Source organism: Salmo salar, chromosome ssa14 (assembly GCF_905237065.1).
Source record: "Salmo salar chromosome ssa14, Ssal_v3.1, whole genome shotgun sequence".
In the NCBI taxonomy this organism is placed as follows: Eukaryota; Metazoa; Chordata; class Actinopteri; order Salmoniformes; family Salmonidae; genus Salmo; species Salmo salar.
In genome coordinates this window covers 24,481,813-24,625,991 of record NC_059455.1, presented here as the reverse complement: position 1 = coordinate 24,625,991, position 144,179 = coordinate 24,481,813, and positions in this window count along the sequence as shown.

Here is a 144,179-nt window from a genome sequence, read left to right as displayed (position 1 = left end):
ATTGCTTTAGTAAAGCCTGCTGTAACTCTGGGGATGCATCTATCAACATAAATTAACCCTGTTGATCTATGTAGTGCTTTCAGGGAATATACTGTACTGTATTCCTACCAGCCACATGTCAACCTGTTACTGTCATTGACTTACTATTATGAGTTGGGCTACTGCAGCTGTGCATGGATTACTACAGTACATGAGTTACCTTACACTACAGTAAAACATCAATTTGCCTGTTGTATTCATAATGGATCTGAATTTCAAATGGTCACTTAGGCTAGTGTTTACAATCTCAAATTGAAACATCATTGCCTTCTTTGAAATTAGAGTATTTGATTGAATATGAGAACATTATACTAAAACGTAAATTTCATATGAATGTCCTCTCATCTGAGGTTTTAGATGCAGAGGAGTGCTAACACGGTGACTATGGGAACACAGTTTTACTGTTGGTCTAGTTACTTCTCTCCAGAATAACCCAGGTCAAGCTCTCTCTATTTCTCTCACTCTCTCTCCGCCTGGCTGTGCCCCCTTTCATGCTGATGCAACATTTAACAGAGGTGGAGTAGGAAAGAGTTGTGGACAGAAACTTCAAGTTTAAAATAGGAGGGCTGTATTTTTTTCACTGGTTTCTAGACTTAAAAAACGCGATGCGACTCATCTTCCATCGACCGACCTAGGAAGATTATGACTTCTGACAGCTATGCAATATACATGCTGCATAGACAACCATTATGTATTATTACACAGATCACGAACCACAGGCCCTTATGAATTCACATATGATGTATGACCAAATACGCATGAATATCTGCATTGGAATCCACTGTGTTGTAGCCACTTTATGACATAGGCCAAAGTTATGATCAGAAAAAGTTAAATGCTTTTTCATCAAGCCTTTTTTGTGACACTACTAAAAAACGGTCTTAAAATATTCTGACTTGTCATTAATTATTTAATCCTAGACATAGTGGAAATACCTCATATTCAGAGTCAGATTGTGACCATGATGACAGCTGCGTGGCTCTGCCAGTGTTCAAAGCTCTGAAGTTGCACACAGTCTATTTTTCTCTCATTTTGTCATCCTGCTGAATCCATCCTAATGGTTCTTCCATGACCTTCGCTGCCATCTGTTGTTATACAGCTACTTTGGCTAAATCAGTACATTAATCACACTGGATAATGTGCAATTGGCCCTCATTTGGAGTTAATGGGTGTCTATTCACACCACACAGTGCAAAGGCAAATTACAGTAATGAGCTTGCTGAGCACTGGTTTACATATGCTCGGTAGAATGAGCGACTAATTGGTTCAAGCTAGTATTGAATGAGGAAAACAGCAAATTTCCCCAACATGTCACCATATACAGTGCATTTGGAAAATATCCAGATCCCTTGACTTTTTCCACATTTTGCTAGTTACAACCTTATTTTAAAATGTATTAAGGTTGCAGTTTCCAACAGCACAGTGAATGGTGAATGGCATTGACCTTAAGATAGATATTCCACATGCACAAAGTGACACTGAACAATGTCACCACATCCTTAGGGATGGAGGAATAACATATTGCCGTGCAGCAACTGCTGCTGGCTCCCCCTGACAACGGTGACAACGGTGATTCAAGGACATTTCTGATTGCGACAACCAATCACATTGCCGTCTGCAACCAAGAAGTAACCAAGAATTGAAGAACTAGAAGAGCGATATCCTTGGTGCAATATGTGACTTGTGGGTCTTGGGTTGACTGAATTATACCGACCCACCTGAATATTAGAATATTCAGTTAAACATGACAACAACCTTTAACATGATCACTGAAAGCATATTATTCTTTCAGACAGATTGTCCATATAGTGCAGCATTGTCATTAGTCTTGACGGTACTGTCCTAGCATTAGTTTTCATGACATACAGTAGAGTTGACATTGAAAGCTGGCAGAACTGAAGATTTCGAGCTGACCTCAGTTGTATCTATTTTTATATGATAAGATTAAAAGTAGGTTACTTATCCTGTAGGGTCTCATTCCCATCACTGTCAATCAGCTACCTATTTAACTCAGTATTGATATATCATAATTAATGATACAGAAATATCTAATTGGGAAATACTTACTGGATACTTAATGCAAAGTATCTAATTGGGAAATACTTACAGAATGTACTTGTTCTCCTACTGTATGTATATTTGGCTTACAGAACGTACTCTGTGTATATATATATATATATATATATATATATATATATATATATATATATATTCAGTGAATAACATTACACAGAACAACCAATTTGAGAGGTTCATACTGTATTTGTGATGGCCCTGTTTCTATGTTAGCCTGCCCCCTAGTGTCCATCGATGAATAGCTCATCTTGCCTCCTACACTTAATTGATAAAGACGACATTCATTTCTAAACCTCTGCGTGGTGCCTCGTGGCTGTATTGAAAGTAGCAATGACTCAAATGCTTCTGAATGTGTAGCATTAAGCTTCAAGTTTTATTTGTCACAAGCACAGTGAAATACTTAACTTGCGAGCCCTTCACAACAATGCAGTGTTCAATATCAAAATAGTAACTTGAAAAACTTAACAAATATGAAATAAAAAAACACAAGAAATAAGAAAGGAAGAAATAAAAGTAGAGTGTAAGCTCTATACAGGGTCAGTGCCTGTACCAAATGTTGAATGTGCAGGGATACTGGAGTAGTTGAGGTAGGTATGTACATGTAGGCAGGGATTAGGAGAAAGGTAGCAGGATAAATAATAATAATAATAAAAGCAACCAATATAACAGTGTAAACAGTGCTGAAAAGTGACTGGAAGCAGGAATATATACAAATACTATGGTAATATACTCATGGTAATATCAACATGTAAACAGGAGTAATAGTGACCAGTAGCAGGATAAATAGATGGATGCTAACGGTAATGGCACTCAATAATCAATAAGAGCAGCATAATGGTAGTAATGAATCTGATCAATAATCATTTAGCAGCAGCGTAGGTGTGAGGGTGTAAGCGTGTGGTGTCAGTAATGAGTGCGTGAGTGATGGTATATGTGAGTGTGTGTATGTAATTATGTGTGTGTGAGTAAGAGTGACAGTGAAGGTGTGAGTGGGTAAAGACCTGTGGGTGGGCATAGAGTCAGTGTGGATAGTCTGTTGTAGATGGAGAGAGGTTGTTTTTAGCAGGGGCACAACTTTGGTTTTAGAAGTGGGGGGACATAATTCATACATTTTTATCCTGTTGGATAAACACTCCAAACAGCCTACCCGACCGCTCTGAGGCATCTGCATGGTCCTAAAGCACACCTTGCCTCGTTTTGTATCACATTCCAATGATAAAACTGGAGGGTGGAATAGAAATGCAATTTCAGAATGTGGATGTCCCCCTAATGATAGTTGTGCCCCTGGTATTTAGCCGTTTGCAGTCTTATGGCCAATGCATAGAAGCTGTTGGTCTGAGCCTTGATGCACCGGTACCGCCTGCTGCACGGGAGTATGGAGAACAGTCCATGTCTCAGGTGTCTGGGAACTCACCCCCAGTGATGCGCTTGGCTGTCCGCACCACCCTCTTTAGGGATTTCCGGTCGAGGGTGCTGGAGTTGCCATACCAGACAGTGATACAACAAGTTAGGATGCTCTCGATGGTGCAGCTGTAAAAGTTCCTGAGGATCTGAGGGGCCATGCCAAATCGTTTCAGCCTCCTGAGAGAGAAAAGGCAACAACGAGCCTTCTTCACGACTGTTCTGGTGTGAGAGGACCATGTTAAGTCCTCGGTGATGAGTCCTCATTAGAGCCATGTTTAGTGACATACTGTAATTTGAAAATAAGAAAAGCTGTAGAATTTTCTGTGAAGTATTTGGTTTTCAGGCAACCTTTTCTTCTGGGATAGTCATGGTTCAAAACAGAGACATTCCTTATATTGAAATAGTGTTGTAAATAGTGCAGTGAGAGAGAGAGAGAGAGAGAGAGAGAGAGAGAGAGACATTCCTTACATAACTGTAAAGAACCCCATAACAACATATGAGATAGCAAAAGATGCATCATTACACGTAGCCTACAACATGCAACAGTGTGTGAGGTGCTGGTGGTGCCACTTGGTGGAGCCCAAGACCTTTCCTGCACGCTACCAATCATTCATCCATCCCTGATACCTCATCCTCCCTAATAACTTTCACATCTGAAATATCCACACTGTATCCTCTTTATTAGCAGTCTTCAGTACGGACTGAATTTTGACTGTCTTCCTGGAGGACTCTCTCACTCACTGGCATGAAAGACTAAGTTATCATTAAATATGTATTACATTATGGGAGTTGTTATATTTACCTTAGTCATCAGAGAAAATGGAAACAATTGGCAGGTGAATACCAACACTCACACTTTGGAGTTTTCACAGGTCATTTGTGAAGTGGAAGATAGGAAATAAAGTGGACAGCATTCAATTCATATTACGATCGGTAGATAATATGTCATGAACATTTTAATAAAGGCACAAACTGCATGCTGGCCTTGGTGTATCGAACACTGTATTTGATATGGGTGTTGATGCTGCTTTTCACTTAGAAAACTATAAGTGATCTTCACATTCACATTAAAATCCCCCCCCAAAAAAGAATAATGATAGATGAAGAAGTCTGTCTCATTATGCAGCAAATTGCTTTGCTGATGATCTCCTTTGTCATGAGGCAAAGTGTGACTAATGGACGACTACAGACATTATTTATCTGTGTTGAGAGCCAATTATACATGTGACAATAGCACTGAAAGGATTTGTGTGTGTATGCATGGATATCTGTAAAACAGAAACACTCATATGAGATTGGTCTGCTGAATAGTGCTCGTGTGAATTATGGCTATACTGTGTACAGTAAAGGGGATTGGGCTAAAGTAGGCTGTCAGTGAAAAGTCTGAAAGACTCATAGCATTACTCATCATGATCATACTCATAGCATTACTTACACTGTACGGTATGTTAATACAATATAACAAAGCTAATTAGGAGTAAGTAAAATGTAACATGTTATGTAATAGTATTATATTTTATTGTCTTGTGGATGACATTATCCCACAGTAAAGTATTTGATAACTGTCACGTCCTGACCATAGAAAACTGTTATTTTCTATGGTAGAGTAGGTCAGGGCGTGACAGGTTTTTTTCTAGTTTAGATTTTCTATGTTGTTATGTTCTAGTTTTGTATTTCTATGTTGGGTTTTGTTTGGGATGGTCTCCAATTAGAGGCAGCTGGTCATCGTTGTCTCTAATTGGAGATCATACTTAAGTAGGTGTTTTTCCCACCTGGGTTTGTGGGAGATTGTTTTTGAGTTAGTGTATGTTTCACCTCTGCGTCACGGTTTGTTGTTTATTTGTATGTATTGCATAGTTTCACAGTTTAATAATAAAATATGTGGAACGATAATCACGCTGCACTTTGGTCGGCTCCTTCATCGTACGACAACCGTGACAGATAACAAGCTACTTCCACCCAACCCTCCCATCCACTGGCACATGATCCAGAGAGAAGCCTAGGACCGTCCCTAGAGCTCTGCCCATTTGAAATGTTCATTCCTAATTATAGAATGTGAGAAGAAAAAAATAGAAGATGTGGCACAGTTTAGGGCTATGTCCCAAATGCACCCTATTTCCTATGGGCCCTGGTCAAAAGTAGTGCACTATGTAGTGAATATGTTGCCATTTGGGATACAGCCCAGGTCTGTTCTCAGTAAAAGCCCTGAGTAAGCCTAACATCTCTAACACAGACAGGAAGTGACTGACGCATCAAAGCATCTCACATCCTCCCTGCATGATATCTTTATTACCAGAGATCAGACACACACCTCTAAACAGATGCTAAGAAACACCAACATCGGGATGTGATGAAAAATAGATAGCAGTTTACGGCATTTCCAAACAGCATGTCAGACGCTAGACATCATAGAAGTTATTTGAATGTGAGTCTCTCTCCCCTTCTCTCTCTCTCTCTCTCTCTTTTTATCGAACTCTTCTTCCCTCTCTGTCTCTCCAGCACCATGACATTTTCTGCAACACAAGGATGCAAAAAATACTTGTGTTTTATCACTGTATATATTCTGTGCTGTAGCCTCGTATGGCTGCCTCCCAGAGTGCAAAGAACCTTGGCGTGACCCTGGACAACACACTGTCGTTCTCTGCAAACACCAAAGCAGTGACCGCTCCTGCAGGTTCATGCTCTACAACATCCGTAGAGTATGACCCTACCTTACACAGGAAGCGGTGCAGATTCCAATTCAGTCATCTCATCTCCCGTCTGGACTACTGCAACTCGCTGTTGGCTGGGCTCCCCGCTTGTGCCATCAAACTACTGATAGCTACGTTTTTGAGGAAAAATGTACTTTCTATGCCTGTGATATGTGGTTGTCCCACCTATCTATCTTAAGATGAATGCACTAACTGTATGTCGCTCTGGATAAGAGCATCTGCTGAAATGTAAAAATGTTCAAAGGTTAGCATTTTGCCCAATGAATCTTGTTCTGGAGGCAGTTCTGCAGAGTTGTCTCTAGCTGGCATTGCCACAAAGTCATAACATCTTATTTTAAACCTAACCCTAACCTTAACCCTAGCCTTAAAACACTGCTAACCCTTATGCCTAACCCCAGCCTTAAATTAAAACCAAAAAGCTAACTTTTGTTTTCATCCATTTTTACAATATAGCCAGTTTTTACTTTGCAGCTAGCGGAACTGGCTCAGTTCTGCCTCCAGGGCAAGATTCATGACAATAAACGCCAACCTGCGTTTTGTTCCTGGGAAGCTACTATAGGGTAAAATACAAAAACACACCTGTTGACTCAAGTATAACATATACCGCCATAGTCTATCTGATCAAATAATCACATTTTGTCATGAAGTTCATCATCTCTGAATCTCTTCCCACAGTTACAGTAATCACCACAGAATGTTAATTGTCACCTTGTTTTAAAGTCTCCTCATCTGTATTATGCGGTCTTATAGTACCTCTCACCTCCTCAACTCCTCTTTCTTTCAACACACCTGCCTGAGATTTCAAAGGTATTTCTTGGAAATAGCCTAGATGGTCAAATATAATTCCCCAAGATGTCACTGTTTTCATTTGAAACCATCTGTCTACCTAAGATGATTTTATTTTCTTAGTCAAGCTTGTGTCCTTTTTCTTTGTGTTCTTGAACGTAGCCCTGTTTCTTTGTCTTCTGGAACGTAGCCCTGTCTTTCATGTTTGTTCATTGATTTCACCTGTGTTCATTTCTCACCTGGTCTCATCAGCTCCCTATTTAGTTCAGTTCTTTCTGTTTGTATGGTTGTGAGGTATTGTTTGTTTTTGACTGCCTACCTGTGTTTGACCTTTGCCTGCCTGTGACATGATTCCTGTCTTCTGTGAAGGCTTAATAAACATCTGCAGCGCTCTGCGTGTGAGTCTACACCTTTTTCTCCCTGAGGATTCATTACAACAGAACTGTGATTGTAATGGTTGTGTATGTGTTAGTATCCCTCTGTTCTATTAGGCTGGAAAATCATGTTCGACTCTTCTGTTCTTTTCATGGAGTTTACGTGCCAGGAAGATATGGGATGATTTCACAGTGGACGGGTGACAGTGACCAACTGGGTGACAGTGTGGAGGTGCATAGCCACAGTCTGCACTCTGCTCCGTCGTCAGTATGCAAGAAAGAGCAGTGGGAGGGGGTGGCAAATATATATATTTTCTCTCTTTTCATTTGAGCTCCACTTTGATGTAGTATACGAGCTGGATCAAAGAGTAGATCAATACCTTTGTCTGTGGCCAGCGGCGCTGGGATGAGTTTCTAAACACAGTTGTTGGCTTTCATTAAGTTCTAAATGAGCACTGAGAATGGTGGTGGCCAACATCACTTTTACAATTCACATGCTTTTCATTTGTCAAAAATGCAGTTGTATATGATTTTTGTGTTACTTGACGATACAATAACCAGAGATGATTTTGATAACAGACAACCCACAATAATAGATGTATTGCTTTTTCATTCTGAGAGGTTGCCGCAGTCATTGTTACCAGAATATGTTTGAAAGTGTAGGTGAAGATGAATGGACATGGGTACCTGGTTGTATGGCTGTCTCTGTCAACAGACAAATACTTGTTTTTGCACTAGCCTATAATCTTGACAGCAGAGAGAAAATGCTGGAGTTTTAAAGCAATTTTGTTGCAATTCTACACATTTTGCCGAGAAAATATTTAGCAATTTTATAATTTCATGCAATTCTACTCATTTTGCCATAGGGTGGAGAGACTTTTTTAATATGATATCTGAGTGATATCAGTGTGGGCCCCCGAGTCGGTAATTCGACCAAGTTTAGATAGCTGGCTGCTAGACTAATTTACCAATCTACAAAGGTTTTACTGACATGGCTAATTGAGTGACTGTCAGTGACTGACATAATGAGAGAAACTGCTGATGCACAACCAAATGTTGAAATTTCACCATGCGTATTCTACTATTCTAACTCTCAACGGTAAGTTGAGACCCAGACTGAGTTCCAACATTTTTTAAATAATAAAAAGGTAATGGTGCCACAATTGTCAGGCATAAATAATTGGACTGGGATCCAAATATATCAACATCCCAAAAGCATAAATTCTGAATAATTCTCCAACAATCCCAATGAAAAATACCCCTTTAGGACATTCATTTGTCTTGCGCTTCAGCTCCAACTAGCTCTGGTGGAAGTTTCCTCTCTTCCTACCTGTTCCCTAATATCTTACTGGATGTACCCATGTTGTTATAACATGGTCCCTCATAAATGGCACACTTTTATAGTGAGGCCGACCTACTGGGAATGACTAGCACAGGATCGTAGACCAGGAAACAGATGGAACACAAATGAAATGTTAATGCTTTCCAATCTCTCACTCTGGATCTGGGTTTGGCCAGTAAGTGAATGCATCAAGTACAATAAGTTACATGCGTGTGTTCATTTGCTGCACCAAGGCTAGATGTAGTAGATTCAGAAGACTATAACGTGTCTTCATAGAGATTTTGCACTCATCTGAATTATATTTCACAGGTTCATTAGTTGGGTTTTCTGTTTGAAGTTACAAAATATTTTAACTCGTATATATTTTTTACATGGATTATAATGGATTTTCCATTATTGCTCCTTGTACCAGGGATGGCACGTTTCTTTCTAATCAAAACTGTTCTTGTTTTGCAAATATAACACTCTGGTAAACTAGATTCAGCTGAGCCATGGTACCCAAGCTCAACAGTTCATTCACATGCTCCACCATACCAGCGATGACAGGACAAAAGGTTTTTTGTGTGGAACACTCACCCTCCTTACTCACACTGTCAGCCTGCCTCTCCTTTCTCAGACTTCCCATGCTACATGTCACATAAGGAAAAGGCACATGATGAAACATCAAGCTGAGCTGTGCAGGAACTCTACAGTACGTGGGCGGCTTTGTCAATGTGGAGAGGTGAGGGAGGGAGTCGCTCTCCACTGTGTGTGTGTGTGTGGCTGAGATTGGTAGGGACACATCGTCTGGTCTGCTCACAAAACCTTCATCAAAAAAGCACAATGTGCACATTTTTTATTGCGTCCATGTTTTGCACTTGCAAGTAATAACTGCACCTAATCATGTTATACGTAATGGCCCTATTATCACCAAGTTTAGCCATTGCAGGCAATAATTGCCTCATTTTGAACAGATGAGACAATTTCCAAGCATGAGTGAATCACACATTCTAAAAAAGAACATAATGATCCCATGCAGTCAGAGTCAAATCTTAGCAACCTGGGCAGTGCACCGGCACCCTTGATTGATTGAAATCATGCAGTAAGTGGTTGGTGAGAGCCCAGGTGCCATCAAAATCCTGCTGGTACACCATCAGCATCAAAATAGACCAATCAGCCCTTGCCCACTCGACAGCCTGCTGAGGACCTGAGAGTCTCTCACCTTCTCTCAGCCAACAGATGGCCCCTACACAAACAGAATGTCTGGACGCTCTGATTTCTCAGGCAAAGAGTTCTGATTTCTCAGGCATTGTTAGATAAAAAAAATACTGTTTCGTTAGAGCCCTCTATAATTGCCAATGTTTCTCAGATATACTGCATATTATGAACGTTTAGTTCTATACAATGATTTAATTTAAGGGTTAAATGGTGATTTAACTGTGCCCAGCTGCAATCAAGGCCAGACAACTTGAGGCTGTGTATGCAATCTATTGATCCCCTGTTTGGTAATACTTTTTCTGTAAATTAACCTCCAACCCTGAGGTAATAGAGGGTAAACACATTTATTGTTCTCAACCATAAACCAATGCCATAATAACAGCATCTGAAGACCATTTCCAGGCCAGTCAGAAATCTTTATCTGAGAAGTTTCTGAGCTATTTCTTCAAGTGCAGAATTTAATTTCTGACCTCACCTGAGTTTTCCCTTTCCTTATTACCCAGCATGCAGCAGCCAGCATCACACACTAGAGCAACATGACATGAAAAGAAATTCTCTGCTGCTCAATGGAAGGGGAAATTCAAAGCCCAGACAAATAGGGAACATTGGTAGTCACATTGTGGTCTCTGATAAACTACCTCCCATATTTTGTTTTGACAGTTCAATTTACTGCTGCTTCTTCTTGAGATTATTCTCTGTTTTATAAGATGGTTAAAATACCATTTGTGAATGATTGCCTGTGAAATCCTATATAAATCACATTTGAACAAGCCTCATTGAGTGATTCATTGTGAGGCCGATACGGCATATATACTGTCTGAAAGTGCAATGATAAATTTCTGCTACGCCAGACTGGACTGATGGAAGCTGCTGCGTTATTGATGATCTTTATCAGTGTGAAATAGTCTTGTGACTGTTTACGTTCAGGCCAGGGTTGTGTTCAATAGACTTCTTAGAATGCAGGAGCTTCCAGTCACAAACACAAGGAAAGTGAGTTTACTATCCTCTCATGGTTGTTAGTAAAGTGAGTTTGTATTTGCTCATGGCTGTTAGTAAAGTGAGTTTATTATTTGCTCATAGCTGTTAGTAAAGTGAGTTTGTGATTCTCTCGCGGCTGTTAGTAGTTAGGGTTGTGCTTCACACTAATCTAGGGACATGGGACAATTTCAAATTGGCTAGAGATACACCAACCTCGGCCAACATGATTTGTGCTAGCCCCAGGACACTGGCTTACTGCCCTCAGCATTAGCTGAACAGTTGGTGTCATCAGTGAATGAGGGCCGGGATACCAAGGTCAAACTATACCTGAGATTGTTTATATTGAATTTAGAAAAAGAGAAAACTGTAGTCTAGATTGATCTGTGTTACAAACAATAAGCGAGAATTTTTTGGTTATCCCTGTAGCATGAAATGCACAGTTTAAATAATTTAGTCTGAATTTAAAATCGATTAGATCAAACAAAACCCAACAATGTGAAGAACACAACATCAGATACCGTCTTGAGTCAAAGGCATAAGGGTATTGTCTTGGAAAGCCTTTTGGACCTGCCTATCTGCTCTGACAGGCTTGTCAAAGGGAACCATAGTTTTAATCATTCAATCACTGATAACAGCAGTTGGTGTCAGGTGAAAAACAAGGGACTTAATCGCTACCTTGAAATGGAAGCCTGTCCACCAGCTGTGGCTTGTGGAGCCATGTGCATTGAGATTGACAGCAGTAATAGTTTACAGGTTAGTGGAGCCTGCGGTGGCCTGTCAGCTTTCATTCCTCTTGTCAAGGACACATATACTGTATACCGGTTACCTAAAAATCTTAGGTCTTGTCTGAATACCTATACCTGGGTTCTATACTTGGGTAAGTGAAAAGTTAACGTTTTTTAGTATGTGAAATTGTGAAAATTGACTATGATTTAAATGCCAGGATGTCAAATATAATTTAGGCTTTTCATGTAATAGAATTCCCTGCATGCTATTGAGGTAGAGAATCATCTTTTCATACCCACGTGCGTTTGATAACAGCTGATTTATAGTTGTTTATAGCTGATAAAATTAAGGAATGGCGGGAAACAACGGAAACAACGCAATTGCGCATCAGGTGACACATTCTCAGTATGGGTGAGCCTAGTGTGTTATGTGTTGCTTACCGCATACATTTCTACTAAACAGTACATTCTAAGTAGTATGTAGTACAATTTAGTACACAGTATTTAAAGTTTTAGTAAGTAGCCTATTGTGAGGACAGACACTAGAGACGAGAAGCAAGTAGAGGGAGTGAAAAATTGAATGAAACACAAACAGGAACAGAATACGGGCAGCGTCTGGACAGGGGAAAACAAAAACGACAATAATGCTGACACAGGGATCTAACCAGGGAACAGACTGATATAGGAGGGGCAATCAACAAGGTAATGGAGTCCAGGAGAGTCCAGCGAGCACTGATGCGTGTAATGATGGTGACAGGTGTGCGTAATGATGGGCAGGCTGGCGCCCTCGAGCGCCAGAGATGAGGAGCGGGAGCAGGCGTGACACCTATAGTAGGCAAGACAGATTTCGGACACGGCCTTACTTTCAACACAGTGAGAACAGAAAACCATCACCAACACCTTTGGAAAATCACAAACATCAAGTCATCAGCAGTTTTTCAGCAGTTTAATTTCCAAGTATGAGCCAAGTATGAGTCTGAAGACGTCAGCATCCCTCAGTTCAGCTGGCGGCTAGCTGAACTCGGCTTCCCGAACCAAAATACTGTAGTGTGCTCACATATTCCCTTAAAAGACCTTCGCTTGTAAAAATGTGAAAAAAGCGGCAATAGTACTGTTTGTCCATTTTGAGATGCTGTAGCCAGTATAAACTTGCTTAAAATAGTCAGAATTAATGTAAGAAAACAAAATAAATCTGTCATTCATTTTGTCATTTTTGCAGAGGAAATCTTAATTTTACATCTAACTAAGATGTTATGTGCAGTATTTCTGAATGACTAAATGTGTAGGAAAACAAGATGTCTCTCTTTGAATGACAACAAAAACTTTACTGAAGAATCCCTACTGTTGACCAATCACCGACAAAGGGTGAGCTACCGACTTTGGCTACCGACGTCAGCTTGCCTCAAGAAAAAATGTCCTGTGCCCGAACAACCTTTACCGAAGTCCAAAACGAACAAAAATGTCACAAAATGTTGTCATAATATATGCTCTTCTAAACTGTTTCGGCTGGGAAGTATGCGGACGCCTGAACACCTCCCACTTGGCACAAATGTAATTTCATTGAAATGATGTGGAAACAACGTTGATTCAACCAGTGTGTGCCCAGTGGGTTGTGTGTGTGTTTCGTGTGTTAACAGGAGAGTGTGTTTCACACATGTTGGAACATCAGCCATGTGATTTGCACATCAATACTTTCAACCCAATGGCTCTGCTGGAGTGAATTGGCTCTTGGAATTGGCTCTTGGACTCTCATACTGAGCCATTCTCCCCCATATGATGTCTGGCACAATTGCATCAATGTTAATCAAACGAGTCTGTCTAGCAGTCAGACCGAATTTGATTGTGTTTTGCCAAAAATTTATTAGCTACTACTAACTCAGGAAATGTTGTGTCCTGACTGTCCTAAGTTGATATCATTGCATAACAACCTTAGTCCATTGAGACATTGCCCTGGACATGTTTCATGATATCTTGCAGCATCCTACATTTCACTCCTTTTGCATCATCTGGCAAAACATGGGTACCATCATGGTTTTGGATACATCAAACAGTTACATCAAAAATATTCATGAGGCTTTACAGGCACTTCCTTTTATGTGTCTTTTAAAGTTACTCAATCATTACAAGGATGTCCTGTATGATTTAAATCCAGTCCAACTACCTGAGAGGGTGTAATATCACATTAGCTGTCTCCGGTTCTCTGGCTCAAGGTAAAGGAAGAACTAGATCCAAGGACAGCCTCTGTTGTCACCAGAGGTACCAGCGTGATCCCATTATCTCCTCACCTTGTAAAAGCAATTGAAAAACATGCTAATACTACCAGACCCAAGGTTGAATATTAGAATGTGTGATCCTTGACCTGTAAGCTCAGCAGCGCTCACTTACCAGCCTGCTGTGCAGGGATTGGCACCCCACCTTGTTGCCCTAGCCCCTCCATGCCTTTAGCATGGCAATTATTACGTTAAGAGAACTGCCTCTCAGCTTGGAACACACTGTTTTAGTTAAAGCTGTTCATAAGAACAGAAAACAGCATAGGTGTCATGAGCGTCGTAAGGATTGGACCAAGGCGCAGCGGGTAAAGTGCTCATCTTCTTAATTTATTTAAAGAAGACACTTAAAACAAAATAAACAAACGACGATAACAGTTCCATAAGGCTCCCAGGCTATACAGAAAATAACCACCCACAAAACACAAGTGAAAACAAACCCAACTAAATATGGCCTCCAATTAGAGACAACGACAACCAGCTGCCTCTAATTGGAGGTCATTGCCAAAAACCCAACATAGAAATAGAAAACTATATATAGAAATAGAAAATATAGAACATAAACCAAAAACACCGAACAACACAAAACAAACACCCCCTGCCACGCACCTGACCAAACTACAATGACAAATAACCCCTTTTACTGGTCAGGACGTGACAATGGGAAAGAGTCAAGGAGAATAGATGTTGCCATTTATTTGAATCCTCAAGAATCCCTGATTGATTGAGCAAGTGGGCACTGAGGGAAAAAATAAATATTCAGTCAGACTATGAATTATGTTATTTTGTTGCAATGAGCATCTTTTAAGGTTAAATGTGAAATGCTTCCAACAACATACTTAGATCAGCATTATTTTTTAATCAACCTAATCTAGGTATGTGGGTAGGAAAATCTTGAGTCACGGTCCTTGCCCTTTCCCATCTTTAACACTGATTGTTGTGTTGTATAAGTTTGTTATGTATGCCTACTCATTAATCAAAAGCTGTATTGCAGTGAGCATGGGATACATTTTTTGGGCATTGGAAAATGTGCCAGGTTGTGCACAACTTTAGCCAATTAAAAGTTCATTTCTTACCTCCATGTCTTTCACTTGACATAATATTGATATTTTTGCTCCGGTTGCTTTCTTACCTCAGCAAATATCAGCTCCACCATTGTCATGAAAGCTAAACCCAGTCAATTACACAAATGTTTGTGCTGTAGGAATGTTGTGTAACAAGACATTTCCCTCATTTTCCTGTCTGTAACTACTCCCTTAGTCTCCTCTCTTTCATCCACATCAGTCAGTCTGTCAGATTAACAATGATTTCAGTTTGATTTCAACACTGGTAGCCTGCCAGTATGCATTGGCAGGTATATCAATCACTCCCTAGAAAGACAGAGGGGGTTTGCAGTCAGTTACTGTATAGGGCTGTTGATCACGTGGACAGGTCTTTGCCAATCCACCTGAAACTCACTGTCTATAGTTAGCAAAAGTCAAGTCTAGTAAATGTTCTGAACTCATTTCTGTAACTCCATACTCCCACTCTTTATCCACATTTAATGATATTTCATTTTCCCATTCATTAGTATTCTTCCTTTTCCTCACTCTCGCCATAGAGTGGTTTCATTTTCCAGCAGCGTCCAGGATTGCAGGACTCACTGAGTCTCTACGTCAGATGCCCTGTCAGGGCTGATTTATGCATCCCCTCATCTGACGTTTTACAGCCAGAGCTCAGTACTGTTGACTTCTCAGCTAATCCTGCCCTTGAGGTGCCTTCCATCCCTACTCCAGTAATTACTGTATGTTGTATCGTACTGGGTTCTCTCACTTGCTGCTGTTTGATACTCAGTGCAAAACAGTGATACATCACACTACTGCAGTTCAGAACACATTCATTCCCACTATGTCTCGCTCCCCAGCTTTGCATAATGCCGTTTCCATCACTGTGTCTGTGCTAACAAACTCCTCTCCCTCCCTGCAAATGAGTGGGCAAGGCTCTAAGGTTTGGCTGACAGTATGTGGCTACTGTAGGACATAATTACATTGGTAAACAGTTCAACTCAACTTCTATAAAGGCTAGTAATTTCCATGTGATCCTTGTCTGAAGTTCCATTGAGTAAATCACTTTAGTAATCAGGATCATTTTATGTAACAGGAAATTTGAGACATGCACTTTGAGAAAGCTTTATCCAGAATTATGAAATTTGGAAGCTATGTAATAATGATCCTGTAAAACTGTGTGGGGAAAGGGAATTTTAATCTTAAAACCAGCCAGGTCAACTGTTAGCAGCCATTTTAAAGATTGATGTCGTTCATCCTAGCACAGTATTAGTCAAATAAGAAAGTGTTCCTGCCAAATATTCATGAAGAGTGCTTAGCCTTACTTCTGTAGGCTTCCGAATGTATCTACTGTATATGGAAACTGAAAACTCCTTATTCAAACGTCATTGTTTATTCCAATTAAAGGTCTCGAACAAGGTCTAGTGCCCCCCATAGTCTTGGGCCGCTGTGGCCTGCTGGAGAGGGGGTTGAAAAAAAGCAATTAAAACCACCACCTGTTTGCCGCCTCCTCCTTCCCCCTTTCCCTGTGCCTTTCCTCTGCCTCTACTAGTTGCAAACAGAAAGCTCCTCTCCTCTGTCTGTGTTGGCTCTTGGTACTCTATTAACATAAACTACAGCAGCCAATGTTCCACATCGCAGACTGCTTCATACAATTGTTGAATATGACATTATTCTGTCATAATATGAGGTTCAGTTTGAGTCAAATCTTTTGTATCTCTTATTTGAAAGCATGGCATTGGCAGCACCTTAGTTTGGAAAGTCTTTGTTGAAATTGGGATGTACTGTACTTGCCAGTCTGCCAAGGGCATACGGCAGACATTCCATTAAACCTGGCCACAGTAATGACCCAGGTTGGTTTCATATCTTGGTTTCGTTTGCTTTATAGAGATCATACTTCTAAAACTATTTCTGAGGACTTGAAAATGTCACGAGGCACCTCGCAAGTGATAATTGATATGATAGATTCTCTCTCTCTCTCTCTCTCTCTCTCTCTCTCCCTCCCTCCCTCTCCCTCTTGAAAATATATAAGTTCAGGCAATATCGCAATAAATTTGTGCTAACATGTCTACTGCATGTCAAGATTGGGACATGGCGTGTTATTGATTTCCAGGACAGTTGTCGTTCATGTTGAGCTCGCTTTATAATGCTCCCATGCACAGAAGTCATCAGGGGGCCCTCCTCAAGACACAGTACTGTATGATAAATAAAGATCAGAGGCTGGGATATCAAAGACTGTGCACTGTAGTCTGTATTTCCAGGGGACGTCTACGCAGTAGATTACAGCACAGGCTAGGGAAAGAAATAAAAGGGATGTTTCCATTATGAAATAAAACACATAGTTTTTTCTCTGTGGGTGGAATGTATTTACTCTAATGGTCACAGAGCGCCATGGCTTATTTATTGCAAAAGCTCCATCTGTTGGGTTATCTCTCGGACTCATTTACTCAACATTTTTGTATGCTCTCGTTACTAAATAGCTGGCCTAAAGGTTTTCATATTTTATTACTTTAATAATGTATATTAATTCACATTGTCCCCAATGAACAATGCCCTTCTCCCAGGAGCCCATTCATTATTGAGGAATTTGAGGAACACCAAAGTTTGTCTGCTGCATGATCGGTCGCATCAGATTGACTGATTCTGTGAAAAAAAACATTGAAAGAACCTGCCAAAGCACCCTTGATTTAGACCAGACTGGCAATTATGGACCCAACTGTACTGTGATACTAGTGGGTGTGCTCTATACAATTGGAGTATTTTAATAAATAAGTACAGTAGCTGCTGCTATTTACTGCAACTGAACACTTGTAGTTTATAGACATACTGTTGCATGGCTAAATTCTCCTCTTTTATTTCAGGTGTAAACATATTTGCATAGCATTCTTAGAAAGTGGTATGAGCTCGTGGGATTTCCTGTAAACTGAGGTAGCAACATGTTGCATTAATGATAGCACGTTTATTGCTTCTAGAGATGAGTTGTGTGTTACTTTGGGCTTCGTATTATTTCCTCTTCAAAGCACAGGCATTTTGTTTTCATGTAAAAGTAATTACATCACGACCCTCCTCAGTGGCCTGTGTAGCTGATTTATTTTGTGTTGAGGGAATAACTGTTCTTTGTGGACATTTCATGTATCTTCGCCATGCCGGTGATTGGTTAAGATTCTGATTAGGGGTCTTTCTCAGAGGGCCATACAGTTTGGGAAATGTTCTACAACCACAAATACCAATGACCAAATGAAGCATTCAAAGAAAAGAACATCTTCCCCACAGTCAAACATGCTGGAGGTTCGATAATGCTGTGGGGTTACTTTGCTGCCTCTGGTACTGGGGGCCTTGAATGTGTGTTAGACATCATGCAATCAGCAGATTATCAAGGTGTTTGGGAGTGCAATGTTCAACCCAGTGTCCAAACATGTCTCTGTTGAAGGTTGTGGGTTTTCCAACAGGACAACAACCCTAAACACACATCAAAAGCACCTTGGAATGGTTCAAGAAGAAATGCTGGACTGTTCTGGAGTGGCCAGCAAAGAGTCTAGATCTGAATCATATCCTTAACCTATGGCGAAAGCTGAAAACAGAAAAACCGAAAAAAAATGTATAAATACATTTTACAATGTTGAAATTTTCTTTTCTCCTATATCAACTTATATTTGGAATTTCAAGAGTGCCAATATATTTGGCCGTAACTATACCTGATGCATTTGAATTATAAAGATATTAATGGTAAAATTTGGTCCATTTTGGTTTCATAAAAGTGACATTGTGGCCAGGAGGAATGTCAATCATCAATGTCAGAAATGACAGTCACATTTGAATGATCAGACTGTTGAAAATGTGGCCTTCTTTAATCTTTCTCTTTCTCCTGCCCAAGCCCCTGCCAGGATTAGCCTGATTGAGGTGTGTCTGCCGATGCCAAGGCTGTGAATATACAAAATATTAAATATTCTCAAAATACCAAGCATATTGCATTTATCAAAAGGGGTTGGGAATGTCTGTCAGCAAGTCACATTCTGTGACTCACTTTAAAAATAGAACCCTTTTGAATATATTCATGAAAATTGTTATCACATGGGAATTATGAATATACTTTAATCTGTCAAAGGTTGCATAGTTATTCATCACATTATCTCTGTAATGTACACCTTCAATGCATTACTTAATGTACCAGAAAATGCTCAGGAAATATTGTATGAATTTTAACCTACCTCTTTGATTAACACTTTTTCTATATTTCCAAATAAGAAAAAACATACAACATGGAACAAAGTTTCCCATTTTCTCATTAAAAGTTTTCTGAAGCAAAGGACTGTTTCCTTCACCCCCATGGGAATCTAGAGAGCCAGAGAGCCCCACATCTCTGTGACTATATAGCCTACCTCATTAAGAGCTGTGACATCCCAGAGTCGTTTCTACTGCCGCATGGTGTCTTACTTTCTGACATCATGTGAAAGGGATTTAAGTATCTGGAAAAGACCCACCTGAACTATGGGCAGCCTGGCTAATTATTTTTCCTGTCCGGTGACCAATCATTGTTTGATTGGCTCAGTGCAGTAACCTCACGCTGCAGTCTAGCCTCCTGGGGTTAATTTAGATGGCGAAACTCAACATAACAATTTCCTAAATGTCATGAATTGCTCTGAAATTAATCTTATGATCTCAGCAGAATTTGATTGGTCTGTCTCGCTCATATCCTCAAGTATGCCTAGCTAGCAGATAGCAGCCTTGTAAAATGACAGTGGCCCCGACCTTGGGGGATAGAACGCATAAATATGTTCGAATATATTCTCCTGTTGATTCATATTGTGGTTTCTTAAACATGTAAATAGCTCACAGTGGGTGTTATATTGCATGTTGAGTGCTTATGGGAACATGTTGTACAGCATTCTTGAGGTAAACGATTTCAAATATAGTGTTGGAAGATAGGACCGATAACATGGGGCCATGGACCTACGTGTAATCACATTTACGACTACCTCTTGGCCTTTTCCCCTCTCCTTTGGCTGCAGCTATCTTCACTCCACTGTGGGAATGCTTTGCACTAATCCACATAAGCATGGGGCTTTTTTTTAAAGGAGACATAGTCGCTATAACAGATTACTATGGATATAAATGTATGTGTCACGTACCGAATTCAATCGGTGTAGACTTAACCATGAAATGCTTGTTTATGAGCCCTTCCAACGATGCATAGTTAAAGTTAAGTCTACACCGATTGAATTCGGCACATGAGTACCATATGTAGCTAGATATAGAAGGCTAATGTTAACTATCTAAAGATTCCCATGAATGAAAGTTAGGCTGGCGAGCAAGCATTTTAGGCAGGTAGAGTAGGATACAACAAAAAAATAAAAGTATGTACTGTATGACAGAGTGATAGACCGTTTCGTCAACATGAAAGAGAGGATGGCATTGACGTTTCGAGTCAACATGTGTTTTTACTCGCGCGAACGCGCACACACACACGCAGAAAGCAGAACCCTGGACAGTCACATCACATTTAGCTTAAATTGATTGAACTAAATTGTTTTTGGTTTATTTTTGTTGTCACTGTATTAGACTAAGCAGAGGTGATTTGATGATGTTGAAATGTTGAATTTGAAAGGGTTTTGGAATAGTGGAGGCAGCTCTTGTTTTCTTTGCGACTTTAGGTAACTCTCTGTGGTTCTAAATCAATAGTTGTTTAGTGGTCCGAAAATGTCGGAAACATTTAACTTTCTTGACCATGCTGTGGGCCATGTAACTGTCTGTTACTGTACATACAATATGCTTTGTGGACTTCACCAGACAGAGGTTGCTCTCCGGTTTTGAGATAAAACAAATATGTGGTTGAATTTATTATGCAACTGTGTCTTCTTATTGTCTCGGCCTTTAGGCCTATATATCACGGTCGCAAGACATATGAACTAACAAGTTATAGAGCAAACAACGCAATTATCACAACACATAGGTTGTAATATGGCTTTGGGAGGGGGCTTCTTTTCCCCAGTGATTTTACCCACGCACCGCTACTGCTGAATTGTGTGTCCCCACAAGGTTAGTTGTACAAGACTGTGTGTGTATGTGTGTTTGTGTTGTCGGTATGTGTGTGTGAGTATGTAGTGTATGCGAATGTGTATGGGTTTTGTGTGAGGTTGTATATAGCGTGTGTACTGTATATAGTCTTGTAAGTGTGCATACAGTCAGTGAAAGATAGGGTCTGTGCAGATAGTCCGGGTAACCATTAATGAACTATTTAGCAGTATTATGGCTATTTAGCAGTCTTACGGCTTAGGGAAAAAGCTGACTCAGAGCCCGATGGTCTGAGAGCCGATGCTCCAGTACTGTTTGCCGGACGGTAGCAGATTGAAGTATATGGCTTAGGTGGCTGGAGTCATTGGCAATTTATCAGGTCTTGGAAGATAAAAGGATCTGCAGCTTACCATGAGGTATTCTATATCAAGTGAGCAAAAGCTTAGACATTTCCTTCACACTGGAAGCAGCGCACCTGTTGCTGTTATGAAGAGACACACACCCTCCCCCTTTGGACATGCCTAAGGCCACCTTCATCCAATTGTGCCGCTGCATGGAGAAACCACTGAGTCCTACGTACATAGAGTCATCCAGCCACGTCTCTGCAAAGGTATATAATATTGCAGCATTTCAGGTCTCTCTGGAGACTCTTGAACGAAGCTCATCCATCTTATTATCGAGTTATTGGAAATTTGCCAATAGAATGGAGTGACCATCGATATTCTCTTCTTCTCAATCTCATCAGGGTGTCGGCATGTCTCCCACATCTACGCCTGTAGCGTTTTCGTAGCCCATGAAACAAAGGAATGGGGTCTGGTATGAACAAGGGAACAGCTGAGTTGAAGTTGGATTTGAAGTCGAGATTAGTAACTGTCGATCTGATGTCCAGAAGTACTTGGCGGTCATATGTGATAATAGCATGAACTTTCTGTACAAAACAATAATAGCAAAAACGGGTTGGAACTTGTAAGGTGATGTCCTTCACCGTCGGCACCATCTTTCCATCACATTTTTAGCCCTTTGCTTTACTTATCTCGGGATGAATCTAGTAGTGGGAAGACACATTGCACAGCATTGACTACATGCCAGGAGTTGCTTTACAAAGTAGGACTGTTTCCACATAGTGAATGGTGTTAACTGTGTGGAAACATTATTGTCTTGCAGACTAAATCTACAGAAACATTAAGTACACATATGAACATATCAGTTGTGATAGAATAAAATAATATTGATATTAATTGGACAGAGGCTGACCTTGCCAGACCCTGTGTTCCAAAAATAACAATGTGTGTAACCTCAGATTTGACTCAGCATTGGTAAAGAGACAATACAGCCTTAAGCTGAAGGTAATATCAGACTGACAGGTTAAATAAAGTACACTCAACATGAGGTAAAGTACAGTTTATTTATATGCATCCGATATTATACTACATTGAATGTCTGCAACGTTATTCTGCTGTAATCAAATCAAATCAAATTTATTTATATAGCCCTTCGTACATCAGCTGATATCTCAAAGTGCTGTACAGAAACCCAGCCTAAAACCCCAAACAGCAAGCAATGCATGTGAAAGAAGCACGGTGGCTAGGAAAAACTCCCTAGGAAAAACTCCCTAGAAATGCCAAAAACCTAGGAAGAAACCTAGAGAGGAACCAGGCTATGAGGGGTGGCCAGTCCTCTTCTGGCTGTGCAGGGTGGATATTATAACAGAACATGGTCAAGATGTTAAAATGTTCATAAATGACCAGCATGGTCAAATAATAATAATCATAGTAGTTGTCGAGGGTGCAACAAGCACGTCCGGTGAACAGGTCAGGGTTCCATAGCCGCAGGCAGAACAGTTGAAACTGGAGCAGCAGCACGGCCAGGTGGACTGGGGACAGCAAGGAGTCATCATGCCAGGTAGTCCTGAGGCATGGTCCTAGGGCTCAGGTCCTCCGAGAGAAAGACAGAAAGAGAGAATTAGAGAGAGCATATTTCAATTCACACAGGACACCAGACAAGACAAGAGAAATACCCCAGATGTAACAGACTGACCCTAGCCCCCCGACACATAAACTACTGCAGCATAAATACTGGAGGCTGAGACAGGAGGGATCAGAAGACACTGTGGCCCCATCCGATGATACCCCTGGACAGGGCCAAACAGGCAGGATATAACCCCACCCACTTTTCCAAAGCACAGCCCCCACACCACCAGAGGGATGTCTCCAACCACCAACTTACCGTCCTAAGACAAGGCCGAGTATAGCCCACAACGATCTCCGCCATGGCACAACCCAAGGGGGGGGCGCCAACCCAGACAGGAAGACCACGTCAGTGACTCAACCCACTCAAGTGACGCACCCCTCCCATGGACGGCATGGAAGAACACCAGTAGGCCAGTGACTCAGCCCCTGTAAAAGGGTTAGAGGCAGAGAATCCCAGTGGAAAGAGGGGAACCGGCAAGGCAGAGACAGCAAGGGCGGTTCGTTGCTCCAGCCTTTCCGTTCACCTTCACACTCCTGGGCCAGACTATACTTAATCATAGGACCTACTGAAGAGATAAGTTTTCAGTAAAGACTTAAAGGTTGAGACTGAGTCTGCGTCTCTCACATTGGTAGGCAGACCATTCCATAAAAATGGAGCTCTATAGGAGAAAGCCCTACCTCCAGCCGTTTGCTTAGAAATTCTAGGGACAATTAGGAGGCCTGCGTCTTGTGACCGTAGCGTACGTGTAGGTATGTACGGCAGGACCAAATCGGAAAGATAGGTAGGAGCAAGCCCATGTAATGCTTTGTAGGTTAGCAGTAAAACCTTGAAATCAGCCCTTGCCTTAACAAGAAGCCAGTGTAGGGAGGCTAGCACTGGAGTAATATGATCACATTTTTTGGTTCTAGTCAGGATTCTAGCAGCCGTATTTAGCACTAACTGAAGTTTGTTTAGTGCTTTATCCAGGTAGCCGGAAAGTAGAGCATTGCAGTAGTCCAGCCTAGAAGTAACAAAAGCATGGATTAATTGTTCTGCGTCATTTTTGGACAGAAAGTTTCTGATTTTTGCAATGTTACGTAGATGGAAGAAAGCTGTCCTTGAAACAGTCTTGATATGTTCTTCAAAAGAGAGATCAGGGTCCAGAGTAACGCCGTAATGGTATGTGTGGTATGTGGCTAGAGTAACATTAGGTACTTACTGTACTTAGGTACTTGTACTTAATGTGATATTCTTAGACCACCTGATTACAACAGTGCAAAACGAATATAAAAATAGTATTGGTTCCCTTTGAGTCAGTGCAACGTACTATGGGGAGTCACACTCTCGCAACTTCGGTTGAACTATCTGAAAGCACACCTGACAAGGTCAATGAAATCCTTGCCTTGCTGGAAGCCCCGCCTTCCACAGATGAGGCTCGGATTCATTCCTTAAATTATTCCGCTCTTCACCTCGTTGTGAACAGGAACGATTCACGCTTCTAAAACCAACAATTGGAACACGAGACTGTCTTACATTGCACCAACTAACCTGTCCCTTAACGGTAGAGCATGCTCACCCCCAGGACATTGTGTGTTGAAGTTTGTATGGTTCTTATACATTTCCTAATCACAAATAATTAGTTATTCTTCTAATTGCTTGGCATTGCTATAGCAAGAAGTAAGACGGCTAACGTGACCAAAACAACGAAGGCCAACAAGCCGGGTTCAGGTTCGTGACCATGCCCCAATGAATTAAAAGATTCTCACGTTTGTTGTCTTGTATGTCTCGGGTCGGTGCATGCTCAGGCTGTCCTCACTCGAATCAGACTAGGAGACGACAGGCACTGTTCCCCTACTAGTCCGCGGTGCAGGTTTTCTTGACAGTTGTGTAGCATTCTTTAGGGGGTTGGGTGTTTCCAAAAGTGACTTCTTCTCCCGGGTGCCCGTACCTGAGGTTGAGTAGCGGGACACGGAGATGGATTGGGTCGTTGGTCGGGTCAAATGTCTCCTGGAGTCCTAGCTCCTGTGCGCTCTGTCTCCGGTTATGGGAGGCTACTCGAAGAGAGAGGGCGACCAGGTTCTGTGGGTATCCACCTGCTGCCTCTGTCTGCCTTGGTTAAGCACCTTTTCAGAGCTGTCTGTCCCTTTTCCAGCTGGGTTACAAGGTACTGTGGCATCGGTACCTACAACTGGTGGGAATGATAACCTTCCTCATATGATTTCCCCCTGGATCTATTTTTAATGTGTGTGGTCCAGTGCTGGGTGCCAGCCAGTTTCCGGGATGCATCTTACCGCCTAAACCAAGTGAGGTTTGTTGTGACAGAATTACCTCCAAGGGGCACTGCCAATCAGGGTACATCACTGATTGCCAGAGCCCCAGAACCCAGAGTGGACAGGGCTTCAGGCAAACCTTGGTGCATAAACACAGTTGTGTCAACCCAAAGTTACACAGTGTCAAAATTATTGCTTCTCCCACATGTGGGTTCCCTACTCCACATTCAGACACATGGTGGTCAAGAGTGGTGGAAAGGGAAAAAATAACCAATCTCTCAGCACTGTTACACACATACATGCTGGTGTCCCATACTCAGTCTCTAGGCTTCATAGAAAATGTTTCTGGGGCTCGAGTTAGACTCACTTGCGAATTGCGCTTTGCTATCACCATAGGGGGTGTTCAGGTTCTGGCTCTGATTTGCCCAATTTTGGCCGGGTCATGCAGGGAGTTTTTTCGCCAGTGCCTATGCTTACTGGGGATGATGACTTCTGTGATAGAAGCCATTCCCTTGGGGCTGTTGTTGTTGCAGTCTTTCCGGCAATGAGTGCTAGTCGCTTACCTATAAACCGGTCGTTTTGGGGGTCCCCGCCAGGCCTACGGGTCCTGGCCCAGGGGTGGGACCCTCTGTAATTGTCAAGGGGCTCCCATGGTTTCAGTTGTACCCCGAATGGTGATCACGACAGACGCATCCCTGGAGGTTTGGGTGCACTGTACAATGGCAGCTCAATTAAGGGGGTATGTGTAGCCTAGTGAAAGCAGCTCAATTCGGGGGGTATGTGTAGCCTAGTGAAAGCAGCTCAATTCAGGGGGTATGTGTAGCCTAGTGAAAGCAGCTCAATTCAGGGGGTATGTGTAGCCTAGTGAAAGCAGCTCAATTCGGGGGGTATGTGTAGCCTAGTGAAAGCAGCTCAATTCAGGGGGTATGTGTAGCCTAGTGAAAGCAGCTCAATTCGGGGGGTATGTGTAGCCTAGTGAAAGCTGCTCAATTCAGGGGTATGTGTAGCCTAGTGAAAGCAGCTCAATTCAGGGGTATGTGTAGCCTAGTGAAAGCAGCTCAATTCAGGGGGTATGTGTAGCCTAGTGAAAGCAGCTCAATTCAGGGGGTATGTGTAGCCTAGTGAAAGCAGCTCAATTCAGGGGGTATGTGTAGCCTAGTGAAAGCAGCTCAATTCGGGGGTATGTGTAGCCTAGTGAAAGCAGCTCAATTCAGGGGGTATGTGTAGCCTAGTGAAAGCAGCTCAATTCGGGGGGTATGTGTAGCCTAGTGAAAGCTGCTCAATTCAGGGGGTATGTGTAGCCTAGTGAAAGCAGCTCAATTCAGGGGGTATGTGTAGCCTAGTGAAAGCGGCTCAATTCAGGGGGTATGTGTAGCCTAGTGAAAGCGGCTCAATTCAGGGGGTATGTGTAGCCTAGTGAAAGCAGCTCAATTCAGGGGGTATGTGTAGCCTAGTGAAAGTAAACCCAGCAGAGGACACAGGGGTTGTTTATTCTAAAAACTGTCCCTGTCAATGGAAACACCATCTATTGGAAAGTTATTTTAATAATGTTTATAGTTTAAATACTCCACAACGTGGCCTGAGAGTAACTGGATGTAACTAGCACCAACAAGTTGATCATCCTGACCAAATATTACCAAGTGAACTGTTATACATTGCAAAGGATGCATAATATGCAAATATAATTGTCAAAAGCTGCATTAAGAGTAATATTTTATTTACCCATACATTTCACAAGAAGCCACGATGGACTCCAAACATTCTCAGGCGGCCTGGCTGCTACCAATTAGAGTCTCACTGTGCATGAGCTATCCCAGCACATCTTGCATGCATTATTTTGTTTGTGTGACAGTGCCATCTAGTGGAAATAAACAAATACAGCTATGTGCTTTGATCACCCGGCTGCATATGGACAATTGCGCGGAGCACACTGCATAACAATTACCTGGAACTCCTAACATTGCATCTGGTGCTCAGGAGCTTCTTCCCGCCTTCATCAGGCTGGGTTGTACTGGTCAGAACCGGCAATATTTATGACTGTGGTGGCATACATCAACAGACGGTGAGGGGCTCAGTCTCTCTCCCTACTAACCTTGGTCCTCCCCCACTGGCTTCGGGTGACACATGTCCCCAGATGCCTTAACTCGGGCGCAGATCTTCTATCCAGTTGGGGTCCTCTCTCTTAGGATTGGTGGGTACACCTCTAGGTTGTCATGTTCGGCAGGGCTGACATAGATCTTTAAGCATTGCGAGGAAGCACGCTTTGTCGTCTCTTTCTCTCGATGAAGCACTTGAGTGCTTCATTGGTAACAGTTGCAGAGTTGGTTCAGCGCACATGATGAGGGTGCACCTGGAGGGCTTGTTGTTGATTTATGTGACTCCCTGGCCAAAGAAATCTCGGTTTGCGGAGATCAGTCGGGACCCGTGGCAACTCCTGACACGCAGGGCAGGGACCTGTTTTCCCAGGCACACAGGCATGTTTGGCATGGAAAGCCAGGGATTTGGTTCCTATGGGTCTGGCCCCTGAGAGGGCCATATCTGATGGCGAAAGGGTTACCTTCTAACGTTATTGCTACTATTCAGTCTGCAAGGGCACCTTCTGCAGGGGGTCTGTATGCACATAAAGTGGCAGGCGTTTGAGTTCTGATGCCAAGATAAAGGGCTGGTTCCTTTTCAGTGCCCTATGAGGGACATCGTTATGTTCCTACAGGAGCTTTTTGAGCATTGGCAAGCATACTCCACTTTAAAAGTGTACATGGCAGCTATTTCAGCATGTCATGTGGGAGTTGTTGGCGCCACTCCAGGGTCTCATCCCTTGGTGGTGCGGTCCATAAAAGTGTGTGCACTGGCAAAGACCGGTCTCTGAACCTATTGTGCCCACTTGGGATTTAGCTTTGGTTTAGGTGCTCTGTGTGAGGCCCCTTTCAACCACTGGAAGCTGTGGATCTGAGTATCTTCTCCTACAAGACCTTCCTGCTTATGGCTTTGGCCTTGGATATGCATGTTGGGGGACCTCCACACATTATCCATATACCCTTGCTGTACTCAGTTCGCCCCGGGTGACTCTAAGGTGACATTGTGTTCAAATACTTCCTTTGTTCCGAAAGTCATGGCTATGTCCTACAGGTCTTTAGCTGTGAGCTATTTCCCCCTTTCCTCCTTTTTTGCTTCTGAAGAGCTTCTGTGACCAGTTTGTCTATTCTGCTAATCCAGCTCGCTGTAGGGCGCACTCTAAGCAGCGTCTCTCCCGCTAGATTGTGGAGGATCTCCCTGGCATATAGCAGCAAGCTGCAAGGGTTACCAAGCGGTGTATACGCCTACTCCCCCAGGGGTCTGGCAGCGTCTTAGATGTTATCTAAAGGGTTGACTATAGGAGATATTTGTGCTGTGGAGAGTTGGGAATGACCACACACTTTTGAGAAGATTTATCGCTTGGATGTCACTGCTCCCAGTGTGCTTACAGCTGGGACAGGAGAAAGTGAATAGGAAGCACGCCGTTCGCGCAATACCCTGGGGTCAAGTCTGGGTGGTCTGCCATGGGTGCTCATTTAGTATCCGTTTGGGTCGTCTTGGTACATGATTTTATTTCCCCATAGTATGTTGTACTGAAGTTCACTGACTGAAAGGGAATGCAATGTCATGACTATAACTACTGTTCACTGAAGGAGGTAAACGAGGTACACCACCTGTTTGGACCCACACCGCCTGTTCCTGTGCTCGGTGAAGAGCGGAATTAAATTGTTTTTAAATTTAAGGAATGAATCTGCGCCTCAAGCTTATCACTTGTGGAAGCCGGGACTTCCAGTGAGGTGTGGATTTCATTGGCCTTGTCAGGCGGGATTTTAAATCCTTCAACAGAAGTCGCAAGAGTGTGACTCCCCTTAGTATGTTGTACCTCGTTTCCCTCCTTCAGGGAACAGTAGTTATAGTCATAATGTTACGTTATACTCTATGGCTGTAGGAACATTGTAATATTATACCCACTCCACACCAACCTGAAACTCTTCTACAAAAGTAAAAAATGTGTTACTACTTTCAAAATGACGTCCTGCTGATGGACAGCCTATACTGTACATCTCATGATCATATACTGTGTCTGCGGAGTACATGTGTGTGTTGTTAACAGTTAGATTTTGTGACAGTAAGTAGTATTCCACTGCTGGAACCAATTTCCCTTCATCCTTGAAAGCAACCACTTTCGGCTTCTGCGATAGCAGTTTAGGGAGAGAAATCCTTGACACCGATCTAGGCTGCATTCAATTGAGTCCCTCTTGCAAATCACATGGAGGAAGATGAATTGATTGTGAAGACAGGGAAGACAAGAGAAGGTCATGGAAGCGAGAGAATAGAGGGAGCCTTTCCTCTATTAGAGCCCGGCCTAGAGGAACTCAGCTAGCCAAATGGGACAGCTCATTAAGTCACATCAGCCCCTGGCTCCTGCTTATGAGGAAAGTGCCTGACCCACCAACTGTTCCAACTTGCTTCTGTTCTGTTTGTTGTTATGCAGCATTGGAGGAAGTGGATATAATGAATGCTCTTCCAGAATGATGCTGGTGGTGGAGGAGCGAACATGTACTGTTATTCTATTGTTGTGGGAAAGGGTTGACAAGGACTACTGTGCAAGGTTTTCTTTTGTTTTCCAACCTTCTATTTGCTTGCATATTAACATATGACAAACGAGAGCATTGTAATGTGACAAAATATTTGCTATATATTCATTTATTTTGTCACAATAATCATAGGCAAAGGTTTGCTAACAGCATACATTTTCAGGGCAACCTGAAACATATCTGTCAATAAGCTTAGTGCTAGTGAAGTGGAATGGTGATGAGGGCAGACAGACAACAACCTGTCACTCTGGATAAGTGTCACTCTGTTGCTCTGGACGAGATGAGGCAAGCAGCCAGTGCCAAAATTACCCATCAGCATAAAAATAACACTTTTCTTCCTGTACTCTTGTTCATGATGAGCTTCACTATTCCCCAGTTTTGACCTGAAAGTAGAGGTCTTGCAGAAAATAGGCTACAGGACCCCATATTTCCCTACAGATGTTGAGTATTTGAATTGAGATCATAGTATCAGCGCTGAGAATAATTTTATACTTAAGCAATAAGGCACCTCGGTGGTTTGTGGTATATGGCCAAAATACCACAGCTAAGTGCTGAGGTGCCTTCTTGCTATTACAAACTTGTTACCAATGTAATTAGAACAGTAAAAATACATGTTTTGTCATACCAGTGTTATATATACGGTCTGTTAAAAACTGGTGGTTCGAGCCCTGAATGCTGATTGTCTGAAGCTGTGGTATATCAGACGTATACCACGGGTAAGACAAAACATTTATTTTTTTACTCTAATTACGTCGGTAACCATATACCACACCCCCTCGGGCCTTATTGCTAAATATACCACGACTTTCAGCCAAGCAGCATTCAGGGCTTGAACCACCCAGTTTATAATAACACAATATTGACCTACAGTACACTTCAGTATAATACCATATATAGGGGCCTTAGTCTCACAATTCTCATGGAATGTCTTGGTCTTGATACTTGGGTATGAAAATGCTTGTTTTTCTATGGGGGATTCACCTTGGATCTAAAGAGCTAAAGGTGCTCCAGTATATTAGCGTCTGCTCTACCACCCGAGGGCAGTGTTGCGCAATATGCCTACATGATATTTCCCTTATGGCTCCACCAAGCCCAAAGCATACAGCAGGGCCTGGTCTAATTGTCTCTAGATTACCATACACTATTGATTTAATAGAAAAATAGATGTTTTGAAAATGTCTTAATTTCAACCCCTTCTTGGCAATGGCTTAATTTGTAACAGAAATTAAACTGTTGCTTGAAGCCTAGATTGCTTAAGTAGGTGTGTTAGCTCACATGATCCATTAGCAGTGAAGGCCTAGGGGAAGACAAAGACAGAGGATGATGTCATATTTTTTAAGTAGAGTGCTGCATAGAATTAGAAATTAGAATACTTAATTTAATATGATCTCTATGGCTGTGGGAATCTGTTTTCTGAGGTGTGGCACTGGGACTTGGATTCAAGTGGCATGAATACTTTTGCAATACCAGTATTATATTGTATCTGGTCATTTGAACTCATCTGTTGTACAGTATACAAATTAAACAAAGCAATATGACCCCATTGCCATATTTTGGCCATCCAGAATGTCAATAATGTGAACAATACAACCAATCTCCTCCAATGTCTGTAAATTTACCAAGAGTTGACTACATTAACCCTTGGATCATATTGCAATTTATTCGTTTTGACCCTCATAACTTTAGTAATGTGTTTTGTACAAAGCAGTAGAAATCTCTGCCACTAATGTTCACTTGTCCTCCTGCAGACATCAGAGAACCATTTGTTAGGAGGCTCAGTGTTGGGTCGGTACGGACTATTCCCACCAGCTTTATCAAGGGTCCTGATCGTTGCCCCCCTGCCCATTCACTAAAATCTCATTCATCTCTCTCCAACAGACCTATTACTGTTTTCATCCAGACCATGAGGGGGGCCATGGATGTTTTCATCTCCAATGGCTATGATAAATGACTTTATTCAGCATGAACATTTGGGAAAGTACATTAAGTCAATAAGCTACAGTACCCTCTACAGGATCGGTGGGTCCCCCATGGGACGGTTGAGCTAACGGAGGCTAATGCGATTAGCATGGGGTTGTAAATAACAAGAACATTTCCCAGGATACAGACATAAGCTTAAATTCTTGTTAATCTAACTGCACTCTCCAATTTACAGTAGCTATTACAGTGAAAGAATGCCATGCTATTGTTTGAGGAGAGTGCACAGTTATGAACTTGAAAAGTTATTAATAAACCAATTAGGCACATTTGGGCAGTCTTGATACAAAATTCTGAACAGAAATACAATGGTTCATTGGATCAGTATAACACTTTGCACATACACTGCTGCCATCTAGAGGCCAAAATCGAAACTGCGCCTGGGCTGGAATAATACATTACGGCCTTTCTCTTGCATTTCAAAGATGATGGTCCAAAAAACATACAAAAAAACTTTAGTTTTTTCTTTGTATTATCTTTTAGCAGATCTAATGTGTTAGATTCTCCTACATTCATTTCACATTTCCACAAACTTCAAAGTGTTTCCTTTCAAACGGTATCAATAATATGCATATCCTTGCTTCAGGTCCTGAGCTACAGGCAGTTAGATTTGGGTATGTCATTTTAGGCGAAAATTGAAAAAAAGGGGTGGATCCTTTTACGTACTGACCCATATGTTATTTAGACGTCATATGCGCACATACAAATAATATTGTCCAGGTGCTGTGTCACAGAAAATAGAGTAAACCAGCGCAATGTTGGTATGGTTCAAAATGTGTTTTTTACATCACAACATTTGACCCAATATGGGTCTTCATCAAAAAACCTTGTCCTAATTTTTTTAAGTCCCTTAGGAACATACAGTGTGTAGTGTTATTCTATTCACCTTGAACTGATCATGAGATGCAATATATTATACTGTTGCTCATCCCTTTATTTCTCATTTTATTTCCAGTTCAGTTGAACAGAACCACCTATGACATTTCCATGGAAACTGAGGATGAGATCAGGTGACAGGAAGTTGCCCCAGACAGTGCAGGAGATGTCACGGTGCCTGGCTGCCCTTGGGTGCCTCTCGTGAGACCGACAGGGGAAGAGAAAGGAATTGCTACAACGTGACCGGAGGCCCTAACAGACCAGGTGTGACCCCTAAATCCATCAGTACGCACCTAGACTTTTCCACTAGGCTTGTGAATAAAGGCTCATGTGTGGAAAGGCAGCCACTTCCTCTGGGAGTGATGGCTGCTCACAGTACATCCTGTTTGTCACTGGACAGGAACATTAATTTGATGAGTCAACAGTTTAAAATGTAACGGTTCTGTAAAGATGCAATTATGTGCGTGTTTTGATATATATTTGCATCAGAGGGACATCTAGTTCAGAAACATAATGTAAAAGTAGAGGTAATAGACATAATTGGTCTATCTGCAAATATTCTCCTACCTAGATTTAGGACGGTATATGAACATGACTCATGACACTTAAACATCATTACAATGCAAGCGTCTAACTGAATTGGTACTTAGCCTATTCACTCAAAGTGAAAACAAGCTCTGTGATTACCCTATCTGCCTACAGGAGAATACAGTCATTTACCAGCACATCCCTTAATCAACAGCAGTGTCAATCAGTTCAATTGAGGGAACCAAAGATGAGTAGAGTGAGAATGTAATTTGTGATTTTTTTTCATCTGTGTCATTTCACACCATTTATCGTTCCACAGATCTAGGAATGCTGGGGTAGCTTTGCCTCTGGATCTACCCAGAAAGCCCAAAATATTTTTTGGTCAGGGTTTATTTATATTTATATCCCTAAGGTTTCCAGAGGCGTGTGTCTGCTTTCTGTCCCTGGTTTAACGTGACAACAGAGCAGATACGGAGCCACATGACACGCATACTTCCCGCTGGAAATCTAGAAGGTAGATCTCTGCTCAAATTATCAGCCGGTTTCCCCCCTGCCAGAAATCTTTGTCAGGGACCAATTCACATGGCGAATGGTTTTGACAGTTGATTTCAGTGTGCATAAAATCCACTAATCCAAGCAGACTTGAAACAACATACATCACCACATCGACGTTTGTGAAGCAGCAATGGGAGAGACGATGCATAACAACTCATTTGTATGCCACATAGAAATACTAATTCCTTGTAGCATGGGTAAATTCCATAATGTGTGGGCAAAGAACTGCCTTTCTGATTCCTAATGTTCTTTGATGACCAGTCAGGCTGTTTAAAGTTATCTACAGTCTTCCTTAGAAACAGATCTCACACTAGTTGGAGAGAGAGATTAAGATAAACTACGCTGTTGCTGTGGCCAATACAGTAGTGCACTGTTTTGTACAGTAGATATCATTTTATGCTTGAAGTATGCTATATGTTCAAATGAGATTAAGTGTGTAGGTCTTGCAACTGTACAATAATACATTAGCACTAGTGGCGGTTGGTGCCGTTTAAGATGAGGGAGGATGATACATTTTTTTATGAGCATGTTCATATTTCTATTTCAGCATATTGGATGACTGTCATTCATATTCCATTCACCCACCTTAATGTAACATAGATAGGTTCAGGCTACTGCATGATACTCAAATGTTCTCTGTACCCATTATCAGGTTGCTACAACCTAGGTCGTGAGAATTTTGAGTAAACAAGGTGACAGACAGTGACACATTCAACACATGCACACTAGGGTGTAGTAATTAGTCCAACAGTTGCAAATGAGCATTTCAGCTGGACAAATTCAGGTAGCCTATGTTTATCCCCGTTCCATTCTATTTGCTTCTGTTTAAGAAATGTTTTTTAACTGAATCGGCGGAACGAATACACCGCTGATGACACACAAAAACAGTTCGCTTTCATAGCAGCCACATACGTACAGCATGATCCCTTTGATCGTTGTATATTTAATTATTTCTCGCAACTATTTACACGCTCTTTTCCACTAACCTTTTCCTTGAAATATAGCTATCTCTCTATCTCTCTTTCTCTCTTGCTTCTCATTCATTTTGGAAGAAATGAATTTGTTCAAAACTGTTCAACTATTGTCTTTCTCTCTCTTTGAGTCAACTACTCACCATCATTTTATGCACTGCAGTGCTAGCTCGCTGTAGCTTTCAGTACTAGATTTATTCTCTGATCCTTTGATTGGGTGGACAACATGTCAGTTCATGCTGCAAGAGCTCTGATAGGTTGGAGGACATCCTCCGGAAGTTGTCATAATTACTGTGTAAGTTTATGGAAGGGGGTGAGAACCAGGAGCCTCCTAGGTTTTGTGTTGAAGTCAAAGTACCCAGAGGAGGAAAGAAACTACCTGTCCTCCAGCTACACCATGGTGCTACCCGACAGAGTGCTGCTGAGGCTACTGTAGACCTTCATTGCAAAACCGTGTGTTTTAATCAATTATTTGGTGACGTGAATATACAGTGCCTTCAGAAAGTATTCAGACCCCTTGACATTTTTACACATTTTGTTACTTTACAGCCTTATCCTAAAATTGATTAAATAAAAATAAATCCTCAGCAATCTACAGTCGTAGCCAAAAGTTTTGAGAATGACACAAATATTAATTTTCACAAAGTCTTCTGCCTCAGTGTCTTTAGATATTTTTGTCAGTTACTATGGAATACTGAAGTATAATTAAAAGCATTTCATAAGTGTCAAAGGCTTTTATTGACAATTACATGAAGTTGATGCAAAGAGTCAGTATTTGCAGTGTTGACCCTTCTTTTTCAAGACCTCTGCAATCCGCCCTGGCATGCTGTCAATTAACTTCTGGGCCACATCCTGTATGATGTCTGCCCATTCTTGCATAATCAATGCTTGGAGTTTGTGGGTTTTTGTTTGTCCACCCGCCTCTTGAGGATTGACCACAAGTTCTCAATGGGATTAAGGTCTGGGGAGTTTCCTGACCATGGACCAAAAATATCGATGTTTTGTTCCCCAAGCCACTTAGTTATCACTTTTGCCTTATGGCAAGGTGCTTCATCATGCTGGAAAGGGCATTGTTCGTCACCAAACTGTTCCTGGATGGTTGGGAGAAGTTGCTCTCGGAGGATGTGTTGGTACCATTCTTTATTCATGGCTGTGTTCTTAGGCAAAATTGTGAGTGAGCCCACTCCCTTGGCTGAGAAGCAACCCCACACATGAATGGTCTCAGGATGCTTTACTGTTGGCATGACACAGGACTGATGGTAGCGCTCACCTTGTCTTCTCCGGACAAGCTTTTTTTCGGATGCCTCAAACAATCAGAAATGGGATTCATTAGAGAAAATGACTTTACCCCAGTCCTCAGCAGTCCAATCCCTGTACCTTTTACAGAATATCAGTCGGTCCCTGATGTTTTTCCTGGAGAGAAGTGGCTTCTTTGCTGCCCTTCTTGACACCAGGCCATCCTCCAAAAGTCTTCGCCTCACTGTGCGTGCAGATGCACTCACACCTTCCTGCTGCCATTCCTGAGCAAGCTCTGTAATGGTGGTGCCCCGATCCCGCAGCTGAATCAACTTTAGGAGACGGTCCTGGCGCTTGCTGGACTTTCTTCGGTGCCCTGAAGCCTTCTTCACAACAATTGAACCGCTCTCCTTGAAGTTCTTGATGATCCGATAAATGGTTGATTTAGTTGCAATCTTACTGGCAGCAATATCCTTGCCTGTGAAGCCCTTTTTGTGCAAAGCAATGATGATGGCAAGTGTTTTCTTGCAGGTAACCATGGATGACAGAGGAAGAACAATGATTCCATGCACCACCCTCCTTTTGAAGCTTCCAGTCTGTTATTCGAACTCAATCAGCATGACAGAGTGATCTCCAGCCTTGTCCTCGTCAACACTCACACCTGTGTTAACAAGAGAATCACTGACATGATGTCAGCTAGTCCTTTTGTGGCAGGGCTGAAATGCATTGGAAATGTCTTTTGGGGATTCAGTGTCATTCTCAAAACTTTTGGCCACGACTGTACACAAAATACCCCATAATAACAAAGCAAAAACTGGTTTTTATACATGTTTACAAATGTATAAAAAAAAAAAAAAACAGAAATACCTTATTTACATAAGTATTCAGACCTTTCGCTATGGGACTCGAAATTGAGCTCAGGTGCACCCTGTTTCCATTGATCATCCTGGAGATGTTTCTACAACTTCATTGGCGTCCACCTGTGGTACATTCAATTGATTGGACATAATTTGTAAAGGCACACACCTGTCTATGTAAGGTCCCACAGTTGACAGTGCATGTCAGAGCAAAACGAAACCTTAAGGTCAAAGGAATTGTTCATAGAGGTTCGAGATAGGATTGTGTCAAGGCATAGATCTGGGGAAGGGTACCAAAACATTTCTGCAGTGTTGAAAGTCTCCAAGAACACAGTGGCCTCCATTTTTAAATGGAAGAAGTTTGGACCCTTCCTAGAGCTGGCCACCTGGACAAACTGAGCAATCGGGAGAGAAGGGCCTTGGTCAGGGAGGTGACCAAGAACCCGATGTTCACTCTGACAGAGCTCCAGAGTTCCTCTGTGGAGATGGAGAACCTTCCACAGGGACAACTATCTCTGCAGCACTCCAGCAATCAGGCCTTTATGGTACAGAGGTACGGAAGCCACTCCTCAATAAACAGTACATGACAGCCTGCTTAGAGTTAAAGACTCGAAAATAAAACCAAGACTGAACTCTTTGGCCTGAATGCCAAGTGTCACATCTGGAGGAAACCTGGCACCATCCCTACGGGGAAGCATGGTGGTGGCAGCATCATGCTGTGGGGATATTTTTCTGCGGCAGGAACTGTTGGACTAGTCAGGATCGAGGGAAAGATGAACGGAGCAAAGTATAGAGAGATCCTTGATGAAAACCTGCTCCAGAGTGCTCAGGACCTCAGACTGTGGCCAAGGATCACCTTCCAACAGGACAACAATCCTAAGCACACAATCAAGACTACCCAGGGGTAACTTCGGGACAAGTCTCAAAATGTCCTTGAGTGGCCTGGACTTGAACCCAATCGAACATCTCTGGAGAGACCTGAAAATACCTGTGCAGCAACGCTCCCCTTCGAACCTGACAGAGCTTGAGAGGGTCGGCAGAGAAGAATGGGAGAAACTCCCAAAATACAGGTGTGCGAAGCTTGTAGAGTCATACCCAAGAAGACTTAATGCTGTAATTGCTACCAAAATACTGAGTAAAGGGTCTGAATACTTTGTCATTATGGGGTATTGTGTGTAGATTGATGAGAAAAAAACCCCCGATTTAATCAATTTTAGAATAAAGCTGTAACGTAACAAAATGTGAAAAAAGTCAATGGGTCTGAATACTTTCCCGAAGGCACAGTGTTTAGTATAGTTTTATCTAAAAAGGATAACTTTTTAATGCTTCACTATTTTATTTTTATGAAATTCACTAAGGAGGATGGTCCTCCCCTTCCTCCTTGAGGAGCCTCCACTGATTAGCACTCCAGAAAAAAGAGCATAATGTTGGCCTCAATACTGGCATGTGAAGGTAATGCTGTGGACTCAAATATTTTTATTTGTTTTGGGGGTTCATTTTATTAAAACATTTTTATTTCAGCTTGTTTTCTTCCTACTTTACCATTTGATGTAAGCCTGTAGTAAAATATGTGGTCTATATTCTTGCCAAATTATACAACAAATAAAAACTTGCCTTAATTTCTTACTAGTACAAAGGGAAGCAACCATTAAGCAGAGAATAAAGCATTTTTCAACAGTCCTAATGAACATTTTACTGACTAGGATATTGCCTTTGATGTTGCTTTACCTCATTAATATACAGTAATCTATGAATTTCTCCCTTGCTCATGTATTTTCAAAGGCTATGGTATTGTGCCAGCATGAAATACAGATGTAGGATCTTAATTTGAAACAGTTTGCTACAGCAAGAAAACAATCCTGCAGCAACAGGACATGTGAATTGTTATGTGGATTATAATTAGGGACAGATCGAAATGTACTGGGGGAAGGTGTGGTCCAAAATAAGGAGTGTTGTCAAACTTTTTTTTGCTTTGGGGAGGGTTGTGTGTTTTTGGGGGGGGCACAGGGGAGGGTAGTGCATTTTTTCCCCTGGTTTACATTTGCTCTTCTGCTTGTATTTTCCCTATAAACAATGGCTTGACTTACTTTTGATATTACCCTAAAAAAAGTTTAGAAACGTTTGTGACGGTTTGGTATGGTGTGGCTATTATTAAGCTTTAGCTCCTGCAGGCCTATGATATGAAGGCAGTTTGCCCTGGTGCTCCAACTGACTCTGACAGTTTAACTTGAGGTGAGGAAGACCGTTTTAGGCCTACCAGAGATAGTCCTATAATCAAACAATATAATGCTTATCTTTATACAAAACATTTGGATTGAAAATTCATGACTTACCCTCCTTCTGTAAGTCTATATCTGTATAGCAGACGCAGTAGCCATCTAACATAGGGCGGCGCACAACTTGCCCAGTGTCGTCCATGTTAGGGTTTAGCCAGGGTAGGCCGTCATTGTAAATAAGAATTCCAGAGAGACATGGTACCCTTCCTGCAGGCTCATCCTGACATGACCCTCCAGCATGACAATGCCACCAGCCATACTGCTCGTTCTGTGCATGAATTCCTGCAAGACAGGAATGTCAGTGTTCTGCCATGGCCAGCAAAGAGCCCGGATCTCAATCCCATTGAGCACGTCTGGGACCTGTTGGATTGGAGGGTCCGGGAACTTGCAGGTGCCTTGCTGGAAGAGTGGGGTAACATCTCACAGCAAGAACTGGCAAATCTGGTGCAGTCCATGAGGAGGAGATGCATTGCAGTACTTAATGAAGCTGGTGGTCACACCAGATACTGACTGTTACTTTTGATTCTGTCTGTGGAACTTGTTCAGTTTATGTCTCAGTTGTTGAATCTTGTTATGTTCATACAAATATTTATACATGTTAAGTTTGCTGAAAATAAACACAGTTGACAGTGAGAGGATGTTTTTAGATTTGTGTATATTGTTGTGAATTGTTATATAGTACTGCACTGTTGGATCTAGGAACACAAGCATTTCGCTATACCCACATTAACTTCTGCTAAATATGTTTATGCAACCAATAAAATTTGATTTAGATTTGATTGAGATTTGCAGTCAGGTCAAGACCCTGGTGAGGACGACGATCATGCAGATGAGCTTCCCTAAGACGTTTTCTGACAGTTTGTGCACAAATTCTTCGGTTGTGCAAACCCACAGTTTCATCAGCTGTCTGGGTGGCTTGTCTCAGATGATACCGCAGGTGAAGAAGCCGGATGTGGAGGTCCTAGGCTGGCATGGTTACACGTGGTGTGCGGTTTTGAGGCCGGTTGGACGTACTGCCAAATTCTCCAAAACGATGTTGGAGGTGACTTATGGTAGACAGAGCAACAGCTCTGGAGGACATTCCTGCAGTCAGCAGGCCAATTGCAAGCTCCCTCAATAGTTGAGACATCTATGGCATTGTGCACATTTTAGAGTGACCTTTTATTGTCTCCAGCACCTGTGTAATGATCATGCTGTTTAATGGATAGGCTAATTAAGTTCCATGGAATATTATGTTATTATAGCTGTGGTTTAAAACTGCATTTTACTGCTGGTAAAGTTATAGTCAATATAATATATACTGCTCAAAAAAATAAAGGGAACACTTAAACAACACATCCTAGATCTGAATGAAATAAATAATCTTATTAAATACTTTTTTCTTTACATAGTTGAATGTGCTGACAACAAATTCACACAAAAATAATCAATGGAAATCCAATTTATCAACCCATGGAGGTCTGGATTTGGAGTCACACTCAAAATTAAAGTGGAAAACCACACTACAGGCTGATCCAACTTTGATGTAATGTCCTTAAAACAAGTCAAAATGAGGCTCAGTAGTGTGTGTGGGCTCCACGTGCCTGTATGACCTCCCTACAACGCCTGGGCATGCTCCTGATGAGGTGGCGGATGGTCTTCTGAGGGATCTCCTCCCAGACCTGGACTAAAGCATCCGCCAACTCCTGGACAGTCTGTGGTGCAACGTGGCGTTGGTGGATGGAGCGAGACATGATGTCCCAGATGTGCTCAATTGGATTCAGGTCTGGGGGCGGTAGCATCAATGCCTTCAGGAACTCTTCCAGCCACATGTTATTCTTGGAACCACCAACCTGGTCCATCATACTCCTGCGATGAGGGCTGTGCGGCCCCCAAAGAATGCCACCCCACACCATGACTGACCCACCGCCAAACCGGTCATGCTGGAGGATGTTGCAGGCAGCGGAACGTTCTCCACGGCATCTCCAGACTCTGTCACGTCTGTCACATGTGCTCAGTGTGAACCTGCTTTCATCTGTGAAGAGCACAGGGCGCCAGTGGCGAATTTGCCAATCTTGGTGTTCTCTGGCAAATGCCAAACGTCCTGCACGGTGTTGGGCTGTAAGCACAACCCCCACCTGTGGACGTCTGGCCCTCATACCACCCTCATGGAGTCTGTTTCTGACCGTTTGAGCAGACACATGCACATTTGTGGCCTGCTGGAGGTCATTTTGCAGGGCTCTGGCAGTGCTTCTCCTGCTCCTCCTTGCACAAAGGCGGAGGTAGCGGTCCTGCTGCTGGGTTGTTGCCCTCCTACGGCCTCCTCCACATCTCCTGATGTACTGGCCTGTCTCCTGGTAGCGCCTCCATGCTCTGGACACTACGCTGACAGACACAGCAAACCTTCTTGCCACAGCTTGCATTGATGTGCCATCCTGGATGAGCTGCACTACCTGAGCCACTTGTGTGGGTTGTAGACTCCGTCTCATGCTACCACTAGAGTGAAAGCACCGCCAGCATTCAAAAGTGACCAAAACATCAGCCAGGAAGCATAGGAACTGACAAGTGGTCTGTGGTCCCCACCTGCAGAACCACTCCTTTATTGGGGGTGCCTTTCTAATTGCCTATAATTTCCACTTGTTGTCTATTCCATTTGCACAACAGCATGTGAAATTTATTGTCAATCAGTGTTGCTTCCTAAGTGGACAGTTTGATTTCACAGAAGTGTGATTGACTTGGAGTTACATTGTGTTGTTTAAGTGTTCCCTTTATTTTTTTGAGCAGTGTATATATATTCAGTTGAAGTCGGAAGTTTACATCCACTTAGGTTGGAGTCATTAAAATTCGTTTTTCAACCACTCCACAATTTTTTTTGATAACAAACTATAGTTTTGGCAAGTCGGTTAGGATGTCTACTTTGTGCATGACACAAGTAATTTTTCCAACAATTGTTTACTGACAGATTATTTCACTTATAGTTCACCATATCACAATTCCAGTGGGTCAGAAGTTTACATATACTAAGTTGACAGAGCCTTTAAACAGCTTGGAAAATTCCAGAAAATGATGTCATGGCATTAGAGGCTTTTGATAGGCTAATTGACATCATTTGAGTCAACTGGAGGTGTACCTGTGGATATATTTCAAGGCCTACCTTCAAACTCAGTGCCTCTTTGCTTGACACCATGGGAAAATCAAAAGAAATCAGCCAAGACCTCAGAAAATAATTGTAGACCTCCACAAGTCTGGTTCTTCCTTGGGAGCAATTTTCAAATGCTTGAAGGTACCACGTTCATCTGTACAAACAATAGTACGCAAGTATAAACACCAATGGACCACGCAGCCGTCATACCGCTCAGGAAGGAGACACGTTCTATCTCCTAGAGATGAATCTACTTTGGAGCGAGAAGTGCAAATCAATCCCAGAACAACAGCAAAGGAAATTGTGACGATGCTGGAGGAAACAGGTGCAAAAGTATCTATATCCACAGTAAAACGAGTCCAATATCGACATAACCTGAATCGCCGCTCAGCAAGGAAGAAGCCACTGCTCCAAAACTGCCATAAAAAAGCCAGACTACAGTTTGCAACTGCACATGGGGACAAAGATCGTACTTTTTGGAGAAATGTCCTCTGGTCTGATGAAACAACAATAGAACTGTTTGGCCATAATGACCATCGTTATGTTTGGAGGAAGAAGGGGGAGGCTTGCAAGTCGAAGAACACCATCCCAAACGTGAAGCAGGGGGGTGGCCGCATCATGTTGTGGGGGTACTTTGCTGCAGGAGGGACTGGTGCACTTCACAAAATAGATGGCATCATGAGGGAGGAAAATGATGTAGAAATATTGAAGCAACATCTCAAGACATCAGTCAGGAAGTTAAAGGTTGGTTGCAAATGGGTCTTCCAAATGGACAATGACCCCAAGCATACAAAGTTGTGGCTTGGTTTAATAAGGACAACAAAGTCAAGGTATAGGAGTGGCCATCACAAAGCCCTGACCTCAATCCCATAGAAAATATGTGGGCAGAACTGAAAAAGCATGTGCGAGCAAGCAGGCCTACAAACCTGACTCAGTTACACCAGCTCTGTCAGGAGGAATGGGCCAAAATTCACCCAACTTATTGTGGGAAGCTTGTGGAAGGCTACCCGAAACATTTGACCCAAGTTAAACAATATAAAGGCAATGCTACCAAATACTAATTGAGTGTATGTGAACTTTTGACCCACTGGGAATGTGATGAAAGAAATAAAAGCTGAAATAAATCATTCTCTCTACTATTATTCTGTCATTTCACATTCTTAAAATAAAGTGGTGATCCTAACGGACCTAAGACAGGGAATTGTTACTAGGATTAAATATCAGGAATTGTGAAAACTGAGTTTAAATGTACTTGGCTAAGGTGTATGTAAACTTCCGACTTCAACTGTATATATATACTGTACTTTTGATTATTGTCATAGGTATTTATGATACAATCCATTTTCATTTTTTTTTATATTTGATGCATTTATGTATCGTAATGTATGTAGTAATGTATTCATCAGTTGATGCTGATAATCAATATCTTGTGAAAACATGTTTTAAATGTTTTCCAAGTTTGTGCATTTAGGCAAATGGTAGGCAGGGTGTATAGGGAATGGTAAGTGGTTAATCAGCTTCTTGATTTTCCACACCTGTCAGGTCGATGGATTATCTTGGCAAAGGATAAATGTTCACTAACAGGGATGTAAACAAATTTGTGCGCACAATTTTAGAGAAATACTCTTTTTAGGTGTTTGGAAAATGTCTGGGATCTTTTATTTTAGCTCATGAAATACTTTACATGTTGCGTTTATGTTTTTCTTCAGTATTGTTACGACCTGGCTCATAGTTTATAACAACAATTTGGAATTCAGCCTGCCAGTCAGGTAAGACAGAGAGTATTGGCTGATGTGGCCACCCTTAACCTTCCCAGGTGCACCACACCATCTGACGATCCTCCCAGCTCTGACCACTGGCCTCCTGCAACAAGCAGACTACCAAACAGGAGATTCCAGCAGGCAGGAGGGACTTCACAAGTATATACAGTACAAGACAACATTTTGGACACACCCACTCATTCCAGGGTTTTTCTTGATTTTTTACTATTTTCTACATTGTAGAATAATAGTGAATACATCAAAACTATGAAATAAGTAGTAACCAAAAAAAAGTGAGGTCAGTCAATCTGGACAATTTCAAGAACTTGGAATGTTTCTTCAAAGGCGGTCGCAAAACCATCAAGCGCTATGATGAAACTGGCTCTCATGAGGACCACCACAGGAAAGGAATACCCAGAGTTACCTCTGCTGCAGAAGATAAGTTCATTAGAGTTACCAGCCTCAGAAACTGCAGCCCAAATAAATGCTTCTCAGAGTTCAAGTAACAGACACATCTCAACATCAACTGTTCAGTGAAGACCACGTGAATCAGGCCTTCGTGGTCAAATTGCTGCAAAGAAACCACTACTAAAGGACACCAATAAGAAGATGTCTACCAAAGAATTCTGCAGCGATATGCCATCCCATCTGTTTGCGCTTAGTGTGACTATCATTTGTTTTTCAACAGGACAATTACCTAGCACACCTCCAGGCTGTGCAAGGGCTATTTGACCAAGAAGTAATGGAGTGCTGCATCAGATGACCTGGCCTCCACAATCACCCGACCTCAACCCAATTGAGATGGCTTGGGATGAGTTGGACTGCAGAGTGAAGGAAAAGCAGCCAACAAGTGCTCAGCATATGTGGGAACTCCTTTAAGACTGTTGGAAAAGCATTCCATGTCAAGTTGAACAAATACCAAGAGTGTGCAAAGCTGTCATCAATGCAAATGGTGGCTACTTTGAAGAATATAAAATATAAAATATATTTTGATTTGTGTAACAATTCTTTAGTCACAACATTATTCCATATGTGTTATTTAATAGTTTTGATATCTTCACTATTAATCTACAACGTAGTATAAATAAAGAAAAACCCTTGAATGAGTAGGTGTGTCCAAACTTTTGACTGGTACTGTATATATTTATTAAAAGATTAATTTCATACAGTGGAAACTTAAGACTATAGACCTTTGCATGCAATGCCCTGATACCTTTAGTGCTCAAATCTCTGACAACTGAACTGTGAAGTTGACAATTATTGTTTTGGGAAAGTAGCCCAAAAAACTATACAATTATGGATTTGTTATACATTGCTCCCGAGTGGCGCAGTGGTCTAAGTAACTGCATCTCAGTGCTAGAGGTGTCACTACAGACCCTGGTTTGATTCCAGGCTGTATCACAAATGGCTGTGATTGGGAGTCCCATAGGGCGGTGAACATTTGGCTCAGAGTTTTCCGTGGTAGGCTGTCATTGTCAATAATATTTTGTTAAATAAAAACATCGAAACACATGGAATAGTGGGTTTGTAATTTGTTATGGGCTGTTTTTAAAGACACGTAAATGTGGCTAATTTGGCCAACATCCCTTGTTTATTGATGCAGCGGCTGCGCAAGGTTGGATCTGAATGCATATGGATGTCCATTACATTTAATTAATTTACATATGGTAAATGAATATCTTCCCTGTCATTTTTAGAATATTCACATGAAAATCTTTCACCAATTGGATGGAAGCCTAGCTATAGACAGCCTAAAGACTCTGTCAAGTGCACTAGTCCAGTGTCACTTTGATTATGCCTGCACATCATGGTTCACCAGCAGCCCCAAACATCTAAACATTAAGATACCTGCCAAACAAGCTTGTAAGAGTTGTACTTAAACTCCCCCCTCCTACTCATCTGGAGGTTGAGCATTTTTTTTGTAATGTATCTGTATCTACTGTATGTAATTGTATTTATGTTAAAAATAGGGGCCACAATGTAAATAAGTCCTGACTTTAATGTGCAATCCCAGTCACTTAAAAAAAAATTGTGTGTACTGTATATGTCAATCAATCAATCCAAACTGTGCAGCAGCCAATTGATGATGGAAAGAGATCTGTTACAAAACACCAACAAGTTTAATGACATTGGGAGATTGTCGTGCCAAGCCTTCGATACTGGGTAAGCCTAAAAGGTAGGGAGGGATGTATTTTCTGTTTGCCGAGATTGACATAGTCTATTTATTGTGGTGTTGAAAACACAAACCATGATATTAAAGTGCCCAAAGTCGTTATGCTTTGTTTAATGGTTGTGCGGTGCATCGGCACAGAAATATGTCGGTGGAAAATTCATTGCATATACTGTATTTTATATCATTATAAATGTTGAAAATCAGTTTTCCCTATAGCTGATCATTGTCTGCACTCGGCTCTGATCGTAATGTAATGAAACAGGTAGGGAGAGTGCGCCCGTCTGTCGTGGTCGGTGAACCCTCAACCTTCTGGTCCGTAGCCATGCATGGCATCGACTGTGCCACAACAGCAAGTTGATGTCCACGTTTATAAACACAGTTATTGTTATTTATGGTCATAAACATTATTTTTGTTTATTCTATGAGGGGGGGTGTGTTCCATTTATTTTACAGTACAATGGGAGGGTCATGTGACAATATTTTTTTATGTTGGGGAGCTTTTATTTATTTTTTTATGACACCTTGAGTTGGACCAGCTGATACATTTTTCGTAAGGGAAAATCAAGTCTAACATTTCAAGCCTTTTTAAACCTCAAATACACTAGAAGTTTAACATTTTCTGCATTGCAGGAAAGTTATCCTGCAACAGAGTGATACAATTAAGATCCTACATCTGTATGTAAACATCATAATGCCAATAAGTATCTAAACTTCAGAATTTGCATTAGTACAAAATGACTATTATTTGATATGTTTTCCCAACTGTCATTACATGTCTTATTCATTCTTACATAAGGATGATGAGAGATGACGTTTTGGGACAATAAGACATCCTTATATTCTCAAATTAATCTCTACATCTGTAAAGGCAAACCATTATCCTCAGTATGTCCTGTAAATACATGTACTACAGAGGCATCATCTCCTAAAGCCAAATAGATATGGCTTGGTTAAGGATAACCATCAATCAAAAACATCCAGCGTTGTGGTAAACTACTTACTGTTCCAGCCGGCTTGGCATTTAAATTAATGCCATAGATTGATATTGATATAAATTAATGAACCAGTTTTGTGGGAACAAACAGTTAGGGAGGGATCAGATGGATTAACGACATAGATAAAGGACTGACAGGCTAAATGTGACTGAAATGAGTATGGATCTCATGGAGCTCATTTCAGAGGTTACTTGTATATCCTTAAATCATCCATAAGTACCGGCTGCTTCTGCACATCTATTCACAGCACCTTGTGCCCCTATTACTGGCCTATAGTAGAGCAGATAGCATTACTGGCTTGGAAAGCAGATATTACTGGCCTGTAGTAGAGCAGATAGCATTACTGGCTTGGAAAGCAGATATTACTGGCCTGTAGTAGAGCAGATAGCATTACTGGCTTGGAAAGCAGATATTACTGGCCTGTAGTAGAGCAGATAACATTACTGGCTTGGAAAGCAGATATTACTGGCCTGTAGTAGAGCAGATAGCATTACTGGCTTGGAAAGCAGATATTACTGGCCTGTAGTAGAGCAGATAACATTACTGGCTTGGAAAGCAGATATTACTGGCCTGTAGTAGAGCAGATAGCATTACTGGCTTGGAAAGCAGATATTACTGGCCTGTAGTAGAGCAGATAACATTACTGGCTTGGAAAGCAGATATTACTGGCCTGTAGTAGAGCAGATAACATTACTGGCTTGGAAAGCAGATATTACTGGCCTGTAGTAGAGCAGATAACATTACTGGCTTGGAAAGCAGATATTACTGGCCTGTAGTAGAGCAGATAGCATTACTGGCTTGGAAAGCAGATATTACTGGCCTGTAGTTGAGCAGATAACATTACTGGCTTGGAAAGCAGATATTACTGGCCTGTAGTAGAGCAGATAACATTACTGGCTTGGAAAGCAGATATTACTGGCCTGTAGAGCAGATTTAATCCAGCTTTATCATCTGCATCAGCATATCTGCCTTGATGTTTTTGGTAGCTGGATTGTTTTTGACATCCATAGCATTTTTTGTACCTTTTGATTACCTTTTAACACATTGATATACAGTTTCTTCTGTGATTGAACTTACATCTCATACAAATTATTACTTGCTCTGTACTTGGCTGCTAGCTAGTCTTTTCTGCATTTGTATCCAAAGTTAAAAGTAGAAGGATGGGGGTAGAAGGATGACTTTATCCTATCCCAGGTATTCCTTAATGAGGTGGGGTTTCAGGTGTCTCCGGAAGGTGGTGATTGACTACATGTACAAATTACCTCAACTAACCTGTTCCCCCGCACACTGACTCAGTACCGGTGCCCCCTGTATATAGCCTGGTTATTGTTATTCTTATTGTGTTACTTTTTATTATTACTTTTTATTTTAGCCTACTTGGTAAATATTTTCTTAACTCTTCTTGAACTGCGCTGTTGGTTAAGGGCTTGTAAGTAAGCATTTCATGGTAAAGTCTGCACTTGTTGTATTCGGTGCATGTGACAAATAAAGTGTGATTTGATTTGATTTGATTTATCAGTGCACTGTATTGAACTTCATATTTATCTGAGAGACTGAGAAATGTGCATTACTCATATATGCTCACATTGAAGCAATTGGAATGAACATGTGTTTAATTACATTTCAGTGTGGATAAGTGGCTCTGACATTATAAGTGTATGCGTGAGTGAGTTCATGCATGGTGTGGGTGAGTTTGTGTGTGTGTCTGTGTATGTGTCCGTGCGTGCATGTGTCTGGTGTGTGTGCATGTGTCTCTGTTCAGTAAGTATGTGTATATTTATCTGACAAGTAAGTATCAGATTGATCCCAATATTATGTACACCAGGAGGAAACAAGGATCAGGGTTGCTTAGTATGACAACTTTTTTTCACTAAGAACTCACTAGCGTTTGCGATGCACAAAGATGCTATTTTCTGAATTTCATTTTTTGTGGTCTGTGTGAAAAAAACTGTAATGCACATTTAATTCAACCACGGTAAAACTGGCGCATTTTGGACTTCTAACCCCTTCTAAACATTGTTTGTTTGCTACAAACTACTGTTACATTTGATTTGTCTATTTCTTCTGCATCCATTAGTCTGTATGATTAACGGGGGATGAGCTAGAGTGGTATTTGTGTGAACTGTTCTTCTCAAAAAAATTTCTGTAAAGTCCAAACAGTTTAAAAACTATTGTAATTATTGTTTCGCTCTATGACACTCACAATCCACACAAGAGATGTTAGGAGGTAAGGGGCTGTTCTATTGTACATAGAAAATCATAGAAAATCCCAGGACATAGTGTCTATAATACTGTAATAATTCCACATAGTTTTATCAGGTTTTTGCTTGGAAAACCTTATTTTTCTATTGACATTTGTTAATATAACTCATGAATGCAGCTGTTTACGTCAAATTATTTTGTGTTCTACTTGTAGCCCTGCTTGTCCTGAAAAGAAAATGGAAAAAAATTTCAATGTGAGGCTAAATATGAGGGCAGAGTAATGAAAGAAAGTCATGAATTTCAGATTTGTTTTGCTGTGGGAAGCCTGTTTCCAAGGAGTTAAACCATGTTCTGCTCACATTTATCCTCTCAGTGGACATCACTGTTGAATTCTGGAAGTCAGTGTCAAATTTTTTTACCATCTCTTACATTTGAGTAAATGTGTTGTGGTTGAAAAGACAGTATGCCTTCGGAGTCCACTCACTCCAAATCCTACACTACTGACATTCCATTAGGGCGTCCAAGCATATGAACCTTGAGCCCGGTCCTGACTTCCCAAGGTGCTGACATGGTGAGGCAAGAGGGCATGTGAAAATGTGACAGTTATCCAGATTTCAGCAGTATACCCTTGATAATGACCATACCAGCAGCAAATTGTCTCTCAGTCACCATTGATCAAAAGGCATAAAGAATTGCCCGGGATCATGGTCAGTCACCAGAAACAGTTTTTTTTACGATGCTCAGCTCTTCTAAATGCTGGGATTGAAGAATAAAAAAGGATCATGTCTGGCTTGACTTTACATGAGAGGGTGTGAAGTAGCATTTAATAATGATGAACTCAGAAGTAGTGCTCAAAGACCAAAGATATAACACGATAATTAGCATTAGGGAGAAACATATTTTTTGTCTAAAACCATTGGGATAAATATACAGCAGCAGTCTAGGATGTTATAATATGATATCATGTGGAAAATGATAAGCAGCCAATGTCTCTGACCTTGAGTCAGCCAAGGGGATAATACCAATTAGACAGTATACCCATCTCTTAACCTGCTGCATCAGTCTACGAAAAACAAACCTATACATGTGTTGAATAACAATTGCATACCGTAATCTGTAACATAATCCAATTCCCTCCTGTTGCGCTGGAATTCTCCTGCAGCTAATTGATGGAGAGAGTGACACTAGGACGTGATAGATTTTCCAATAAACTCAGATTCAAGGATCTGTGAAGAGAAATTATTCAGGTTTTGAATTACAGTCATCCTCATGAGAGTTTATAATCACAATGTAATTAAGACTCTCAGTAAGAATGCTGTTCATTGACTATTGCTCAGCATTCAACACCATATTACCCTCCAAGCTCATCATTAAGCTCAAGGCCCTGGGCCTGAACCCCGCCCTGTGCAACTGGGTCCTGGACTTCCTGACGGGCCGCCTCCAGGTGGTGAAGGTAGGAAACAACACTTCCACTTCGCTGATCCTCAACACTGGGGCCCCACAAGGATGCATGCTCAGCCCCCTCCTGTACTCTCTGTTCACCTATGACTGCGTGGCCACGCACGCCTCCAACTCAATCATCAAGTTTGCAGACGACAAAACAGTAGTAGGCCTGATTACCAACAATGACGAGACAGCCTACAGGGAGGAGTTGAGGGCCCTGGGAGTATGGTGCCAGGAAAATAACCTCTCACCAAACATCAACATAAGAAGGGAGCTGATCGTGAACTTCAGGAAACAGCAGAGGGAACACCCCCCTATCCACATCGACGGGACGGCAGTGGAGAAGGTGGAAAACGTCAAGTTCATTCCTACACATTACTGACAAACTGAAATGGTCCACCCACACAGACAGTGTGGTGAAAAAGGCGCAATAGCTTAGCACCTAAAACCCTCACAAAATTGTACAGATGCACAATTGAGAGCATCCTGTCGGGCTGTATCACCACCTGGTATGGCAACTGCACCGCCCGCGACCACAGGGCTCTCCAGAGGGTGATGCGGTCTGCCCAACTCATCACCGGGGGCAAACTACCTGCCCTCCAGGACACCTGCAGTACGCAATGTCACAGGAAGGTCAAAAAGATCATCAAGGACAACAACCACCTGAGCCACTGCCTATTCACCCCGATATCATCCAGAAGGCGAGGTCAGTACAGGTGCATCACAGATGGGACCGAGAGACTGAAAACAGGTTCTATCTCAAGGCCATCAGACCGTTAAATAGCCATCACTAGCACATTAGAGGCTGCTGCCCTATATACATAGACTTGAAATCACTGGCCACTTTAATAACGGAACACTAGTCACTTTAATAATGTTTACATATTTTGCATTACTCATCTCATATGTACATACTGTATTCTACCCTATTCTACTGTATCTTAGTCTATGCCGCTCTGACATTGCTCATCCAAATATTTATATATTCTTAATTCCATTCCTTTACTTTAGATTGTGTGCATTGTTAGATATTACTTGTTAGATATTACTGCACTGTTGGAGCTTGAAACACAAGCATTTCGCTACACCCAAATTAACATCTGCTAAACACATGTATGTGAATTTTTTTTCATTTGATTTGATTTGTTTATTACAACAAGTCTGAAATTAACAAAACACCTAATTTAACTTGCAGATGTTGAGTTAGTTGTCAATGTTTTGTATGAATTTCAGTAACAATTTAGGGTGTTTACTTTTTGTCAGCTTATTGAGCTACATTTCAAGATATTTGTCCTGTTTTAAGCATCTTGAAAAACTCAAAACTTTTTTTCTATTTGTCACTGGGATTTGATCAAATGATAGTGAGAACACATGCTGTTCATGCAGCAACACAACATGAGGACTCAACAGGTGCCACTGCCAACCAGTAGTGTCAGCTATTCCTAGGTTCTGGTGTCTCCAAGCCCTTGACTCTGGATAGGATAGGCTGCACATCATCCATGATCCCCTGGATCCCAGCTCATCTTTAGATCTAATGCCATTAGCACTGGTCTGGATGTTTGGTAATGCATCTCAAAAATGATTGTTCAGTTGTGTGTGTGTGTGTGTGTGTGTGTGTGTGTGTGTGTGTGTGTGTGTGTGTGTGTGTGTGTGTGTGTGTGTGTGTGTGTGTGTGTGTGTGTGTGTGTGTGTGTGTGTGTGTGTGTGTGCTCATGTGCATGTGTTTGTGTGTACGTGTGCACTACAATCTTTGACAGATGGCTGGAGATTAAATTCCAAACCCATCTTGCTCATTTCACTCACCTGGTCAGTGGCCTGTCATTGCATGCGTCAGTAACTCCTTGGAGCTGTGACATTACTGTATGTCAGTATAGGAGGTAGCAAACATATCGATGCTCTGGTCCAGCACTAGTAGACAGTACTGTACAATATATCCTTGCCTTTGGGTAAAGCTTTTTTCTTCTGGTCTTTTATCACTGGTCTCATTATAACATACCTACCTGTTTTACAGGAACTGTATGTCTTTATGTGGCGATACAGTATATCCATGACACATTAGTAAAACATGTTGTACCCTTTTATTCAAACATTCAATCAGCATTAACCATTACAAATTAACCATCACACAAAGTGCATAATTTAAAATAGCTTAATCAGATGTCTGATTGCCTCTGTAATAACCACTTTGGCCATGTCTCACTGTCTTAGTGTCGCTCGTTGAAACGGCTGCAGAGAACATCTGCCTAATTGTTTTGTGCCGTGGTCCTCTTTTGACCTGCTGGCAGCGGTGGTGTTGAAATGGGACGTGTGACAGTGTGCCGAGTGTGGGGTGTGAAAAGGAATGTAGCAGTAACATACCTCAGAATGCCAGCCCTGGCAAGGCTGTGCCTGCGTCCGAGTTCAGTGAGCAGGGAGCCCAAGACGGCCAAAACCCTGAGCTCCTCTTGCAGTCTAAACACACAGGGTGATGTCAATTATTGTGATGTGTATTAGCCAGTCGCCCGTGGCACTGGTGGAGACAGTAGAGCTCATAAACTTCTCATTCAGAGGTTATCTGTATGCCTGGCTGTGTTGACAGGAAGCCATATTGTATAAATGCCCAACTGAGCAAATCATGGCATACATAATAGTGTCACAGGGTTGTATTGCAGATAATTGTATGTCTGTTTTATTTTGGGGGAATTGGGGTTTTTCAGGAGGCTCTGGAGCGGATGCATGAGTGCAGTTACATTATTGAGGTTTCTGTTGGTCCAATTTGAATTTCAGATTTTCAGGACAACGACAAAGGAGATCTGAAGTAAGTATCTAAGTATCTGAAAACCTGCAACAATTATGCAATAATTATGCAACATTTCAATATGGAAAGCCTTGTTTTCAGAAGAATTCAGAAGGATTTTTTGGGTAATTAAAATTATTTGTTTTTGACCTGAAACAGATGTCCATACACCTTACATAGAGATTCTTGTCGATCCTGACAGTTATTTATGTACGAACAATGAGTAGTCTGTATAGTCGGTATATACATTTTACAGAATAAATTATGCATAGCACATATACCATGAAATATGTACATTGTTTGAATGTTAACTAGTTATTTCCCCAATAGCTCTGCCTGCTTACCAGATACAGATCAGGAGGTGGCGTCATTGAAGGCACAGTGGGGTCTTTATGCATATGCAGGATATGACCCTCAGTAACACTCCACCCTATAAAGACGTGTAACACTGGCAGACACCATGACGGCCATTCATGTCGATACGCAGGCTGGAAAACATAACAGTTGATAGTTCACATTATTTCCTCTGTCCAACTCTCAGTCTTTATGCTTTTGCCCCTCAGAAACGTGGCTTTGTAAGCATAGTAAATACTGACTTGGACTGCTGCTTATATACAGTATGTTGCCCTGTGTTAACTAAGAGTAATGATCTGTGTGGCGTTGTATGACAGCGTTTTTGACAACTGTGGCGCATAACACTATGGTGCCCCCATGGAAAACTAAATGGAATGAAAGATGTCATTTATAGTGACTGTGTAACCATCATAGGCAACATCTAAAAACCTTGACCATTTTTGTTCATTTAAAAAAATTGATTTTCATTTTATTTGATTAGATTTTTGATTAGACTAATCTTGTTACAATTATTCACTGGCCTTTTAAGTAATTTTTTAACACCAAATTTTATCCGGCTTTTTAGGTTTTAATGTTAAATGCAACTTACAATAGTATACAGTCAGGCTGTTTTGAGAGAAGTGTCAATTTGAGAATGCAAGGAGCTATTTCGTATTCGTATTCTGATGAATTCTAAATAAATTATATTTAATTACCACACAAATTCCATAAAAAACAATAGAATGACAAACCAAATAAATATGTATAGCAGCCTAGAGGTAAGTAAATTGTGGTTTCTTCCCTGTCTTCTCTCTGGCGGTGGCGAGAATGATAAAGAGCTATAGGCTACGTGTTTGCACTGTGGAGGCTCGTCAGAGGCTTGACCATTTTGTCCAAACAGAACGCTGAAAAAGCAACACAATCATAATTCATCGTGTGTATGCTTGTCTGCCTCCATGGACCCCTCTTGTGCACAGGAACCCAGAACGATATGTGACCACTTGGTTGTGGAGACATTGTTCTGCCGAGGACACCCAAACCTGTGGCCAGCGCAAAGCTCAAGGAGCCTGACCCTCTCTGGAAGTTGCTGTAGCCCTGCTTGGGATATTTAGCCTACATTGGCTGTTGGTTGAGACCACTGTCAGTTGGTGACGTTGAAGATGAGGGAGGATGATTTTTTTTAATGAGCATGGCCTAATTTCTATTACAGCATAATGGATGATTGTCATTCATATTCCATTCACCCATCTCAATGTAACATTTATAGGTTTAGGCTACTACATGATACTCAAATTTCCCTATAGCCATCATAGGGTTGCTACAACCTAGCCTATGAATGAACGTTTACAACGTAGGTGCACAGGTCGAGAGAAGAATTTGAGCAATCAAGGTGACAGACAGTGACACATTCAATACCGCCTTGCACACTCTTGCCTGCATCTAGCTGATCTAGGGTGTAATCATTAGTCCAACAGTTGTAAACTAGAGCTTGAATTGGACAAATCCATTCATGCTTATTCCTGTTTGTTTCCATTTGCTTCCGTTTAAGAAACGTTTTTTAATTAATACACCCCTGATCACACTGACACAGTTCCCTTTCATAGCAACCACATATAAACAGTATGAACATTTTTCTTGTTGTATAATTCATTCTCGCAACTATGCACTCTCCTCCTCTCACATTCTCCTCCTCTCACATTGGATAGTCATAGCCAACTAGCTAACATAGCATCCCTCTCTGTTTGAGCCGGGTGTTTGAGTAGGCTAAACCAACTCGCTGCATTCGCTATCTAAGTGTGAGTGAAAGTGAAAAAAAAATAGAACTAAATATAGCTATCTCTCTCTCTTTCTTCTCCATTTATACATCAATACAGTGAGGGGAAAAAGTATTTGATCCCTTGCTGATTTTGTACGTTTGCCCACTGACAAAGAAATGATCAGTCTATAATTTTAATGGTAGGTTTATTTGAACAGTGAGAGACAGAACAAAAAAATCCAGAAAAACGCATGTCAAAAATGTTATAAATTGATTTGCATTTTAATGAGGGAAATAAGTATTTGACCCCCTCTCAATCAGAAAGATTTCTGTCTCCCTGGTGTCTTTTATACAGGTAACGAGCTGAGATTAGGAGCACACTCTTAAAGGGAGTGCACCTAATCTCAGCTTGTTACCTGTATAAAAGACACCTGTCCACAGAAGCAATCAATCAATCAGATTCCAAACTCTCCACCATGGCCAAGACCAAAGAGCTCTCCAAGGATGTCAGGGACAAGATTGTAGACCTACACAAGGCTGGAATGGGCTACAAGACCATCGCCAAGCAGCTTGGTGAGAAGGTGACAACAGTTGGTGCGATTATTCGCAAATGGAAGAAACACAAAAGAACTGTCAATCTCCCTCGGCCTGGGGCTCCGTGCAAGATCTCACCTCGTAGAGTTGCAATGATCATGAGAACGGTGAGGAATCAGTCCAGAACTACACGGGAGGATCTTGTCAATGATCTCAAGGCAGCTGGGACCATAGTCACCAAGAAAACAATTGGTAACACACTACGCCGTGAAGGACTGAAATCCTGCAGCTCCCGCAAGGTCCCCCTGCTCAAGAAAGCACATATACATGCCCGTCTGAAGTTTGCCAATGAACACCTGAATGATTCAGAGGACAACTGGGTGAAAGTGTTGTGGTCAGATGAGACCAAAATGGAGCTCTTTGGCATCAACACAACTCCCCGTGTTTGGAGGAGGAGGAATGCTGCCTATGACCCCAAGAACACCATCTCCACCGTCAAACCTGGAGGTGGAAACATTATGCTTTGGGGGTGTTTTTCTGCTAAGGGGACAGGACAACTTCACCGCGTCAAAGGGACGATGGACGGGGCCATGTACCGTCAAATCTTGGGTGAGAACCTCCTTCCCTAAGCCAGGGCATTGAAAATGGGTCGTGGATGGGTATTCCAGCATGACAATGACCCAAAACACACGGCCAAGGCAACAAAGGAGTGGCTCAAGAAGAAGCACATTAAGGTCTTGGAGTGGCCTAGCCAGTCTCCAGACCTTAATCCCATAGAAAATCTGTGGAGGGAGCTGAAGGTTCGAGTTGCCAAACGTCAGCCTCGAAACCTTAATGACTTGGAGAAGATCTGCAAAGAGGAGTGGGACAAAATCCCTCCTGAGATGTGTGCAAACCTGGTGGCCAACTACAAGAAACGTCTGACCTCTGTGATTGCCAACAAGGGTTTTGCCACCAAGTACTAAGTCATGTTTTGCAGAGGGGTCAAATACTTATTTCCCTCATTAAAATGCAAATCAATTTATAACATTTTTGACATGCGTTTTTCTGGATTTTTTGTTGTTATTCTGTCTCTCACTGTTCAAGTAAACCTACCATTAAAATTATAGACTGATCATTTCTTTGTCAGTGGGCCAACGTACAAAATCAGCAGGGGGTCAAATACTTTTTTCCCTCACTGTACATTTGTTAAAAAAAACTGTTAAACTACTGTCTTTCTCTTTCTTTGAGTCAACTACTCATCACATTTTATGCACTGCAGTGCTAGCTGTAGCTTATGCTTTCAGTACTAGATTCATTCTCTAAGTCTTTGATTGGGTGGACAACATGTCAGTTCATGCTGCAAGAGCTCTGATAGGTTGTAGGACGTCCTCCGGAAAGTTGTCATAATTACTGTGTAAGTCTATGGAAGGGTGTGAAAACCATGAGCCTCCTAGGTTTTGAATTGAAGTCAATGCGCCCAGAGGAGGACAGAAACTAGCTATCCTCTGGCTACACCATGGAGCTACCCTACATAGTGTTGTTGAGGCTACTGTAATCCTTCATTGCAAAACAGTGTGTTTTAATCAATTATTTGGTGAAGTGAATATATTTTGTATTGTTTTATCAAAAAGGAAACCTTTTTAATGTTTCACAATTTTTACTTTTATGAAATTCACTAAGGAGGATGGTCCGCCCCTTCCTCCTCTTAGGAGCCTTCACTGTTTGAGATGTAGGGCCCATTCTAGCTTGCCCTTTATCTACTTCCCCAGACTCAGATTAACACGTGGATTAAAAAAATATGTCTCTGTGTCCAGTACGAAGGAAGTTAAAGGTAGTTTTGCGAGCCAATGGTAATTAGTGCAATGACTGGAAGTCTATGGTATCTGCTAACATGCTAGCAGATACCATAGACTGCTACCAGATAACATAGACTTCCAGTCATTGCGCTAACACTTGTTAGCAATTGCGCTTGCACTAGTTAGCAACTTATTTCAAATTGCATGCAGAGACATAAAAATGGTATTCACAAGTTAGATTAAGGGCCTCATTGCCAAAATCCTGAAGTATCCCTTTAACAATGCCAGGAAACACAAATCCAGCAATGCATCACAGAGAGGGTACTGAAAGTGAGTTATTGAAGTCTACCTACCTACCTACCTAATCTAGTATAGTAGTACAAAGCTGTCACTACCTTATTGTTCCCCTTAACGAGTCTCTATTGACCAATCACTTACTAGTACTGTCAGACATCTATTTGGACCCAGACAGTGGCACCCATGGTGGTATTACTCTCATTTAAATCTCAGCCATTCACTCATTAGATGGCCCATACTTGTAGTAGTGAAGTGACACTTGGCTGCAAGCTCAAACCTGCCTAATGATCTCAGTTGCATCCTGGGCCCCATATTGCCCACGTCCATCTTTACCAAATTGAGTTTTGTGAACGACCATATTACTTTTCCACTCTGGCCTGATTTGAAGTGTTCAACACTCTAGCCCTGACAATTAAACTTCAACAGCACAGTGAAATAGTGGCATCTGCTTTGATCAGAGTGCCCTCGGATTCTAGAGTGTGAAGGAGCGGGTTCTAGAGTACCCCTTTGTGTTATAATCCTCTCCTGGTGAGTTAAATCCCTCAATTATATTAGTGCAGTACCAGTGAAAAATGACGCTCATGTTCTCCCAACTTTTACTAAAATGTCTGTAGAATGCATCTCTCTTTATAATCTGTCTTGGCATATATGACCAACTGCCTTGATTCGGTCTTATGTAGCAACATTTTAAATGGTGTTTTTACATTGGATAATAGCAGAGACTCAGAGCTAGAAAATGGTATATCATACACTGCAGTAGAAGAACAATGGGAAAGTTATTCTGCTTTGAAAGCTGATAAACTTGTAACCCTACTTTTGAGAAAATGGCCCTTGAATGTTTTGGTAGACGTACTAGAGAGCTCTTCTTTGTCTTCACCCATTCAGCATCATTCACACCCTCTTAAGCCTTAGCCCCACCCATCTCTTTAAGGATTCACATGTGAGGCCATGGGGTAAACGGGCGGCAGGTAGCCTAGTGGTTAGACCATTGGACTAGTAACTGAAAGGTTGCAAGATCAAATCGCCGAGCTGACAAGGTAAAAATCTGTCGTTCTGCCCCTGAGTAAGGCAGTTAACCCACTGTTCCTAGGCCATCATTGAAAATAAGAATTTGTTCTTAACTGACTTGCCTAGTTAAACAAAGGTAACATAGGGCATGGGACTTCCAATCACGGCTGATTGTGATACAGCCTGGAATCAAACCAGGGTCTGTAGTGACCCCTCTAGCACTGAGATGCAGCGCCTTAGACCGCTGCGCCACTCAGGAGCTTACCCTGACACACTTGTCTAAATTGATGGGTCATGTGAAGTAAATGGCTAATTTGATGGGTCATGTAATAATCCAGCTAAAGTGGAGTCTTTTGTTTAGACATGTAGCTAGTTAGGTAGCTAGCTAGCTAAACAATGAACTGGAATAATCCCAACTCATACTACTACCAGTACAAACATTGTCATAGCTGTAGTATGAATCTGTAAGTAGCTAAAGCTAACAAACTAGGTTCAATGTTAGCTAACTAACATTAGGCTATAATAATGCAAATGGATTTCTGATTCGAATAATATTACTACACAGATCATACACGTAATGTTAGCTAGCGAGCCAGCAAGCTAACATTCACTAGCTAACTAACAATACGCTTTAACTTGCAATAAAAATGACTTTCTGACTAAATTATTTACTTATACTTCAAAATGTAGGTAGACTTTTACCCATATACAGTGGGGAGAACAAGTATTTGATACACTGCCGATTTTGCAGGTTTTCCTACTTAGAAAGCATGTAGAGGGCTGTAATTTTTTATCATAGGTACACTTCAACTGTGAGAGACGGAATCTAAAACAAAAATCCAGAAAATCACATTGTATGATTTTTAAGTAATTCATTTGCATTTTATTGCATGACATAAGTATTTGATCACCTACCAACCAGTAAGAATTCCGTCTCTCTCTTTTTCTCTAAGAAGCCCTCCTGTTCTCCACTCATTACCTGTATTAACTGCACCTGTTTGAACTCGTTCCCTGTATAAAAGACACCTGTCCACACACTCAATCAAACAGACTCCAACCTCTCCACAATGGCCAAGACTAGAGAGCTGTATAAGGACATCAGGGATAAAATTGTAGACCTGCACAAGGCTGGGATGGGCTACAGGACAATAGGCAAGCAGCTTGGTGAGAAGGCAACAACTGTTGGCGCAATTATTAGAAAATGGAAGAAGTTCAAGATGACGGTCAATCACCCTCGGTCTGGGGCTCCATGCAAGATCTCACCTCGTGGGGCATCAATGATCACGAGGAAGGTGAGGGATCAGCCCAGAACTACACGGCAGGACCTGGTCAATGACTTGAAGAGAGCTGGGACCACAGTCTCAAAGAAACCCATTAGTAACACACTACGCCGTCATGGATTAAAATCCTGCAGCGCACGCAAGGTCCCCCTGCTCAAGCCAGCGCATGTCCAGGCCCATCTGAAGTTTGCCAATGACCATCTGGATGATCCAGAGGAGGAATGGGAGAAGGTCATGTGGTCTGATGAGACAAAAATTGAGCTTTTTGGTCTAAACTCCACTCGCCGTGTTTGGAGGAAGAAGAAGGATGAGTACAACCCCAAGAACACCATCCCAACCGTGAAGCATGGAGGTGGAAACATCATTCTTTGGGGATGCTTTTCTGCAAAAGGGACAGGACGACTGCACCGTATTGAGGGGAGGATGGATGGGGCCATGTATCGCGAGATCTTGGCCAACAACCTCCTTCCCTCAGTAAGAGCATTGAAGATGGGTCGTGGCTGGGTCTTCCAGCATGACAATGACCCGAAACACACAGCCAGGGCAACTAAGGAGTGGCTCCGTAAGAAGCATCTCAAGGTCCTGGAGTGGCCTAGCCAGTCTCCAGACCTGAACCCAATAGAAAATCTTTGTAGGGAGCTGAAAGTATGTATTGCCCAGCGACAGCCCCGAAACCTGAACGATCTGGAGAAGGTCTGAATGGAGTAGTGGGCCAAAATCCCTGCTGCAGTGTGTGCAAACCTGGTCAAGAACTACAGGAAACGTATGATCTCTGTAATTGCAAACAAAGGTTTCTGTACCAAATATTAAGTTCTGCTTTTCTGATGTATCAAATACTTATGTCATGCAATAAAATGCAAATGAATTACTTAAAAATCATACAATGTGATTTTCTGGATTTTTGTTTTAGATTCCGTCTCTCACAGTTGAAGTGTACCTATGATAAAAATTACAGCCCTCTACATGCTTTGTAAGTAGGAAAACCTGCAAAATCGGCAGTGTATCAAATACTTGTTCTCCCCACTGTACATGAATGAATGCTTCACGGTAGACTGGAACCATTAACTCTGTTTTGTTTGTAGCTACATCTTGTTTGGCCAGCGTTGTGTCAAGTCACTCCGGTTCACAATGACCGTGACGTGTGTACAAAGTACTTTTTCACTTTTTCCAACTGATCTGTTGATAGCGCCTGCTAAATTCAGGGCATCAATGTTGTTGAGAAAAGTAGCTAAACTTTTGAAGTTCTTGATGGCTAACGTTATATCTTTCAAAAACGTCTCGATAGAAAGGACAATCAAAACATTCTGAACAGCTCACGTTACAGACAGAAGCATGCTACATGGCAGACCAATCCAAACTCATCTTCCGGCATGTCCAGCCCGTCCATTATCTCAGCCAAGCATGGCTAGTGGGAAGGTTCCTCCCTTTTTCTGTGGCTAAACCAACAAGGCTTGTAAATTAACAATTTTATTTGTATTTATGGATGGAATACAAGTTTGTAATTAAGGCACATGAAAGTTCACGTTTCAGAAGGTATTTCTGCAAAAAAACTTATTTTGATTAAAAATTTTTTTTAAGTTCAAATCCCTCTCTTGTGAAGTAGGGACGTGCGACATACGCCTAGTTTCCTGAAACCAGTCACATATGGTTCTCAAGTTCATCGTTTTTTTCTACTACAGTATGTATCTTGTATTTGTGCTACGTTCGTGCTATTAGCTTGTAACTATAAGCAATGAGTAGGAGCGTGAGTTTACATGTAGAGAGATGCAAGCCTAATGCCGAGGAACATGAAACAGACATGAATCATTTAAGCACAAAGTTTGCCCCACGTATGACTCATCTCAGGGACAGGAATGACAAATGTCAGAAAAATTTATCCTTAGCATCTGTTTTGGGCCAGTGGTCAGGCCAAGGGCACAAATTAAGAGAGTAAATATATAAATAAAGAAGGCATTTAATGGTCAGAGGGCATATGGAAAGTCATTTGGAAGGAAGACACTGTAGAGAGAGAGAGAGAGAGAGAGAGAGAGAGAGACTGTGGACTGAACAGAGGGTTTCTCTTCCAGGGAACATCACTTGGCTGCCTGCAGGCCTGTCAACTCCTCCAAACTGTGCTGTGCTCTGCACATGTCCACAAGGTTGAGCGTCAAAAACATCATCAGGTCAAGCACACAGATGGATAACTTTGATGGCTACGTTTTGTCACCAGCGAGTGCAGTTAGAGAAGCCGTTAGAATCAAGTAGAAGCACGCCTGCCAGTTAAACATTTTATTTAACCTTTATTTAACTAGGCAAGTAAATGACGGCCTACCCCGGCCAAACCCTCCCCTAATAACCCAGACGACGCTGTGCGCCGCCCTATGGGACCCCCAATCACGGCCGGTTGTGATACAGCCCGGGATCAAACCAGGGTCTGTAGTGAAGCCTCTAGCACTGAGATGCAGTGCCTTAGACCGCTGCGCATCTCGGGAGTACAATTATACTGTATACGTAAAGAATTTCAAGATGTTTCGATTTAGCACTTTTTAATTTAAAGTGTTATCTTTCACCTAGAGTAAAATCGTTTTCTCTGCAGGATGAAAAACATTCTTCTTCCTCCAACAGTTCTGTGGCAGCTCCTTGATAAAATATTGACGTAAGTGATGGCTCTAATGTGTGATGGCTAGTATGATGGTCCTAAATAGAACCTGGCATTCAGAATGGACAAAGGAATGTTCCTCACGGGTGGCTATGAGTGGCCTCATTCAGCCAACGGCTCTCCACAGAGCAACAATTGTCAACAACAGTGTTTTTTCTCAAGTGTCAAACTGAATTGCCACTGTGAAATGAAAGAGCAAGCAACTCATGAAAGGGCTGCTTTTTTTTGTTGTCAGATGTGAATCATCACTCCGGGAGGAATTGGACTGCTTATCCTGGGCATGTCATAAAGCCCTGGCTATATAAAAGGGTTACATTCTTCTTATCCTTAGTTTATCAAGCACGATGACACTTTGTTAGGGGCAGTTCTTAAAATACAGCTTGGAACAGAGGGTAACTCTACTTCCCACCCACAAAGTTAAAAAGGAAGCTGAAAGTGCCGGTCTTTAGTGATTGAATAGTGACAATAAAGCAACATCAAGGATATTCGACATAATAACTGAATAACCTCTCTAAATTTACATGGGAATAACCGAAGTACTTCTCTATATGAGAAAGTGGTATCACGTTTTAGGAGAAGACCCAGATGCAGACAGTGTCGAAGTAACACAAGTTTATTACTACAACAGGGGGCAGGCAAAATGACAGGTCAAGAGCAGGCAGAGGTCAGTAATCCAGTTCAGAGTCCATAAAGTACAGAACGGCAGGCAGTCTCGGGGTCAGGGCAGGCAGAGGTCAATAATCCACGGTGGTGTGACAAGGTACAGAACAGCAGGCAGGGTCAGGGTCAGGGCAGGCAGAATGGTCAAAACCAGGAAAATTAGAAAACAGGAACTAGAAAAACACAGGAGCAAGGGGAAAAATGCTGGTAGGCTTGACGAACAAAACGAACTGGCAACAGACAAAGAGAGAAACACAGGTTTAAATACACTGGTGATAATGGGGAAGATGGGTGACACCTGGAGGCGAGTGGAGACAAGCACAAAGACAGGTGAAACAGATCAGGGTATGACACAGTGATGTCCTTATGCCTGGGCTTCCGGGGCTTCTAATGTTTTAGGTCCAGCCCCAAACCTTTTCATGGTAAAAAAATAAATACAAATAATAATAATATATTTCTGTCTGTTAGGAGTTTACATAACCACACATCACTAGCGCTATGCAGTATAAATAAAAGTTTGTATGACAAAAATAAACAATACAATATACTGCGCTAGGCAGTAGCAGGCACTGCAAGAAGGGTCCTTGCTATCCAATATACTTGGGATGTCCCTACCCCATTGAAGTTGAAATGTAAAATGGTTAAGCAAAGGGTTAAGGTTAGGTAAGGGCTATGGTATATTTGATGGGTTTCGTTTCTGTAGCTAGCTTGGCTGGTTAGCCACTTCGGTAGCTACTGGCTAGCTAGCTAGCTGAGACCGAAGAGATGAGAAAACGTTTTTCTGACTGTAGCACATATCTTCTGACAGTGACACAGTGCCCCCCTGTGTACTGAAGCTGAACTTTACTTCAACTAGATCTTTAACTCTGTTTAAAATGGGCAATGTTGAGGTGGTAGAACTGACTAAATTTGATTAATCATAGTCTTATAACCTATTCCATTCTACAGGTAAACATGCTTGGCTCATGTCTGTTATTTACATATAGGCTTTGTAACTATTTGTAAAAAAATATCCATTATTAAATTGGTGAAATTATTTTATTGAGGTTTTATTTGTATTACTCTTTTTATTATCTTAGCTACTTACTTTTTCTATTGTTGTTGCATTGTCAAGAGGTCAACCTGCAAGTAAGCATGTCATTGCACTGTGTACTCCATGTATATCATGTGGAAATGTGACCGACCGGCTAAAATCGGTCTTATGAAGCAAAATTTGAAGTTATATTTTTTACATTGGATAAAAGTAAAGACTCAGAGCTACAAAATGGTATATCATACACTACAGTTGAGGAACAATAGGAAAGTAATTTTGCTTTGAAACTTGATAAACTTGTAAACTAACTTTTGAGAAAATGGTCTTAGAATGTTTTTGTACTACTACTGGAGCGCCCATCTTTGTCTACACTCATTCAGTATCGTTCACACCCATTTAGCCCCATCCATCTCTTTAAGTGTTGATCCGAGTGTTCTGTACTAACAACAGCAGTCAAGCACCCAAGCTAACTTGCTAGCTACTTCCAGACACAAATGAGAGAACAGCTCACTAAACATTACTCGCCCTAGCAGAGCTAGTTAGGCTGTTATGTTATCCAGAGCGTTGGTGACTGCAATTGTGCTGTCAGATTGTCCATTCGCAAATTCAGAGCATTTCACTCTCGGAGCGTTCAGAGTGCACAGTGGACGCTCTGCCCGATGAGTAGGGTTGAGCCGCACGTTCTGACCTCACAACGGCAGTCAAGCACCCAAGCTAACTGGCTAACATTGGCTAGTTTGCTAGCTACTTCCAGATACATAATAAGAGAACACCCCACTCTGACCATTTCACTCGCCCTAGCAGAGCTGGTTAGGCTGTTTTCATGTTATCCAGAGTCGGTGACTATAACTGTGCTGCTGGCAACAATTTAATTTAAAAAAAATTGTCAACGTTTACTGACACTGACTATATTCAATGGGTGTTGAGCGTTCGTAAATTCATCAGTTATTCTGTGCCCTGGCACACTCAGACGAGTCTTTTGTTAAGAATCAGCCGTTTCCAGCTACAATAGTAATTTACAATGTCTACTTTGTACTTCTGATCAATTTGATCTTTTTTTAATGGACAAAAAAATGTGTTTTTCTTTCCAAAACAAGGACATTTCTAAGCAACCCCAAACTTGAACGGTAGTGTATGTATTCCAGAATGGAGAGTAGAAAGTGTTCCAGAGTAGAGAGACCCACAGTATAATCTTAGAAAAAGGGTTCCATCTGCATTCTTTGGCTGTCCCCATAGGATAACCCTTTTTGTTTCCAGGTAGAACCCTTTTTAGGTTCCAGGTAGAACATTTATTCTAAGAGTGTAGCTACTGTAATTGAGTGCTGGCAGTGTCTGCTGTGGCAGGTGGGAAGGTGCAAGTTACCTGAAAAGGATCTAATCTCTCAAGCTGTTAATTTCTTCTCTTTTTTGCCAGTGGAAGATGCCCCCGGACCCCCCTACTGGCTTTGGGCTAAGCCCCGAATGTCTTCAAATCCTGTAAACGCTCTGATATGAGACATGCTTCACGCACGCGCACGCACACGCACATGCACGCACGCACACATGCACACACACACAAACACACAAACACACACACACACACACATATGCAGTGCTGTGATGGATTCACTCTGTTCTTCGTCCTCCCACACCAAAAGGCTCTTATAGTTAGTGTGGTTGGGTCACTCTACTGTATCTTTGTAAAATAAATCCACAGATCGACTTAGACCTCTGAAATTGTTCAGCTTTAGGTTTGTTGAGGAAATGCACACAGGGGATCTGGGGATCTGTGGGGATCTGAGGGGATCTGAATGTGTACCACAGAGCTGACGTGAATAATGCAACAGCAAATGCCTGTTGACATCTCATTAATTGATAGCATCCAACTACCATGCTATCCACCACCATGCCTGGATAAATGACGAAATGAACAGGTCCACACATTTTATCTCTCATGACAGCAAAATAATATTATACCTATTATGACAGCAAAATAACAAAATAGTATTCTCTATTACAGTCCAGCAATTACTATTGATTAATTTCTCTAAACCTTCCAGCTTTGGGTGCTGGAAATGGCCATTTATATATTTATCTTATTATATTGTCCGATATCCTTGGCAGGAAATACCTGCATTGTAGTGAAATATTAATTCCTCCGTGCTTGGCTATAGGAAATAAATCCAATGTTGTGGTCAGAGTCGCCATGGAGGCTATGCTGTGGAATCATGGCTTTGTTTCGAACTTTTGGAAATGTAGGTATCCAACGGCTACACCGTTCTTCAATATAGAGGATTATCTTGCAGCAGTAAATGTGTTTTATTATTATACGAAACACAATTACGTATATGGCCTTCAGCAGTTCAGGCTTAATCAAAATGAAGACGGCCATGATATGAGACTATAGAAAAGAGAGAGGACTGTCAATGTGAGAGAAAAGACCTTACTGTATAATTGTCCAGAGTGAGAGAAATTTGATTGGCAATCAGTATCTCTCTACTGCATCTCCATTGCTCTAGCCCCTGGGTATTTACTACTTTCTCTATCCTTGATGTTAGATGGTAATACTCATCTAGCCATCGTACAGGTGCGGGAGAGGGAGCAGCCATACAGTCACACAGGACCTTGTCAGGATCACTGGAGACTGAGGAGATTGGTCCTGGAGCCACTGTGAGCCGGAGCCAAGGCACTGGCAGTGGCAGCAGCTGGACATAGTGTCACATTCTTTTCCAGACCATTCCACTCAAGTAAATGTTTCGTAGCGTGTCCCATCTGTTCCATCTTACAAGTTTGTGTATCGGTGGTGCTGACATTACACTGCTCTTTAATATTCTTGCTTTGTTTTCTTTGTGTGTGGATTGGGATGTTATGGGATGTTTTCTTCCATATCATGATCTTGCTCCTTGGAATTAGAATAGACAGATGTCAACTAGAGCGTTTTCTTGTTGTTGTTTTCCCAACACCAGAATGGAGATAGTAAAATAGTGGTGCCTTTGTGCAGTTCCACACGTTAAAAAGCTATTAACACTGTTGAACGAGAAAGAGAGAGAGGGTAGAGAGTGACATACTCTGTGGGGGTATCAGGGGGAGTCCAAAGTGGAGTCAGAAAGGTGATATCATGTACCTGGCAGTTCCATCCTCTTGGCAATAACAATCTGTCAGGAAAACTGCTTGGTTATTCATGCTGTCTGGTCCATCCCACATCTGAATACATGCAAGCGTGAAACATACATCACGTATCTCCCTGTGAGATGTGCGAGGTCTAGATAAGTGTTCAACTCACAGCTGGTCTTCAGAGATAAGCCTGAAATCAAAACACGTGAAAACTGTTTTTTTTTTATTAGAACAGCAAGCTGGGGTGAAACTTCTTTTGGGTATGTATTTTTGGTGCTAGCCAGGTCAGAGGATGTTATTACAGAGTTGTGTTCTTCAAAGTCACAGTGATATCGTTAAGGTGAGGTTACAAACTGTTTTAGAGCTCATTTAAAAAAACGTACGGAAAAACCAGATGGGAGACTGCTGTGCCATGAGTGAGATTACTTACTAAATCAAGCATCTACTGTAAGTAATGTCTCCACCTGTGATTAGTCATAGGCAATGTGAATACTTTACATTTCCATCCTCTCCTATCTCTGTCAGTCTGCCAGTTGAAATTCAACTCTGTACCCCGAGGCCTGTCCATTTCTTCAGACCAACTGGCTATCTGCTGTAACTGAGAGCCCTGCTGCCGGTCTCCACACATTTACATTGTACACTTTCCCTCTCCCCCTCCTTCCTCTCCTTTCAGTAGACAGAGAGAAAGGGAGTCTCTAGAGGGTTGGTTTCCTGGCCTCCATGTCGCCATGACAGGCTGTTGTCCTGTGGCCCTCATCATATCAAGTAGCCTGCTGTCACCTTCTCTCATTCTATATTCACCTCATTAACTCACATTAATCCTTATGTTTACAGTAATTAATCACATGTGAGATCTGATGGTATGCATTTTCTCATTATATATTTGCTCTATATTCATGAGCATACATTTGTATGAAGGAACATAGAATTTTCTATATTTATCCTATGTTTACCTAATATCTTTAAAGATTAAATGCTGTGGCATAACTCATCTTAAACCACATCTTTAGATATGTTTCTTGTTATTGCTTTGTGAAATCATGTTGGAGAGATGAAATCAGATGTTGTTGATAGGGTGAAATGTCTTGTTGCAATTTTCATGTGCTTTTTTATAGCCACCCAACAAAATAAACTGCTAAATGAATAAATCAAATACTCCCTATTTTCTGTGCCACTCAATATGTATTGCCAGGGACAGGCGGTTATACAGTGGCCCCTGCTATAAATCTGCTGACATAAGAGCAATATAAATCAAATGCATTATTGCGCCTCAATGCCCAAGGCTCCAGCTCCCCTGAATTTCCTCATTCACTTCCCAGACAGAGCTGGAGGAGGATTTTTCACATTCCAAGATGATAAGAATGGACAGAACAAAAGGCTGCCCTGCTTAGGAGGAGAAAAATTGCCTTTTTATCAGCTGCAAATTGTTGGGGAGACTGCATTTGGGGACTATAAATGGAGTTGGTCTATAGTACAGCCAGTGTGGCACCATGGGAGAAAATAAAGTTCAACATCCGGCCGTTGATATCTTGTGTATGTGACCGCCACTTGCTCGTTGAGGCTATACGCCTTCTCCCAAAGCCTGTGTATGCTTTTGGAAAAAGTAGCCTTGTGTCTATATACTATTTACAGCTTTACTTTAAGCATTTCTGTACCACAGAAGGATTAGCCAAACAACATTTATTATTAGTGGTGTCAAAGTCCACAAATGCATCTCTAGTGCTCCTCATTCATAAGTAAAGCCATCTGTAAATATTAGCCAAACTCTTTAACAAATTCTGACGTAAAAGATTCAAGGGAAATGGAAATGATGCATAAATGCTTAAAATATGACACTGGTAGCAGCATAGAGACCTACTGGTTAATATACTGTTGTGAGTCATCGTGTTTTATTCTCAGTCATGTATATAACCAAATGAAATGTAACCTTGTCCATCAACATGGCTTGGGTGCAACAGCAAAGGAAGACCATGAAGCCAAGGCCATGTGCAATGTTTCCCCTCCTCAGGTGGTTGTTATGTGACTGTCTCTGCCCAACAACAGCAGAAAGCGCAAACAGTCAACCTTCCACTGAAGAGCTCTGGTCTTTGTTGCCTATTTGATATCTCATGATGACAGTGAATATCCTTTACTGTGGGTGTGTTGTTTTTGTTTTCACAAATTATCCTCCTACTTACTATTGTATATAAAGCACTTGTTTGTCTTTGTTGTGACTCATCCTCTGTATGTCGTCATGTTAGCACATATGTAACATAGTTAAAGCTTATATGTTATTTGCCTCCTTCCTTCCCTGCCTGAGCAGGATTTCATTATCTCTACAGCGTCGCTTCGTTCAGGGCATCAGCATGTAACCAACTGTGACCCCAGTGTACACTACCCACATGATGGCCTTTCAGATAGCTGAAAACGGTTTCACTTCTCCTGCAGATAACAGCACAACTGCTAGGAAATAAAGTGTGGAGGCTTGAAGAGCACGCCGCTTGATTCAGGGAAAGGCGAGGTTAAGATGAAGATAAGACTACCATGGCAGGCACACAGCTGTGGGGGCGGTGCTCGCTGAAGTTGGGGAGAAATGGCTGAAGATTGAAGGTAATGCCACCACTGTGTTGGTGGTGGGGCAGACGTATAGTAATAATCATCACTCACAATTGGTCATCTTGCTGCTTTTTCTGGTACGGTGTTGTGTGAACATAACACAGTACTTCTGTAAGGACCGACGCTGGAGTCGAGAAGCAGGTACGGGGAGTCAAACATTTAATGAGGAACAGACAAGGGACAAGACAGAAACAGCATCAGCACACGAGTAACAAAACAACATACGAACGTTAATGCGGAAGCAGGGAACAGAGCTGGGGGACAGACAGATATAGGGAAGTAAATAACAGGTGATTGAGTCCAGGTGAGTCCAAATGATTGCTGATGGGCATGACAAGGGAAGCCGGTGTGTGTAATGATGGTGGCAGGAGTGCATAATGCTGGGGAGTCCGACGCCCTCGGGCGCCAGGGGGAGGAAGAGTGGGAGCAGGCATGACAGTACCCCCACCCACTAGGGGCGCCACCTGGCGTCCCACCTGGGCAAGCCTGATGAGCCGGCCGAGGCACAGGCGCTGGACAATCCGCTGGGCGTGAAATCCCGACGAACCGGCAGAGGCGTGGGAGCCTGATGATCTTGCTGAGACGTGAAAGCCTGCTGATCCCGCCGGAACATGGGAGCCTGATGAGCCGGCTGAAGCGTAGATGCCTGGCGAGCCAGCTATGGTGTAAAACCCTGGCAATCCGGCTGAGGCCTGACGTGGGATGGGCGCCTGCCGAGCCAATCGGGGCAAGGAAACCTCTCGAGCCAGCCAGGGCGTGGAAGCCCGACGAGCTTGCTTAGGCACCCCCGGTTCCATCGGCGACAGCCCCTGGACCCGATGTCACCACCAACCGGAACGCCACTACTCCCCGATGCTTTGTTTGATGTCTTCCGAATTCTGTAAGGACCGACGCTGGAGTCGAGAAGCAGGTACGGGGAGCCAAACATTTAATGGGGAACAGACAAGGGACAAGACAGAAACAGCATCAGCACACGAGTAACAAAACAACATACGAACATTAATGCGGAAGCAGGGAACAGAGCTGGGGGACAGACAGCTATAGGGAAAGAAATAACAGGTGATTGAGTCCAGGTGAGTCCAAATGATCGCTGATGCGTGTGATGAGGGAAGCAGCTGTGCGTAATGATGGTGGCAGGAGTGCATAATTCTGGGGAGCCTGGCACCCTCAAGCGACGGGGGGGAATAGCAGGAGCAGGCGTGACAACTTGAAGTCTTGAGTTTCTATACATTTCTATACTGAGGTGGTACAGATGTAAAGTGAGAGCAGCGCAGTGTAGGTGTATCTGTGAGGGTAACATTTGACAGGCCGTTTACGTGATCTATCCATCCCTCAGATGGTGATTAGGACAAGCACAAACCCCTGTGATCTATCCAAACCCTCATAGACACCATATTTAATTTGAACCTGACTGTCCCCAGTGATTTATACCTTGATGGGGGAAGATTGAAAAGGAAAGATGTCTGTTTCACATGATGATGGAAATGTGAACATTGTCTTAGCTGAATTGTATTCATGCAAATGCTCTGTTTGGCTTGCATGTTTTTTTTTTCATTACTCAATAACTCTGCATCATATTATGTCTGAATGTTCCTACCATAATATCACTGCTGTGTAGCCTGAAGTAAAAACAATATGGATCAATATGTTCTGCGACCTATATTGGAAAGCTATGCTCAGTGAGACGGCTGCAACTCAGAGTAAAAACCCCTGCCAAACAAATATCCTTATAACTTATGCACATTAACACCAACTTTGTACTATACACATGGTGATACACATAATATATAAGTAATGACACGACACATGGCTTTTGTTTCTTATATCCCATCCATAACTTTATTGCAGAAAAGCACAATTACAATCTTGACATTTGTTACTATTGTTTCTCTATGTTGAGTCAACGCAACACACTCACTAGTATCATCTAACTTTATAATTTAACTAATATCATATCTACAAACAGTCAATATTCTAGGTAATGTCTTCTGTTTACATCCGTGTCTCCACAGTTACCGGCCCCATGTCTGCAGCATGGAAGCCAGCTGTGTTCTGGTAATGGTCTTCTTCGTTGGGGTTTTAGGGCGGACTACAACCTGAAAAGGTGTATTGCTGCCCACTACTGGATGTAGAAAACTAAAAGGTGAGAAATCCAAAAAGGAAAATGGAAAAACTAAAACGTTCAACTCCCTCTAACGTCTGAAAAACATAATAGAAAACATAAAAGTAATCCTGAAATTCACTCAGAGCCCTACACAGTGCGGGGACCTGAGAGGACGAAACTGCTCCAGCCCGTATTCCGTGCAGCTTTTTGCCTGTCTCATCCTTCAATCCCAAGTTGCGTTCAGCTCCAGATATGATATCAATCTTTCTTGAGTTCTTATTCACTCCAGCAGCGCAGTTCATCACCATAGCAATCACTACGACTCCAAGGGTTTCTGGATCCTGCACCTGGCAAACGGCACCCACAGCACTGGACTGCGGTGGTGACCAAATCCCCCAGGTATATCTTCTTATCAATAAACCGCACTCCCACTACAAACAGAAGTAGTAAGCTTACTAATTGACACATTTTCCACTGTAATTTTAGCTCTCTTTTTCCGACCTTTAATGACAGTACTCCATCCAGTATTCGCATACAGTTCTTAACTCTCATCTTTGCTAGAGCCATCAGACCCAAATTCAACCTCTGCTTCCGCCATTTTCGGTGAAGGAGGTCCGACCGGAATTCCGTTGTTAAAGTATGGTTCCGGTGGGACATTGGAAACTGCCATCCCTCTGTTAATCACGGGGGAACACTTGTGTTGAAATAGCAAAGCACCTGTCATACATTGATACTGTGTACTTGTCACAGGCGTCGATGAAAGGTGACCAAAACGCATAGTTATTTAGCCAGGTAGGCTAGTTGAGAACAAGTTCTCATTTGCAACTGCAACCTGGCCAAGATAAAGCAAAGCAGTTTGACACATACAACAACACAGAGTTACACATGGAATAAACAAACATACAATCAATAATACAGTAGAAACATATATATACAACATGTGCAAATGAGGTAGTGTGGCTCAGTTGGTAGAGCATGGTGTTTGCCACGCCAGCATGGTTTGGGCAATGCCAGGGTTGTGGGTTTGATTCCCATGGGGAGCCAGTACAAAAAATAAGAAAAAAAATATATATATGCATGCATATATGCTCTGGATAAGAGCGTCTGCTAAATGACTAAAATGTAAATGTCAAATAAGAGAGGTAAGGCAATAAATAGGCCATGGTGGTGAAGTAATTACAATATAGCAATTAAACAGTGGAGTGGTAGAATGTGCAGAAGATGAATGTGCAAGTAGAGATACTGGGGTGCAAAGGAGCAAGATAAATAAATAAATACAGGGAGCCACCTAGAAAAACTACAATTTCTGGCAAATTTTTCCAAAAACCAGCCTGAAACTCTTTCTAAAGACTGTTGACATCTAGTGGAAGCCCTAAGAACTGCAATCTGGGAGGACTTCACCTTATAATAAAAGTGACAGCCATTGAAAATAGTGGTAGGCTGAATTTTTTTGGGGGGGTGGTTTCTCCTCGGGGTTTCGCCTGCCATATCAGTTCTGTTATACTCACAGACATTATTTTAACAGTTTTAGAAACTTTAGAGTGTTTTCTATCCAAATCTACCAATATGCATATCCTAGCTTCTGGGCCTGAGTAACAGGCAGTTTACATTGGGCACGCTTTTCATCCAGACATGAAAATACTGCCCCCTACCCAAGAGAGGTTAACCTGTTTAGGATAGGGGGCAGTATTTTCACGGCCGGATAAAAAACGTACCCGATTTCATCTGGTTATTACTCCTGCCCAGAAACTAGAATATGCATATCATTATTTTATTTGGATAGAAAACACCCTAAAGTTTCTAAAACTGTTTGAATGGTGTCTGTGAGTATAACAGAACTCATATGGCAGGCCAAAACCTGAGAAGATTCTATACCGGAAGTGCCTTCTCTGACCATTTCTTGGCCTTCTATAGCCTCTTTATCGAAAACAGAGGATCTCTGCTGTAACGTGACATTTTCTAAGGCTCCCATAGGCTCTCAGAAGGCGCCAGAACAGGGAATGATGACTCTGCAGTCCCTGGGCGGAAAACAGTAGGGGATTTGGATAGTGGTCGATCTGAGAACAATGACACGGGCGTGCGCATGCACGTGAAGACACCATTTTCTTCTTTCAGTCTTTGAACGAAAACAACGTCTCCCGGTCGGAATATTATCGCTATTTTACGAGAAAAATCGCATAAAAATTGATTTTAAACAACGTTTGACATGCTTTGAAGTACGGTAATGGAATATTTTGACATTTTTTGTCACGATACGCGCCGGCGCGTCACCCTTCGGATAGTGTCTTGAACGCAAGAACAAAACGCCGCTATTTGGATATAACTATGGATTATTTGGAACCAAAACAACATTGGGTGTTGACGTAGAAGTCCTGGGAGTGCATTCTGACGAAGAACAGCAAAGGTAATCCAATTTTTCTTATAGTAAATCTGAGTTTGGTGAGTGCCAAACTTGGTGGGTGTCAAAATAGCTAGCCATGATGGCCGGGCTATCTACTCAGAATATTGCAAAATGTGCTTTCACCGAAAAGCTATTTTAAAATCGGACACCGCGATTGCATAATAAGTAAGACAGAACTCTGCAGGCTATCTTTGCAGTAGATTGCAACACCGCCCCATTTGCCAGTTCTATCTTGTCGGAAAATGTTATAGTTAGGGATGGAAATTTCTGGGTTTTTGGTAGACTTCCTAAGCCAGGATTCAGACACGGCTAGGACATCCGGGTTGGCAGAGTGCGCTAAAGCAGTGAATAAAACAAACTTAGGGAGGAGGCTTCTAATGTTAACATGCATGAAACCAAGACTTTTACAGTTACAGAAGTCAACAAATGAGAGCACCTGGGGAGTAGGAGTGGAGCTAGGCACTGCAGGGCCTGTATTAACCTCTACATCACCAAAGGAGCAGAGGAGGAGTTGGATGAGGGTATGGCTAAAGGCTATCAGGACTGGTCATTTAGTGCGTTTAGAGCGGAGAGCAAATGGAGCAGGTTTCTGGGCATGAGAGAATAGAGTCAAGGCATAATATACAGACAGAGGTATGGTAGGAAGAGAGTACATTGGAGGTAAACCTAGGCATTGAGTAATGATGAGACAGATAATGTCTCGAGAGATGTTTAAACCAGGTGATGTCACCGCATATGTGGGAGGTGGAACTAAATGGTAGGTTAAGGCATATTGAGCAGGGCTAGAGGCTCTACAGTGAAATAAGACAATAATCACTAACCAGGAAAGTAATGGACAAGGCATATTGATATTAGGGAGAGGCATGCGTAGCCGGGTGATCAATAAGGGTCCAGTGAGTGGTTGGGCTGGCTAGAGACACGGCGATTCAGACAGCTAGCAGGCCTGGGGCTAGCAAGCTAGCAGACCAGGGCTAGCAAGCTAGCAGAAGGAGGAAAGTCTGTTTTGGCCTCTACGTGCGGTGACGTTGATAGACCAGTCGTGATGGATTAGTAGGGTCCAAGTCCAATTGGCAAAATAGGTATAGTGGCCCAAGAAACTGGTCGATGTATCTATACAGCTAACAGTCCAATGTGCTCTATTTATAGCAGCTAGCGGGCCACGGCTATCGGATGGGCATTCAGGGGTGGTCGCGATGTAGAGGCCAGTTGAGTACCCCCTCGAGCAGATTACGTTGTAGTCCAGTCGTGAAGGATCGGCGGGGTTCCGAGCCCCGTACCGGCAGTAGAACGGGTATTGTATCCCAGGAGTGGCTGATGGCCCTCTTTTAGCTAGCTGGGAGAAAGTGCCTAGCATGGGCAAGCTCCAGGCTAATTGGTGCTTGCTCCGGGACCGACATTAGCCAGTACTCAGATAGCAGCTAGCTAGCTGCGAAGATCCAGGTGAAAATGTCCAGAGCTTGCGGTAGGAATCCGTTGATATGGAGAGAAAATAGTTCTGGTATGCTCTGGTTTAAGTCACGTTGTACAAACTGGCGAGAGCTTTCCGAGCTAAAGGTTAGCCGATGACCTCTAGCAGTGGTTAGCTGACTACTAGCTAGTAGCTAGTGAGCTGGCTAGCTTCTGTTGGGGGATTCCGAATTCGAGGTGAATAATACTTTAGAAAAAAACAGATCCGCACCACATCTGGTGAGACGGGTTGCAGGAGAGTGTTTTGAATTTGAGTTTTATTATTTTACATTTCATTACATTACAACGGTTTGATTTGTTTGATCTGAGGAATTTTTCTTAGCTAGCTACATAGCCGTCTTTGTATCAAAAATAATTGTGTAGTTTAGAGTAATTAGAGAAATTATCGAGGTTAGCTAGCCAGCTATTTTCGTCCTCCTAACTTAGTCAACACTGCTAGCTAGCCAACTAGCCAACTTCTACCGACTAGCAGCACTGTAGAAACTATTACATTACAACGGAACGACTTGATTAGTGTAGTGTTAGCTAGCTACATAGTTGTCTTTGCTGTCTTTGTATCTAAGATAATTGTGTAGTTTAGAGTAATTATCGAGGTTAGCTAGCCAGCCGCGACGCGACGCCGTTGTCCAGACTCCAGACTTAGTCAACACACCTAGTCATCATCAAACCCACTGCTAGCTAGCCGACCTTTACTGACTAGCAGCACTGTAGAAACTAATACATTACAACGGAACGATTTGACTAGCGCAGTGTTAGCTAGCTACATAGCTGTCTTTGTCATAGTTTGATAATTGTGTAGTTTAGAGTAATTATCGAGGTTAGCTAGCCAGCTATTTTCGTCTCCCGCGACGCCATTTTTCCAAACCTAGCCAACTATTACCGACGAGCAGCATTGTAGAAACTAAATACATTACAAAGGAACGTCTTGATTAGTGCTATGTTAGCTAGCTACATAGTTGCTTTTGTATCATGATAAGGTGTAGTACTGAAACTATCGAGGTTACCTAGCCAGCTACACGTTCAAACAAAGTCAACAACGCAGCCACTGCTAGCTAGCCTACTTCACCAGCCAGCAGTACTGTATCATTTGTCATTTTAGTCAATAAGATTTTTGCAACGTAAGCTTAACTTTCTGAACATTCGAGACGTGTAGTCCACTTGTCATTCCAACCTCCTTTGCATTAGCGTAGCCTCTTCTGTAGTCTGTCAACTATGTGTCTGTCTATCCCTGTTCTCTCCCCTCTGCACAGGCCACACAAACGCTTCACACCGCGTGGCCGCTGCCACTCTAACCTGGTGGTCCCAGCGTGCACAACCCACGTGGAGTTCCAGGTCTCCGGCAGCCTCTGGAACTGCCGGTCTGCGGCCAACAAGGCAGAGTTGATCTCAGCCTATGCTGCCCTCCAGTCCCTCGACTTCTTGGCGCTGACGGAAACATGGATTACCACAGTTAACACTGCTACTCCTAATGCTCTGTCCTCGTCTGCCCACGTGTTCTCGCATACCCCGAGAGCATTTGGCCAGCGGGGTGGTGGCACTGGAATCCTCATCTCTCCCAAGTGGACATTCTCTCTTTCTCCCCTGACCCATCTGTCTATCTCCTCATTTGAATTCCATGCTGTCACAGTTACCAGCCCTTTCAAGCTTAACATCCTTATCATTTATCGCCCTCCAGGTTCCCTTGGAGAGTTCATCAATGAGCTTGACGTCTTGATAAGTTCCTTTCCTGAGGATGGCTCACCTCTCACAGTTCTGGGTGACTTTAACCTCCCCACGTCTACCTTTGACTCATTCCTCTCTGCCTCCTTCTTTCCACTCCTCTCCTCTTTTGACCTCAGCCTCTCACCTCCCCCCCCCTACTCACAAGGCAGGCAATATGCGTGACCTCATCTTTACTAGATGCTGTTCTTCCACTAATCTCATTGCAACTCCCCTCCAAGTCTCCGACCACTACCTTGTATGCTTTTCCCTCTCGCTCTCATCCAACACTTCTCACTCTGCCCCTACTCGGATGGTATTGCGCCGTCCCAACCTTCGCTCTCTGTCTCCCGCTACTCTCTCCTCTTCCATCCTATCATCTCTTCCCTCTACTCAAACCTTCTCCAACCTATCCCCTGATTCTGCCTCCTCAACCGTCCTCTCCTCCCTTTCTGCATCCTTTGATTCTCTATGTCCCCTATCCTCCAGGCCGGCTCGGTCCTCCCCTCCTGCTCCGTGGCTCGACGACTCATTGCGAGCTCACAGAACAGGGCAGCCGAGCGGAAATGGAGGAAAACTCGCCTCCCTGCGGACCTGGCATCCTTTCACTCCCTCCTCTCTACATTTTCCTCTTCTGTCTCTGCTGCTAAAGCCACTTTCTACCACTCTAAATTCCAAGCATCTGCCTCTAACCCTAGGAAGCTCTTTGCCACCTTCTCCTCCCTCCTGAATCCTCCTCCCCCTCCCCCCTCCTCCCTCTCTGCGGATGACTTCGTCAACCATTTTGAAAAGAAGGTCGACGACATCCGATCCTCGTTTGCTAAGTCAAACGACACCGCTGGTCCTGCTCACACTGCCCTACCCTGTGCTTTGACCTCTTTCTCCCCTCTCTCTCCAGATGAAATCTCACGTCTTGTGACGGCCGGCCGCCCAACAACCTGCCCGCTTGACCCTATCCCCTCCTCTCTTCTCCAGACCATTTCCGGAGACCTTCTCCCTTACCTCACCTCGCTCATCAACTCATCCTTGACCGCTGGCTACGTTCCTTCCGTCTTCAAGAGAGCGAGAGTTGCACCCCTTCTGAAAAAACCTACACTCGATCCCTCCGATGTCAACAACTACAGACCAGTATCCCTTCTTTCTTTTCTCTCCAAAACTCTTGAATGTGCCGTCCTTGGCCAGCTCTCCTGCTATCTCTCTCAGAATGACCTTCTTGATCCAAATCAGTCAGGTTTCAAGACTGGTCATTCAACTGAGACTGCTCTTCTCTGTGTCACGGAGGCTCTCCGCACTGCAAAAGCTAACTCTCTCTCCTCTGCTCTCATCCTCCTAGACCTATCTGCTGCCTTTGATACTGTGAACCATCAGATCCTCCTCTCCACCCTCTCCGAGTTGGGCATCTCGGGCGCGGCCCACGCTTGGATTGCGTCCTACCTGACAGGTCGCTCCTACCAGGTGGCGTGGCGAGAATCTGTCTCCGCACCACGTGCTCTCACCACTGGTGTCCCCCAGGGCTCTGTTCTAGGCCCTCTCCTATTCTCGCTATACACCAAGTCACTTGGCTCTGTCATATCCTCACATGGTCTCTCCTATCATTGCTATGCAGACGACACACAATTAATCTTCTCCTTTCCCCCTTCTGATAACCAGGTGGCGAATCGCATCTCTGCATGTCTGGCAGACATATCAGTGTGGATGACGGATCACCACCTCAATCTGAACCTCGGCAAGACGGAGCTGCTCTTCCTCCCGGGGCAGGACTGCCCGTTCCATGATCTCGCCATCACGGTTGACAACTCCCTTGTGTCCTCCTCCCAGAGTGCTAAGAACCTTGGCGTGACCCTGGACAACACCCTGTCGTTCTCCACTAACATCAAGGCGGTGACCCGATCCTGTAGGTTCATGCTCTACAACATTCGTAGAGTACGACCCTGCCTCACACAGGAAGCGGCGCAGGTCCTAATCCAGGCACGTGTCATCTCCCATCTGGATTACTGCAACTCGCTGTTGGCTGGGCTCCCTGCCTGTGCCATTAAACCCCTACAACTCATCCAGAACGCCGCAGCCCGTCTGGTGTTCAACCTTCCCAAGTTCTCTCACATCACCCCGCTCCTCCGCTCTCTCCACTGGCTTCCAGTTGAAGCTCGCATCCGCTACAAGACCATGGTGCTTGCCTACAGAGCTGTGAGGGGAACGGCACCTCCGTACCTTCAGGCTCTGATCAGGCCCTACACCCAAACAAGGGCACTGCGTTCATCCACCTCTGGCCTGCTCGCCTCCCTACCTCTGAGGAAGCACAGTTCCCACTCAGCCCAGTCAAAACTGTTCGCTGCTCTGGCACCCCAATGGTGGAACAAGCTCCCTCACGACGCCAGGACAGCGGAGTCAATCACCACCTTCCGGAGACACCTGAAACCCCACCTCTTTAAGGAATACCTAGGATAGGATAAAGTAATCCTTCTAACCCCCCTTAGAAGATTTAGATGCACTATTGTAAAGTGGTTGTTCCACTGGATATCATAAGGTGAATGCACCAAATTTGTAAGTCGCTCTGGATAAGAGCGTCTGCTAAATGACTTAAATGTAAATGTAAATGTATACACGGGACACGACAAGACAAGGACAAAAGACGTCTGACTGCTACGCCATCTTGGATTGATAGTCATCCAATATGCTGTAATAGAAAATAATGCCATGTTCATTAACAAAAATCATCATCCTCCCTCATCTAAAACGCCATCGACCGCCAGTGGTCTAGATGTGCACTTAGGCTTTAGGATCCCTAGGAACATTGTTCAGCAATAGAAAGAAGACAAAGTACTGGGCCCTCTGTATAAACAGGCCCTGGTGAAAGAGCAGTCAGGCCAGGCTGAAGTGGTTGGTAGGACTGAGGAGGGTTATTACCTTTAGAATGTTGTGTTGTACCATCTGCAAGGTTCAGATGAGCAGCTGGCTGTCCCAGAAGAGGCCCGTGAGCTAGTACTTACCTTAGGTCACTCCACCCCTTTGGCAGGCCACCTGGGAAAGCACCAAAAAACACAGACCATATCATGTGCCACTTCCACTGGCCAGGACTACGTCTGACATTGCCAAGTTCAGCAAGAGTTGCCCTCAGTGCCAACAGACCTCAGCCAGAGGCCCATCCAAAGTACCCTTACAACCCTTAGCTTTCCGTGATGTACCATTTAAGCGGATTGGAATGGACAATGTGGGTCCAGTGGAGAAGAGCATGTCTCAGCACCGTTTCATGCTTGTCATCAATTACTATCCTACAAAGTACCCAGAAGTCTTTCCCCTGAGATCCATCACAGCCCAGTCAGTAGCTTTCTGACTGGTTCAGCTATTCTCTAGGGTAGATTTCCGCAGACAAGTTTTAACTGACCAAACTGCTGAAGCAAGTGTACTAACTACTGGTGATCAATGGCCTAAGAAGAACTCTGTATCATCCTCAGACCGATGGGCTGATGGAGAGGTTTAACCAGACCCTGAAGCAGATACTCTGTAAGTGTGTTAATGAGACAGACTCAGACTGGGATCAGTGAATCCCCTAACTTCTCTTTGCATATCAGGTAGTGCCACAGGCCGCTACTGGTTTCACCCCCTTTCAATTGCTCTATTGCTATGATGTGCGAGGACCCTTGTCTATGCTAAACCTGGGGAGGAAATGAGCAGGTAAAAGCAGAACTAACCCCAAAATTTAATTTCCAATGTTGTGGAGATGTGAGAGAAGTTGGAGAGGATCGTGACCACTTTTGCCCAGGAGCACATGGCTGAGGCCCAGCAGTGCAACAATACCCACTACAACCAGTCAGCCAGAGACAGAAGCTTTGATCCTGGACAGAAGGTGTTTGTAATTCTCCCTACAGAAAGCATCAGTTTTCATTTTGAGGTCACCCAGAAACTGGGGCATACAACGTATGAAATAGCCACACCTGGAGAGGCACACTCACACAAGGTCCTGCATGCAAATCTCCTGAAGGAGTGGTTTCCAAGACCTGAGAAGCAAACTGATGTGAAATGTGTTAATTATCAGACAGAAGAGGTTGAGGAGGAAGTGGAAGAGCAATATTTACGTGGTGAGAACCTCTCCTGCTCCATCTTGGATCTCAGTCACCTCAGGTGAGAGCCCTCTGTGATCCAGTCATTTTCCAAAATGCCCCCGAGCACACAGACCTTGTGGAACACAACATGGTGCTGAAAGAAAAATGCTCTTGCCAGGCGTATGTGCTATGGTATCCCTAAGTGCCTCCTGGTGGCGCTGAAGAAATAAATTGATTTGATGTTGTCAATGGAAATCATTGAGCGGTCATGGAGTGAGTGGTTCAGTCTTGTGGTTCTGGTGCTGAAGAAGGATGGCACTCTCAGGTTTTGCATTGACTTCCACTTGAACTCACTGTCCAAGTTTGACTCCTATCAAACTCCCCGCATTGATGACCTCATTGAATGCTTGGGTAAGGCCAAATTCCTTACTACCATTGACTTGAGTAAAGGCTACTGGCAAGTTCCCTTGAGTTCCAGTTCCAGAGAGCCGATGATGTTCAGGACCCCGTTGGGGCTGTTCCATTTCACGAAAATGCCATTTAGATATCACAGAGCCCCTGCAACCTTCCAGCGGTTCATTGATCAGATACTATCCAGTCTGTCTGATTTTGCTTCTGCCTACCTCAATGATGTTGTCCACGGCTCCACCTTCGCCAAGACTGGGACCAAGTAAGTTGGGTATGTGATCGGGAATGGAGTCATCAGGCCACAGGTGAAGAAACTTCAGGCCATGTCCTCTAGACCAAGACCAAGACCCAAGACCCCCTAGACCAAGACCCAGGTCCGGGATGTTAAGTTGGTACCACAGATTTGTACCTAACTTTTCTGCCAGAACTGCCATCCTTACAGATCTGTCCAAGAAGACCTGTCCAAACAAGGTCCAGTGGACAGAAGAGGCGAGAACGCCTTTTGAGGTTGTCAAGAAAGCTTTGTTCACACCGTTCTTCTGCAGGGTGAGTCGGGAGACCGCTATTCTGTTGCCTACATCAGCCGGAAACTTTTCCAGCGAGAGGTTTGGTATTCGACAGTGGAGAAGGAGTGCCTGGCAGTCAAATGGGGTCTGGATTCGTTCAGGTACTATCTCCTTGGCACAGACTTCTCCAATGCCTGCATCACCCGCTGGTACCTTTCCATGTAGCCCTACAGATTCACCATTAGCTATGTCCCGGGCAAGGACAATGCCATGACTGTCTTCCTTTCCCACTGGCCCGCAGGCTGGAAACCACAGAATGGGGAGTGCATGCGGAGGCAGTAAAAACCTCTGTCTAACAAATATTCACACTCCCTTTGCACTATACACATGGTGACACACATAATATATAAATAACTATGCGATACATGGCTTTTGCTTCTTATATCCCATCCGTAACTTTATTGCAGAAATGCTCAATTAATTAATTCAGTTGATATTTGTCTATTTTAACACACTATTTGCTTTATTTTCTTCTGTCATAATTTGTATTTTTGCAAATTGGAGGAAGAAAACCTCATAATATTTGCAACATATCTCAATGTCTCTCGTTGCCTACTTCGTCATCCCTGACACTCTGAAACACATGTTCGCTTCGAGCTAAAACCTACCCAGTTCTATTTTTTATCAGGTCTTGTCAACTGATGACTTCAGAGATACCACTAATAGAATATACAATGTTTTATTTAGATAACTCACACTCCTGAGCACTTTCCCCAAAACCACCATCAACCATTTCCTCTTAGTGTGGAGAGAAATATTCATTTGGGGGGATTAGAGTGTGTTTTTAGAGTTAATCCACGCTCCCATGTGCAATACCGTTTCCTGGCACCAAACCCATGTCTGGCCTATATGGCTCTCCCACATAAGGCCTGTGTTTAGGCAGGCTGGAGAGCTGTGCCCAGCTGTCGGCTCAGTGGGATTAGGGTTAGCGACAAGGTGCTTGTGTAATTACTCAAAGGATACTAGGTGATTATTAATGAAGCTAGATGGTGGGGGAATCTACTATAAAGTCCAAGTGGAAACAATGGGAATGGGGTAAGGGGGAACTCCGAAACCATATCTCTGTGATCACCTAGGGTCTATAATCCCTGTAGTGATTTAAAAGCTTTTTAATCAAAACGAAAACAATTCATCCAGTTTGTGAGTGGCGTTAAATATAGAGATGTAATGACATCACTCTGTCAAGCTCAGTGAATGTGTTTTTGCTTGATGTGTTTTTGTAGGCTCAAATGTTACTTCATTTGTACAGTGTGGGTCTCACCTATAACAGAAAACATGTGAAATGTAGACCTGCATTCTCATAAAATGTAATGCTAGATTTTAAAAACTATACACATCAAAATACATTAAACGCACAGAGTGTCATGTTCAGAAAAGTTTTGTTATTCTTTCTAATTTGAAGTTTATTTCTGTGCCAGAAGTAAATATACTGTACTTGATAGTCATATGAATGGGTTTACATTTCACAACAACCCACTTTGGTTAGGTTACTGTATATACAGTACACGTACTTACACTATACATACAAAAGTATGTGGAGACCTCTTCAAATTAGTGTATTATGTTATTTCAACCAGGTGTATAAAATTGTGCTCACAGCCATGCAATCTCCATAGACAAACAATGGCAGTATAATGGCCTTACTGAAGTGCTCAGAGACTTTCAATGTGGCACAGTCATAGGATGCCACCTTTCCAAAAAGTCAGTTTGTCCAATTTCTTCCCTGCTAGAGCTGCCCCGGTCAACTGTAAGTGCTGTTATTGTAAAGTGGAAACGTCTAGGAGCAACAACGGCTCAGCCACGGAGTGGTAGGCCACACAAGCTCACAGAACGGGACCGTCGAGTGCTGAAGCGTGTAGCACATAAAAATAAGTTCTCCTCAGTACTGAGTTCCAATCTGCCGCTGGAAGCAATGTCAGCACAAGTACTGTTCATTAGGAGCTTCATGAAATGGGTTTCCATGGTTGAGCAGCCACACACAAGCCTAAGATCATCATGCGCATTGCCAAGCGTCGGCTAGAGTGGTGTGACGCTCGCTGCCATTGGACTCTGGAGCAGTGGAAACACAATCTCTGGAGTTATGAATCATGCTTCACCATCTGGCAGTCCGACGGACAAATCTGGGTTTGGCGGATGCCAGGAGAACGCTACCTGCCTGAATGCATAGTTTGGTGGTGGAAGAATAATGGTCTGGGGCTGTATTTCATGGTTCGGGCTAGGCCCCTTAATTCCTGTGAACGCTACAGCTTACAATACATTCTAGAGGAGTCTGTGCTTCCAGCTTTGTGGCAACAGTTTGGGGAAGGCCCTTTCCTGTTTCAGCATGACAATGGCCCCGTGCAGAAAGCTTTAATAACTCTACCTACATGTACATCTTACCTCAATTACCTTGACTAACCGGTGCCCCTGCACATTGATTCTGTACCGGTACCCCCTGTATATAGCCTCGCTATTGTTATTTTACTACTGCTCATTCATTATTTGTTACTTCAACTTTTTCTTAAAACTGCATTGTTGGTTAAGGGCTTGTAAGTAAGCATTTCACTGTAAGGTCTACACCTGTTGTATTCGGCGCATGTGACAAATACGATTTGATTTGAGGTCCGTACAGAAATGGTTTGTCGAGATTGGTGTGAAAGAACTTGACTGGCCTGCATAGTGCCCTGGCCTCAACCTCATCGAACACCTTTAGAATTAATTGGAACGCCGACTGCGAGCCAGGCCTAATCGCCCAACTTCAGTGCCCGACATCACTGACGCTCTTGTGGCTGAATGAAAGCAAGTCCCTGCAGCAATGTTCCAACATGGAAAGCCTTCCCAGAAGAGTAAAGTCTGTTATAGCAGCAAAGGTGGACCAACTCCATATTAATGCCCATGATTTTGGAATGAGATGTTCAACGAGCAGGTGTCCACATACTTTTGGCCATGAAGTGTAGGTCTTAGACTGTGCTGTAAATGGACTAACACTGCACTGGATGTGTGACAGTTGATAAATGGAATTCTACAGACAAAATAAATGGTAACTTCATCAAACACACCTTGTACAGCATGTTAGAAAGCTTCCCCTCTCCACAGTGAGACGAAGTAAGACACTTTTATCCAATTACACTAGTTCCTCAAAATGTGAGCAAGAATGAAGTATAATGTGAGTCATGTAATGGGTGTGGGACCCATTCATATTTTAGAATTCTATTATCTTGGTTAACCCAGAACTAAAGTCTTGTGTTATTTGTCAGAATCTCAATCAAGTTCTGGGTCCATTTGTGAAAAGACAAGAGATAAAATGAAAGAGAACGAAATTCAAAAGATGCTAACACCTGCAAAAAGGTGATTTGTCCAAAGCACCGGAACTAATACTGCTCGTTATCTCACACTTCGTGTGGATCATGATAAATCTATGGTACCATTTATGTTTACTTAGTCTGTCCAAGAGAGCGAGAAAATCATAAGCAACCAACCCGATATTAGTTCATCAGGGACTTTCTACCACAAAGGATTAAACAATTAAAGATTGTCAAGATGGAGAGAAATGTCAAATGTGATTGACAGCTATGGGGTATAAGGATTTAGAAACTTTGAAATAAAGGTTCAACTGCACGTTCAAGGAGAAAATAAAGATTATACTGTATAGGAACATTACCTGACATACTAAAAAAAATGATTTGTGTGTCACTACATGACTACTGTGCGTTTAGGCTGTTTCTCAACCGTAATGGGGAGATCATGTATATTACTGAGATTTTACGGTGCTGCATAAATAAATATGTAAAATATTGTGAACAAAGCAACCTAAAATAACCATTTAAGATACAGTATTTTTGGCCAAGGCGACCTTCAGTTCAAATAAAAATGTAATGTTCAATGTGTTTCCCTCGCAGTTTCAACTCCACCAATAGTTTTGTCACAAAAACTGCGTTAAATAACAAATTGCCTAGTCTGGTCTTGGCACGTTGGCTCTAGCCAACCGCTTGCAGATACAGCGTGGATAAAATCAAATCTAATGTTATTGGTCGCATGCACACTGTATTCAGCAGCTGTTATTGCGAGTGTAGTGAAATGCTTGTGAGCCCAGCTCCAACAGTGCAGTGATATCTAACAATACACAATAATACACACACATCTAAAAGTAAAAGAATGGAATTAAGAAATATAGAAATATTAGCATATATTGAAGCAACATCTCAAGACTTCAGTCAGGAAGTTAAAGCTTGGTCGCAAATGGGTCTTCCAAATGGACAATGACCGCAAGCATACTTCCAAAGTTGTGGCAAAAAGGCTTAAGGACAACAAAGTCAAGGTATTGGAGTGGCCATCACAAAGCCCTGACCTCAATCCTATAGAAAATTTGTGGTCAGAACGGAAAAAGTGTGTGTGAGCAAGGAGGCCTACAAACAGCTCTATCAGGAGGAATGGGCCAAAATTCACCCAACTTATTGTGGGAAGCTTGTGGAAGGCTACCCGAAATGTTTGACCAGAGTTAAACAATTTAAAGGCAATGCTACCAAATACTAATTGAGTGTATGTAAACTTCTGATCCACTGGGAATGTGATGAAAGAAATAAAAGCTGAAATAAATCACTCTCTACTATTATTCTGACATTTCACATTCTTAAAATAAACTGACCCTAGACAGGGAATTTTTACTAGGAAATAAATGTCAGGAATTGTGAAAAACAAAGTTTAAATGTATTTGGCTATGGTGTACGTAAACTTCTGACTTCAACTGTAGATGTCCAAACTAACTTGCCAAAACTGTAGTTTGTTACAAGAAATTTGTGGAGTGGTTAAAAAACGAGTTTTAATGACTCCAACATAAGTGTATGTAAATTTACGACTTCAACTGTGTGTATATATATATATATATATATATATATATATATATATATATAACTGCTCAAAAAAATAAAGGGAACACTTAAACAACACATCCTAGATCTGAATGAAAGAAATAATCTTATTAAATACTTTTTTCTTTACATAGCTGAATGCGCTGACAACAAAATCACACAAAAATAATCAATGAAAATCCAATTTATCAACCCATGGAGGTCTGGATTTAGAGTCACACTCAAAATTAAAGTGGAAAACCACACTACAGGCTGATCCAACTTTGATGTAATGTCCTTAAAACAAGTCAAAATGAGGCTCAGTAGTGTGTGTGGCCTCCACGTGCCTGTATGACCTCCCTACAACACCTGGGCATGCTCCTGATGAGGTGGCGGATGGTCTCCTGAGGGATCTCCAAAACAGACCTGGACTAAAGCATCCGCCAACTCCTGGACAGTCTGTGGTGCAACGTGGCGTTGGTGGATGGAGCGAGACATGATGTCCCAGATGTGCTCAATTGGATTCAGGTCTGGGGGACGGGCGGGCCGGTCCATAGCATCAATGCCTTCCTCTTGCAGGAACTGCTGACACACCCCAGCCACATGAGGTCTAGCATTGTCTTGCATTAGGAGGAACCCAGGGCCAGCCGCACCAGCATATGGTCTCACAAGGGGTCTGAGGATCTCATCTCGGTACCTAATGGCAGTCAGGCTACCTCTGGCGAGCACATGGAGGGCTGTGCGGCCCCCCAAAGAAATGCCACCCCACACCATGACTGACCCACCGCCAAACCGGTCATGCTGGAGGATGTTGCAGGCAGCAGAACGTTCTCCACGGCGTCTCCAGACTCTGTCACGTCTGTCACGTGCTCAGTGTGAACCTGCTTTCATCTGTGAAGAGCACAGGGCGCCAGTGGCGAATTTGCCAATCTTGGTGTTCTCTGGCAAATGCCAAACGTCCTGCACGGTGTTGGGCTGTAAGCACAACCCCCACCTGTGGACGTCGGGCCCTCATACCACCCTCATGGAGTCTGTTTCTGACCGTTTGAGCAGACACATGCACATTTGTGGCCTGCTGGAGGTCATTTTGCAGGGCTCTGGCAGTGCTTCTCCTGCTCCTCCTTGCACAAAGGTGGAGGTAGCGGTCCTGCTGCTGGGTTGTTGCCCTCCTACGGCCTCCTCCACGTCTCCTGATGTATTGGCCTGTCTCCTGGTAGCGCCTCCATGCTCTGGACACTACGCTGACAGACACAGCAAACCTTCTTGCCACAGCTCGCATTGATGTGCCATCCTGGATGAGCTGCACTACCTGAGCCACTTGTGTGGGTTGTAGACTCCGTCTCATGCTACCACTAGAGTGAAAGCACCGCCAGCATTCAAAAGTGACCAAAACATCAGCCAGGAAGCATAGGAACTGAGAAGTGGTCTGTGTTCCCCACCTGCAGAACCACTCCTTTATTGGGGGTGTCTTGCTTATTGCCTATAATTTCCACCTGTTGTCTTTTCCATTTGCACAACAGCATGTGAAATTTATTGTCAATCAGTGTTGCTTCCTAAGTGGACTGTTTGATTTCACAGAAGTGTGATTGACTTGGAGTTACATTGTGTTGTTTAAGTGTTCCCTTTATTTTTTTGAGCAGTGTATATATATGTGATCAGATAGATACGTTTGGACAGTATGTGGAAGGAATATGTAGTTTATCTGAGGAATACGTAGAGTGCGGGGTTCAAACCTAGGGCCCCGAGCTTAATGATGAGCTTGGAGGGTACTGTGGTGTTGTGAAGGCTGAGCTGTAGTCAATGAACAGCATTCTTACGTAGGTGTTACTCTTGTCCAAATGGGATAGGGCAGTGTGCAGTGCAATGGCGATTGCATCATCCGTGGATCTATTGGGGTGGTATGCAAATTGCAGTGGGCCTAGTGTGTCGGGTAAGGTGGAGGTGATATGATCCTTAACTAGCCTCTCAATGCACTTCATGATGACAGAAGTAAGCACTATGGGGCGATAGTCATTTAGTTCAGTTACCTTCAAGTTCTTGTGTACAGGAACAATGGTGGACATCTTGAAGGAAACTGGGAAAGGAGACTGGGGTTAGGAAGAGATTATGTCCGTAAACACTCCAGCCAGCTGGTCTGGGCATGCTCTGAGGGTTAAAGTCCCCAGCTACAATAAATGCGGACTCAGGATAGGAGGTTTCCAGTTTGCACAAAGTCCAATGTGGTTCCCTGCAAGCTGTCGTGGTATCGGCTTGAGGGGGAATATACATGGCTGTGACGATGACAGAAGAGAATTGTCTCGGGAGGCAATGCGGTCGGCATTTGATTGTGAAGTATTCTAGGTCGAGTGAACAAAAATACTTAAGCTCCTGTATGTTACCACAATCACACCATTAGTAGTTAATCATGAAACATTCACCTTCACCTTTCTTCTTCCCAGAGAGTTCTTTATTCCTATCTGCAAGATGTACTGAGAACCCAGCTGGCTGTATGGACGGGGACAGTATATCCGGAGAGAGGCATGTTTCCATGAAACAGATTATGTTACAGTCCCTGATGTCTCTCTGAAAAGAGATCCTCGCCCTGAGCTTGTATACTTTATTGTCCAGGGACTGAACATTAATGTAATATACTCGGAAGCAGTGGATGGTGTGCACGCCTCCTGAATCAGACTAAAAGTCCACCCCGAATACCTCTTGGAGCAGCCTCTGGGATAAGTTCAATTGCCTTGGAGGGTACGAACAAAGAATCCAATTCAGGAAAGTCGTATATCTGGTCAAAATACTGGGGAGTTACCGCCGCTCTGATATGCAGATGTTATTTCCGGCTGTATGTAATAACGCTAATAATGTGAGAAATAACATACAACAAACGAAATACTGCAACGTTTCTTAGGAGCTAGAAACAGAGTGTCTATCGGCGTCATCTTGTCTAGGTTCAGTGGGTAGGTTAGTCTACAATACATGACATTGTTACGGATAAGAACGAGAATGTTTGTATTTGTCAAGCATCAATCATCATGTCACCAGAATAAGAACCTCAACAATTGGAAAGGAGCATCGAGCTCATACCATGCACTTTCACCACCCTGTGAAGTTCATCATAACTTATTTCATTTGTAGCCTAATAAACTGCATCGACCAAACACCATGTCATCGCGTGACTCCAAGTTTACTTTGATATGATGGTTATCAAATCAATATGCACCATTTTTATCATTCATTTTACAGACACAAAAAGATCCCACCATGTCGAACGAACACATTTTCTGTCTGCATTTATACAATTGTACCGAAACATCCTGTTTCCAACACATCTGGTTATGATTTTTTTTATATGGTATGACTTTACTCGCATAAAAACTGTGGATGGAAATGTGGTTAGTGAGATGTGTGAGAGTATCGCCAAGCTAAGGTTGGTTGAAAATTCTCTGTGCTACACCAAACAGTACCTAGCCTGTAACTCCCAGTAATGGACACCAAAAATCTTAGGTTAAATCACATTATCTGGTGTAACAATCTGTAGCTACAGTTCTTTACTACACCTGAGACACACTGAACTGTACTACACTGTTCATACAGTTTTTTTGTATGCTACTTTTACCATTTAATATTCTTGTCTAAATACCTGCTCTCCTTTTGAGTTAGCATTAAATACTGTACACATTGGATATATCTGAATGTCTAACATCTGTTTGATGCTACAGAGCCATGTACAGCTTATATATATTCTGTGTATCCATAAAGACAGACACATTTAGAAGATTGATAGAAAAGCTCCATATTTATTTTGTTGTTGGTTTTACGTCCTTTATCCAGCTTCGGTACACTGGCAATGGGAAACTGAGACTCTACGTGTTTGTGGCGAATGGTCTTGTCCTTACTACGGTGTATGGCCAGCTGGATAAGACACTGCCGGAAGTGATGTAGGGCTTGTGGACCTTCTAAACCACCAATGGTTTGGACCTTTTACAGAAGATTTGCTGGTACTGCACATCCCCTGGAAAGACATGGTTGTAATGTTAGTATTTTAAACTTTTTGTGGATGGGTCGAGGGCAACACGCCTTTGTTGGTAAAGGTTTCAACTGAATAAGACCTACTGTAAGTGTTTAGAGACAGGTTAGTGTATTGTTTAGGGACAGTAAGGGACATTGCAAGCTGCTTTTGAGAGGAAAGATCAGCCAACAAAGTGAATAGGCTGGGGGGCTGCAGAAGGTCTTAGGAGTCCAGTTCTTACACAGTATGCATTGTTTTGTATAGGAGATTGAGGAGGAATGGTACCTCTTGTCTCTTACACAATACATTTACTGTCACGAAACACAGCCCTTCACAACCAAAAGCCCATTCCTCATCTCAAAGACCTGCCTGTAAACCTCCCCCAGACCATTGACTTTGACAGATGATTCTTGCCAATAGTAGCCCTTGGAAGGGGATTATTTTGTTTTGAGAAGCTGCAGAGAGAAGAATGAGTTGGTTGTGTCATTAGTATTGTAGTCTTGATTTGATTCCTTTCTGTGTCCCTTTCAGGTTTCTGTCCCACAATCTTGTTGTGCTCCATAACTGGAAGGTGTGTCCGCACCATCATGCTTGTGTACCCAAAATGCTGCTGCTTTGGGGTATTTTCCAGCAGGGCACTTTGGAAGGACTCCAGATAACCTGAGTTTTACAAAGAGAAAATGTAAAAAGAGAAAAGGGGTAGACTAAATTGATTACATGGTCTGGAAGGTACGCTGTGGTCCTCAGACTACCTCTAACCCCATAACACAAACACAAACCCACACAAACACTACCCAATTCATGTTTATGCCATGCTTACTGTAAATCTTAGCTGTCAGCTTGTAAATATTTTTGCCAATTTACCTTCACCAGAGCTAGGAGTTGGAAGCACATGCTGGTGGAATCAGATTCTGTACCACCTACAAGAAAATTCACAACAATACACAATTCAACCACCCCACTATTTGTCTTGATCTCTATTACACTGGCTAGCTTAGGACACCTAACATGGACATTTCAATATTGTCAGCTGCTGTTAGCAAGCTAGCTAGCATCACTAAATTGGTAGCAAGATTGCTAGCCAGCTGAGAACCAACTAACCAACTATAGACGATTTATTGACATTCATCATTGCTACCTACACACAGAGTGAGTTAGCTATATCAACAATTCTATTTTTAGTAACAAAGGGTTTTCCAGACAAGGGTGGAATAGATGGCTACCAGTTTGAGCAATTCTTATTTGCTAACATTAGCTAGCTTACTTTAGCTAAGGTTAGTCAAACATATAACAAACAAACATTTTGACTCTGCTGAAGGTTTGTTTGATACTGCCATCCCACATTGTTTATGAAAATGTATAACACTCCAAAATATCCCGTAACCCTAAAGATCTTTATTTATTAAATGCATTTAAGTTATGATGTGACTACCACGGCATAGGCAAAATTGATTGACAGTGACTATCCAAAAGATAGCTAGCTATATGATTTAGCTGCTGGCTTTCAGAGTTCAATACAGGACTGTAATGTTAGCCAGCTAGCTAACTTACCTAGTCCAGCTAGGCTAGCAAGCTAGATAACATTAGGTTACATCTAATCGAGAATCTTCTGTTTTGTTTCAGAAAAAATTTATGGATTCCTCATCCATTCAGCCTGAAAATCCCTCTGATAATATTTGGTCACCGTAAGCATCATTCTTGACAGCCAAAGCTTCCCGATTCCACCAGTGAAATGAAAATGCACTCGCTATAGCTTCTGGTTTGAATAATTTTGATGAACAAACAAAAACGTAATGTTGTTAGTATAGTAAGGACTATATGCATTCGGAAAGTATTCACACTCCTTCACTTTTTCCACATGTTGTTACGTTACAGCCTTATTCTAAGGATTAAATGGTTTTACCCCCCTCATCAATCTACACACAATAACCCATAATAAAAATGCAAAAACAGAAATGTCACATTTACATAAGTATTCAGCCCTTTACTCAGTACTTTGTCGAAGCACCTTTAGCAGTGATTACAGACTCGATTCTTCTTGGGTATGACGCTACAAGCTTGGCACACCTGCATTTGGGGAGTTTCTCCCATTCTTCTCTGCAGATCCTCTTAAGCGCTGTCAGGTTGGATGGGGAGCGTCACTGCACAACTATGCTGCCACCAACATGCTTCACCATAGGGATGGTGCCAGGTTTCCTCCAGACATGACAGTTGGTATTCAGGCCAAAGAGTTCATCTTGGTTTCATCAGACCAGAGAATCTTGTTTCTCATGGTCTGAGAGTCCTTTAGGTGCCTTTTGGCAAACTCCAAGCGGGCTGTCATGTGCCTTTCACTGAGGAGTGGCTTCTGCCTGGCCACTCTACCATAAAGTCCTGATTGGTGGAGTGCTGCAGAGATGTTTGTCCTTCTGGAAGGTTCTCCCACCTCCACACAGGAACTCTGGAGCTCTGTCAGAGTGACCATCGGGTTCTTGGTCACCTCCTTGACCAAGGCCCTTCAAACCTGATTGCTCAGTTTGGCCAGGCGCCCAGCTCTAGGAAGAGTCTTGATGATTCCAAACTGCTTCCATTTAAGAATGATGGAGGCCACTGTCTTCTTGGGGACCTTAAATGCTACAGACATTTTTTGGTACCCTTCCCCAGATATGTGCCTCGACACAATCCTGTCTAGGAGATCTACGGACAATTCCTTCAACCTCATGGCTTGGTTTTTGCTCTGACATGCACTGTCAACTGTGGGACCTTATATAGACAGGTGTGTGTCTTTCCAAATCATGTCCAATCAATTGAATTTACCACAGGTGAACTCCAAGTTGTAGAAACATCTCAAGGATGATCGATGGAAACAGGATGCACCTGAGCTCAATTTTGAGTCTCATAGCAAGGGGTCTGAATACTTATGTAAATAAGGTATTTCTGTTTTTTTATATATACAGTGCTGTGAAAAAGTATTTGCCCCCTTCCTGATTTCTTATTTTTTTGCACATTTGTCACACTTAAATGTTTCAGATCATCAAACAAATTTAAATATTACACAAAGATAACCCAAGTAAACACAAAATGCAGTTTTTAAGTGATGATTTTATTTATTAAGGGAAAAAAGCTAACCGAACATTCATGGCCCTATGTGAATAAATAATTGCCCCCTAAACCTAATAACTGGTTGTGCCACCCTCAGCAGCAGAAACTGCAATCAATTGTTTGTGATATATGGCAATGAGTCTTTCACATCGCTGTGGAGGAATTTTGGCCCACTCTTCTTTGCGGAATTGTTTTAATTCAGCCACATTGGAGGGTTTTCGAGCATGAACCGCCTTTTTAAGGTCATGCCACAGCATCTCAATCGGATTCAAGTCCAGACTTTGACTAGGCCACTCCAAAACCTTAATTTAGTTTTTTTAAGCCATTCAGAGGTGGACTTGCTTGTGTGTTTTGGATCATTGTCCTGCTGCAGGACCCAAGTGCGCTTCAGATTGAGGTCATGAACTGATGACCGGACATTCTCCTTCAGGATTCTTTGGTAGAGAGCAGAAATCATGGTTCCATCAATCACAGCAAGTCATCCAGGTCCTGAAGCAGCAAAGCAGCAAAGCAGCCCCAGACCATCACACTACCACCACCATATTTGACTGTTGGTATGATGTTCTTTTTCTTAAATGCTGTGTTACTTTTACGGCACACCCTCCAAAAAGTTCAACTTTTGTCTCGTCAGTCCACAGAATATTTTCCCAAAAGTCTTGGGGATCATCAAGATGTTTTTTGCCAAAAGTGAGATGAGCCTTTATGTTCTTTTTGGTCAGCAGTGGTTTTCGCCTTTTAACTCTGCCATGGATGCCATTTTTGCCCAGTCTCTTTCTTATGGTTGAGTCATGAACACTGACCTTAACTGAGGCAAGTGAGGCCTGCAGTTCTTTAGATGTTGTTCTGGGTTCTTTTGTGACCTCTTGGATGAGTCGCCGCTGCGCTCTTGGGGTAATTTTGGTAATCCGGCCACTCCTGGGAAAATTCACCACTGTTCCAAATTTTCTCCATTTGTGGATAATGGCTCTCACTGTGGTCCGCTGGAGTCCCAAAGCTTTAGAAATGGCTTTGTAACCCTTTCCAGACTGATCAATGTCAATTACTTTGTTTCTCATCTGTTCCTGAAGTTCTTTGGTCCGCGGCATGATGTCTTGGTTTTTGAGATCTTTTGGCCTACTTCACTTTGTCAGACAGGTTCTATTTAAGTGATTTCTTGATTCAACAGGTCTGTCAGTAATCAGGCCTGGGTGTGGCTAGTGAAATTGAACTCAGCTTTCCAAAAAATTTGATTAATCACAGTAAATTCATGATTTAACAAGGGGGGGCAATTACTTTGTCACATAGGGCAATGAAGGTTCCAATAGCTTTTTTCCCTTAATAAATAAAATTATCACTTAAAAACTGCATTTTGTGTTTACTTGGGTTATCTTTGTGTAATATTTAAATTAGTTTGATGATCATTTAAGTGTGACAAATGTGCAAAAAAATAAGAAATCAGGAAGGGGGCAAATACTTTTTCACAGCACTGTATATATAAATTAGCAAACATTTCTAAAAACCTGTTATTGCTTTGTCATTATGGGGTATTGCGTGTAGATTGATGAGGGAAAAAAATATTTAATACATTTTAGAATAAGGCTATAACGTAACAAAATGTGGAAAAAGTCAAGGGGTCTGAATACTTTCCAAATGCACTGTATGCTGTGGCAGAACCAGGGTGAAATTTCCCTCTAACATATCCAGGGAATGCATGATCAATATATTGATATGTGACCTGTCAAAATATGATTGAGAATTATCCAATTTATTTTGGACTCTTCAGAGAATTTGCCAACATGTTTATTCATATTGGCCAATAGGTTATTTTGTTCACCACCCGAGGAAGAGGGAACTCAAAGCACAAAGATAGATTGCTAACTCTAAATTGACATTTATCAGTATATGTAGACTAATTGTCACGCCTGCTCCCGCTCTCCCTCTCTGGCTCTCGAGGGCACTATCATTATGCACACCTGTCACCATCATTACGCGCAGCTGCGCAATGTTGGACTCACTTGGACTCAATTACTTTGTTGATTACCCCCTCTATATCTGTCTGCTCCTCAGTTCATTCCCTGTGTCAGCATTGATGTTATATTTTCCCCTGTCCAGACACTGTTCTTGTTCTGTTTCATGTCCATTGTTAATTTAATGTTCTCCCTGTACCTGCTTCTCGATCCTCACACTAATGTCCTACAAATACTTTCCAGCGCTAGGCCTTAACTACTTGATGTAGGCCTATTCACTGCAAATTGCGCTGCTCCACTCCGCCGAGACATTAAAATCATATTACAGCCTTCACTGGATTTAAAGTGGTGCCATGAACTCAATATTAAAGCGGCAATATGTCACTTTTTGGGCGACCTGACCAAATTCACATAGAATTGTGAGTTATAGATCTGTCATTCTCACTGAAAGCAAGTCGAAGTTTCTATGCTTCCCGTATTTCTATGCCTCCCGAATTTAATTGTAGTTTTTGTGTCTTTTACTTTCGGTTTTGTACACCAGCTTCAAACAGCTGAAAATACACTACAATATTTTGGGTTATTGAAAATATGTTTTACAGCGGTTTAGATGGTACAATGATTCTCTACATTGCTTGTTTTGTCACATAAACTGGAATTAAGCAAACTTTTGCAATTTTAGAAACTAGAAAATGGCAGAGCGATTTGAAATAAAGGTGAGAAATAAATTGTATACTCACAGAAAGCTGTAACTGTCAGCTCTGTGACTAGAACAACAGTAGTTGTTTTGAAAACTGTATTTTTCACGAAATTGCATTTTGACCAATGGTCATATGCTTGTGCTTCTCAGAATGCATCTCTCCTTCCTCCATGGGGACAGTGGGGAGAGGAGGTGAGACTGGCTCGCTCACACGGCAGACCACAGCGAAACAGGGACAGGCAGGTACTTTCAAAGCAGGAGTAAACATAATGCATAGGCTATTACTGTTAACCAAATAATGGTTTTAGAATAATCTACAGAAACTTTGTACATCAAAAATTTACAGAATTGGTACATAGAGGAAAATGGGGGAGGGTCATGCTTTTTCAATTTAAGTCAAGGGGAGGGTTTAGTATTTATTTTAAAATCTAATCCAGGGGAAGGTCACGTAATTTGTAATTGATGACATTTCAATATTGCTCACTGTTTTAGAATGAGTTATTAGGCTATATATTGATGTGTGCCTGATGCCGGCCCTTATCTCTGATTCTCTGTTGGTTGCGCAATATCAAGTATGCCTATAGGCTATTAATAACTCATACCCTATAGGTTATAGACTATGAAGTGCATGCTCAGAGAAGTACAGAGCAAAGTTATAATTGTAAGACAGCTGCTGGGATGGTGTAAATAAAACTCGGCTGCATTACACACTGCAATGGATATTCCAACCATGAGCCCTGCTCTGCTCTTGCTGATCAAAACCATTTGTATGCTGCCTAACCAATGCTGTGCTGTGTAGGCCTAGTGGCAGTTTAGGAGGAGAGTCAAAGAATTCTTCAGAAAATAATTTAGTCAAAAAAAATTGCAATTTCTTGCACACGGACATGCCTTTAGCGTATGTTCTGTTCAGTTTGAGAAGGAGAGGAGGACCTGAGGTCAACTTTGATATCTTGAATAAAAACAACATGTTTCTTGTCCATGATGTAACTTGAAGAAGCAGTTGTGGCACAATTGATTGGAAATGAATAACTCATGCTGCTGAAAGTAGGCAATTTCAAGTAGGTATAATTAATTTCAACCATCTTCATTTTAATTAGACTTTACTAACAACAAGAGGGTTTGGGTTGGAGCCTATTTCTTCCTATTTAAGAAATAACAGGTAGGCCTACCTGTTTGACAGACGAAATTAGTCTATTGGCTGCTATATACATAGATTTGTCGGCCAATTCCCCCACCCACCATGCACTCTTTAAATAGTCAACCTCTGTGTCAGTGAATGTCACGTTTGATATAAGAATTGTCAGACCAAAGCGCAGCGTGGTATGGTTCCATCATCTCTTATTTGAGAAGTGAAACACACAGAAAACATGAAACACACAGAAAACAGTGAAACACACAGAAAACAGTGAAACACACAGAAAACAATAAAGCACCAAAAAACCGAACCGTAACGCTACGTAGTGCTCGCAGGCAACTACACAGAGACAAGATCCTACAATCACAGGTGGGGAAAGGGCTGCCTAAGTATGATCCCCAATCAGAAACAACGATAGACAGCTGCCTCTGATTGGGGACCATACCCGGCCAAACAAAGAAATAAGAAAACTAGATTGCCCACCCAAATCACACCCTGACCTGACCAAATAGAGAAATAGAAAGGCTCTCTATGGTCAGGGCGTGACAGTGAAGGGCTGTTAAGTTAAAACCAGGACTCGAATTGAGGGGGTATGCCATAGGCCTACCTTTTATTAAAAGCCTACCCATTGTTAATTTAGGATTTTGAAGAAAATAAAACAAATCCAATTATATAAAGTGATCAATAACAGCGCTTTGGTCCCCAATGCTTTATGCTAGAAACAATCTGTAAAATTCCCGGGAAAGACGTGACTCAATGCATATGGGGATATCATTGTTTCGTTTGTTTGACATTCAGAGGCTGAGCTACAAATTTAAATAGCCGCGGAGACAAAAAAAGGACTTTGCTTGGGAAGTAATCTAATTCTGTCACTATCAATTGATTAAAATATTCACTTTCTGTACAATACAAGATGTTTAAACCCAGACAGCTTTTAGGGAAACACTTGTGACCTTCTCTCGTTGGATTAAGCCTTGGAAGAAGAGTAGCCAGCAGTTAAAGCTTCCATTTTTCTGTGTCGTATGCCTACTGTCTGGGGTGGGAAGGTACAGTAGGCCTAAGTACAATGCCTAATGCTGTCTCAGATTTAATGATTTGCAAACAGGGACAGTTTCGTTGCAAACAAGTCACAATGATCTGGCATTGGAGAAACATGATAAGATGAACACTATCTCTCTGTCCATTCTTAACCTGTAGTTTCGGGTAATTTGTTTGATATAAAAAAAAACATTACGCTAATATGTAAAATGACGTAGAATTGTATGAAATGTTTATAAAAGGCCATTTTATCTCAGACCTGCAAATACGATGAGAGATTCGTGCAATATTTTTACAATAAAGGAGATCTTTCCACCCCTACTCTTGTCTATGGTGACCTGTGAACCCACGACCTTCTGGCCCACGGCTCTGTGCGATACAAATTCCTGCATTGCCATGTAATGCTTACAGGATGAAGAGCAGTTTCTAAAATGGCATATCTAAGGCTCTGGTCTGTCCAAGAAGTGAGAGTAAACAGTAAGAATGTTCTCTGCTATCCACTTTATGTTTTAATTATCCAAGAAGTGAGAGTAAACAGTAAGGATGTTCTCTGCTATCCACTTTGTTTTAATTATTATTTTGGGTATAGGGGAGGACTTCTCTTCCCCAGAGCTAAACAACCGTTGCGCATGTCTTTCTTCATGCACAAATTTGTAGGCACACTTTGGATGACAGGATCAACATGTAGCCACACCTGTCTGTTGTGACTAAGGATACAGACAATATTTGATGCAATATCCTTATTCTAAATGTGTGTCACACCCTGATCTGTTTCACCTCTCTTTGTGATTGTCTCCACCCTCCTCCAGGTGTCGCCCATCTTCCCCATTATCCCCTGTGTATTTATACCTGTGTTCTCTGTTTGTCTTTTACCAGTTTGTTTTGTTCATAAAATCTACCAGCTCCTGCCTGTTTTCCTGTTCCTGTTTTCTAATCTTTCCCAGTTTTGACCATTCTGCCTGCCCTGAGCCTGCCTGTCGTTTATGTACCTTACCCCACCTAACTGGATTTTTGATCCCTGCCTGTCCTGATCCTGAGACTGCCTGCCGTTCTGGTCCCTTTATGCCCTTTCTGGAGTATTGACCCCTGCCTGCCTTGACCTGTCGTTTGCCTGCCCCTGTTAGGAATATACTTTTGTTTCTTCAACTCTGTCTGCATCTGGGTCATGTGATGACCACTCACTCTGTTTGCCGTATTCTTTCTCTTTGCGCCTGTTTTCCTTATTAGGATGTCGGTTGGCGGAGTGGGACACACCTGGGCCTGGGTGTGTCCCGGGATAAATACACCTCTTCCCCATTCATTGAGGAGACTCTCTCCATGCAAACACACTGTTTGATTTTGGTTGTGGCATTTTTGTGTCAAATCTGTTTGTTTGCTTTGGCACCTTTCAACACCCCTCATTATCACATCTATGCACACAACCACTCACTTACACTACTGACTACTGACTACATACACCATTGCTTATTGTATATACGTTACTTCAGTTATTAAATATATTTTTGTTATTCCTTATGTCCGTGTTGTCTCCCTTTTTGTTATGGGCTTTGAGCCGGTTTGTGACAGTCATACCTCAAATGTGATAATGTGGGGTGAAACCAAACGCATTTAGCCTAAATGACAGCATAACATGTAGCCTAGCCCTGTCTACACATCGCATTGGGGTAAAACAATCAGCATTTTAACCATAAATGGCATACAACTGTTATTTCACACAATGATCATGCAACACTGCACAATTTGATACACTGCACATCATTCATTGGAAACAGAGTAGCACATGCATGGAAGGTATGGTTGTTTAGCTATTGGGAAGAAGCGTCCAGAGAATCCGATTCGCAGCCGCTCCGAAAAGGAAAAGGTTTGAACCATAAATAGTGCTGTATGCAATCTATTACATTCTGTTAGTAGAGAGTTCAACTGATCTCGTTTAATGTCTAGTTTGATATATATCTAACATAGTAATAACAAATTGTCTCGTTATTGTTGTGTAGGCCGTCATTGTAAATAACAATTTCTTCTTAAATGACTTGCCTAGTTAATGGTTCAATAAAAAATACAAAATAAGTCTTCAATTATTGGATCCCTTGATAAAGATGAGCCAAAATAAAGAAATAATACAAATAGTGAGCTATATTGTATGCGAAAAATATAAAACAAATTAAATGTTATTTATACTAATACAATTGCTCAGAGAAAAAGATTTTGTTTAAAAAGTATGACAAAAATCTAAAAATAGATTATTGGCACCCCTGTTTGCAATACCTTTAGAATACCTCACCTTGCGAGGATAACGGCACTGAGCCTTTTTCTAAAATGTTTTATGAGGTCGGAGAACGCATTGGGAGGGATCTTAGACCATTCCTACATACAGAATCTTTCCAGATCCTTGATATCCTTCGTCGTGGCAATAATTTTGACCCCCTTTTTTTAGATTTTTTTGTTTTACTTTTTAAACAAAATCTCTTTCTCTGAGCGATTGTACTTGTATAAAATAATATAATTTTCTAATTTGTATACTCATCTTTATCAAAGGTGCCAATAATTTTGGACCTGACTGTACTGTATATACATAATATTATTAAAACCTGCAAATGTTTAGTGTTTTGTACATCTCATTTATTCATAACTGCTTCAGACTTTAGTTTGTCCGACCTTAGCGGTGCTCTTTGCCTTCTGCAGATCTATGAGCCATGGGATGGGATGCGATGGCACAGAACATGAAGCCACAGAGCTACTTTCACTTCACCCTCCCTGGCTTACCAAGCTCCAGTCATGTGATCATACAGCATACTACATGTCCATCCATTAGACACAGATTTTGCATTTTTTTTATGTCATCAGGGTGGAGAACTCCACAATTTAGGAGACTTGTACCGAGACAGCTCTATCACCCTCTCCTTTTAACATTCCATTTACAGAACCCAGTGGTATTTACAATTCCCATGATGAAAGACAGGGTAGAGAGAAGTCAGTGAAAAATAACATTCACTGTCCTCATTCTCTCAGACCCAAACTACTGCTGCATTATGGGTGTCCTACTTTACAAGTCCATGGGTCCATTCCCCCTCCCACCCCCTCTAGCCATCCATGCTGGTCGATAGTGGGTAACATTTTACTCAATCTATATAGGGACAAAACCACCCTCTAGGTCAGTGTTTCCCAACTCCGGTCCTCGAGTATCCCCCAACAGCACACATACTGTATTTGTTGGAGCTGCTGACAAAAACCCCTGAATCAACTTGTCAAGGGCTTGATGATTAGTTGACACGTAGAATCAGGTGTACTTGTCTGGGCCACAACACAAATATGTACTTTTGGGGTTACTCGAGGACCAGAGTTGGGAAACACTGCCTCTAGGCCACAGATCGATTGAACTTACCTGGCCTCATATTCACACCGTTTTACATACCTCTGTTATTTTCATCATACCTTTTGTTCTTGAACAGGATACAGTCTTCAGAAATGTAATTTGAGCAGTAACGCAATCTATATTCAAGTGCTACTATTGACCCGGGAGTCAAATTGCAGAGTTAACATCAGCCGTGCCGTGAATGGCTTTGATAAATGCACTTCGACGGATGAGTCAGAGAGAACATTATTTAAAATCAATGTTGTTGCTTTTTTTCCCAACCCACGTTGTCTCACCCACCGTCATGGGGAGATGTGGCACCACTTAAAGTGGTATTGCCTGGGTTTTAACAAAGAGATGAAGCACTTTTACTCACATCTGTCCACACATGAGAGTTGATGTGATACAGATACATTGGTTCTGTTGAATTATGCATGGCATAGTGTTGTGCATCAGATTACTGTTACTCTATCTTGATCTGACTAGTCAATACATTGATGACGTTATCAAGGATGGTATGTTTATCTATTTATTTATATCCCAACATTCAATGATGATAGGTTACAGCTACTGTACAAACCTACCCTGATAAAACACAGTCTGTAGTAAAAATGTGGCTAAACAGGGTCGGTCAGCCAAGAGCCAACACACAATTAGAGCATCTGTAGATAATCCTCTGTGTATTTTCAAAGTAAGCCTACGGTCAAATAAATTGTGGTGGCAGACTGGCATCCAAACTCAGCCTGGCCAACTCTGCCCCCCTCTCCTCCCAGCCCCCTTCTTCCTCCAGCCCCCTTCTCCCCTCCAGCCCCTTCTACCCTCTCCCCCCTCCCCCCCAGTCCATTCTCTCCCAGCCCCCCTCCCTCCAGGCCTGGTAAGTGGTCTCTCCCTCTTGGGATTCTCCTGTCCCTGCTGCCTGCCTGCCTGCCATCGTCCTTTGCAATCCCTTTATGTAGCTCTCACCAAATAACTATCATATTTAAGATCAGCCATTTAAAAAGTCAACAGCTGTGCACTCAGGGTGGATTGCAGACACACTTCTGCTCACATATGTAATGCAATAACAAAAAAAACAATTCATTGGGGAGAGATCACCATTTTCCACTGTGGTATAGTTAGAAAGGATTGTTTTTGTCTCCCCATTATCCACAATTTGTTGCACTCAACTAATGGAATAAGAACATGCAAGTGGTATTGTTCCAAATGTCAGAAATAAGACCACTTAAAATGTCAGTTTAAGCACAAATTGTGCTTTTTCTGCTCGCTCTTTCTGTGAAAAAATATAAAATATAGGCCAGTGTTGTTTTAGGAAAATAATTTTTGACATAAAGCGGTTTATGACAAAACAAAAGTGATCTGCCCAGCCAAAGTTGTATTTAGAATAATTGTATTGTCAATTTCTGCTGAGTGAGAGTCTCTGCTAACCATTCTGCACTGCTTTTAATTTGTACAATTCCCCAAAGTGAATTTGACTTCAAGGTCAAGGTCTAATTAACATGAACATAAATGGCCTTGCAAGTGGTTTGGTAATGGATATTATCCATATGGAGCCAGTTCCCCTGTGGGGTAGAGTAGTGAGTAGTGCTCCATGCATCCCCCAAAATCACATCTACAGTCAAAGGTTAACATTCATTCCCCTGGAGTGAAGAACTGTTTACAAGTGTTTCATATCTGATCATGAACCATTGCAGTCAATCTTGGGTTAATTGTACGATAGAGTATAAGGAGTTGTATAGCTGCTTAGTATCCTACTTATGTAGCAATTGAATGAGAATGATCAACACCATGATAGTATGATTGTCTGACATGAAAGTGGTCTGAAAGAACCTCAGCTGTGTGACCATAGTGTCCTATGGTAAACTAGGATACTAGACCGAGGAAAACCGAACACAAACAAAATCTTTTCTTGCTGTGTTGTGTGTTGGCCCTAGTCCTTTGGCCACTGACACAGTCTTTTCTTGCTGTGTTGTGTGTTGGTCCCAGTCCCTTGGCCTGTGACACACTGTGCACTGTGCTTACGTAAGTGTGATGGAGGGGAACAGAGTCGGCATGGTGGATAGTAGGTGATTAACTGTGACGGCTAGTGTCACATCAAACACGGATCACGTGAACCGTCTGCATGCTGTGCCTTGTGCTATTAGCAAGTCCCTCTTGTTTTACATGGGAGAGTCAGAACAGCGACACAAGTAAATCCAAAACACGGCTTAAAAGACTACCATGCAGAGGCTTTGAGAATACTCACTGGTTCAATGATTTAGTTAAGGAGTGAACATCCTGTCCGGTCACAAGGACAACTCCAGTGAGCCACCAGTTATGGAGGAAACAAGCTGCAGAGACCTTTGCCTGTGCTCATCGTCCTTGGCTTGCTGTGATAGTAGCAACAGCAGATGAATGGGCAGCACAATTACTATTCAAAAGAGTGACAAGTGCAGTTTTTTAAATGTATTTTTAATATATTCACCACACCTGCACATGCCAAGGTTTACACATGGAATATAATATTTAACTTGGAATAAAAATGTGGACATAATATGATATTGATATGCCAGAGTGCTGTCGAAGATATTCTTATCTAGCTCACACACCCTTAATTGGCACTGATTTTTCTAGTCTTTGCCTGCAGCTACAGTATGTGCCTGTTGGAATTGATACATTTTGGCATGAAAAAGCATCCTGGAACACTTCATTTTCTTGTGCCAGCAAGGTCAAAAGATATAAAGTTGTCACGATTCCCACCGACGGTGGCGCCCCCTCCTGCTCGGGTGGCGCTCGGCGGTCGTCGTCACCGGCCTATTAGCTGCCACCGATTCCCTTTTGCTTTTCCCTTTTTTTATTTTGTGACACCTGTGGTCAATTAGCCATTAGAGGGGCTATTTAGTTTAGCTGGCCCGCTCCTGTTCGTGCGGGATTAATGATTGTTTCTTGTGTGACGGCTTGTGTTCATGTCGACGTTGTTGTACGCCGCATGTATTTTCTCCCCTGTGTGTGGGAACGTTTGTTTTTTGTGAGTGTATATTAAAAACACCACTACCCTGTGTTCGCTGCTTCCTGCGCCTCATTCCTCCTCCACAATTACCAAGCCGTAACAAAAGTGTATGGGAATAGGACAGCAGAAGGAACATTCATCCAATCATAAAGTGGCAACATTTCTAGACTGTTCTTTTGCAAGTCAAAATTCTGGGAATGTGTAATGTGCAAGTTACCCTGTTGTACAATTAATATTTTTTTTTCTGGAAGCCATAGTTGCAGTTCTATTGCATGGTTAGAAGTTTGAAGCATGACGGTTCTTTAAGCCTCCAGTCAACCCCCTAATGAGCCATGTCATTTCCATAGCCTAGTCAACTCCTCACCGTCCATCCTACCCCAAAGTCAGTTTATGAGGGAAAGCACAACCCCAACACACCTTGTGCACAACGATCAAAAGATCACCCTACTATATAGAATTGTCACGCAATTCCAAAATGAAATGAACAGTAACCTAAAAAGAAGTGAGACATTTCTAATTTGATTCTAAATAACAAAACTACTGTGAGCAGAGGAAGGAATTTGCTGTGGAAGCCTCTTGAATTATTTCCAACCAGAACCCTATAATTCCCTTTTGCACAGTAATCTCCTGATCCCATATTAAGTAATATTCATAATTAACCAGTGGCTATTAATAGTTTCTCTCTTTTTTTTTAAGACGCTGCGTTATAGCTGTCACCCGTTGGATGTGCGGGAATCATAACATGACATTGGGGGCTTTGCCTACGCGAAACCTCACAAAATCATCCATGCAGTTGAATAGCACTCTCTCTTAAATAGTCAGTGTTATTTCCAGTAGCATGGCACTCTATTACACGGCACAGAGCTGCTCCTCCATTTGTGGTTACAGAATCTGCCAGTTCCTCTGAGTGCTGCTTGGCACTTATTCAACCAGACCTCCTGAGCTTTTGACAGCCATTAAACTCTGAAGCCATTAAAGTTAGCATAGGTTTTTCATTAGAGGAACTTTCGAGACGGGTGGGTCTCTTAGCTGTTCATATAATATCACTGTCGGCAGATGATAGTCACTATGGATACACTCATTTTGCTGATTCTAATGAGTCCAGCAAGTGGCTGATTGATTCCATTCATTCCTCCGGTGATAGTTCAATACATGCAAGAGGGGTGTATTAAATCTTCAGATCTTGTGCCAGCAATAGCTGCCATCAATTTAGGGTTATTCTTATCCTTGAATATCTGCTTCATAAGTGTTCAACAGTTTCCTGATCCCATGACAAGACAGGCAACTAGGATTTTGGCCTGCCTTCCTGCCCAGTCGACACACTTTATTTAACTATTAAAGACCGATAAACTAACACACCCGGTAATAAAAAAGAAAAACCCAGCTGTGTCTTCAGCCTTGGTCCATCTCCTCAACACCAAGCTTGACCTTGCCACTCCCCCAGAGGGTAGCAGCAGGGAGGTGGGGGGCTGCCGTGGCCGATCGTGCCGTGGCGGTGCCATGTCATCCTTGGCTGGCATGCTGCTCTATGTTCCTCTGTGACCAGTGCTAACTCAAGGTCGTGGGCGCCCAGCTGGATGCTAAAGAGCTGTTAGAGTGGACAGGGCCTCCAACCGAGGAGACTGGCTGATAGCCATTATCTCTGTGGTGCTGGCAGCTTGAAGAGAGAAGTGTCCTGAGGTGCGTCTTGCGTGTGATACTTTGTAGGTACGATATGATGGCAGACTACAGAATAAAGACACACAGCCCTCTATCTATCGCAAGCCGCCACAGTCTCAGACCGTCACAGATATCCCAGTTGGAAGTGAAATGGTTCATTAAACGCCTTGTGAGAGGAATGCATGTTATCCATGCCACTTGGAGGGGGTCATACAGAGAATTAGATGATGGTGTATTTGCATAGCTTGTTATTATTGAGGGTTTCTTTTAGTTCTAGCTATGTGTTCCATGTGGATGATTAATATGGTTTCATTGGGAAATCAGTAGGGTTGTTCGGATTTGGATGAATCTTGATTGGTTGTGAGTGGTTGATCTTGTGTTAGAGATGCTTGAAAAAAACATTTGAAATGCCAATCCATTATACAATTCCCCCACAATTGTTATAATGTAATTGATTGTTTTCCATTCAATTATATCATACAAGCAAGGATGTGTCAGGAATACAATTTACTTGTTAATGTGTTTATCAAGTAGCAATAATGCAATAACTTTCTCCCAATCCCCTCTCTGTGGAATGGATCATCATAGAAACCTCTGTCTCCTCATGACAGCAAATGTGTAGAAAATGTTAAAATAGGGTTTTTCTGTGTGTGTGCGTGTGTGTGTGTGTGTGTGTGTGTGTGTGTGTGTGTGTGTGTGTGTGTGTGTGTGTGTGTGTGTGTGTGTGTGTGTGTGTGTGTGTGTGTGTGTGTGTGTGTGTTGTTCTGTCCAGAGGAGGAAATGGGCTGCCAGCGTTGTCCTGAGAGTTGCCTTTGTCTTGTGGAGGTTGACGGTTTTGAAGACCTCGTCTGGTGTGGACCATTCTCTTGACATGCACTAACCCCAGACATATCCAATGACAGATGGGCTTCAAGTGGCCTTTGAAAAACACCCTTGAGTGCTGATCAGGCACTTACTCTGGTTTCCTCTCAGGCCATTTCCCTGCTGTTAGGGCCCCTCTCGGCTTCCATCCACTCAGCTATGAGGAGGATATTACTCTATCCATGTCATGGCTATGTGTCCTGTCCATCTTATTGGTGTTCCGTCCATCCACACAGGAATTGGAGAATGGGTCCACACAGGAAATGGAGAATGAGTCCACTCAGGAATTGGAGAGTGGGAACATCCATTTCTTTATCTGTTGGTCTTTTGTCAAGAGGAAGGAAACATTCATTGAAGTGCACACTTTTCCTTTCCCGGTATGTTTTCCTTGCATACAAGACAATGGAACCCTTATCAACCGATGGGAGGAAGCCAAGGAAGATTATTCTGGTTGTTGGCAGTATCATGGCTCTTACCACCTGAAAGATTGAATGGACATAGTTTGATCACGCAGTGAACTTATCACAGATTGGTGTGTAACCAGACATCAGGGTGGTGGTGTTGGTGACAGGGGGTCCCAGTTTAAAGGTTTAACAGCATCCTGCTGTGGGAGGGCCATATGAGTGTGCAGGCTGGCCATGTGGAACTGGGAAGGGTTATGGCTAGCAACTGCTGAACTGCACTGCCTTTGGAGATCAAAGCCTCGCAAACACTGAGAGACGAGTGGGAGGGCACAGGGGTCTGGAGGAAAGAAACTCAGAGAGGGCATGGGACCAGGGGGAGGGAGAAGAGACCAGGGTGAGGGAGAAGAGACCAGGGGGAGGGAGAAGAGACCAGGGGGAGGGAGAAGAGACCAGGGGAGGGAGAAGAGACCAGGGGGAGGGAGAAGAGACCAGGGGAGGGAGAAGAGACCAGGGGGAGGGAGAAGAGACCAGGGGGAGGGAGAAGAGACCAGGGGGAGGGGAGGTTCTAAAGCCACACATTCCTTGTGTCACTGAGGCCCCTGGAAGACGGTGCACAGCACAGTAACAATGGCAACTCACCGGTGCCCTACTGCTCTTTTGTACTGTACACAAGGAATTAATGTCTGTAACACCCTGCCTGTAACGCTGCTGGGATTTTGTCATGGTAATTTCCACCAAAAAGGTCAGGAAGAATATTTAGTCAACCATCAGAAATTTGACTTAAAAGTTGTTGTTTTTCACTCACATATGTTCAAAATCCAGGTTTATCAGGTTGATTAGATACCTCTGACTGGATTATGGATTCCCAATTTGGTAATCACTTAGTAGTGATACACATATCCACCTCTCACTTCAAGAGACATTCAAACAATCTGCCTCTGCAGAGAGGCCTGATTCATTTCATACATTCCTAATAAGGCTCCACTGCTGATCTTTCCCTGCCAAATTAGTCTAGCCATTATCTTGATTCCACATTTACAAGTCCTGAGGTAAGACTGATATGCATGAATTGTCCTGTCGATTATTGTTACAATGTCCGTTGGTTTGTCTGAGTACCTGTGCTGTGTGTTTTGGCTTTCGTGCCATTGTGGATTCCTCAGATGATTACGGGTCTCGTCCCGTGTGTTAATCATTGTGTGCGTGTTATTTATTCAAGGTACTCCTTGCTCTTTTGTTTGGGTTTCAACCCTGAATTTTGTTTAGTGTTTGTTTGTTCTTCGTTCCGGTGCCTTTACACGGCATTCCGTAATTTGGGTATAATAAAAACCTCTATTACGCATTCCTGCGCCTGTCTCCCGAATCATTCATACCGAAGTGACACCTCACATGTTGCAATATTAATAATGGATCGTGCCGTGTCAATCTATAACCCTCTTCTTAATGATCAGAAAAAAACTGAACAGTACTGATGCTGATCGTAGCCAGTGTGTCAGAGGGGTACGCAGAATAAAACCATTCTCAATCCAGATTGGTTCAACAGTTTGATCCAAGTCTGGAGATGATTCCAAGCATTTTCTAATTGGCCAATTCAAGTTAGAAATAACTTTGATCACTCTTTGAAGATGTTGGTTTCTGGAACTACCCAGACATGGTGATAAGTAGCCTTGTCTGTACCTGGTACCTCGTCATCTATCAGCTGTGGTTTCCGCAGACAGTAGGAGGTCAAGAATAGAAAGTAAAGTGTTGCAGGGAATGGTTTTCCAATCTATACTGGCCTGATTGTGAAGAGTAACCCTGCTCTGAGTCCCTCCCTTAAGACTCAGTTTAGCCTTTAGAACAAATGCCCATAGAGACTTTATCTCAATTGGCTAACGCTATCTTGAATTGCAGTTGGTGATTCAGATTTGATACCTGGGTGATTGCACATTCACTGATTCCTTGCAGTTTGAGGCTAGTTTGGATTACATTGTTGCCATATGGAGAGTCTCCCCTCAGTCCCCTGTTATCTGCGGCCCTCTGTTCAGCTCTTCCTGAGGGCATGGGTAAGTGGGCTATTCCCTACTGGCCTGGGGTCAGACAGCAGGGAGTGGGTACGGAAAGAAGGGGGGTTGTATGGGGGCATGGGGCGGATTGGGGGCAATGTCTGTCTCTGTGTGTGTGTGTGCGTGTGTGTGTATGAGAGAGAGAGAGAGAGAGAGAGAGAGAGAGAGAGAGAGAGCGAGAGAGAGAGAGATGCAGGGAGAAAGACACAGCGATAAATGTAGAGAGAAAGACACAGGAGAAAGACAGAGAGAAAAACACAGAGACAAAGATACAGAGAGGGACACAGAGTGAGAGACGCAGAGAGAAAGACATAGAGAGAAAGATGCAGAGAGAAAGACAGAGAGAAAGACACATAGAGAGAGACACAGGGAGAAAGACAGAACAACTGACAGAGGTCAGTCACAATGGTAGTTTGTTGAAGGTTGATACTTAACAACAGGATTCCCAACTAGCAGGATTCACAATAAATACAAAAAATTGGACCACGGGTGATTTTATTTGGCCCCCAAAGTTTTCTGAGCTATTTTTTTAATTATTATTATTGTAATTTGGGGGGACATAAAATACTGTAAAAACACCAGCAAATCAGCTCTAAATGATTTTAATTTGGGAAATCTGTTCCAAAGTATCCCTGCGCGTAATGGATAGATAGATGTGATCGTATACAAATGTAAGCAAGGTTTGAAATGATTATGTTTATGTCAACTATTCTATTTGTTTGGGCTTCTTGTGATCAATTTGCAGTCTACAAATTATTTGTAATTAAGTTCCGGCCCCCTGACCATTCGCTCAAGAAAAAATCATCCCGCGGCTGAATCTAGTTGATGATCCCTGCTTTACAAGAAAACCACACCAGAGAACCCCATTTCTCCTTTTCCTATTAGCTACATCCATTTCTTAGCCCCAGCTGTGGTCTCTTCAGAAAAACATGGACTGATCATGGAAGCTTTGTGCTGTGTGGTTCTATTGTCAGTTCAACATGTTCTGACTGTATCCCTGAGCATCATTCAAGGTTATAAACGCAGCAAATAAAGAAACGTCCTCTCACTGTCAACTGCATATGAGATCCGGGCTCTTCGCTGGCCATGGCAGAACACTGACATTCCTGTCTTGCAGGAAATCATGCACAGAACGAGCAGTATGGCTGGTGGCATTGTCATGCTGGAGGGTCATGTCAGGATGAGCCTGCAGGAAGGGTACCACATGAGGGAGGAGGATGTCTTCCCTGTAACGCACAGCGTTGACATTGCCTGCAATGACAACAAGCTCAGTCCGATGATGCTGTGACACACCGCCCCAGACTATGACGGACCCTCCACCTCCAAATCGATCCCGCTCCAGAGTACAGGCCTCGGTGTAATGTTCATTCCTTCGACAATAAACGCGAATCCGACCATCACCCCTGGTGAGACAAAACCGCACTCGTCAGTGAAGAGCACTTTTTTCCAGTCCTGTCTGGTCCAGCGACAGTGGGTTTGTGCCCATAGGTGACATTGTTGCTGGTGATGTCTGGTGAGGACCTGCCTTACAACAGGCCTACAAGCCTTCAGTCCAGCCTCTCTCAGCCTATTGTGGACAGTCTGAGCACTGATGGAGGGATTGTGCATTCCTAGTGTAACTCAGGCAGTTGTTGTTGCCATCCTGTACCTGTCCCGCAGGTGTGCTGTTCAGATGTACTGATCCTGTGCAGGGGTTGTTACACGTGGTCTGCCACTGCGAGGACGATCAGCTGTCCATCCTGTCTCCCTGTATTGCTGTCTTAGGCATCTCACAGTATGGACATTGCAATTTATTGCCCTGGCCACATCTGCCGTCCTTATGTCTCATTGCAGCATGCCTAAGGCACGTTCACACAGATGAGCAGGGACCCTGGGCATCTTTCTTTTGGTGTTTTTCAGAGTCAGTAGAAAGGCCTCTTTAGTGTCCTAAGTTTTCATAATTGTGACCTTAATTGCCTACCATCTGTAAGCTGTTAGTGTCTTAATGACCGTTCCACAGGTGCATGATCATTAATTGTTTATGGTTCATTGAACAAGCATGTGAAACAGTGTATAAACCCTTTACAATGAAGATCTGTGAAGTTATTTGGATTTTTATGATTTATCTTTGAAAGACAGGGTCCTGAAGAAGGGACGTTTCTTTTTTTGATGAGTTTATGTTTGGCTTACTATTTGAATTCCCTTGTATAGTCGCGGGCCTGAAATTGTGTTCCTGATTCAATGCAATTGTAAAACAAGGCTATGAAAATGATGCAAACACAAAAGGTTTGTCCACAAGTGGAATAACTGAAAGCCTCTATTGTTCTACTGTTCATTTTAATTTACTAAAGTACTCTCATCTGGGAATTCGAGAAGGGGAATGCTGCACAGAATCAGATGTTGCCATTTGATGTTTTGTTTCGTTCAATTAATTTCACAAGAGATATTTCATTTGTAGAAACAGTTAGATGAGACACTGGAATGATGAGTAATGAATCACTGTCCATTAACTAGTTTAATGCCTGTCAAAATATGGTGAAAAAATAAATAATGTAGTGTGATTTAGAGCCATGAAATGGACCATACGGTTAGTGTTTATTGCGGCAACAGATTAAGATTGCAGCGTGAAACGCAATGCCTCTCTATAAATTCTTAATTGCCTAGAACAATTAACAGATGTAAAAATAAGATAAGAAAAGTAAGGGTAGGAACAATTAGATCATGCCTATGCAGATTAAGTGGTTTAATGAATCTAATATAACTGATCTGGCTAAATATATCAGAACCGAAGGAGGTGATAGAAGATTAAAAAAAAATGTTGAATAACAGGAAGCTAAAATATGCGTTTTATATTTCTTGAAGATAGTAAAGATGGAATTACAGTATGTGCTGGGTAAATGGTGTCACTGCGTTATTCTAGGAGGATGTGATGTGCTATACTGTGTACTCTGGGCTTCTATGTCCCTGTGCTCAAAGGAAGACAGTACAGTTGTGGGCCAGGAAGAGAAGAACAGATTTATACAGTAGTGACTTTAACAAGCAAAAACAAGGGGTGCATCCCAAATGGCACCGTTTAAGTCCACTATTTCTGACCAGTGTCCTATAGTGCACTATATAGGTAATAAGGTGTAATTTGGGATGCATACAAGGTAATCTATTTCATTTATAGGCCTAGTAGGTAATGTCCCAAAATATCTGTAAGAAGGATTTCAGCCATGTGACAAATTCATGTCTTCGCTCTTTGGGACTGTGTAAAAGTCAGCTTCGTCATTGTATAGCCTAATAATTCCAGGACAGTGATAGGCTTGAGAGTAACAGGTTCATACTGCTGAAGCATAATGAAGCACAAAGACAAAGATAGCTGTTGTGTTGAAGATGTCCTCTGTAGTGGATGACTACTGTCCCAAAATATAGTTAAAGAGCTGGATATGAGAGACCTGCTTTGGCACTTGGGGCTGTGTAGACTGTAGATAACAGACAGCTTTATCATTCTATCAAATGAATGATGATATATGTATATGAAGTGATAGGATGTTGTGTTAAGACAGGCCCTATTATAGTATTTGATGTTAGGGGATATTGACCTCACATATTTTGTCAGTTTAGGGCTGTTTTAAGAAATGTCCAGAGTTGATCACAAATGTAATAGATTAGTTGCAGGCAGCTACTGTAACTGTCATTAGTCTAATTAAGTGATAATGCCCAAAAAGTCAGTGTAGCGAGGGCCAGTAAACTGTGCCAATATATCCTCCAAACACCGTCTTTGAGGGCATTACCACTTTTATACAACGGGTTACCAACACATTCAAATAATGATTGACATATTTTCATTCGAAAATGTATTTTGATGCATTTATTCGTACTATTTCATCCTTTCACAAAATATAGTTCCGACACAAATCTATGTTTGCTACCCAAGCCGGTTGGTAGCTCGTTCTATCGGTTCGGTTGCTAGAGATGCGACCCAGTCGTTCAGTCTTTTTGTTCTGTATCTATGGACATGACCAAGTCGCTCGTTCTACATGCTCCATTGCCATACTGGCTGGCAATGTTCTTATCCCTTACTTGCGGGCTAGACAACTATGGCTAACTTACAGTCACGTCAAACAGTACAGACAGAATAACAACAGTAGCTGCATTTGCTTAAGCTGTTTTCTAGTGACATTTATTTGGATACATCCATAACAATGAGCTAATGAGGCATGATTTTGCCTGGCATTGGAAATGTGCTCTCTCTCATCAGGACACTGTTGTTCAGAGGAGCTAGCTAACAACACAGCTAACACAATGACTTCCAAGTGAAGCACTGTTTCGTTTTACCTTTTTTCAATATAATTTTTTTTGTATATATCCATAAATGATGCCAGCTGATCCATGATTTTCGACTGGCTGAGAAACGTTGTCTGCCTCTCTCTCGTCCCAACTCCCGACCCCTACACGTTCATTACTATGGAACAGTTGGAGATCGAATTTGACTATTGAAACAATGTTGCAAATGTCGGAGAGACAGACAACAAGGTTTATACAAATCTCCGCTATTGAAAACTGAATGTTAGTCTAAAAGAAATGTGAGATAATATCTAAAAGCTTTTTATAGTGGAGAGCAAGTTTATAACTTCCTTGCCTGGGCTGATGAGACATTAGATTGCGCAGTCAAATGGAACAGAGTAAATAGGCATTTTAACGTCATAGATTTAGCCTGTGGTAACTTGCGGAATAGACACCGGCTGGAATGCACTTTTAACCAATCAACATTCAGGATTAGACCCACCCATTGTATAATGTCTAATAATCTGTCTTGGAACCTATTGGTCCAAGACCCGATGCTCCGGTACCGCCTGCGAGATCGTAGCAGAGAGAACAGTCCAAGGCTAGGGGGACTATAGTCTTTGGGAATTAGTCAGGGTTCTCAGACACTGCCTGATATGAATGTCCTGAATATCTGGGAACTCGCCCCCAGTGATGTGTTGGGTCGTCCTGTGACATCGGGTGCTGTTGGTGTCCTAGAAGTCAGGTAGTTTGCCTCCGGTGATGTGATGGGCAGATCGCACCACCCTCTGTAGGGCCTTGTGGTTGAGTGCGGTGCAGTTGCCATACCAGGTGGTGATGCAACCAGTCAGGATGCTCTCAATGGTGCACCTGTAAAAGTTATTGAGGATCTGAGGGGCCATGCCAAGTATGGGGCCATGCCAGCAATACCTCATTGTGGTGTTACTATTACATAACATAGTAATATTACAGTAGTATTAGGCCTAGCATGTCAACAACTGGGAACTGAGTTTGGATGTGACATATAGTGCCAATTCATATTATTCACAACCTGGAAAGTTGAGAAAATCTGGTTATTCCAGTAGTAAAAGCTGATTAACATTCAAAGAAAATGTAGAGTTTTAAAGGCAAACCACTGGGAGTAAGATCAGAGGATTTCTTAGCTCATATGATATTGTGACTTGAAGGAGGGAGGAGTGTGTATGCCATGTCTGTCGCACTGCAGTCCTGCTCTGTCTCTGATCCCCCAGACTGAAAAAAACGCAGCTTGCACTGATTAAGGTATCACCACTCAGACAGATTAGAGGAATAGCAAATGTGCTATAGCGTTTGTTACTGTAATCAATTTAATACACTATGGTTTAATTCCATTTAGAAATCCCTGGATAACATCGTTTTCAACCATAATCTGAGGTATCAGGAGGGCATAATGTGATCAGAACAATATCATCCCAAGATACGATACCATTTGCCATTGTAGTATTTGTATTGTAGTAATAATGAAGATCAGTCCATTTCTCAATTGATCGTTCATAATGTATGTAACAAAAAGGCCAATTAAATATATTTTCTGGGTATTCGTTGGAATAGCAAGTGCCCATTATGCAATATGGGGGATGTTATTGTTTGTTTGTGGTTGACTGTCTGCCAAATAGCTAAGTGCTCCTTCAGAAGACAGAAGAGTAGATATGTACAGTATGGTTTGTTCGAGTGTGGAGTCTTTATATACAATCTCCATTCACATTTTTAAAGGTTAATTGAATGCTTCCGTGTTACTATTTGCCCCAGGCGTTCCTCTACCATTGGCAATTCTAAAATGCCATTTGATTGAACAGAACCCAAAGAGAGAAAACCTCTTGGCCTCACCATTCTATTCTGTTAGATTGTGGTGAAAGGGATTGGGGCTTGTGGTTCAGTGCCAGCAGACTGCTAATGTATACTCTTCTAACGCTAAACTTGGGTTCTTTCTCTCACTCCGATGTGATCAAAGACCTCCCTCAAATTGCAACTTCTCACAGCAACGTGTTACACAAAAGATAGCTAGATAAGGTGGAGGTAGGTGTACACAGCTCTGGTAACAGGGGACAGATGGAGATGGTCCAAATGCAATCAGCTGCAGAGGCCTGCTGGGATGGAACTTTCTACCGATTGGAGATAAGGGGGAAGTATCTAGTGACGAGAGATAATTAAAAGAGTTGCTAAAATTGAAAATGCCTCCTTTTCTATAGCTCTATACTTCAACTTCATTTTAATGATCAAGTTTGTCCAATAAAGACCCTATATTAGTGGCCTTATTGCCCTCAAGTTATTACTGTACTTTAATTAATCTGGTTTCATCCTGGCCTGTGGCATGACTTCACTATAACCCCAGCATTGGGCATCCTTTTGTGATCCAAGTGTATCCTGTGACACCATATGTTGAGGGAGGGATAGCCTAGTACCGTTGATTGATTAATTGGTTGAAATGCAGAACAATATTGTTTTCAAAAAGGAAAATAACACTCACTGGAGACTAATGCTTGGCACTGATTGGTCTGCTGAGGATTTGATAATTACATAGAGATATGGAGCTGGCAGGTTTTGTACTGCATAGGCCTACTAAATTATGTGTTGTAAGGTTTCAGATGTACTTTATTTTTTACAAAACAGTTCCTTTTGTCCATTGTACTGATGGAAGAATTAGTCATATTTGCTGTCCCTTTCTGAGCACTAATTAATGTCCTCCCAGGGTCGCCATAGACCCAATCTGACCGGTTACACCCTGTGAAGCAATGACTTTCCAATATCTTATCAACCAGAGAAGAAGGGGAGCGACAGCTAGCGACGAAGAAATCTAGCGTAACCAGGGTTATTTCCCAGGTGATGATTCGCTTGAGCCAGGAACAACAAGAGAGAAACCAACCACATTCTGTTTCCTCACTCGTGCTTGCAGCTTTGGCATCAAACTTAACTTGGTTTTTTTCTCTCTCGCTTTCTCTATTGTCACTGCGTTAATGCATGGGGGGGATGCTGCTAAAGCAAGGCCCTGTGAGGTTTGGAGGACTGTAAATAGAATGGTTGCCAAATCAAATGCATCCAGGGCTTTCCGATGTTATCTGTATGCGTTTGTGTCTAGTATGTTTTGATCTGAGCTTTACCGGGAAAATGGTGCCAACGCAAAGTGAAATCCAAAGAAGGAGATAGTTGTCCAGTAATTATTTGTGGGGGAATGTGTATTGCATTATGTGGTTCGAATCTCATGGTGCATGTACAGTTTTGATCAAGTATATTGTACAATGTTTTTTCTTTTTCAGTTTTCAAAATATGTAGTGTAACAATGTGTCCCTTGGTATCTGGTTGTTTCTCTATTATGGCCATTTCCCCAACTCTCAAGCAACTGCACAAAACCTACTCTGTCCTTGCATAACTGTCTTCTTCTTAAAATACCACATTGAAATGTCACACCCTGATCTTTTTCACCTGTCCTCGTTATTGTCTCCACCCCCTCCAGGTGTCGCTTGTTTTCCTCAGTGTATTTATCCCTGTGTTTCCTGTCTCTCTGTGCCAGTTCGTCTTGTATGTTTCCAAGTCAACCAGTGGTTTTCCTGTTCTCCTGCTTTTGGCATTCTCCTTTTCTAGTCCTCCCGGTTTTGACCCATGCCTGTTTCTGGAATTTGTACCTGCTTGCCTGACCATTCTGCCTGCCTTGACCACGAACCTGTCTGCCACTCTGTACCTCCTGGACTCTGATCTGGTTTTGACCTTTTTGCCTGTCCACGACCACTCTTGCCTACCCCTTTGGATTAATAAACATTGTAAGACTCCAACCATCTGCCTCCTGTGTCCACATCTGGGTCTCGCCTTGTGCTTTGATATGAAAGAAATTAGAAAAGCATTAACCTGTACATTACATAAGAATAAAACTTTAAAACTAAACTTTTCATTTTAAATCATTTACAAATTTAGAATGCATTGTGTGATTTCAGACTGTCAGACAATAGTCCATCTTGTTTTCCAAAGTAGAACAGATGAATTAGGTTTTTATGCCGGCTGATGCATGTGGAAAGGACTTCAGACAATCATCAAGTACAAAGGGAAAGTTAGCTACATAGTGGACACCGACATCTCCATGTCACGACAGTGACGGACGGTGGCGCCCCTCCTCGGCCGGGCGGAGCTCGGCGGTCGTCGTCGCCGGCCTACTAGCTACCATCGATCCCTTTTTGTTTCACTTTCGTTTGGTTAGGTCTAGGTAGGCACGCACCTGTTTTGGGTTAGTCATTAGTAAGGGGGGGGTATTTAGGTTAGCGTAGGATGTATGTGGTTGTACGTGATTGTGTTGCTTGTCCGGGTTTTGTGTGTTCGTAAAGAACGTGTATTGAGTTTTTTCCTTCTGCTAGTGGTTTCTTTTATTTGTGTACACCACCGCAGAATCTTTCAGGGCTGCGCCCCTATACCTTGTCGACCACGTACAGTGCTTCAAATAAAGAAGTGTGGTCACGAACTCTCTCTGTCTCCTGCGCCTGACTCTACCTCTCCTGTTGTTCCTCGAGCCAGCCCGTGACACTCCAGGGCTCTACTCGGATTTTGTTTACAATGAGCACGTGTTTCTAAATTGAAAAATGTAGGAGCACAATTAAACCGTTTCACGAAGAGTGTTTTTCATAAGAAATGACTAAAAGTTAATGAATAAAAGGTTTTTGGAGTGTTCCATTCTCAATCAAGTACAATGTACCCATAGCTCTAGGAAGATATTTGGGGGTGGGGGTGCTGCAATTTTGTTGTCTAGAGGGGCGCCACATTTATTTTTGGCCCACGCTACAGATGACTATATTGGTCCACTAATGCAGGACTAGTGAAAGCCCAGTGTACTACATTTGAAAAAATATATACAGTACCAGTCAAAAGTTTGGACACACCTACTGTACTCATTCAAGAGTTTTCTTTATTTTTACTACACTGCTCAAAGAAATAAAGGGAATACTTAAACAACACAATGTAACTCCAAGTCAATCACACTTCTGTGAAATCAAACTGTCCACTTAGGAAGAAACACTGATTGACAATAAATTTCACATGCTGTTGTGCAAATGGAATAGACAACAGGTGGAAATTATAGGCAATTAGCAAGACACCCCCAATAAAGGAGTGGTTCTGCAGGTGGTGACCACAGACCACTTCTCAGTTCCTATGCTTCCTGGCTGATGTTTTGGTCACTTTTGAATGCTGGCGGTGCTTTCACTCTAGTGGTAGCATGAGACGGTGTCTACAACCCACACAAGTGGCTCAGGTAGTGCAGCTCATCCAGGATGGCACATCAATGCGAGCTGTGGCAAGAAGGTTTGCTGTGTCTGTCAGCGTAGTGTCCAGAGCATGGAGGCGCTACCAGGAGACAGGCCAGTACATCAGGAGATGTGGAGGAGGCCGTAGGAGGGCAACAACCCAGCAGCAGGACAGCTACCTCCGCCTTTGTGCAAGGAGGAGCAGCAGGAGCACTGCCAGAGCCCTGCAAAATGACCTCCAGCAGGCCACAAATGTGCATGTGTCTGCTCAAACGGTCAGAAACAGACTCCATGAGGGTGTTATGAGGACCTGACGTCCACAGGTGGGGGTCGTGCAGGACGTTTGGCATTTGCCAGAGAACACCAAGATTGGCAAATTCGCCACTGGCGCCCTGTGCTCTTCACAGATGAAAGCAGGTTCACACTGAGCACATGTGACAGACGTGACAGAGTCTGGAGACGCCGTGGAGAACGTTCTGCTGCCTGCAACATCCTCCAGCATGACCGGTTTGGCGGTGGGTCAGTCATGGTGTGGGGTGGCATTTCTTTGGGGGGGCCGCATAGCCCTCCATGTGCTCGCCAGAGGTAGCCTGACTGCCATTAGGTACCGAGATGAGATCCTCAGACCCCTTGTGAGACCATATGCTGGTGCGGTTGGCCCTGGGTTCCTCCTAATGCAAGACAATGCTAGACCTCATGTGGCTGGAGTATGTCAGCAGTTCCTGCAAGAGGAAGGCATTGATGCTATGGACTGGCCCGCCCGTTCCCCAGACCTGAATCCAATTGAGCACATCTGGGACATTTACATTTACATTTAAGTCATTTAGCAGACTTACAAATTGGTGCATTCACCTTATGATATCCAGTGGAACAACCACTTTACAATAGTGCATCTAAATCATTTTAGGGGGGGGGTTAGAAGGATTACTTTATTACTTTATTTCCTTAAAGAGGTGGGGTTTCAGGTGTCTCCGGAAGGTGGTGATTGACTCCGCTGTCCTGGCGCCGTGAGGGAGCTTGTTCCACCATCATGTCTCGCTCCATCCACCAACGCCACGTTGCACCACAGACTGTCCAGGAGTTGACGGATGCTTTAGTCCAGGTCTGGGAGGAGATCCCTCAGGAGACCATCTGCCACCTCATCAGGAGCATGCCCAGGCGTTGTAGGGAGGTTATACAGGCACGTGGAGGCCACACACACTACTGAGCCTCATTTTGACTTGTTTTAAGGACATTACATCAAAGTTGGATCAGCCTGTAGTGTGGTTTTCCACTTTAATTTTGAGTGTGACTCCAAATCCAGACCTCCATGGGTTGATAAATTGGATTTCCATTGATTATTTTTGTGTGATTTTGTGGACAGCACATTCAACTATGTAAAGAAAAACGTATTTAATAAGATTATTTCATTCATTCAGATCTAGGATGTGTTATTTTAGTGTTCCCTTTATTTTTTGAGCAGTATATTTTCTACATTTTAGAATAATAGTGAAGACATCAAATCTATGAAATAACACATATGGAATCACGTAGTAAAGAAAAAAGTGTTAAACAAATCAAAATATATTTTATATTTGAGATTCTTCAAAGTAGCCACCCTTTGCCTTGTCATTCGCTGAACTAGCCTCATGAGGTAGTCACCTGGAATGCATTTCAATTAACAGGTGTGCCTTGTTAAAAGTTAATTTGTGGAATTTCTTTACATCTTAATGTGTTTGAGACAATAAAATCAAATACAATTTTATTGGTCACATACACGTGTTTAGCAGATGTAATTGCAGGTATAGCGAAATGCTTGTTTTTCTAGCTCTAACAGTGCAGTAATATCTAACTGTAATGTCTAACAATTTCACAACAATACACACAAATCTAAAGTAAAGGAATGGAATTTTAGAATATAGAAATATTGGGCGAGCAATGTCAGAGCGGCATAGACTAAGATACAGTAGAATAGGGTAGAATACAGTATGTACATATGAGATGATTAATGCAAAATATGTAAACATTATTAAAGTTACTAGTGTTCCATTGTTAAAGTGCCCAGTGATTCCAAGTCTATGTATATAGGGCAGCAGCCTCTATTGTGCTAGTGATGGCTATTTAACAGAATTTAAGATACTCTCTTGAGATAAAAGCTGTTTTTGAGTCTCTGTCCCAGCTTTGATGCATCTGTACTGACCATGCCTTCTGGATGATAACGGGGTGAACAAGCGGTGGCTCGGGTGGTTGTTGTCCTTGATGATCTTTTTGGCCTTCCTGTGACATCGGGTGCTGTAGGTGTCCTGGAGGGCAGGTAGTTTGCCCCCGGTGATGCGATGGGCGGACCGCACCACCCTCTGGAGAGCCTTGCGGTTGCGGGTGGCAGAGTTGCCAGGTGGTGATACAGCCCGACAGGATGTTCTCAATTGTGCATCTGTAAAAGTTTGTGAGGGTTTTATGTGCCAAGACACATTTATTCAGCCTCCTGAGGTTGAAGAGGCACTGTTGCGACTTCTTCACCATGCTGTCTGTGTGGGTGGACCATTTCAGTTTGTTAGTGATATGTACGCCGAGGAACTTGAAGCGTTCCACCTTCTCCACTGTGGTCCCGTCGATGTGGATAGTGGGGTGCTCCCTCTGCTGTTTCCTGAAGTCCACCATCAACTCGACGTTGGGTGAGAGGTTGTTTTCCAGGCACCACACTCCCAGAGCCCTCACCTCCTCCCTGTAGGCTGTCTCGTCATCGTTGGTAATCAAGCCTAATGGTGTTGTGTCGTGCTTGGCCACGCAGTCATGGATGAACAGGGAGTACAAGAGGGGGCTGAGCACGTACCCTTGTGGGGCCCCAGTGTTGAGGATCAGCAGAGTGGAGGTGATGTTTCCTACCTTCACCACCTGGGGGAAGCCAGTCAGAAAGTCCAGGACCCAATTGCACAGGGTGGGGTTGAGACCCAAGGCCTCAAGCTTAATGATGAGCTTGGAGGGTACTATGGTGTTGAATGCTGAGCTGTAGTCAATGAACAGCATTCTTACATAGGTATTCCTCTTGTCCAGATGGGATAGGGCAGTGTGCAGTGTGATGGCGATTGCATCATCTGTGGATCTATTGGGGCGGTAAGCAAATTGAAGTGGGTCTAGGGTGGCAGGTAAATATGATCCTTGACTAGAGGTGATATGATCCTTGACTAGTCTATCAAAGCACTTCATGATGACAGAGGTGAGTGCTACAGGGCGATAGTCATTAAGTTCAGTTACCTTTGCCTTATTGGGTACAGGAACAATGGTAACCATTTTGAAGCATGTGGGGACAGCGGACTGGGATAGGGAGAGATTGAATATGCCAGTAAACACACCAGCCAGCTGGTCTAAGCATGCTCTGAGGACGTGGCTAGGGATGGCGTCTGGACCGGCAGCCTTGCTAGGGTTAACATATTTAAAAGTTTTACTCACATCGGCCACAGAGAAGGAGAGCCCACAGTCTTTGGTTGCGGGCCACGTCGGTGTCACTGTGTTATCCTCAAAGTGTGAGAAGAATGTATTTAGCCTGTCCGGAAGCAAGACTTCGGTCTCTGCGACGTGGCTGGTTTTCCTTTTGTAGTCTGTGATTGTCTGTAGTCCCTGCCACATACGTCTTGTGTCTGAGCCGTTGAATTGCGACACCACTTTATCTCTATACTGATGTTTAGCTTGTTTTATTGCCTTATGGAGGGAATAACTACACTGTTAGTATTCAACCATATTCCCAGTCACCTTGCCATGGTTAAATGCGATGGTTCGTGCTTTAAGTTTTGTGTGAATGCTTCCATCTATCCACGGTGTCTGGTTTGTGTAGGATTTAATAGTCACAGTGGGTACAACATCTTTTATACACTTCCTGATAAACTCAATCAGCGTATTTGTATATGCGTCAATAATATTCTCGGAGGCTACCCGGAAGAATTCCCAGTCTATGTGATCAAAACAATCTTGAAGCATAGATTCCGATTGGTCAGACCAGCGTTGAATAGTCCTTAGCACAGGTACTTCCTGTTTGAGTTTCTGCCCGTAGGAAATGAGGAGCAAAATGGAGTTGTGATCAGATTTGCCGAAAGGAGGGCAAGGGAGGGCCTTGTAGGCATCCCGGAAGTTGGAGTAGCAGTGGTTGAGTGTTTTAGCAGAGTGAGTACTACAGTCAATGTGTTGATTGAATTATTTTCCTCAAATTTGCTTTGTTAAAATCCCCAGCTACGATAAATGCGACCTCAGGATATGTGGTTTCAAGTTTGCATAAAGACCAGTGAAGTACTTGGAGGGCCGTCGGGGTATCAGCTTGAGGGCGGATATACACGGCTGTGACTATAACCGAAGAGAATTATCTTGGGAGGTAATACAGTCGGCATTTGATTGTGAGGTATTCTAGGTCGGGTGAACAAAAGGACTCAAGTTCCTGTATGTTATCACAATCACACCATGAGTCGTTAATCATGAAACATACACCCCGCTCTTCTTCTTCCCGGAGAGATATTTATTCCTGTCTGCGCAATGAACTGAGAACCAAACTGGCTAGAATGTCACAGAGAGTATATCCAGAGAGAGCCATGTTTCCGTGAAACAGTGTATATTACAATCCCTGATGTCTCTCTGGAAAGAAATCCTTGCCCTGAGCTAGTCAACTTTATTATCCAGGGACTGAACATTAGCGAGTAACATACTCGGAAGAGGTGAGTGTTGTGCGAAACTCCTAAGTCGGACTAGAAGACCCCTCTGAGTACCTCTCCTCAACCAGCATTGTTTTGTCGGCCTCTGGAATCAGTTCAATTGCACTCAGGGGTACGAATAAAGGATCCGATTCGGGAAAGTCGTATTCCTGCTAGTAATGCTGGTAGTGTTGGTGAGTTACCGTAGCTCTGATATCCAATAGTTCTTCCCGGCTGTATGTAATAACACAAAACATTTTCTGGGCTAATAATGTAAGAAATAACAATAACAAAATTCTGCAAAATTTCCTAAGAGGTAGAAATACGGCAGCCCTCTCTGTCGGCTCCATTAAGGTCAGTTGTGTTGTGATAAGATAGGGGTGGTATACAGAAGATAGTCCTATTTGATAAAAGACCAAGTCCATATTATGGCAAGAACAGCTCAAATAAGAAAAGAGAAACGACAGTGCATCATTATTTTAAGACATTAGGTCAGTCAATCCTGAAAATTTCAAGTGCAGTCTCAAAAACCATCAAGTGCTATGACGGAACTGGCTCTGACAAGGACCGCAACATGAAAGGAAGACCGGGAGTTACCTCTGCTGCAGAGGACAAGTTTGCTGCAAAGAAACCACTACAAAAGGACACCAATAATAAGAAGAGACTTGCTCGGGCCAAGAAACACGAACAATGGACATTAGACCGGTGGAAATCTGTCCTTTGATCTGATGAGTCCAAATTTGAGATTTTTGGTTCCAAGTGCCGTGTCTTTGTGAGATGCACAGTAGGTGAACGGATGATCTCCGCATGTGTGGTTCCCACCGTGAAGCATGGTGACAGAGGTGTGATGGTGTCGGGGTGCTTTGCTGGTGACACTGTCCATGATTTATTTAGAATTTAAGGCAAACTTAACCAGCATGGCTACCACAGCATTCTGCAGTGATACGCCATCCCATCTGGTTTCCGCTTAGTGGGACTATCATTTGATTTTCAACAGGACAATGACCCAAAATACAGCTCCAGGCTGTGTAAGGGCTAATTGACCAAGAAGGAGAGAGAGGGAGTGCTGCATCAGATGACCTGGCCTCCACAATCACCTGACCTCAACCCAATTGAGATGGTTTGGGATGAGTTGGACCGGAGAGTAAAGGAAAAGCAGCCAACAAGGGCTCAGCATATGTGGGAAATCCTTCAAGACTGTTGGAAAAGCATTCCTCATGAAGCTGGTTGAGAGAATGCCAAGAGTGTGCAAAGCTGTCATCAAGGCCAAGGGTGGGTACTTTGAAGAATCTAAAATGTAAAATATATTTTTATATTTTGATTTGTTTAACACCTTTTTGGTTAATTCCATATGTATTATTTCATAGTTTTGAGCTCTTCACTATTCTTCTACAGTGTAGAAAATAGTAAAGCAAAACCCTTGAATGAGTAGGTGTGTCCAAACTTTTGACTGGTACTGTATATGATATATATGTAATCTGATTTTTCAGGGGGTGCACCCACAGCACCCCTACTTCCCTCGGCTATGAATGTACCCTCAAATATGAGTCACTTACTGTAGGTGAGACAAACATTTTCAGCTGCCCCTTAAAGGGCGGGTGGTTACCGTGGTAACAGGGCACTCATGTGGCTGTCTGTGAATCTCCAACTGTCTGCAGTTGGTGCAAACACAAACTAACATTGAAAAACAACCTAGCGTGTGAACAGAAATCTGTAAATAATCAAGAAACACAAGGACAAAGTCACACGTTAGTATACTTTCTTGTAAATTCAACCAAACTTCTATGCCTGCGCACTGAAATGCCTGTGCATTGAAATTAAGCATGAGGATCAAACACCAACAGTGCCTGGGCTGGGGCTGTGCGCACTGTGTGATCAAAGATTAATTAATGATTTTCGTACTTCCTTGAGCAATTAACTACCAGTTATGAAACAAACTGGCAGAAATTCTTATAAAATAGATATGGTAGCAATTTGGTTTTGCTATATATCACAACTCGCACATGTGCTCATAGTTTTCAGTTCGCACACATTTATTTTTTGTCGCAAATATGAGTAAAATGGTCACACTGTAGAGCCCTGGCCTCAATCCCGGACAATCTAAACCTTCTTCGCCTGCTTCAAGGAAAACAACACCAAGCCGCCAACGTGGGCTGCCGACATGGGCCCCCGCTGCTCACGAGGACTGTATGCTCCCAATCTCTGCACCGATGTAAGACATTCAAGCGTGTTAACGCTCGCAAGGCATCCTGAGCCACATCCTCAGAGCATGTGCAGACCAGCTGGCTTACGTGTTTACGGTGTTTACCGACATATTCAATCTCTCCCTATCCCAGTCTGTTGTCCCCACTTGCTTCAAGATGTCCACCATTGTTCCTGTACCCAAGAAACCGAAGGTCACTGAACTAAACTACTACCGCCCCGCATCACTCACTTCTATCATTATGAAGTGCATTTAGAAGCTATTTTAGAAGCTAAGGATCATGCAGGATCTAAGGATCATGCAGGAGCTAAGGATCATGCATTTAGAAGCTAAGGATCATATCACCTCCACCTTAACCAAAACCCTAATCCTACTGCAATTTGCATAGCACCCCAACAGATCAATGGACGACGCAATCGCCATTGCACTGCACACTGCCCATCCTACCTGGACAAGAGGAATATCTATGTGAGCATAATGTTCATCAACTACAGCTCAGCCTCCAAACCATAGTGCCCTCCAAATTCATCACATTCAGGGCCCTGGATCCCCTCACAAATTGGGTCCTAGACTTCCTGATGGGCCGACCCCAGGTGGTGAAGGTAGGCAACAATACCTTTCCCCATAGGGGTGCGTGCTCAGCTCCCTCCTGTACTCTCTGTTCACCCATGACTGTGTGGCAACGCACGTCTCCAACTCAATCATCAAGTTTGCTGACGACACAACAGTGGTAGGGCTGACAATGAACGAGACAGCCTACATGGAGGAGGTAAGAGCGCTGGCCCTCTCCCTCAACTTCAACAACAGCTGATTGTTGACTACAGGAGACAGCAGAAAGAGCATGTCTCCATCCACATCAACGGGGCCACAGTGGAGAGGGTCAAAATCTTCCAAGTTCCCCTGCGTGCACATCACTAAGGTCCTGAAATGGTCCCTCCATACCAACAACGTGGTGAAGGAGGCTGAAGAAATTCTAGAGTATTCTGTCGGGCTGTATCACTGCCTGGTATGGCAACTGCATCGCCCGCCAGCACAGAGCTCTCCAAGCCATAGACTGTTCTCTCTTTTACCACAGGCAAGCGGTACCAGTGTACCAAGTCTGGAACCAACAAGACTATGAACAGCTTCTACCATTGAGACATAAGACTGCTAAATAGTTAACCAAATAGTTACCCAGGCTATCTGCATTAACCCCCCTTTGTAGTAACTGTTGTGTATTGATATTCTAGTTTTGTCCCTTTAGGGCACCTGTAACCCCCTTTGCTTACCTACGTTGAAATGCTTGGAATGTTCTTCCTGTGAAACGCATTAAACAATACCCACGTTAATTTCTACTCCCGTCCCATGTCCTGTCCTTATATTAGTTGTATAAGTAATACAGTGTGCTATACAACAAAACTGGCGACGAGGAAGAAACGTTCTCATGTTTGTACTGATCATCTTCGGCAGAAAGTCTGGTTAAATTCGTTAAAAAAATTCCGCTGTAGAAAGACGCAACCAAAACGTGGAGCTAGCCAGTTGAGTGATGCTAGCTAGCCTTTGATGTCACGGCAACGAGAGCCTCGAGGAATAGGAAGAGTTTTGCTCCGGGATAAAGTGAAGTCATCTTGAGTTAAAATAAATAAATAAAAAGGTGTCTGGTGTAAGGGACCGTCTGAAAAGTGTGAGAAAGAAAAATAAAACGAAAATGTCTGCATTGATTGGAAATATAGGAACATTTGATGAATCTGTGGAACAATAGAGTTCTTACACAAAACGTTTTGAGTACTTTGTGTTGGCGAATGGAATTAAAGCAGAAGTCGTTGTGCCAACATTTTTGACTGTTATGGGAGGAAAAACATTCAATCTACTGCACAGCCTAGTAGCGCCTGAAAAACCTGGTGATAAATCATATGATGAAATTGTGGCTACCTTAAAAGGACATTATTCTCCCAAACAACTGATAATTGCAGAGAGATTCCGGTTTCATAAGAGAAATCAAGAGGAGGGGGAATCAATCTCACAGTTTGTGGCTGTATTGAAGCAGTTATCGGAACACTGTAAATTTGGGCGATCAATGAGTGACACTATACGTGATAGGTTAGTGTGTGGCATGCGCAGTGAGGCAATTCAGAAACGCCTTTTGACTGAGAGTAACTTAACATTGCAGAGAGCAATAGAAGTGAGTACATCAATGGAAATGGCAAATAAAGACGCACAACAGCTAAGTGCATCAACCAAAGTGCATAAGGTGTCTACGTGGTTAAAAAACAAGGCAGGAGGTGGCAAGCCATGCTATCGCTGTGGGAAACCAGGTCACCAAGCAGAGAGTGTTGGTGCAAAGACTTAGACTGCAAAAGTTGTGGAAAAAGGGTCACATCGAACATGCATGTAAAAACAAAAAGACACAATCAAACAAAAGTACTGAACAAAGGAAAAGCGACTTCAGGAAGAAAGTGAAAGAAGTGCATAAAAAAAAGAAAGTGCATAAAATGGAGCACACAGAGGACGAACAAAGTGCTCCCCTGTCTGAAGGGGAAGAATCTGTGCATGTTATGTCAATTTCAGACAATGGATATGGCTACTGGGTGACACCGCTACTGGATGGAAACGCAGTACGGATGCAAGTGGACACTGTAGCATCCATATCTTTACTGTCTGAGGCTGTATACAAGGAGAAACTACATTACCTCGCACTACAGCCAACAAAGATGCCGCTGAAAACATACACCGGTGAGATTGTTCCAGTGAGAGAAAGCGTGATTGTTACAGTGGAGCTCAACAAACAGAAGGTAAAGCTACCACTCTACATTGTGAAAGGCAACCATCCAGCATTGCTAGGACGCACATCGCTGGAAAAGATCAAACTAAACTGGCAGGAAATTCACATGGTTGCAAAAGAGGACACAAACCTACAAGGGATATTGAGGAAACACGCGGATGTGTTCAAAGGAGACCTTGGCAGTATGAAGGACATAACAGTTAAACTGACCGTGAAACCAGACAGCAAGCCAAAATGCTTCAAAGCTAGACCTGTCCCATACGCCATAAAACCAAAAGTTGAAATTGAGCTAAACAGACTAGTCGAGAGTGGAGTATTGGATCCAGTGAATGTTAGTGAATGGGCTACACCTGTTGTTCCAGTCATAAAAAAAGATGGATCACTCAGACTCTGTGGTGATTTCAAAGTCACCATTAACCCAGTCTTGACTGCTGAAAAATATCCACTACCCCTCATTGATGACCTCTTTTCTGGTTTAGCTGGAGGACAAAAATTCAGTAAGATAGACTTATGTCAGGCCTATCTACAGATGCATGTGGACCAAGAGTCACAAGAACTGTTGACCATAGTGACTCACAAAGGACTGTACAGGTACTGGAGGCTTCCTTTTGGAATCACCTCAGCTCCGGCCTTGTTTCAGAGAGCTATGGACCAGATACTGAGCGGGCTCACTGGGGTCCAATGTTACCTCGATGATCTACTCATCACCGGCAAAGACGAGCATGAGCACTTGAGAAACCTGAACGCTACACTACAGAGATTGGAGGAGTACGGTCTGAGGGTCCGGAAGGACAAATGCGACCTGGGCCACGTCATCGACAGTTTGGGGCTCCACAAGGCGCCATCGAAGGTGAAGGCCGTTGTGGAACCTCCATCCCCACAGAACGTGAATCAGGTGAGATCATTCTTAGGACTACTGACATACTACAAAAAGTTTGTGCAAAACCTAGCTAACATGTTAAAGCCACTGCATGAACTTTTGAACAAAACCAAACAGTGGAAGTGGACAGACAGATGTGAGGAGGCATTCAAGAAAGCGAAAACATCCTTAGCTCAGTCAGAGGCCCTAACCCACTTCAACCCCAACTTGCCATTACAGTTGGCATGTGATGCATCGCCTTATGGCGTTGGTGCAGTTGTCTCACATATCATGCCATAAGGTGAAGAAAGGCCAATTGCTTTCACATCACGGACCTTAAGTTAAGCCGAGAGCAATTATGCACAGATAGAGCGTGAAGCACTCGCCATTGGAGTTAAGAAACTTCATCAGTTTCTGTTCGGCTGACGATTCACACTGCTGACAGACCATAGACCCCTCACTTCCATCTTTGGTCCCCACACCGGCATTCCGTCGCTTGCAGCCAGCCGCATGCAGCGATGGGCATTATTGTTATCTGCTCACCAGTACGATATCAAGTACAGAAGGTCTGAGCAGCACTGTAATGCAGACGGCCTCTCAAGGCTTCCCTTACCTGTCGCACACACTGAGCACTCCCAGGCTGAAATGTTCTACTTCAAGGAAGTGACGAACGCCCCAGTTACATCTGTCCAAGTGAAAACTTCACCCACACTGATCCAGTGATATCTGAGGTCATGGACATTGTCACTCGTGGAAAAGAAGGAGATATGTTGGACAGCCTACAACCTTACCTAGTGAGGAGAAACGAGCTCACAGTTCAGTTTGGATGCTTGCTATGGGGTTTTTGAGTCATCATACCGCCGCCACTGAGAAGGCAGGTGCTTGAAGAACTCCATTCATGGCACTGTGGCATGGTGCGAATGAAGGAGATTGCACGCAGCTACTTTTGGTGGCCAGGTCTGGACGCCGCTATCAAAGACAAGGTCAAGTCATGTTCTGCATGTCAAAAGATGAGGAACATTTCTCAGCTAGCGCCACTACACCCATGGGACTTCCCAGAGGAGCCTTGGCAGCGAGTTCACATAGACTATGCAGGCCCACTGGAGGATCGTATATTCTTAGTCGTAGTTGACACAGACAGCAAATGGCCTCAGGTCACAGTGATGAAGAGCACCTCAGCAGAGAGAACCATCGAAGAGCTACAGTCAATCTTCAGTCGCTTCGGCTTGCCAACGCAACGCATTAGTGATAATGGCCCCCAACTGGTGTCTGAAGAGTTCCGGTCATTCTTGGAAGCAAATGGAATTCAGCACATCAAGTCAGCGCTATATCACCCTGCAACGAACGGCCTCGCTGAAAGGTTTGTCCAAACGATGAAGCAAGCTTTAAAATCATCACAAGGGAACAGCTCCCTCAATAGGCGTCTAAACACCTTCCTGTTAACCTACAGAAACACTCCCCACGCTACAACGAAAGTGGCACCCGCGTCAGCCATGATGAAAAGACAGCTTAGCACGCGACTCGAGCTCCTGAGACCTCCAAAGATGAAACAGATTGTACAGACACAACAGAGAGCACAGGTGGAGAGATGGAGCAAAGCAAAAGACAGAAGCTTCATAGCTGGAGAGAGAGTTCTTGCTCGGAACTACTGCAAAGGTCCAAAGTGGATACCAGCCACAGTGGTTGCACAAACAGGGCCTGTGTCCTACACAGTTCACACACCGGAAAACATCATCTGGAGGAGACACGTGGATCAATTATTGCCAGGAACCAACCTCAGAGGTGACTCATGTCAAGTGATAAACCAAGATCAGCTACTGGAGACCTACCATGACTACGAGCTATCACCTGAACATCCACTGCAGCAACCTACAAATGTGGAAAGTGCTCCAGACTCACCTGAACCAGCCAGAGTGCCTACTCAGGGTACTGTTGCTCCCCAGTCTGGGTATACACCATCACCACTCAGACTCAGAAATAATGTGACTGTAGACTCACCTGTACGTCGTCCTTACCCTGCAAGAGAAAGACAACCCCCTGACAGGTTGACTATTTAGTTCAGTCTAACCTCCGACATTGGGGCAGAATACACCCCAGGGTTAAGTCTGGGGACTGAGGCATTCTACCCTCTATCCCTAGTTTAGAAAAGGTTATTCTGAAAAGTTCATTTATTTACATTAAGAGAACTTATATTAAAAAGAAAACAATAGGCAAAACAGTGAATATTTACTTTTTCCTTATGAGTCATCAAAGGTAAAGGGGGAGAAATATGTTGTGTATTGATATTCTATTTTTGTCCCTTTAGGGCACCTGTAACCCCCCCCTGCTTACCGACGTTGAAATGCTTGGAATGTTATTCCTGTGAAACGCATTAAACAATGCCCACGTTCATTTCTACTCCCGTCTCATGTCCTGTCCTTATATTAGTTGTATAAGTAATACAGTGAGCTATACAACAGTAACTCTTTTGATTCATCACATACGCTGCTGCGACTGCTTAATATCTATCCTGTTGCCAAGTCCCTTTACCCCTGCCTATTTGTAAGTATTCAGACCCCTTGACTTTTTCCATATTTTGATGCTTTACAGCCTTATTCTAAAATGTATTCAATTGTTCCCCCCCCCCAATCAATCTATGCACAACACCCCATAATGACAAAATAAAAAGGTTTTAGACATTTTTGCAAATGTAAAAAAAAAATGAAATATCACATTTACATAAATATTCAGACCCTTTACTCAGTACTTTGTTGAAGCACCTTTGGCAGCGATTACAGCCTCAAGTCTTCTTGGGTATAAAGCTGCAAGCTTGGCACACCTGTATTTGGGGAGTTTCTCCCATTCTTCTCTGCAGATCCTCTCAAGCTCTGTCAGGTTGGATGGGGAGCGTAGCTGCACAGCTATTTTCATGTCTCTCCAGAGATGTTAGATTGGGTTCAAGTCCGGGCTCTTGCTGGGCCTCTCAAGGACATTCAGAGACTTGCACTCCTGCATTGTCTTGGCTGAGTGTTTGATGTCGTTGTAATGTTGGAAGGTGAACCTTCGCCCCAGTATGAGGTCCTGAGCCCTCTAGAGCAAGTTTTCATCAGTAATCTCTCTATACAGCATGATGATGCCACCACCATGCATCACCGTAGGGATGGTGCCAGATTTCCTTCAGACGTGATGCTTAGCATTCAGGCCGAAGAGTTCAATCTTGGTTTCATCAGACCAGAAAATATTGTTTCTCATGGTCTGAGAGTCCTTTAGGTGCCTTTTGGAAAACTCCAAGCGGTCTGTCGTGTGGCTTTCACTGAGGAGTGGCTTCAAATCCGCCACTATATCATAAAGGCCTGATTGGTGGAGTACTGCAGAGATGGTTGTCCTTCTGGAAGGTTCTTCTATCTCCACAGAGGAACTCTGGAGTTCTGTTAGAGTGATCATCGGGTTCTTGGTCACCTCCCTTACCAAGGCCCTTCTCCCCCAATTGCTCAGTTTGGCCGGGCGGCCAGCTCTAGGAAGAGTCTTGGTGGTTCCAAACTTGGTTTTTGCTCTGACAAGCACTGTCAACTGTGGGACCTTACATAGACAGGTGTGTCCCTTTCCAAATCATGTCCAATCAATTGAATTTACCACAGATCGATTCCAATGAAATTGTAGAAACATCTCAAGGATGATCAATGGAAACAGGATGCACCTGAGCTCAATTTCGAAGTCTCATAGCAATGGGTCTGAATACTAATGTGAATTAGGTATTTCTGTTTTATATTTGAAATACATTTGCACAGATTTCTAAAAACCTGTTTATGCTTTGTCATTATGGGGTATTGTGTGTGGATTGATGAGATTTAAAAAAAAATCCATTTTAGAATAAGGTTGTAATATAACTAAATGTGGAAAAAGTCAAGCGGAATGTACTGTATCTACCTCAATTACATTGTACCACTGCACATTGACTCGGTACTGTACCCCGTGTGTACTGTATAGCCAAGTTATCGTTACTCATTGTGTATTTATTCCTTGTGGTTATCTTTGTATTATTTTTCAATTTGTCTCTGTATTGTTGCGAAGGGCCTGTAAGTAAGCATGTACCTGTTAGTCTACACCTGTTGTTTACGAAGCATGTGACAAATACAATTTCATTTTATTTGATTGATTTGACAGTGTCTGCCTCCAGGACATCTACAGCACCTGGTGTCACAGGAAGGCCAAGAAGATCATCAAGGACTTTGGCCAACCGAGCCACGGCCTGTTCACCCCACTATTATTTGGAAGGCAGAGACAGTACCGGTTCACCAAAGCTGAGTCCGAGAGACTGATAAACAGCTTCTATCTCTAGGCCATCAGACTGTTAAACAGTCATCAATAGCCAGGCTACACCCGATACCCTGCCCTGAACCAGCACCTTAGAGACTGCTGCCCTATATAAAGAGTAATTGAACACTGGTCACATAATGTTTACATACTGTTTTACCCACTTTACATGTATAATACTGTATTCTAGTCATCGCTCATCCTATATACCTACTGCTGCACACACCTTTTCTATTCCTTTACTGTCCACACTGTCTATACATATATATATATATATATATATATATATATATATACTGAGTGCACAAAACATTAAGAACACCTGCTCATTCCATGACATAGACTGACCAGGTGAATCCAGGTGAAAGCTATGATCCCTTATTGATGTCACTTGTTAATTCCACCAGGGTGAGTGGGCAAGACAATGGGGGGTGTTCCTAATGTTTTGTACATTCAGAGTATACATATTTATATTCCCGGAGTCTGTTTTTGCTCACTCTGATATTTTTGGGGGATTATATGTGAATTGTTATTGTTAGATATTATTGCACTAATGGAGCTAGAAACAATAACATCTGCAAATCTATGTACGCCGCCAATAAACTTTGATTTGACCTTTGAATTTTGACCTTTGCAATGTCTACATGGTCGCAAATGAGACAGCACATTTCCAAATGTTCTGTCTACAAAACAGACATTTAGCTGCACATGGCATAGAGCTGACAGGGCATTCTTCCTGTCTTATAACACTAACAGCCTCCTCATCTATACATTGAATTAATGGTGGTCTGATTTATTCTGAAAACGTGGACGGTCTTGTATACTGAGAATAAGAACCTATAGAGTTGGGTAGTAAAAGAGGTCAACATTAATAATTTACAGAAACCTACCCTCCCAATCTCTCCAAACCAGAAAAACAGCTCCCATTTTCATATCAGTAGGGATTAATTATGATTTACTAGAAAAGCGAGAGTAAATCCTCTGGAACTCTGTTGAAGGTGATGTTGGGGTGTAGAGAGGGGAGTTTGAGCTTTTCTTCCGGTCACGAAGCATTTGGAGACGTTAATGACCTCTGTAACCAGTCACTGCTCCCCATATTTCATCTGGCTATGCCTCACCGATCACTGCACTCATACACATCCAACTAAATTAAAGTTTTGGTAACTGAGAGTGATGTCTTTCTGAAGAGGATGATGTGTAAGCAACGCAATGCACTCCTCCACCCTCGTTCTTTCTCTCTCTCTCTCTCTCTCTCTCTCTCTCTCTCTCTCTCTCTCTCTCTCTCTCTCTCTCTCTCTCTCTCTCTCTCTCTCGCTCTCCCTCTCTCTAGCTCTCTATCTCTATCTCTCCTCTCTCTCTCTTTCTCTTTCTCTCTTGCTCTATTGCTCCCTCACTCTCGTTCTCTTCCTTTCTCTCCCTACCTCTCTCTCTCTTTCTCTCTCTGTGTGTATCTCTATCTCTTTCTCTGAGATTACAAAAAAGCTTATGGACAATGTGGTTGCCTCTCCTGATATATTTTCTTTAACAGGATATACAACCTTTCCAACCTTTAATAAAACCCCTCGAGAAGTTGTGCAACAGAGCCTCTTCAACCTCAAGGAGGCTAAAGAAATTTGGCTTGTCACCTAAAACCCTCTCAAACTTTTACAGAAGCACAATTGAAAGCATCCTGTTGGGCTGTATCACCGCCTGGTACGGCAACTACAGCACCCGCAACCGCAAGGCTCTCCAGAGGGTGGTGCGGTCCGCCCAACGCATTACCGGGGGCAAACTACCCACCCTCCAGGACACCTACAGCACCCGATGTCACAGGAAGGCCAAAAAGATCATCAAGGACATCAACCACCCGAGCCACTGCCTGTTCACCCCACGACCATCCAGAAGGCGAGGTCAGTACAGGTGCATCAAAGCTGGGACCGAGAGACTGAAAAACAGCTTCTATCTCAAGGCCATCAGACTGTTAAACAGCCATCACTAGCACAATAGAGGCTGCTGCCAATAGGCATAGACTACACATCACTGGCCACTTTAAAGAATGGAAAAGTAGTCACTTTAATAATGTTTACATTTCTGGCATTACTCATCTCATACAGTTGAAGTTGGAAGTTTGCATACAACTTAGCCAAATACATTTAAACTCAGTTTTTCACAACTCCGGACATCTTAATAAAAATGCCCTGTCTTAGGTCAGTTAGGATCACCACTTCATTTTAAGAATGTGAAATGTCAGAATAATAGTAGAGAGAATGATTTATTTCAGCTTTTATTTCTTTCATCACATTCCCTGTAGGTCAGACGTTTACATACACTCAATTAATATTTGGTAGCATTGACTTTAAATTGTTTAACTTGGGTCAAATGTTTCGGGTAGCCTTCCACAAGCTTCCCACAATAAGTTGGGTGAATTTTGGCCCATTCCTCCTGACAGAGCTGGTGTAACTGAGTCAGGTTTGTAGGCCTCCTTGCTCGCACAGACTTTTTCAGTTCTGCCCACAAATGTTCTGTAGGATTGAGGTCAGGGCTTTGTGATGACCACTCCAATACCTTGACTTTGTCGTCCTTAAGCCATTTTGCCACAACTTTGGAAGTATGCTTGGGGTCATAGTCCATTTGGAAGACCCATTAGCAACCAAGCTTTAACTTCCTGACTGATGTCTTGAGATGTTGCTTCAATATATCCACATAATTTTCCTCCCTCATGATGCCATCTATTTTGTGAAGTGCACCAGTCCCTCCTGCAGCAAAGCACCCCCACAACATGATGCTGCCACCCCCGTGATTCACGGTTGGGATAGTGTTCTTCGGCTTGCAAGCCCCTCCCCTTTTTACTCCAAAAATAACGATGGTCATTATGGTCAAACAGTTCCATTTTTGTTTCATCAGACCAGAGGACATTCCTCCAAAAAGTACGATCTTTGTCCCCATGTGCAGTTGCAAACCATAGTCTGGCTTTTTTATGGAGCAGTGTCTTCTTCCTTACTGAGAGGCCTTTCAGGTTATGTCGATATAGGACTCGTTTTTTACTGTGGATATAGATATTTTTGTACGTGTTTCCTCCAGCACCTTTACAAGATCCTTTGCTGTTGTTCTGGGATTGATTTTCACTTTTCGCACCAAACTACGTTAATCTCTAGGAGACAGAAAGCGTCTCCTTCCTGAGCAGTATGACGGCTGTGTGGTCCCATGGTGTTTATACTTGCGTACTATTGTTTGTACAGATGAATGTGGTACCTTCAGGCGTTTGGAAATTGCTCCCAAGGATGAACCAGACTTGGGAGCAATTCTCCAGTTTTTTTCTGAGGTCTTGGCTGATTTCTTTTGATTTCCCCATGATGTCAAGCAAAGAGGCACTGAGTTTGAAGTTAGGCCTTGAAATACATCCACAGGTACACTTCCAATTGACTCAAATTATTAGCCTATCAGAAGCTTCTAAAGCCATGACATAATTTTCAGGACTTTTCCAAGCTGTTTAAAGGCACAGTCAACTTAGTGTATGTAAACTTCTGTCACGATTCCTACCGACGGTGGCGCCCCCTCCTGCTCGGGTGGCGCTCGGCGGTCGTCGTCACCGGCCTATTAGCTACCACCGATTCCCTTTTTGTTTTTCCCCTTTTTTATGTTTTCTCACCTGCCCTGAGTTAGGCAATTAAGAGGGCTATTTAGTTCTGCTGGCCCGCACCCTATTGTGCGGGATTGTTTTTCTCTGTGTCGACTGAGTTTTGTTTGACTGTGCTTGTCGATTGTATTTTTCCCTGTTGTTGGGAAACCTTTTATTTTGTACATGTGGTCTATTAAAATTACCACACAGTGTTCGCTGCTTCTTGCGCTTCTTTCCGCCACACAACAGACAAGCCGTTACAGAAGCCCGCGCCACAAAGAGCATGGAATCAGCGGGAGCAGCGGGCACTCCACTACCCTCGATGGAGGAACGTGTCCTGCATAATACATCGGTCCTGCATCGCATCGGATCCGCCATGGACCAGATGATGGAGAGGATGGACAGATGGGAGAGGAGTGGTATCCTCTTCCCACCTACACCCCCCCCCCCCCCGATACAACCATCTCCTCCTCCTACGACGTCTGGCTCTGGCGCGCTTCGCCTGGCACTCCCGAGGGAGTACGATGGGACGGCGGCTGGGTGCAAGGGGTTTCTTCTCCAGTTAGAGTTGTACCTGGCCACCGTCAGACCTGCTCCTACAGGAGAGGAGAGCGTGAGTGCCCTCGTTTCCTGCCTGACGGGCCGAGCTCTGGAGTGGGCTAATGCGGTCTGGAACGCTCCAGACTCGGCGAGGGACCACTACCCAGAGTTCACCCGCCGCTTTCGGGCTGTTTTCGACCACCCCCCCGAAGGTAGAGCGGCGGGTGAACGGCTGTTCCACCTCAGGCAGGAGACGAGGAGCGCTCAAGACTTCGCGCTGGAGTTTAGGACCTTGGCTGCTGGAGCGGGGTGGAATGACAGGGCCCTCATAGACCACTACCGGTGTAGTCTCCGGGCGGACGTCCGCAGGGAGCTGGCCTGTAGGGACACCAATCTATCCCTGGACGAACTCATCGATATGTCCATACGGTTGGACAATTTGCTGGCTGCCCGCGGGCGTTCGGAGAGGGTCCTGCCCGTTCCACCCCCGTGCACCCCCGCCCCTACCCCTATGGAGGTAGGGGGGGCCGTGCCAAGAGGCACCGGAGGAGGTGGCTCCTCCTGCACCAGCTGTGGTCGGAGAGGACACACGGCCGACCGGTGCTGGAGGAGCCATTCTGGGAGTCGAGAAGGCAGGCAGAACACTTCTCGGTCACCTCAGGTGAGTCAGCACCAGATTCGCCCAGAACCCCCTGTTGGTCATGTGTTTTTGCCTGTTTCATTTTCAATTTTTTTTCCCTCTTCCCAGCATAGGGCGCTAGTCGATTCAGGCGCAGCTGGGAACTTTATGGACCGTGGACTTGCCATTAAGCTGGGCATTCCACGGGTGCCGATAGATTCCCCCTTCCCCGTGCACTCCTTAGATAGCCGACCATTAGGGTCAGGGTTAGTCAGGGAGTCTACGGTGCCGCTGGACATGGTAACGCTGGGGAATCATAAGGAGAGCATTAACTTTTTTCTTATTGATTCACCTGCGTTTCCGGTGGTGCTGGGGGTCCCCTGGCTGGCTGGTCACAATCCCCTCATTTCATGGAAACAGGGGGTTCTCCAGGGGTGGTCGGAGGAGTGTTCAGGGAGGTGTCTAGGAGTTTCCATAGGTGCCACGTCGGTGGAGAGTCCAGACCAGGTGTCCACCGTGCGCATTCCCCCTGAATACGCCGATTTGGCGATCGCTTTTTGTAAAAAGAGAGCGACTAAATTACCACCTCATCGACAAGGGGATTGTGCGATAGATCTCCAGGTTAACGCTGCGCTTCCCAGGAGTCACGTGTACCCCTTGTCACAAGAGGAGACGGCGGCTATGGAAACATACGTCACGGAATCCTTGGGACAGGGGTACATTCGGCCCTCCATCTCACCCGCTTCCTCGAGTTTCTTTTTTGTGAAGAAAAAGGAGGGAGGTCTGCGTCCGTGCATTGATTATAGAGGTCTAAACGCGATCACGGTGGGGTTTAGTTACCCACTACCTCTTATCGCTACGGCGGTGGAATCATTTCACGGAGCACAGTTCTTCACAAAATTGGATCTCAGGAGCGCGTATAACCTGCTGCGTATCAAGAAGGGAGATGAGTGGAAAACCGCCTTTACTACCACATCAGGCCATTATGAGTACCTCGTCATGCCGTATGGGTTGAAAAATGCTCCAGCCGTCTTTCAATCCTTTGTTGACGAGATTCTCAGGGACCTGCACGGGCAGGGCGTGATTGTCTATATCGATGACATTCTGATATATTCTGCCACCCGCTCCGCGCATGTGTCCCTGGTGCGCAAGGTGCTTGGTAGACTGCTGGAGCATGACCTATACGTTAAGGCTGAGAAGTGTGAGTTTTTCAAACGAGCCGTCTCCTTTCTGGGTTATCGCATTTCCACCACGGGGGTGGTGATGGAGTGTGACCGCGTTAAGGCCGTGCGTAATTGGCCGACTCCAACCACGGTGAAGGAAGTGCAGCGGTTCTTGGGCTTTGCCAACTACTACCGGAGGTTTATCCGGGGGTTTGGCCAGGTAGCGGCTCCCATTACCTCACTGCTGAAGGGGGGGCCGGCGCGTTTGAGATGGTCGACGGAGGCGGACGGAGCCTTCAAGAAGTTGAAGACACTGTTCACAGACGCGCCCGTGTTGGCGCACCCGGACCCGTCTTTAGCGTTCGTAGTAGAGGTGGACGCATCCGAGGCTGGGGTGGGTGCCATGCTATCACAGCGCTCGGGTGCGCCACCGAAACTCCGCCCCTGCGCTTTCTTCTCAGGGAAGCTCAGTTCGGCGGAGCGTAACTACGATGTGGGGGACAGGGAGTTGCTAGCGGTAGTCAAAGCCTTGAGGGTGTGGCGACACTGGCTTGAGGGGGCTAAGCACCAATTTCTCATCTGGACCGACCACCGAAACCTGGAGTACATCCGGGCAGCGAGGAGACTGAATCCACGTCAGGCAAGGTGGGCCATGTTCTTCGCCCGGTTTAGGTTTACCATCTCATATAGACCGGGTTCCCTTAATAGTAAAGCCGACGCGCTGTCCCGTCTGTATGATACGGATGACCGCCCCATCGATCCAACTCCCATCATTCCAGCGTCTAGGCTGGTGGCACCAGTCGTGTGGGAGGTGGACGCGGACATCGAGCGGGCACTGGTGTTGGAACCTGCGCCTGCGCAGGTGCCCGTGGGGCGCATGTATGTGCCGTTCGATGTTCGCGATCGGTTGATTCGGTGGGCGCACACGCTACCTGCGGCGGGTCATCCTGGTGTAGAGAGGACAGTGCGGAGTCTAAGGGGGAAGTATTGGTGGCCCACCTTGGCTGAGGACGTGAGGTCATATGTCTCTTCCTGTTCGGTGTGTGCCCAGAGTAAGGCTCCTAGGCATTTACCGAGAGGGAAGTTACAGCCCCTCCCCGTTCCGCAACGGCCATGGTCGCACCTGTCTATCGACTTCCTGACAGATCTTCCCCCCTCTCAGGGGAACACTGCGATTCTGGTGGTTGTGGATCGGTTTTCTAAGTCCTGCCGTCTCCTCCCCTTGCCCGGTCTCCCTACGGCCCTGCAGACTGCGGAGGCCCTATTTACCCACGTCCTCCGGCACTAGGATATTGTCTCTGATCGGGGTTCCCAGTTCACATCCAGGGTCTGGAGGGCGTTTATGGAGCGGCTGGGGGTCTCGGTCAGTTTAACGTCCGGTTATCACCCCGAGAGCAATGGGCAGGCGGAGAGGGTGAACCAGGAGGTGGGCAGGTTCCTGAGGTCGTATTGCCGGGACCGGCCAGGGGAGTGGGCGAGGTATATTCCCTGGGCAGAGTTAGCCCAGAACTCACTTCGCCACTCCTCTACTAACATGTCACCCTTCCAGTGTGTGTTAGGGTACCAGCCGGTCCTGGCCCCATGGCACCAGAGCCAGACCGAGGCTCCTGCGGTGGAGGACTGGGTTCAGCACTCCAAGGAGACCTGGAAAGCAGTACAGGACTCACTGAAGGAGGCCAGGGCTAGGCAGAAATGAGTGCTGACCGCCACCGCAGTGAGGCGCCGGTGTTCGCACCGGGTGACAGGGTCTGGCTCTCGACCCGGAACCTGTCCCTCCGCGTGCCCTGCCGGAAGCTGGGGCCGCAGTGTGTGGGGCCCTTCAAAGTCCTGAGGAGGATAAACGAGGTGTGTTATCGGTTGCAACTCCCTTCCTATTACCGTATTAACCCCTCGTTTCATGTGTCTCTCCTCAGGCCGGTGGTGGCTGGTCCCCTACAAGAAGATGAGGTGCCGGAGGTCCCTCCACCCCTCCTGGACATCGGGGGGTCCCCGGCGTACAGCGTAAGGGCCATTCTGGACTCGAGACGCCGGGCGGGGGGCCTGCAGTACCTCGTGGACTGGGAGGGGTACGGTCCGGAGGAGAGGTGCTGGGTGCCGGCGGAGGACGTCTTGGACCCATCCATGTTGAAGGAGTTCCACCGCCTACGTCCGGATCGCCCTGCGCCTCGTCCTCCGGGTCGGCCTCGAGGCCGGTGTCGGTGCGCTGCAGGAGCCGCGCGTCAGGAGGGGGGTACTGTCACGATTCCTACCGACGGTGGTGCCCCCTCCTGCTCGGGTGGCGCTCGGCGGTCGTCGTCACCGGCCTATTAGCTATCACCGATTCCCTTTTTGTTTTTCCCCTTTTTTATGTTTTCTCACCTGCCCTGAGTTAGGCAATTAAGAGGGCTATTTAGTTCAGCTGGCCCGCACCCTATTGTGCGGGATTGTTTTTCTGTGTGTCGACTGAGTTTTGTTCGACTGTGCTTGTCGATTGTATTTTTCCCTGTTGTTGGGAAACCTTTTATTTTGTACATGTGGTCTATTAAAATTACCACACAGTGTTCGCTGCTTCTTGCGCTTCTTTCCGCCACACAACAGACAAGCCGTTACAACTTCTGACATACTGGAATTGTGATACAGTGAATTATAAGTGAAATAATCTGTCTGTAAACAATTGTTGGAAAAATGACTTGTGTCATGCACAAAGTACATGTCCTAACCGACTTTCCAAGACATATTATTTGTTTAACAAGAATTTTG